The sequence below is a fragment of the Olea europaea genome, chromosome 16 (genome assembly GCF_002742605.1).
Source record: "Olea europaea var. sylvestris chromosome 16, O_europaea_v1, whole genome shotgun sequence".
Lineage (NCBI taxonomy): Eukaryota > Viridiplantae > Streptophyta > Magnoliopsida > Lamiales > Oleaceae > Olea > Olea europaea.
Genome location: NC_036252.1, coordinates 830,475 through 974,653, shown reverse-complemented (window position 1 = coordinate 974,653; position 144,179 = coordinate 830,475). Strand labels below are relative to the sequence as shown.

The 144,179-nt window shown below is 34.3% G+C and overlaps 9 protein-coding genes and 1 pseudogene across 16 annotated transcripts; 8 read left to right on the top strand and 2 right to left on the bottom strand.

Moving 5' to 3' along the window:
• The first annotated feature begins 5,395 nt into the window (after positions 1–5,395).
• LOC111412895 (protein SCAI-like) lies at positions 5,396–6,530 on the top strand. The gene is made up of 2 exons (XM_023043763.1): positions 5,396–5,703; positions 5,960–6,530. The coding sequence occupies exons 1-2, from the start codon at positions 5,567–5,569 to the stop codon at positions 6,528–6,530; spliced, it is 708 nt and encodes a 235-aa protein (XP_022899531.1). The 5' UTR covers positions 5,396–5,566.
• A 3,934-nt stretch (positions 6,531–10,464) lies between these two features.
• LOC111411613 (protein SCAI-like) lies at positions 10,465–22,178 on the top strand. Its single transcript, XM_023042131.1, has 10 exons — positions 10,465–10,766; positions 11,023–11,410; positions 13,558–13,755; positions 13,946–14,182; positions 18,619–18,685; positions 18,779–18,964; positions 19,057–19,148; positions 19,585–19,767; positions 19,844–19,980; positions 21,605–22,178. The coding sequence occupies exons 1-10, from the start codon at positions 10,630–10,632 to the stop codon at positions 21,801–21,803; spliced, it is 1,824 nt and encodes a 607-aa protein (XP_022897899.1). The 5' UTR covers positions 10,465–10,629; the 3' UTR covers positions 21,804–22,178.
• Positions 22,179–23,971: 1,793 nt separating this feature from the next.
• On the top strand, positions 23,972–28,254 carry LOC111411611. Of its 3 annotated transcripts, none has more exons than XM_023042129.1 (4): positions 23,972–24,191; positions 25,343–26,898; positions 26,982–27,248; positions 27,525–28,254. In XM_023042129.1, the coding sequence occupies exons 2-4, from the start codon at positions 25,345–25,347 to the stop codon at positions 27,990–27,992; spliced, it is 2,289 nt and encodes a 762-aa protein (XP_022897897.1). In that variant the 5' UTR covers positions 23,972–24,191; positions 25,343–25,344; the 3' UTR covers positions 27,993–28,254. The 3 variants fall into 3 exon arrangements, with proteins under 3 accessions (XP_022897897.1, XP_022897896.1, XP_022897898.1); XM_023042128.1 differs by lacking the exon at positions 23,972–24,191 and adding an exon at positions 24,250–24,535; XM_023042130.1 differs by lacking the exon at positions 23,972–24,191 and adding an exon at positions 24,549–24,688.
• Positions 28,255–46,509: 18,255 nt separating this feature from the next.
• On the top strand, positions 46,510–55,449 carry LOC111411610 (AT-hook motif nuclear-localized protein 23-like). Of its 2 annotated transcripts, XR_002705849.1 has the most exons (3): positions 46,510–47,555; positions 53,003–53,078; positions 55,202–55,449. XR_002705849.1 is itself a non-coding variant. In XM_023042127.1 (2 exons), the coding sequence occupies exon 1, from the start codon at positions 46,705–46,707 to the stop codon at positions 47,548–47,550; it is 846 nt and encodes a 281-aa protein (XP_022897895.1). In that variant the 5' UTR covers positions 46,510–46,704; the 3' UTR covers positions 47,551–47,555; positions 53,003–54,112. The 2 variants fall into 2 exon arrangements, 1 of the variants encoding a protein (XP_022897895.1); XM_023042127.1 differs by lacking the exon at positions 55,202–55,449 and having other exon boundaries at positions 53,003–54,112.
• Positions 55,450–60,570: 5,121 nt separating this feature from the next.
• Positions 60,571–70,535, bottom strand: LOC111411609 (annotated as a pseudogene).
• Positions 70,536–75,670: 5,135 nt separating this feature from the next.
• Positions 75,671–76,418, top strand: LOC111412894 (protein argonaute 3-like). The gene is made up of 2 exons (XM_023043762.1): positions 75,671–75,720; positions 76,132–76,418. Exon 2 carries the CDS (start codon positions 76,134–76,136, stop codon positions 76,416–76,418), a length of 285 nt encoding a protein of 94 aa, XP_022899530.1. The 5' UTR covers positions 75,671–75,720; positions 76,132–76,133.
• A 486-nt stretch (positions 76,419–76,904) lies between these two features.
• On the top strand, positions 76,905–77,891 carry LOC111412893 (zinc finger MYM-type protein 1-like). The gene is made up of 2 exons (XM_023043761.1): positions 76,905–77,198; positions 77,250–77,891. The coding sequence occupies exons 1-2, from the start codon at positions 76,905–76,907 to the stop codon at positions 77,889–77,891; spliced, it is 936 nt and encodes a 311-aa protein (XP_022899529.1).
• A 3,165-nt stretch (positions 77,892–81,056) lies between these two features.
• LOC111412892 (protein FAR-RED IMPAIRED RESPONSE 1-like) lies at positions 81,057–82,465 on the top strand. The gene is made up of 2 exons (XM_023043760.1): positions 81,057–82,334; positions 82,418–82,465. Exons 1-2 carry the CDS (start codon positions 81,057–81,059, stop codon positions 82,463–82,465), a joined length of 1,326 nt encoding a protein of 441 aa, XP_022899528.1.
• A 6,828-nt stretch (positions 82,466–89,293) lies between these two features.
• Positions 89,294–94,005, top strand: LOC111411608 (ribose-phosphate pyrophosphokinase 1). Its single transcript, XM_023042126.1, has 9 exons — positions 89,294–89,473; positions 89,561–89,767; positions 90,505–90,753; positions 91,320–91,463; positions 91,729–91,896; positions 92,084–92,153; positions 92,643–92,724; positions 93,162–93,321; positions 93,733–94,005. Exons 1-9 carry the CDS (start codon positions 89,393–89,395, stop codon positions 93,769–93,771), a joined length of 1,200 nt encoding a protein of 399 aa, XP_022897894.1. The 5' UTR covers positions 89,294–89,392; the 3' UTR covers positions 93,772–94,005.
• A 247-nt stretch (positions 94,006–94,252) lies between these two features.
• Positions 94,253–111,138, bottom strand: LOC111411607 (DNA replication ATP-dependent helicase/nuclease DNA2). Of its 5 annotated transcripts, none has more exons than XM_023042122.1 (34): positions 110,166–111,136; positions 109,428–109,595; positions 109,123–109,359; positions 108,966–109,028; positions 108,432–108,620; positions 108,281–108,334; positions 108,130–108,191; positions 107,707–107,839; positions 107,425–107,538; positions 107,203–107,299; positions 106,898–106,980; positions 104,701–104,763; positions 104,083–104,238; positions 103,891–103,946; positions 103,677–103,734; positions 103,465–103,575; positions 103,318–103,374; positions 101,382–101,516; positions 101,048–101,290; positions 99,926–100,000; positions 99,537–99,658; positions 99,369–99,441; positions 99,157–99,261; positions 98,853–99,020; positions 98,585–98,654; positions 98,351–98,502; positions 96,869–96,946; positions 96,690–96,782; positions 96,467–96,601; positions 96,099–96,141; positions 95,932–96,005; positions 95,669–95,803; positions 94,915–95,034; positions 94,253–94,555 (listed from the first exon to the last, which is right to left on the bottom strand). In XM_023042122.1, exons 1-34 carry the CDS (start codon positions 110,853–110,855, stop codon positions 94,388–94,390), a joined length of 4,380 nt encoding a protein of 1,459 aa, XP_022897890.1. In that variant the 5' UTR covers positions 110,856–111,136; the 3' UTR covers positions 94,253–94,387. The 5 variants fall into 5 exon arrangements, 4 of the variants coding, with proteins under 4 accessions (XP_022897890.1, XP_022897892.1, XP_022897891.1 ...); XM_023042124.1 differs by having other exon boundaries at positions 96,099–96,138; XM_023042123.1 differs by having other exon boundaries at positions 107,428–107,538; positions 110,166–111,135.
• Positions 111,139–144,179: the final 33,041 nt, after the last annotated feature.

Genomic DNA, 144,179 nt, shown 5'->3' with positions numbered 1-144,179 from the left:
AAAGATGTCAAAAAATTTTTAACTTTCAAAGCTAAATGCCAATCACATTCAGTCAACATACCCTCGTTATCACTTCTAACATGTCTATTGTCAGTTATTAAATGTTCAAAACTTTCACATGACTTTAATAACAAGTAAGTAGAGTTCCACCTATGACCTACGTCGCTAACAAATGTTTTAGTGTTTTGCATTCCTATTTCGGCACAATAATCCTCAAATGCTTGTTTTCTACTTGGATAGATTGTGATATATATTAGTGCGTTCCTAATATTTTGAAGTTCACCCTTTATATATTTTAAACCATCTTAAACAATTAAATTCAAAATATGACATACACAACGAATATGAAACAATTACCCACCAAAATCAGGTTGTAGTACCCTATGCAATTTTTCAGCAACTACTTTATTAACACTAGCATTATCGAAAGTAAATGAACGAATTTTACGTTCGCAATGATATTCTCTAACAATACTAATAATAGCATTAAATGTATTATTAGCGTTGTGAGGAAACTCAATAATTCTAAAAGCAATAATTTTTTAAGCATGCACCAAAGTTGGTCCATATAATGTGCAGTTGCAGTTATATATGCTCTTTTATTAATCTCTTCCCATATATCTGAAGTTAAAGATATGACACCCCCATATTTTTGTAAATTCATAATTAATTGTTGTTTTGTTAAAATAAAATATTGTATTGTATCGGAACGAAAAGTGTTTCGACTTATCCCAACGTACCTTGGCTGCAGATATTCTTTCACATACGAGACGTAGTGTTAGTTGTCAATTAATGCCAAAGGCAACTCAGCACCAGCAACAAACTTCACCATTCCGGTTCGAGCTTTCTCCTCCGAATACGCCCATGTGGATAGGGGTGCAGTAGAACCACTAGCGTCTGGACTGGCAAATTGCAATTGTGTTTGATAGCCTGGGATAAGTCTGTGTTTAGCCGCACATACTTTGTAATGACGGTTGAAATGGGTGGTACCAATTCCTCTTTGTCATGCCAATATTTGTTGGCAGTATTTATATACTGCTTTGGATTCTTGGACTCCATTAACGATTTTTTCCGTTGAAATTAACTTAAAGTGATCCCAACATTTTGCTTGTTTGTTTCCCTTTCGCTTTCCCCTCGCATTAGGAATATTTAATTCAGCCTCTTCTCCCTGATCGTGTTCTGTTTCGGGAACGTCAATATCATCCAAATTAATTGGATAATTTGGATTGCCACTTACATGATGATGAAGATCCAAATCTGGAATATTTTCAGGTAGGGGTACGTCATTTAGACCTTCAAATTGGTTCTGAATTTGACTTTGCGGTATCATAGGCGATTCTTTTCCTCCCACACCAAACAAGTTTTCGACAAATGAGCATGGATCCATTTGTTTAGTTGTAATAAGTAATAACTAGTAGAAGAATAATTGTATAAATGTAGTGAGAAATGAAAATTGGATGAAATTTCAATAAATATAGTGAGAACTGAGAAATAAGAATTGAATATTATATAAATTGTATATAAAAATTGCAAGTTATCAACACAACACAAGAAAGTTGAGAGAAATGTAAAAAAATTTGTGGTTAAATGCCATTATTTATAGAAGAAGAAAAGAAAAAAAAACAAAATATACGGACCAAAATGGTCACTGAAAAAATTCAGCGACCGTTAACGGTCAAAAAAAAGAAAAATAATAAATGGGTGACTGAAACGATCACTGACAAAAGTCTGTGACCGTTTGATAAAGTGACCGAAACGGTCACATTTTAAAAAATGTGACCGTTTCGGTCACATTTAACACGAGGGCTTGCCGCGAGCGGCTCGTTTTTTGCTCGGCTCGCCCACTAAACCTGCCCGTTTGGCTCGCGCTCGCGCTCGTGTTTTTATGAGCCCGAACTGCCCACGAGCTCCATTTTCGCGAGCTAAGCGGGTGAGCCGACGAGCTGCTCGGCCCATTTGCCACCCCTAATTAAACGGTCACATATAGTTACAGCAAAAATAAGTTTGATCACAACTAGTTACATAAAACACAGGCATAGACATGAACAATAAATCTGGTCACAGATAAATTTCAAGAGATTTTTCTATAGTAGAGTGTAGAGAGAGAATTTTTTTTCTTCAATTTTTTGAGATTTTTCTATCATCGGAGTTGGAGAAGTTGACGGAACGATCATCGGAATAGTCGTCGAAGCGTCCATCGAAGCAATCGTCAAAATCGATGGCCATCTCCAGTGGAGAGGTAGAGGGAATGTGGTGTAGTGGGGTGAAAATAAATAATATATATTATATTACAATTTAATATTTAATAAATTTATTTACCACCTAATTTTTAAAATATTTTAGTGAGTTTGTTATTTATGAAATGTAATATATAGAATCAGGGTTTATGTATTGATCCAAAATTAAATTTGAGGCCCAACCCGTTAAATTAAAAATAATAATATCTAAGATATGGAAAAAAAATTCTAAATAAACACAATAGTAAAGATATGAGTACTTATAATTTATAAACGTCTATTTTATTTACATAAATTGATTCCCATGAACATTTTGTACAAATGAAATATTATTTGACAATAAAGTAAAATTAAGAACATGATGATGAAATGAATAAATCCAAAATAAATTGTAAAAATAAAAATGCTTCATAAATTTACATTTTATTTATACATTGTTTTTTAGAAAAAATTCCTTATATAGATATTAAGAAAAAAATAGAGATTTTCAAGTAATTTCAAACTTTAAAAATTTATCCAAATTTAACAAAAAAAATAATCGGATTCAACTTTAATTGGGTCGTAGCCAAAACCGACCAACCCAATCCAAACCAATCAAACTTGGTTGGTTTGTATTGGGTTGGATTTAAACCATTAATGGGATACGACTGGTTTGATTTTAGATTAAACCTACCATGTTAGATTGGGTTTGGCTTGGAAGAGACGTGGCAATGGGCTGAATCGAGCCGGCTCGGCCCTTAAACACATGAGCTTGACTCAGCTCATGAGGTCTATTTTTTTTTTTTTTTTGAAAATTTCCAACATTTTTCTTCACATTTTTTACGAGCCCACGACTCGTGGGCTTGTGAACTTTTGGCTCGTGGGCCTTGTAAGCTCAACAAGTCGAGCTTTGCTCGACTAGTTGAATCCCACTCCTGCTCGACTCGTGACGAGTCCGAACCGAGTTTGATATCTCTAGGTTGGAAAAAAATCAACTTAACCCAACCCATGCCCACTCCTATCGTCGAGGACCCTTGCTGATTAAATTATTTAATATTACTTCACTCTTCTTAAGTATTCAATTCAATCTTTCACTTCCTTGTTAAAAAATATTTTAAAATGCTTCTAAACTATGACAGAGAGAAAAACATTGATTCAATCAAATTGGAAATACTATAGTGATTTTAATAATACTTTGCAAAGTTGAAATGATTTTAAAATTAAATTTTTAATTTTTGTGGGGCCTCGAGTATCAAAACCCGACCCTAGGGACTGTGGTGCTCAAATCTTTCAGATCAAATTATCGAGGTCAGCATAACAAGCTTCGACCTATTTGTTTATTTCCATACCAACCATTATATTGGGTTGGACTACGAATTAACTAGTCCAGCTGTAACGACCCGGACCTCTCGCCCAAACCGTTATCTTACGTATTGTCCGTTTCGGGTGGGCCTTGCGCCCACTTACCCTTCATGGCTTTCTATCGCGTTCCCCAGGATTCGAACTCTTAAATCTCTCTTATGTAGAGGTCAAGAGTTCGAATTCTGGGGGACGCGATAGAAAGCCGTGAGGGGTAAGTGGGCGCAAGGCCCACCCGAAGCGGACAGTACATAAGATAACGGCTTGGACGAGAGGTCCGGGTCGTTACAAAAAAAATGCGCATTTTTTTGTAACGACCTGGACCTCTCGCCCAAGCCGTTAGCTTTACGAATGGTACCAGGATTCAACTTAAGTCTCTTTTATATAGAGGTCAAGAGTTCGAATCCTGGGGAATGCGAAAGAAAGCCGTAAAGGATAAGTGGGAGCAAGGCCCACCCAAAGTGGATAATACGTAAAGCTAACGGCTTGGGCGAGAAGTCCGGATCGTTACACCAGCTATCAGTACACACTAATTCCTAGGAATAATGTTATTTGCAGTCGCTCACCATCGTAGTCATTCTATATGACATACATGTAACAATTAATGATTTAATACATTAATGTAATAGTTTTTTATTACCGTATGCAACAAATTACTAATCGACACATGTATATTATGTAGGATGATCGTAGTAGTGAGCGACTGAAAATAATATTGTTCAAACTCCCATACATTTTGACACCAAACTTACAATTATGCATAAAGCTGTGCATGGTCCGGTTCGGTTCTTTTTAGAACCGAACTGAACCAAAGAATTGAGGTATTTAGTAAGTAAAGTCATCGGGTCCAAATATAATTATGGAACCGAACCCGAACGTTTCCATTCGGTCCTGTTCCACTTCGTACCATAATTACATTTTTTAACATTTACAACAACATCATATAAATACAACTAATAACATATTTAATCATAACTTTTACAAATTAACGATGTCCAATTCAAAAATATATAAATAACAAGTTGTCTAATAAAATTAATTTACTAACATATACAAATACCAAAAAATAGATACTAATATTAAAATATTGACAATTCATATCAATAATTCATTTGCTTCAGCCTTCAAGTCGACATAAAAAAATTTCTTGAATTAGAAGTCATAGAGATAATATATTTTTAAGTATTACTAATACTTCCGACTATTTGATTTAATCATCAATTGCTTGACTTGCCATAGGAAGAAACTCTATAGAAAAAATTGAAAAAGCAAAATTAACAAACATAAATAAACTAAAAATTGTTCAGCTAAAAAGATTTAATAAGAAAAATAAACCATATATTTTGTTACTATTCTCAATGCTCTTATAGAACTCCGTCTCTTCAATGCAAACTCTATCTTGGGAAATTCTCAAAAGTCTAAATTATTCTATTGGCCAGTTTTGTGTACAAATCAAGACCTCAACTATTTTAAGAGTTAAAGAGCTCCTAAATGGATCAAAAATACTCCTTCCAGTACTAAATGCTGACTCAATCACCTAATTAGTTAAATTGTTAATTTGTTTAGAAAAAAATAAAATAATTTGATTTATTCAATATAAAAAAAATTAGGAAGATTCGATTATTCGGTTCTTGATTTAGAACCGAATCGTACCCATAGATTTTCGATTCAAATAATCATTCGAATATTTAACTTGAGAAAAATCATCAAGTTCAATTCGATTAGAAAATTTTATCCGACCCTAATTATGCATCCGGTTTAGTCAAACAACAATATTTCCAAATTAACCGACCGTGACCCCAATAAACTGCACTTTTCAATTTTATTTCTTTTGGCTAAACTCTTGCATTTTTCTTAACCCCATTTCTCTTCCCCCATGAAAATTTCAACCCTTCACTCCTACCGTATTTAGCTTCTAGCGTGAAGAAAAAATGGTGTTCTAAGTTAGAGTTTGCCAAATAAAGAATCAAATACTAGAAAAAGAAACACAAATGTCGCTGAATCAGTCCAATATTAGCAACAGCACCAATACTAATGTTTCGGTGATCGAATTGTACTGGAATTTAGTGGCGAAGGCAGACAAGAAATTCTCGAAGATTCGTGATTTGCCCTACTATCAACGCACCCGGTAAGTAAAAATTTACCTCCAAAAGCCTTAATTTTACTTTTGGGGTTTTAGGTTCATTTTGAAGGGGTAAGATAAATTTTTTATTTTTTTTTATTTTCTTGTATAATATCGATAATATGCTTAATTTAGCTAAATGTTTTACTTCTATTATAGTGATGTAATGGGCGGTATAAATGTTGATTACAAAATCAGTATGTGAATTGTATTATATTAAAATGAGATTCTGAGATGGTGGTTAATTTTAATGATTTATTAGATATGATACGTACTTTTACAAAGTTTTCAAGGTCTACACCCAGTTATGGAAGTTTCAACAAGAGAATAGGCAAAAGCTGGTCGAGGCAGGGTTGAAGAGATGGGAGATTGGGGAAATTGCATCTCGGATTGGTCAGCTTTATTTTGGGCAGTACATGAGGACAAGTGAGGCAAGCTATTTGTCTGAATCATATATATTCTACGAGGCAATACTGACAAGGGAGTATTTCAAAGAAGGCTTGTATCAGGATATCAATCTTGCGAGCAAGCAGTTGAGGTTTCTTGCTCGGTTTTTGACAGTCTGTTTGGTGTTTAATCGGCGAGAAGTGGTGTATCAGCTGGTGAATCAGCTGAAGATGTTGCTTGACGAGTGCAAGAGGACATTCCAGGTTCTTTTCATGAGTCACATGTTTATAAGTTTATATAAATGTACACGTGCATGTGTTTCTGATTCTGTGCACCTATACAAATATCATATATATTGCACGCATACATGCTGTCATGTATATCTGTATATATTACATGGATGTTCTTGTTTCCAGATTTGTGTAGGGTTCATCAGGTATTGCTAGGTCATAAATATAGTGAGAACTGAGAAATAAGAATTGAATATTATATAAATTGTATATAAAAATTGCAAGTTATCAACACAACACAAGAAAGTTGAGAGAAATGTAAAAAAATTTGTGGTTAAATGCCATTATTTATAGAAGAAGAAAAGAAAAAAAAACAAAATATACGGACCAAAACGGTCACTGAAAAAATTCAGCGACCGTTAACGGTCAAAAAAAAGAAAAATAATAAATGGGGGACTGAAACGATCACTGACAAAAGTCTGTGACCGTTTGATAAAGTGACCGAAACGGTCACATTTTAAAAAATGTGACCGTTTCGGTCACATTTAACACGAGGGCTTGCCGCGAGCGGCTCGTTTTTTGCTCGGCTCGCCCACTAAACCTGCCCGTTTGGCTCGCGCTCGCGCTCGTGTTTTTATGAGCCCGAACTGCCCACGAGCTCCATTTTCGCGAGCTAAGCGGGTGAGCCGACGAGCTGCTCGGCCCATTTGCCACCCCTAATTAAACGGTCACATATAGTTACAGCAAAAATAAGTTTGATCACAACTAGTTACATAAAACACAGGCATAGACATGAACAATAAATCTGGTCACAGATAAATTTCAAGAGATTTTTCTATAGTAGAGTGTAGAGAGAGAATTTTTTTTCTTCAATTTTTTGAGATTTTTCTATCATCGGAGTTGGAGAAGTTGACGGAACGATCATCGGAATAGTCGTCGAAGCGTCCATCGAAGCAATCGTCAAAATCGATGGCCATCTCCAGTGGAGAGGTAGAGGGAATGTGGTGTAGTGGGGTGAAAATAAATAATATATATTATATTACAATTTAATATTTAATAAATTTATTTACCACCTAATTTTTAAAATATTTTAGTGAGTTTGTTATTTATGAAATGTAATATATAGAATCAGGGTTTATGTATTGATCCAAAATTAAATTTGAGGCCCAACCCGTTAAATTAAAAATAATAATATCTAAGATATAGAAAAAAAATTCTAAATAAACACAATAGTAAAGATATGAGTACTTATAATTTATAAACGTCTATTTTATTTACATAAATTGATTCCCATGAACATTTTGTACAAATGAAATATTATTTGACAATAAAGTAAAATTAAGAACATGATGATGAAATGAATAAATCCAAAATAAATTGTAAAAATAAAAATGCTTCATAAATTTACATTTTATTTATACATTGTTTTTTAGAAAAAATTCCTTATATAGATATTAAGAAAAAAATAGAGATTTTCAAGTAATTTCAAACTTTAAAAATTTATCCAAATTTAACAAAAAAAATAATCGGATTCAACTTTAATTGGGTCGTAGCCAAAACCGACCAACCCAATCCAAACCAATCAAACTTGGTTGGTTTGTATTGGGTTGGATTTAAACCATTAATGGGATACGACTGGTTTGATTTTAGATTAAACCTACCATGTTAGATTGGGTTTGGCTTGGAAGAGACGTGGCAATGGGCTGAATCGAGCCGGCTCGGCCCTTAAACACATGAGCTCGACTCAGCTCATGAGGTCTATTTTTTTTTTTTTTTGAAAATTTCCAACATTTTTCTTCACATTTTTTACGAGCCCACGACTCGTGGGCTTGTGAACTTTTGGCTCGTGGGCCTTGTAAGCTCAACAAGTCGAGCTTTGCTCGACTAGTTGAATCCCACTCTTGCTCGACTCGTGACGAGTCCGAACCGAGTTTGATATCTCTAGGTTGGAAAAAAATCAACTTAACCCAACCCATGCCCACTCCTATCGTCGAGGACCCTTGCTGATTAAATTATTTAATATTACTTCACTCTTCTTAAGTATTCAATTCAATCTTTCACTTCCTTGTTAAAAAATATTTTAAAATGCTTCTAAACTATGACAGAGAGAAAAACATTGATTCAATCAAATTGGAAATACTATAGTGATTTTAATAATACTTTGCAAAGTTGAAATGATTTTAAAATTAAATTTTTAATTTTTGTGGGGCCTCGAGTATCAAAACCCGACCCTAGGGACTGTGGTGCTCAAATCTTTCAGATCAAATTATCGAGGTCAGCATAACAAGCTTCGACCTATTTGTTTATTTCCATACCAACCATTATATTGGGTTGGACTACGAATTAACTAGTCCAGCTGTAACGACCCGGACCTCTCGCCCAAACCGTTATCTTACGTATTGTCCGTTTCGGGTGGGCCTTGCGCCCACTTACCCTTCATGGCTTTCTATCGCGTTCCCCAGGATTCGAACTCTTAAATCTCTCTTATGTAGAGGTCAAGAGTTCGAATTCTGGGGGACGCGATAGAAAGCCGTGAGGGGTAAGTGGGCGCAAGGCCCACCCGAAGCGGACAGTACATAAGATAACGGCTTGGACGAGAGGTCCGGGTCGTTACAAAAAAAATGCGCATTTTTTTGTAACGACCTGGACCTCTCGCCCAAGCCGTTAGCTTTACGAATGGTACCAGGATTCAACTTAAGTCTCTTTTATATAGAGGTCAAGAGTTCGAATCCTGGGGAATGCGAAAGAAAGCCGTAAAGGATAAGTGGGAGCAAGGCCCACCCAAAGTGGATAATACGTAAAGCTAACGGCTTGGGCGAGAAGTCCGGATCGTTACACCAGCTATCAGTACACACTAATTCTTAGGAATAATGTTATTTGCAGTCGCTCACCATCGTAGTCATTCTATATGACATACATGTAACAATTAATGATTTAATACATTAATGTAATAGTTTTTTATTACCGTATGCAACAAATTACTAATCGACACATGTATATTATGTAGGATGATCGTAGTAGTGAGCGACTGAAAATAATATTGTTCAAACTCCCATACATTTTGACACCAAACTTACAATTATGCATAAAGCTGTGCATGGTCCGGTTCGGTTCTTTTTAGAACCGAACTGAACCAAAGAATTGAGGTATTTAGTAAGTAAAATCATCGGGTCCAAATATAATTATGGAACCGAACCCGAACGTTTCCATTCGGTCCTGTTCCACTTCGTACCATAATTACATTTTTTAACATTTACAACAACATCATATAAATACAACTAATAACATATTTAATCATAACTTTTACAAATTAACGATGTCCAATTCAAAAATATATAAATAACAAGTTGTCTAATAAAATTAATTTACTAACATATACAAATACCAAAAAATAGATACTAATATTAAAATATTGACAATTCATATCAATAATTCATTTGCTTCAGCCTTCAAGTCGACATAAAAAAATTTCTTGAATTAGAAGTCATAGAGATAATATATTTTTAAGTATTACTAATACTTCCGACTATTTGATTTAATCATCAATTGCTTGACTTGCCATAGGAAGAAACTCTATAGAAAAAATTGAAAAAGCAAAATTAACAAACATAAATAAACTAAAAATTGTTCAGCTAAAAAGATTTAATAAGAAAAATAAACCATATATTTTGTTACTATTCTCAATGCTCTTATAGAACTCCGTCTCTTCAATGCAAACTCTATCTTGGGAAATTCTCAAAAGTCTAAATTATTCTATTGGCCAGTTTTGTGTACAAATCAAGACCTCAACTATTTTAAGAGTTAAAGAGCTCCTAAATGGATCAAAAATACTCCTTCCAGTACTAAATGCTGACTCAATCACCTAATTAGTTAAATTGTTAATTTGTTTAGAAAAAAATAAAATAATTTGATTTATTCAATATAAAAAAATTAGAAAGATTCGATTATTCGATTCTTGATTTAGAACCGAATCGTACCCATAGATTTTCGATTCAAATAATCATTCGAATATTTAACTTGAGAAAAATCATCAAGTTCAATTCGATTAGAAAATTTTATCCGACCCTAATTATGCATCCGGTTTAGTCAAACAACAATATTTCCAAATTAACCGACCGTGACCCCAATAAACTGCACTTTTCAATTTTATTTCTTTTGGCTAAACTCTTGCATTTTTCTTAACCCCATTTCTCTTCCCCCATGAAAATTTCAACCCTTCACTCCTACCGTATTTAGCTTCTAGCGTGAAGAAAAAATGGTGTTCTAAGTTAGAGTTTGCCAAATAAAGAATCAAATACTAGAAAAAGAAACACAAATGTCGCTGAATCAGTCCAATATTAGTAACAGCACCAATACTAATGTTTCGGTGATCGAATTGTACTGGAATTTAGTGGCGAAGGCAGACAAGAAATTCTCGAAGATTCGTGATTTGCCCTACTATCAACGCACCCGGTAAGTAAAAATTTACCTCCAAAAGCCTTAATTTTACTTTTGGGGTTTTAGGTTCATTTTGAAGGGGTAAAATAAATTTTTTATTTTTTTTTATTTTCTTGTATAATATCGATAATATGCTTAATTTAGCTAAATGTTTTACTTCTATTATAGTGATGTAATGGGCGGTATAAATGTTGATTACAGAATCAGTATGTAAATTGTATTATATTAAAATGAGATTCTGAGATGGTGGTTAATTTTAATGATTTATTAGATATGATACGTACTTTTACAAAGTTTTCAAGGTCTACACCCAGTTATGGAAGTTTCAACAAGAGAATAGGCAAAAGCTGGTCGAGGCAGGGTTGAAGAGATGGGAGATTGGGGAAATTGCATCTCGGATTGGTCAGCTTTATTTTGGGCAGTACATGAGGACAAGTGAGGCAAGCTATTTGTCTGAATCATATATATTCTACGAGGCAATACTGACAAGGGAGTATTTCAAAGAAGGCTTGTATCAGGATATCAATCTTGCGAGCAAGCAGTTGAGGTTTCTTGCTCGGTTTTTGACAGTCTGTTTGGTGTTTAATCGGCGAGAAGTGGTGTATCAGCTGGTGAATCAGCTGAAGATGTTGCTTGACGAGTGCAAGAGGACATTCCAGGTTCTTTTCATGAGTCACATGTTTATAAGTTTATATAAATGTACACGTGCATGTGTTTCTGATTCTGTGCACCTATACAAATATCATATATATTGCACGCATACATGCTGTCATGTATATCTGTATATATTACATGGATGTTCTTGTTTCCAGATTTGTGTAGGGTTCATCAGGTATTGCTAGGTCATTTAATTTGCTCGCTCTTTTATCAGTAGTGTATGTGCAAACCACTGTGTATGAGCAAACCATTGTCTTGGAACGGGCTACCTGGTGAGGTGAAAGATTTATGGATAAATCTATTGTTACATAATTTTGGGTCCATAAGGGTTTCCATACACTCACATGGGATGGGGCCCATTTGAGAGTGGCCCCCACCCCATGTGAGTGCATGGACACCATTATGGATCCAAAATTATGTGCCCCAAGCACAACCCAAGATTTATCAGTAGTAGTAAGTAGTGTTATAGTGAGGAAAATGCTTACTGCATAGTTTGATAATAACATAACCAGTGGTCTTTGGACACCACAAGGAAAATGCTCAGTATTCTTTCATTAACTAGTATCCACTAGTGAAACTACAAGCCTCATTCATGATTGACAATACAATAAATGGTCAATGTGTAATTTTTGCAACTGGTTTTTTCTGACCCGACTGGTGTATGAGCAACAGCCTTGTTCTTTAGAAAATATTTGTATTTTTTTGACTAAATTTGACTGTTGAATTTTGTGCATTGGCAGTTTATTCTGCATAGAAATAACATTTTAGTGTTCAAGGCATTTAAGTTCATGACAGCATTGAGCGGCAACCTTTGTTACATGGACATTGGTGCAGGTCTTGGCTGCTGGCATGCATCAAATGCCTGTTTTATATATTAGAATAGAAAAACATCAAAAGATCCTGCTTGGATATGTTGTTCAATTACATAAATGCATAATGATAGCATATAAAAAACAGTGAAACAAACAAAGCTGAAAACATAACAAGAAGATAAAATGAAACTAATTTTTTTATTGCTAAATTCATTACAAATTCAATAATAAGCCGCAAACACAGTGAGAGAGAAGTTGAGGCAACCTGTTAAGGGACACCAACTGGAGAAACAGTAATTTAAGAAACTCCAACTTGAAATTGGCAAATGGGTCAGCACCATAGCAGAGCAATCCAAATCCAAAGAAGCAAGACAAATGATCCACAAACGAACACAATATTGGCTTTGATTAGAGAAAGAAAACACTTGGAGGCAAATGGCCCACAAAAGAACACAGTATTGGCTTCGATTTTAGAGAAAAACACTTGATTGAATAGCAAAACAATTCATTTATATAATTTCTCAAATCCTCGACCCTCGGTGTTTTTCTTACATGAGCTTTACGGTGTTTCCAAATGAAGGAAAACACACACACAGATAATGCATATTGCAGAGGTTTCTACCCAATTATCTTAGTTGCTCTGAAATACATGAAAATGGGGTTGGTGGCCGTGGGAAAGGGGTTTGGTGGTGGTCGTAATTGGATTGGGGTGGGGTGGGGTAAGGCCATGCGGAAGGACACTGAATTTTTTTTCCTTTTCTTTTTGTTTGTTTAACAACGTTTTTTTCTTTTTGAATTTTTGGTTTTTGATCTTTATCATTTTAATAGCTAATTTGCATAATAGTATTTTTAAAAAAATGGTCAAAGTAATGGATTCCGTCACGTAGGGATTCAATTTCACATGATTGAATGGGTTGGGGAGTCAAAACATTAATTTTAAAGGTTGGAGAGCCGAGTCCACATTTCATGGAAGGTTAGGGAGCCCAACACTAATTTTTCCATATTAGTGTCCTGTTTTAAATGAAGAACAATTTATTCTGACGTGACTTGTAATTGTCTGATTTTTGAAGGATTTTAAAATTTTGACCTTTTTTATTGAAAGAATCATGCCCTGCCCTTGTCAAATAAAGTATGGGGAGCGAGCTGGAAGAGGAAAGGCAAAAATCTGCAAAATAAAATTCTGGAAAAATAAGGGTAGATTACTGAATAATTGACTAAATAAAGAAGGCAACTTATAAGAACTAGAAAAGATTAGTTTTCATTTTCTTTCACTACTTCGGTCTTTCTTAAAAAATTTCTCTATAGCTGAATGACTTCCAAAATGGTCTTGTTTCCAGGAAACTGACTTCAAAGAGTGGAAGCTGGTAATTCAGGAAATAGTAAAATTTCTAAAAGCTGACACAGCTTTTATGAACATCAGGCCTTTGAGATATAGTGTTGTATTGGATCTTCAACCAAATAGTCTCCCACATGTGGACGCACCAAGAAAGCTTAAACTAAGAGATGCATTGTTATGCAGTTATCATCCTAATGAGGTTTGTATTGTTCGTTGCTTATTATTGTTAAAACTGAAAGCATTAATAAAAGATCTAAGTCTTTAATTTATGGTTCAATGGTCTAAATTAGCTCTTTTATGGCACTTGTTGAAGGTGATATTAATTTTTGGGTAGACTTGTCAAACTGAGCATGTAATGTGTTCTTCTTTGTTGTTGATCTCTTGATCAGGTCAAGTTTTCAGAACTCACCCTTGATACTTTCAGAATGCTACAATGCTTGGAGTGGGAACCCAGTGGTTTATTTTACCAGACAAACATGGATGCATCAAGTGACAATGTAACAAATGCTAGTCAAAATGGGACTCCGGGGTCCAATCGTGTAAATCAAGATATAACGGATCCTACTTTGGCGCCTAACCCTCGAAAAGCCGTCTTATATCGTCCATCTGTTACCCATTTCATGGCTGTGAGTATTCACTATCTGCAAAGTTTTCCTTTTGGTACTGTGAATTGGATCTGGATTTTATGTAGTGATACCATGCAAATACCACTAAATTTATTAAAGTAGAACGTGCAAATCTTTTTACCTCTGGGTGTTACTGGCAGAGATAAATTAGAGGGTTAGTGCGCGATGAAGTGGAAAAAAATGGTAAAAAAATAACTTCTGCCAGTGGGCAGCACTTCATGCAGATAATCCCATATGTGATGTCTACTCTAAGTTTGTTTATGGCAGTACCATTATCTTGTGACACTGACACTATTGTGGCATGTAAAATGCTTGCATAGATGCTTACCTTTTTGGGGCATAATTGGGTTCGGCTGAACCACCCCATCTAAAAAGTTTGGTTGTGAGAGAGGGTTCAAATTTATTTATTTAAATATATCTTCAACACACCTGCATGCTGAATTCATTTTAAACCCAAGGTCTAACACATGCACAATTTTTATAAATGGGAAAACATGATTTGAATTCAGAACTTTTGCCAGCTATCAGTGCTATGATTCCATTTGAATCACTTCATCTAAAAGTTTAAACTATTAGAGAATGTGATAGGATCCTGATTGCTTCTGTTGAATTCTGCTGCTGATGAATAGAGTCGATGCTGTCGCTGCTCTTGTCTAGACTTGTGAAGCTGTTGATGAACCTGTCTTGTGGGTAATTATTGGATCTAGTTTAGGTAGTCCATATGGTGGCTGATTTATGTAATAGAAAGTGCAGATGTAATTGACGAAATAAGCAGTACGAATTAGCTGGGAAGGATGGATTGTGAACAAGGAATTACTGTACCGTTTATTCAAATGAAATGAAGAACAAAGTAAATGAAATGACAATTCCCAAGGTAGTCGAGAGGCCTTGGTCTCTCCCTAGTTTTCTCAAGCTTTCCTAAATGATGTCCCAACTTTCCCCCCATTACATTTATAGAGAATTTACTAGTTTGTTATTACAATTCTACCATTTTGCTAACTAACTATGAAATTCTCTAGAATAGTTGTATTGAAATATTGGAGGTGGGGGTCTATCATTACCCGCCGTCCCAAAATCCACATTGTCCTCAAGGTGGAAGTGTGATTCAACGTTAAAATTCGGAATTTCATGAAACTGCATCATTTCTTTGATAAGAATTCCCACCATGCCAAATGCCAAAATGCGATATTTTAGTCCACATGCCGTTAAGAAGTTCTTGTGCTGACCGCCACCACTTAGAATGTTATTCATGCAAATCCCATAACTGGTAGTAGCTCTTTGCCGACTTTCCAATTTTTGAACCCGATGAGTTGTAAACACATTATAGCTAGCTGCACCATCGGTTAATAATATCATAAGTTCACAACCAATCTGCCCCTGAAACTTCATCCTCGGAAGCTCCATTTTTTTTTTTCATCTTCGTTTTCCACCTCTATGAAGCACTTCCTCTAAATCATCAGTTACCTCCAACATTTGCAACCTCTGATTTTCACAGTTATGGTCTACTGGCTTTTCCTTGTCACAATGAAGGCATAAACCATATTCCCTCCTTTTTCAAAGCTCTGAAACAGTAAGTTGATTTGGTGGTTGGGATTGCTTTGGTTTATCGAATTTTGGAGTAATGAAAACTGATCTTGGGATTGAAACTGAAGGTGAACTTTGATTAACAGGCAGGTTGTGTGTGGACTGGGAAATAAAGGCGTTGTGGGCTTGGGTTATCCATATTAATTTTAGATCTAGATGGGCCAAAGTTTAACTGGGCCTGCTTCATTTGGGCCATTCTCACTAATTCATTCTTATCTGGATATGGGACCTGCCTCGAGGATTCATTTTGATCTTCAACTCCTTGGTCCAACTTCAAATCATAGCCCATAGGTTTTTTCTATGGAAGTCAGCCTTAATTTCAAGCCCAGTCCTTTCCTGTTTCTTCATCATGGTCTCTATATCATGCATTTGGAACCCCTCCACGCAATATTCCAACTTCTTCCCTTCCGACGATGACAGTGGAGGCTCGGAGGGTTGACATTGGTGTTCTTTCATGGCTGTCTCTGAGCTCCCCAATTTCGAATGCTTCGAGGCTGGAATTTCTTTATCACCGGAGACTTCATCCTTATCCAACGAACTCAGCCCAAAAATACTCCATCTGAGATCGTCGACCACGGTGCTTATATGCTTTTTATAAATCTCCGATTTTCTCTGATGGTAGATTTCTCATGGCCGTTGCGGTTCTCCATTCTTCTTGAATCCTCCTGGCTACTCCATCCAATTGTGCTCTCTCCCACTTTGTTGATTTTGACTGAAATTTCCAAAAAGCTGTGTGCATCTTCTGCGTGATGCTCGATTGTAATCTTCTCCCTCCACCGGTGATATAATCGTTTTCCCAATTGCAGCAGATCGGGGCTAAAAGCAAGAATAATGTGATGGTTTTTAGGGTGGATTACGTAGGTTAATTGAGTATGAAAAGGGGCTGGATGAGAGTGTATAAGTGGGCTAGAAGCTGGATTTAAGTGGTTTGGGCTACTGTAATTCATTTGGGCCTGCCATACTAACTCATTCCTGTCTTCCACGTGTTAGGCCAACTCCATACCATAGTCCACCCCTCTCTGCTTCAGTAATTCCTTTTTGTTTCTGCTGTCCCGAGTCAGATTCTCCAGTTTCAGCCCATTACCAGAGAAATCCCCCCCCCCCCCCCCCCCCCCCCCGGCCCCCTCCCCCCCCCCCCCCCCGCANNNCCCAATCGAGCTCAGGCATCTTCTCCCCCTCCGGCAATAGTAATGGAGAGATTTCAGTTGACCTCCCGTCTCTGATGGTTATCTCAGGCCGATCCCCGCGCACTCTATTCACCCCGATTTCATCAGATCGATGTGGATATGCGTGGGTAATTCCTGATGAAGTGGTGACCTCCTTTTCCTTCCTAGCCGGCTCCTTCCGGCGGTCCGTGCTATGGCTATTTACTCCAACTTCCTTCAATTTTGGGGGGCTCTCGGAAGCGATGGTGAGTTCCGGATCCACGTTGTTTCCGGTCAAATTAAGTGCAATTCCCTTTTCCTTCCTACCGCTCTCGTGACTTTCCCTTTTCTGCAATTCGAATTTCTCCTCCTCCTCCGGTGATGACAGTTCCTTTGTGCAATGGAATTTTTCCTCCACTAATGGGGACACATGCACTTTACCGGGCTATTCTTCCCCTGCTGTCTTCTGGTTCAACTCATTCTCCTGCTTCCAATTTGAAAATTCGCCAACGGAGATCTGCTTCATGGGAAATTGAACCATTATCCTCACCTTCAATTATACCCAGGTTTCTATTGGACAGCTATCGTCTATCTCTTGGAACCATGCCCAAGCCTCTCTATAAAAGCAAGCAACTGCGGCTTCTACCTTTTTCCTCTCTGATAAGCTGTGATTCTTGTCTAGGCATCGCATCGCCTCAATCAGCCACGAATCTAAATTGTCCCCATAGAATAACGATGTGTTGAGTCGGGTGCATGAATCCAACCCTGAATCATCGTTTTGATCTCCTTCCTATCGCCTTAACCTCTTCTCCAACATACTCATTACCAAGTTTAAACTCTCTTGTACTTCTTTGCTGAACATAGGTTCCCTTTGTCCGAGAATCGAAGGCTTTGATACCAATTTGATAGGATCCTGATTGCTTCTGTTGAATTCTGCTGTTGATGAATAGAGTCGATGCTGCTGTTGCTCCTGTTTGGACCTGTGAAGCTGTTGATGAACCTGTCTTGTGGGTGATTATTGGATCTAGTTAGGTAGTCAATATGGTGGCTGATTTATGTAATGGAAAGTGCAGATGTAATTTAGTATGAATTAGCTGGGAAGGATGGATTGTGAACAAGGAATTATTGTACTGTTTATTCAAATGAAATGAAGAACATAAAGTAAATGAAATGACAATTCCCAAGGCGTTCGGGAGGCCTTGGTCTTTCCCCAGTTTTCTCAATCTTTCCTAAATGATGTCCCAGCTTTCCCCTCATTACATTTATAGAGAATTTACTAGTTTGTTATTACAATTCTACCCTTTTGCTAACTAACTATGGAATTCTCTAGAATAGTGAACTAAGAACTACTTGTATTGGAATATTGGAGGTGGGGGTCTATCAAAAGGAAACACATATTTATTTAAATTTAATCTTCAACACGTTTACTAAATTTATTAGTAAAACTGTCATTTAACAAAGAGATTATTTTTCTTCTTTCTGAACTATATAGATGGGGTGAAAACTTTGAGGGTATGGTGTGTACTTGGTTTTGGATATGCTCTTTCACAGCTTTACCTTTCCGTAAGGCACAGAAACAGAAAAATAATAATAACAATAATAAAAAGGCTTCCTGTAGGCCAAGAATACCTTAAGTTCAAAATAATTATTAGATAAACATATTGTTTTCTGCCCAAACCGTCCCTTGACTTTTACGCTTGTGTTTAGGTTTTAGGGACAGTGTGTGAGGAGCTCGCTCCTGATGGAATTCTCCTAATATATCTATCAGCTTCAGGTAATGGAAATTATACTTTTCATTTCTTTAAGCTGAGTTTATGTTTAATTCGTTTTGTCGGACATGATGAACACACCATTGACTATGCTCCAGGAAGAAGTGCACATACTCTGTCGTCTCCATCTCGTGTTGCGCATTCTATTGGCTCTGGCTTTCAATTCCATTCCATCAACTCTGAATCTACCTCTGCACATCCGACTAGCTTTGGCGGTGATAGTGCTGATCTTCATTCTGGTCAGATTGCTGACTGCTTACATATAGGGGCTCGTGGAAATGGAGGTAGTAAATCACTATTTTCGTTATGTCTATGCACTGAAGGATGTATATGCTAGGGCATAATATGTTTTTTTTTTTTTTTTTTTTTTTTTCAGGCATGAACTGCATATATCCCTGTGACTTATTGCCCTTCACAAGAAGGCCTCTTTTTCTAATAATTGACAGCGACAGTAGTCAAGCATTCAAGGCAAGTATCTTAGCAATTCCAACTTCAGTTCATTAGTCACTAGTTTCATTTATAATGGACTATAACATGACAAGCAGCATTCCACGTGATTACTTATTGACCGAAAAATTGCTTGCAAGAAGGATCCAGTATGCTTTTATGTTATAGAAAGTTGTACATGGATAGTTTCTTTAGCCAAACCAACTCTATTTCAGCGAACTTTTTCCAATATCTTATTTTATTTTACTTTGGTAACATAAGATTTTCATATTTTTTTAATTTTTGTATCATATTAATTACTGCAATTAAAAGGTTTCTATGTCAGAACTATTTCAATGAACCCTTTGCAGTTTTATGTATGAATTTCAGTTTCTGCTTAAGATTGGTTTAGCACTCCCTTCCATATGGAAGGTTTCAACTTCTGGATAATATTTCTTGATGCATGCAATATGGACAGGCTATTAGTGGCACAGAAAAAGGAGAACGAATTGCCATGCTCCTATCTCCAGCCACATCAATGCCTATTCCTGCTATAGACTCCACTCGTCAGCCTAGTGGAAGCTCATTCACCAGTTTTCTCACAGCTCCTTTACAGTCTTTCATTCTTTTGCTTGGATTTAGTGGCTCTGATGTTGAGACGGTGCGGTGGTTATTACTGCTGCAAGGTAACATTATTTTTAACTATTTGTTGGCTTAAAAATGTACTGTGGCTGCAGGACATGTACAATAAGGCTGAGAAGCTGCTTTACTCATCATTAAATCAATGGGGGTTGTCATTAGCTTCATCTGACAATCTTGATCCTGTTTGGGCTCAAATTTTGAGTGATCCATTTCTACGGCGACTACTTTTAAGGTATTATGCTTATCCAATGTAAATGAAAAGTTACTGGCTATATATAGCTCTAAGTGTCTTCATAGTATAAAGTTTGATATCATTTTAAAATGTTTATAAATTGTGGATGCCATGGCTAAAGTAAGAAATTGATAACCTTGACTTGAGATGAAGCTTTTGTGGACCACTTAAGAGACCCAACAGCCTAATTTTGAGCTGTCCGTGTCAGAAATTTTGTGTTATCTGTCTGAAAGTTGGTGATTGAGTGATGGATCTGATTACTTTCAATTTAAGACTATGCAAAGTGGAGCTTCATTTTTGGATCATTAATGTTGTCCAGTTCTTTTCATTTTTCAATTTTTTTTTTTTTTTGTTGAAATCTTAAAGAACCTCTTTTCATCCTTCACCCCCTTTTGGGCGTGTACTTAACAAGTAAACACAGTTACAAATTTGTATTTCATTTTTTTGTTTCCTTCAGATGAGTAATTGCAATTGTAACATGGAAGGATAACTAGATAAGTCTGGATGTCCTTATATCAGTTCTATTTTCTTGTTTACTTGGGAAAATCCTAGTCCCCGGTGCTCCTTTGTTGTTGAAGCTTTGTGAAGTATTTGATTGATACTGAAATTTTGTAGAGAACAAGAAAATCAAAATTTATGTCAAGCCAGTAACATTTGGAGATGATGACCTTATGGTTTTCTAAATTGCTAAATTCATTTGCATGTCTATCAAAAATACATCCCATACTAGTTGCCATTAGTAAAATTAATCTTGTTGAATTCATAAGGTACTTGTAATATCCGAGTTTGGTTATCAAAATAGGGTGAAAGTTCAATGAAGTAACCGATGGTTATAGTGGTTACCTGTCTTGATGTTTGGTTGTGCACACAGAGAAGGTCCCTGGCTTCTCAGTTTCTCTTTTGGATCACCCATCCATATTACTTAGCTCTTAACAAGGAATTCCTAGTTCTTTGCCTATTCACTAAAGTAGAGAGCATATTGAAGATTGGTAGGGGGCAGGCTGCTTTATGAATATAAATTGAACTGACGTTAGCACAAGGCGGACTTATTTTAACTCGAATCATTATAATATAAACTAGCAGCTTGTTTGAGCCCCATTTTTTGGAAAAGAATGAATTTTTGAATAGTGTATTGATGGAAAATGTGTGGTTAAAAAATAAGGAAAAGTTTTGGATTTGCGTGTAATATTATTTTATTGAATAATGTGTGTTTGAAATAATGTCAAAATACTGTTTAAAAATGAATTTTTCAAAAGGAATGGGGCTCAAACAAGGGCTAGGTAATGATGGTGGGGCAGCTGGTTTTCATCTACAAGAGTTCTAAACAAATAACCTAGAATAATCGGGCTGATGTATGATGAACTTTTTAACGTGTGGTTACATTCTTTACTTTCTTTATGTGCTTAGTAGAACTATATCCCAGCATTTTATGTCTTCTTTGTCATTTGAGGACAACTTCCTCCAGATTGAAACTATGCAACTTCATCAAAATGTCATGGAATTTTGTATGTATCTTTCTCATCATTGACTTAAGTTGACGAGTAGTTTTGTGGAAATTCTATAGTATTTTATTTAGGAATTATGCCGAGACTGAATACTCCATTCAACCATTCTAATCTTGCAGATTTGTATTTTGTCGGGCTGTACTGTCCTTGTATGTTCCATCTTCCGGCAGGATAGAATTTCTTCCCGAGTGTGTACCTTGTCTTCCAGACGATGTGTCACCAACAAGTGCCAAATGTCAAGCATCAGTTTCGCAGTTAGCTGACATCATTGGTGCAAGAGATAAGTTCATATTTTCACAAGAAACCCGTACTTCCTGACGACTAGCACACTAAGAAGTTCCATCCTATTGTTATCCGGATTCATTTAAATAGATTAAACAATGTAAAGATTGTGAGAAATGTCGCTTCCGTTTGATTATTTATCTGATTTTAGTGTTTTAATATTTGTTAGAGGATATGGTTTGAGATGGCTTTTGACAAATGCCAATGGAAAAATGTGTTTGGGTATGGTTATGATTATCAGATAACTATAGTGAACAGAGGGATAGCAAGGAGATACTTATACAGAACTTCACACCGAAGACTAGAAATGTCTACTGAATAATGCTATTCATTAGTTGTGTTGATCATCGGCATCTATTGTAGCAGTGAGGCGTAAACAATGCTGATGAATAGCAATAATCATTTTTATTAGCCTAGCCACCAAACTAGAAAGACTAGTCTTATCTTAGTTAGCTCGTCGTCTTACCTGGTAAGTCAAAACGGCATAGCCATGCCCTTATGCTAGTTAGCTTATGTTACACATCAATTAATTGGTTGATGTTTATGGGGTGTACTTAATTGAGATTTTTGAAGATTTTGATGCACTCTTTTTAAATGATACTTCGGTAAATTTCGTGGATTTTTTTATAAATTTGTATGATATTAGTGGAAGTCTTTCATATACTTCTATGGGCTTTCATTTTAAAATTTTTATAGATTTTAGAATACTGTAATTTGAAATAAATATCACAACAACCGTGTGAAAGTCTTACATAGGAGATGTTGGTTTCCACAATTCCCCTTCTCCTTTTCATACCCCTTTCCATATAATAAAAAAATTAGAAAAATAAAAATTTAAGAACTTAATTAAAGAAATAATAATCAATGAAAAATAAATTTAATATTCAGTATTATTAATATAATATACCTTTAAAGAATAAATAAAAAATCAGTATGTTTAAATTTAATTATAATTTTGTTGATATAAAATTTTATAATTAAAGAAATAATAATCAATGAAAAATAAATTTAATATTCAGTATTATTTATATAATATACCTTCAAAGAATAAATAAAAAATCAATATATTTAAATTTAATTATAATTTTGTCCATATAAAATTTTATAATTTAATTATAAATAGATATTTTTTTTCAAAAAATTGAATGACAAAATAAAAATAAAAACAAAAGTTATACGAATATAATTTAATGTTTTCTTAGAAAATATAGATAAATAATAAGTGAGAGAAAAAATAGAAATAAATATAATTAATAGAAAAAAAATAAATTTTATTCAATGTTTGTAGAAGGGAAAATAAGCCCCTGCTTGATCCCCATTACTTGAAAATGAAAATGGGGGGAATAGTATTTTTTAGAAAAATGAGTGGTTGAAAAAGAAGGAAAAATTTTCGATTTACGTGTAATATTATTTTATGAAAAATTGTGTGATTAAAAATAGGAGAGAGAAAAATGTAATGTAATTTAATTTAATGGGGATCAAACAAGAACTAAAAGAGAATTATTAAAAAGTATTAATTTCTTTCTTCTTCTTTTTGTGAAAGTGTCCAAAAATCTTGTGATTAATGAGAAACAAATTTTGAGATTTTATTTTAGAACTTTTCTTTTAAAAGTTAGTACCTTTGACGCTTTACTAAAAGTAATTAAAATTTGAATACCCCAACATTTGTGAAGGCGTGTAAAAAGTTTTAATTGAATATGTTGTGACTCATAGAAACTTTTATAAAGTTTATAAAAGTTTCAATTGAATTTTCAAATACTTTCATATAGTTTTAAAAAGTCTACATTGAATGTTCATAAACTTTCTAAATCCAAAAAAATCATTAAAAATTTCAATTGAATACATCATATCCTTAAGACCCACTTGAGCAACGGTTACCTTCATATATAAGAATTGGGCCATTTACAGTCCATTTAAAATTAAGGGTAATTTAGACTTTCTACATCTTCGAGTGTGTTATTAGAGATGGAGGCTGCCAATTTATGAATAAGATTGTCAAAAAAAATAATGGCCTATATTTGGTGGGGATTAAAATTAGTCTTTTAATAAATTTTGATAAAAATTAATGAAAGGTGTGGTTGAGAAATTATGAGTTTTATAAATATGTGATTAAATTAAATTATTAATTTTGATTTAAATTAAAAATTGAATTTTAAATATTTATCAAATTGGGTCAAGGTTAGAGAAATAGAAGAGAGATGGGTTAAAATTTGGGGACAGTGGCCTCATTTTACCCGAAATAATGATTTACCCCACTCAGTATAGACTCCCTCGCGTAAATCAGTGAAGCGCTGAAACCCCAATTTGATTTTTTCTTTTTATTTTTTTGATTTGATTTGTATTTCCGTCCCTCTCACTTTCCTCTGCATTGATTCACCATAAAACAGAACAATCTGCAATTGAGCTATTGAAAATAAGAAAAAGGTACCGAATCATATATGATATATATTATTCGATGATGTTTTTGGTCGTTTTGAAGTTTTCTCCTCCTACTATCCCCCAGGAATTTTATTTTCGAAATGTTATTTGAGAATTTAATTTTAGTAGCTTCAATTTACAGAAGAATATGCTTAAAACCCAAATTACAAAAGAACACGCTCATGAAACCAACAATGTTGAAAAATCGGCAGATTAGCTATAGAAAAAATGTGGCATTCTCATGCAATTCCTCATCTCCACAAAAACCAGCCATAATCTCCAAAATCGAGCTGTCTTCGTTCCAAAATCTCTAGGTTCTGCCATCTTCAACAATTTCAGGCAATCTCTAGGTCCGGCCATAATCTTTAAAATCGAGCTGCCAAATTCACTGGGTTCCGCTATTTTTCACCAATTTCGGGAAATTTGATATACACACGAATTTCACAATTCCTTCCTAATTGGTTGTTTTGATCTTGGGTTGGAATTGAAGTTCATACGCATATGTCAGTTATTGTTTGATACTAGAACTTTGAATTTTACCTTTTTGTCGTTAATTTCACATGAAACATTTTGTTGGTCTTTGAATTTTAATTTCTAATTAGTTTTGGTTCAATATGGTGAACATTGGCTAATTTGACCTCAACAAATAGTCTGAATGTTCATATGATTCTGTGCAAATGTATGTTTTCTCATAAGCTCTGTTACCATAGTTTTTTTTTTTTTTTTTTAAATTTTGCTATTATTGATTGTTTCCAGTTAAGTTGTATTTTGTTAATTACGTATAACAGTAACATGCTTTATTACTGCCTGTACATCGTGTGTTTTGATCATGTGATGGGAAATGTTTTATTTCAGAACTCTTGTACAACCTTGGATAATGTAATGGGGTGAGTAACTGTATGTTATGGAGGCTTATTATCATGTTTTCGACAAATTAATTCCTTGTAAGGACATAATTTTAATCTCAGAAATCGGTAACATGTTGTGTTACTGTCTGTTTGGAGGGTGATAATCAAAAGTCATGTAATTTAATCTCAGATAAGGTAACGTGGTATGTTAATGCATGTTTTGGAGTCTTTTTATCATGTTGTAGATATTGTTCTATGTTGAATTCTGCTGCCCATTAATAGCTGCTCTTTTATGTTTATTTTTTGCAGGTATGGATTACACTAACGTCTTCTTACATTATGGTGGCAAATGGGCACAGAACAATGAGTACACCAATTTTATGACAGCTGGAATCCTAGTGCCTCGTGGGTGCACATATGGCATGCTTGTGGAGATGATATATTCGGAATTGGAATTGGATCGAACAATGACGGAGATAACAATTAAGTATCAAGTGAAAGAAGACGTACCTCTGATGAAGATTAAATCAGATAACAACGTCATGTTCTACTTGGAGCTCAAAAGAAAGGACCAGGGAGTTGCAACATTTCCCTTGTGCATCGATACTTCACCAGTAACAGAAAATAACAGATCCGATACTAATCATGAAGTGCAACATTTGGACCATGATGGTGCTGTCACAGGGTTGGAGATGCTCAAGTCACAACCACCTAAAAGATGTTATTCGACGTTCAAGGCCCCTACAAGGTTACCAACTGTTGAAGACATTGCTTTTGAAGTTTCTCAACCCATACCTGATGTTAACGAAATGGTTATGGAAGCTGAAACTAGTGTGATTTCGCATCCAACTGCTGATAGAATTGAAAAAGGTCAGATTTTCAGCAATAAAAAGGTGATGATGAAAAGTATTGCATTGTATGCCATAGAGAACCGCTTTCAATTCAGGGTTAAAAGATCAGATAAGAAGGAGTATGTCGTGAAATGCGTGGATGCCAATTGTCAATGGTCTTTTATGGCTTCGAAGGTGAGGAAAACAGACGAGTTTAAGATAAGGTACATTAGGAATGAACATACGTGTTCGTTAGATGTGATATTAAGAGATCACCGTCAAGCATCAAGTTCAGTGGTAGCGAGTTGCATCATGTATAAATACACCTCCGCTAAGACTAAATACACTCCAGGTGATATAATAAATGATATGATGAATGAGTATGGGGTGTCATTGAGTTACGGAAAAGCCTGGAGGGCCCAGGAGCAAGCAAATGTGGAGCTAAGAGGTGATCCAGAAGAATCCTATGGAAAGCTTCCGACTTACATGTACAGGTTGGAAGTAACAAATCAGGGATCAGTTACAGGACTAGAGACTGATTCGAGCAATATGTTCAAGTATGCTTTTGTGGCTTTAGGAGCTTCTTTGCAAGGATGGGGGTATTGTAGACCCATAATTGCAATTGATGGTACCTCCTTGAAGGGATATTATGGTGGTATACTATTTACGGCATATACCCAAGATGCCAACAACAATATTTATGTACTTGCTTTTGGAGTTGGTGACTCTCAGAACGATAATTCATGGGAATGGTTCCTAACAATGATGAAAGCATCTTATGGGGAACGGGAAAGTTTGTGTTTTGTATCGGATACTCACCCAAGCATAGAGAATGCAATTAGGAAGGTATATCCAAATGCCATGCATGCATTTGGTTCCTACCATCTGTTGCGTAACTTGAAGACAACTTTTGACATAAGTGGGAAAAACATGACAGATCCCTTCAATGCAGCTGCTAGAGCCTACACGACAGCTGAATTTGAGCACCAAATGACACAGCTTGATGAGATCCACACAGGAATCCGGCCATATTTGGTGACTTTTGATGTTTATTACAGCAACATGATTCCTTCAAGAATTATAAATAATGGTTTAACGTATAATTGTTCTTCATGTAGGATAAGATCGGATATCATAGGTGGTCAAGAGCCTACATGACAAATAATAGGTTTTCTGTTATGACGTCAAACATAGTTGAGTCAGTGAAGGCGATTACAAAATCAGCCAAGACTTTCCCTATAGAATACCTGCTGGAATTCTTAAGGTGCATTCTCCAAAATTGGTTTTGCAAGAATCGGGATGATGCACACAAAACTTCCACAAATCTTGCATCAAAATATGAATGTATGTTGCAGGAAAGGTCAAGCAAGTCAGCGAAAATAAAGGTAACAACGCAAACCTGCTTAAAATAAAAAATGACATAATATGTTACTTCATTTATAAAAGGTAATGTGCAATGAATTTTTAGAAATGTATAACAGAACATGATTGCCTACATTGTAATTGTTGTTATATGAACGCTGAAGATATTTATGTGCTCATTTTCTATTTTCTATATTCTTGTACTGTCATTGTAAGTTGCTGCTTTAGCAAGTAACAAAACCTTTACTTGTATATAAAACAGATGTTCATAGTAACATATTCTTGCATTGTTCACACAGGTTTCTGCATCAAGTGAAGCGATTTACGATGTTAGTGATGCCACAACCTCCCATTTAGTGAACATTCAAGAACGGACTTGCTCGTGCAACAGATTTCAGATGGATGAGATCCCATGCGTACATGCACTGGCAGTTATTACAGAAAGAAACCTCAACTCCTACGACTATTGCTCCAAATACTACACAAAGAAGTCGTACATTGAAGCATACAAGGGGACCATTTTTCCACTTGGGAACCGTGATGATTGGATTGTACCAGATGATATCGGTTCAAGGATTGTGTTGCCTCCTATACCAAAAAGAAAATCCGAAATGTCTGAAGAAAAGAGAGTACCATCAAGAAGAGAAAGAAGACAAGTAACAAAATGTGGGGGATGTGGGGCGCTTGGGCATAATCGAAGAACATGCAATAACCAGACGCCATTGCATCCAAAGAGAAAAAGGAAACTGATGTCCGAAGACTTGTAAAGATTGTGAGAAGTCACTCTATAAGAAGTATGAGCTGTTTTTTTTGCTGTATGCCATGTTTTTTTGGATAACTATTTTGAACGGTATCAAAAGTTTGAAGAATCGAATAGTGATAGCAAGGAAACACTTGTAAAGAATGTCACAGGCCATTGCCGAAGTTATCTTTTCTTTCTCATCTTTCCTCTTCGGATTTGGCATTTCATGTCGTTTTTTGCTGGGAAAAGTTTATCTTCGTCCACGCCTTCAATATAGTTTTCCGACATATTGTCTTATTTCTGTCATCATATGAGCATGGCAAAATTTTCAAGGTTAAGATATGCAGCTGTATTGAATGTTCTGAAACAAAGTGCTTCCGAAAATTACCATGAAAAATTTATCGAATTACAACTGAAAAAATAAGCAACTAAGAGTCATAAAAATATAATTTTTCACAAAATATTTTCAACACATTCTTCCGCGTGCAAGCCACACGAGTTCGTATTATTCATAAGTTTTACTTTAACACTTCATGAGTGACAACCAAATTCGAAAATAAGAATTGAACCACTTCCTCTAAAAGATTAGACTATTAAAATAGAGTGTTCTTTAGTTATTTATAATAAATCTTCCACAAAATCTAAGATGTAATTACATGGAGATTGTCACTTTTAGAGTATGTGTAATGTATCCATCATGTTTTGTGTTCGAAATTATGTCCATTTTTTTCAAATTTTTTGTCGAGTCTTCTAAAAGCACATTTTCTTTTCAAAAACGTTATCAAATTCTCTATCATTATTGTGCATGAATTTCCAACTATCCAGACATCGAATCTCAACAAGCTGAACAAAGTTGATGAGAATTTCGATCAGTTTAACATCTGTATGACACAAATTATTTGAAAATTATTATTTATCAAACTCATTTTCAATCACATTCTTTCAGTATAGGGCTTGTTTGAGCCACATTATTTTCAAAAAAAAAAAGGGGGCATTCTTCAATAATGATTTGATATCATTTCAACCACACATTCTTAAATAAATAAATATTATCCGCAAATCTAAAATTTTTCATTATTTTTTAACCACACATTTTCCATTGATTTGACTTGAAAAATGCATTTTTGGGTATAATATTTTTAGTAGAAATTACACCCATCCTATTTTTAAATATTGGTATTCTAAAAAAAAAGAAAAAGAAAAAGAAAAAAAAAAGAGGTTTCACTATTCACAAATCAGATCTTTTGTATTTCATTTTTTAAATATTAATATTAATATTAATATTAATACTACAAAATTAAATTAATCTACCCACCCATATATCTCAACCCAATTTCATTCCCGTCTCTCTCTTTTTCCTCCCCTACCGTACACCTTCCTAGTCATTATCTAGTGACCACCGTACGCAGTTCGACAACCACTACATGCAGTATTGATGTGTGGCTAGCAGCGACGATGGAGTTGCTTACTGATCGTCGCTACTAAAAGTAGCGGCACGACGGTGATGTCGATGCAGGAATTGCAATCAGCGATGACAGTGCTACATAAAGCTGATTTGTGAGACCTACGAGAATCATTACTGGCTGCTGCATTGAATAATGGTGGGTTGTTGATGAGATCGTGGTGGTTTCTTGTTGATAGGTCTGTAAAGGAGTTTTAGCTGAAAATAGTGGTTGTGGTGGTGGTGGTGATGGCTATGGTAGTGGAGGTGGCGACGATGACAATGAGGTGATGGTGTTTATAGATCTAATTTGTTGGCGATGAGGTGGTGGTAATGGCACTGGTTGTAGCTGTGGAGTGAGGATTTTGATGAAGTTGTGATGGTGGTCATGGTCACAAATGGCAGTACTGGTGAGATGGTGTTAATGGTGATGGTGTCGAGGGCAATGATGATTGTGGTGGTAGTGGTCACAAATTATTTAGTTGATCGTGACCAATAAATTGATTAATATGTAACTAATAAATAAATATGTAACCAATGAAATAAATAATTTGTAACAAATAATGAGTGACCTAATGTGACCAATAATTTTATAAATTGTGATTGAAAAGTAAATTGTGACTAATTATTTAAATATTTTGTGACCATAAAATAAGTTGTGAGTTATAAAATTTGTGAATTGTGATCAATGAATAATACGTGGCCTATTAATTTGATAAATTTGTGACCTATAAAATATTTTATTCGTAACCGTGAAATAATTTGACATATAATTTTTTTTATTGTGATCGAGAAATAATATGTAACCAGTTAATTCAATAATTTGTGATCAAATCATATAAAATTGTGACATTAATATATTTAATTAATAAAATTTATGTTTCATTAATTATTTATAAATAAAATCTGAATTTTGAAGTTTTAAACTTTGTTTCTTAGTTTTGAAATATGTCATACTTAATCTCTTATATATAAATTTTTTCCATAATTTTATACGTGAATCTATAACCCTTCCATACTTTTTAATCACACATTCTCTAAAAAACTTATTTTTTAGTTCAAGTAGTCTCTCCCGAAACAAATACTTAGAGCATCTCCAATGGGGCTATGAATTACACAAAAAGTGTGCCACATCACCCCCTAAAATGCGTACATGCAAGAAAAAGGTGAAGGATGGAAGGTGTGCTATGCATCCTCCACTTAATTTTTTTTATAATTTATCTTCATTAGAAAGTTTGTTCATTTAATTTTTTTTAATTTATTATCTCTACTCTTTCTCTATATCCTCGCTTATACATGTGATCCACAATTATTACATTCCTCATCCTAATGGAGATGTTCCTCTATCCATTCTCATCTTGCTTGTCATATGAATAACAATTTACATTGTTGCATTATGGATACTCTTAAACACTATAGTATTCCTTGTCAATCTAAACAATAAACTCTACATTTCAAAAATATTGTCAACTGTTGTAAAATAATGAGATAATTATTGACGATTATTTAATATTATCATTATACATAGATAAGTCTTATCTAATCTGGAAGATCTATTCCATTCCAATTATAACTCTTATTTTGGACCTTAGAAATATAGGGTATTGGTTGTTAATAATGTACATTTGAGTTTTGATTCTTATATTTTCTTCTCTTTTTCTCTATTTTATAACACGTTATCAACACAATCTCGTTACATGAAGCTTGCTCTACAAAATGAATTCTTTTCTCCGATTCTCGATCAAAACTCTTTCTCTCTCTCTCTAGTATATATATACATGCATCTTGAAAATTGTGAAAAAAATGGGGTATTGAAAGTAGGTGAATTAATTGCCACGTACATATATTGTATTCAGATTTTGTGGCTAGGTTTTTGCTCGTAGTTCATCCAATTTACAGAGGGATTTTCCAAAAATAAAAAAGGAGTATTTGGAGCATGGGACATTAAAATATATAGCCTTTAATCGTCGCAGAACCTTTTAGTTGGGTTTAATGCAATAGGCAAATCAAAAATTAATACTCGTGCAACAGGTAATTGATTCATAATTTTTGTTTCCTAATAAAAAAAATATATGTTGATTATTGTTTTCATCAAAAATTGTATGTGATGTATTTAACTGTTTGTTTCTTGTTTATCATTTGTTTAATTATCACGTTCAAATTTTTTTAAATACATATTATAGTTTATAAATTTAGTACTCTAATGTCTCTCTACTACAAGTAATTTGTTGGCGTTCCTGAAGTAATACAACAATGTTAATATTCTAAAAAAATCGATTGCTTTTGAAGAATCACAAATTTGCAAAGATTTACATTCTACTAGAACGCATGCTCCTGAAGAGTTGGTCTTTTTAAATAATAATTTGTTGTTGCTCTTGAAGTAACCTAGCATTATTAATATTTCAGAAGAATATTAATTGTTCTAGATGAGCATGATATTACAATTTCAATATTTTAAAAGAATCTTGATTTATTTCTATGTAAAATTACAAATTAAATTACTCCATTTCTCTACGTGTCTATTCATGAATATATATTTATATATTAATGTTCTAATCAGATTTTATTTGTTACTGAAGAGCATAATTAAATAAAATTTAACGTAAATTATGTTTTTACTCTCGAAAAGTAAATTCTTACATATTTATTATTCTAAATAATAATATGTTTATTGCTCCTGAAGAGCGTAATATTATTTTCAGTATTCTAAAAAAATATTGATTTATTACTTTTTAAGAAGAAATAATAAAATATAATGTCCTTTTGAAATAGCCTATATCCTGAATAATACATAGCTTATTATGTTTTTGAAAAAACACAAATTAAACAACTCAATATTGGATTATAATTTTTGATGAAAACTAATTTTCTATATTATTAATATTAAAAAAGAATATTAATTTATCGCTTTTGAACATAAATTATAATTTTCAGCATTTTAAAAGAATATTGACATATTGTTCTTGAAAAAGTAATAATTAAAGTTAATGTGTTCTTGAAGTAGCACATTTTCGAAAAATATATTATTTTGAATTCATGTTTATCTCTGAAGGAAAATATATAATGAATGTTATGATGACATTGATTAGTTTTATTATTTGAATGATATATGATTCTACAAGCTTTCATCGTGTTCTTCGAAACTAAATAATTGAATTATATCTTATATTGAACCAGATGTTTAATTTGAGTTTGTTGTTTGGCATAACAAGTTGGATCATCAATGGATAAATAATGATGCGAAATTAAAAGTTCAAATAGATATTTAATAAAGAACAAGAAGATTCTTCAATTCAATTCTATATGTTTTTTGTTCTTTTTTATGAAAATTTTTCATTAACTATCACTAGCTAAAATAGGGATTGAATTTCCTATATTTTTGAAAATTAATTCAGGTGATAAATAGAGCTCCATCATCCTCCACGTTGATCATCTAGATATTATTTGAATTTAATAAATTCGATACATATACTAGATGATTGGATGGTGTTCGCAACTTAAAGTTTGCGAAATTACTGTTCAAATTTTAAATTATGAGCATAATTTTCAAATTATATAATTAAAACTATGTCTTATTAACGTTAATAAGCATAAATCTCAACATTTTAATAAGTGTTAGTTGAAATGTCGATAAATTGTTTAACAATATTATTTGTTAAATTCCTCCAATTAAATTAGAACAAAGTACTTCCCATTTTTGTTTAGGAAATTCTATTACACATCATGCCAACATCATAGTTCTCCCTATTAGAATTGACTTGTGGTCAGAACTTAATTTTTCTATCTAATTATTTTGATAATGCAGTAAATGTAAAATTAAACCACCACAATGCACTGAGATTGAAAAATAAAGAATGTTGAGAATAAATGCATAATTTCGAACCTTTTTTTCCAAATGGGTGATATTTTATAACGCTAGAAAATTGATTGTCAATTTGATTGGACAATTTTCTTAGTATTAGAGGGAGGAATTAAGAAATTAAAAATAATGTGTAAATATCATTCGATTTATTCAGATGCATTTACTAATAAAAAAGATAAACAATATCTCACGCACCAATTTAAAATGCTCTAACACTAATTGATGTCCTATGAGAATAATTTGATAGCATTATATTTGATATATCTGTGGCATGCTTGAAGCGTGATGGTATTCGATTCTAATACAAAAAAATCTTCAAACAAAGATAATCCCATTAATGAAGCATATAATCTTGATGAGTATTTAGACATAACAAATTATAAATTTCTAGAAAAGTTTCAAATACATGATATGTTGAAAATTGAAATATCTCATATCATGGAAAAATAAATAGAATCGAACAAAAAAGAAAAAGTTGTCGACAATAATTTTACATATGATGTACTGCATCATATAGCGAGAAATCAAAATAAATTGATCAAAATAATGATTGACCAAATGAAAGGGACAAAATTCTAAATTGAATTTACTAGAAAAGCCTAAAGTTTCTGAATCTATGGTCTGAACATCTAAAGGTGTATATTTATGCGAAATAAAAATGAAAAAGGTAAAGTCGTAATATAAAATATACAACTCTTTACATAATAAATGTCGCGAAGACTTGTTTAAAAAGATAAGCTATCATGTAGTGGATATAATCACAAGTCTATTTCATTAGCGTGACAATACGTATCTTGTATAATTTTGAAACTATCCTAGAAGGATTTAATATGTAAGAAATAATTCAAGTGATATTGTATGAGGGAGAGTAAATACGCATTGTACTCTTTTTTCCTTGACTAAGGTTTTGTTTCATTAGGTTTTTCTGGAAAGGTTTTTAATGAGGCAATTTTTGTGACATATTCAAAAGAATGATGCACTATTTTTCCTTCATTAGGATTTTTTTTTCCACATGATTGTTTCAATGAGACATATTCTTTATACAATGATGCCCTTAACCTACAAGACATTTACCTTCAAAAAATACTCTTATATGTATGAGACTCTCAAAGAAATCAATAAGAGTTATTTTTGAAATTATCATATTACTACAATTATCAATGATTGATAAAATATCTCGTATGAAGACAGTGTTACTTGAAGACTATGCAAGAATTAAAATCAGGGTAGCTATAGCTGTGCTCTTTTTCCTTTGATTAAGTTTTGTCCCACTACTCCAAACTATTTGTTTTTTTTTTTTTCATTTGTTGGCATTTGTCCCATAGAGTTATTTTGCCAAACAAGGTTTCAATGAGATAGTTATTGTACAAATAATCATCAGAGGGGAGCGTTATAAAATAATGAGATAATTATTAATGATTATTTAATATTATCATGATATATAGATAAGTCTTATCTAATCTAGAAGATCTATTTCATTTCAATTGTAACTATTATTTTGAACCTTATAAATATAAAGTATTGGTTCTTAATAATATATACTTGAGTTTTGACCTATTCTCTTATCTACTTCTCTCTTTCATAACATCAACTTTATTTGGGGAATATTTTAATGAAATGACAATACTCGGTGACCACATTTAACTAGGAATGGCAAATAGGCTCGGGCTGCCCGTGGCTCGACCCGTGTGACCCGCTGGTCGGCTCGAAAAAAAATGAGCTGTCTTCTTTAAACAAAGGCAATTGGTAGCTTGCCTTCACAGGGAAAAAAAATTGAGCCTCGACTTCAATTTTTTGGCTTAGCTTTTGCTCAGCTCAACTCGAAGTAAAAGAAGCCCGTCTTAAAAAGTTTGAACCGAGCTTGAGCCTTGACTCGTTAATACCCTTACATTTAACTAAGTTTTAGGCAAGAAACTTTAAAAAAATTCTTATTGCATTTGCATAACCATTTAATTAGTCTATTTGGTATAAAAAGTGCTAGTCATTTCAATCTTAAATATAGAAAAATGTAATCCTTGAATTAAATTCAAAAAAAAAAAAGCCTAAACTTTCAAATCATTTTCCCTTTATATATAATTTAAAAAATCTTTTCCAAATCCATCTATTTCTAATATTTTGACCCAAAATTTTATCATGAATAATCACTTGGTTAGTTGGTTACGATATTAAATTAAGACTATAAAAGAGAGAGAGAGAGAGAGAGAGAGAGAGAGAGAGAGAGAGAGAGAGAGTCATTTGTTTGTTAGTATTATTCTAATGCTTCGAACCTTTTAACTGTTTAAGGATCTTTATCCACCTAATTTAACAATTCATAGAATCAATCAGTCATTCATATTAATGATTGTTGGATTAATTATTCTGAAATTCAGGCTTTTTTCAGTCATACTACCTAATTAATTAAAAGGATTCAAAGAAAATCATTATTAAAAAACAAATTTCATCATATACAATGTTTTTGCCATCATCTCATGTTGTTGTGGATTAATTCTTGTCACCATAGTTCATGTACAATGTATCGATGTCGATTCTCGATCTCTTATTTTATTGTAAGAATCTAATGATGTGTTTGGCAGAAAAAATTAATTATTATTGGCTTGTAGTAAAAATATAAAATAAAATTATGTTTATTATATTATCTATTTCTGCCAAATATTGTACATTAAAAGTAGTAAATATAGTACTTTTATTTAGTATAACCAAACCTCGTTTTACCAAAGTAATCGTATGTTCCTACAAAAATTTATTTAGTGGATAGGGTGCAACTCAATTAGGTCCACTGCCTGTTGTTTGATATAATTGTATCACATGGACAAAACCTTGGACTTTCTTGAAATCAACATAAAACTCTGTAAAACCAATATCAGAAGTAAACTGCCTGAATTCTTAAAAAAAAAAAAAAAAAAAAAAAAAAGTTAAACCCCAACCTTGGGGCCCCCCCCCCCCCCCCCCCTGGTAAAAAAAAAAAAAAAAAAAAAAAAAGGTTGAACCCCAACCTTGAGGGCCCCCACCGCCCCGCCCCTAGAGTTTTGTGAGGGAGGTAAATCGCGGGATGTGCCTCAATAGGCTAGGGAACAAGAGCTGTATGTACACTGCACTTACAAAGAGTCCAATTTCATGTCTCGAGAATCGAACCCCTACACCGCGGCTGCCAGTAAGGCATGAGATAACCTCACTCTTATCCTTTACACTACTGGGCTATATCCCGAGGGACAAATTCTTATAATGAATAGTTGTATTGTTAGTTGTGGATTCACCAAACAAATTCAAATAGGGAGTCATTATTGGGTTTAGTACACACTTTATCAAAAGAGAGATGTTAGAGAAAGTAGGGTGTCCGATTTTTCTCTCACAAATTTTTTTCATCATACTGAATTAATGTAGCGGTGGCGAAAATGCATATCGTAGAATATCTATAAATCTTGTATTTTTATTTCCTTGCCTGCTATTTTATTGTTATTGGTAGTATAAAATTGGAGTTTCCAGTTCTCAACTGTATTTATCACTTATACACAAGGACAACTATTGCGGAAATTTTCGAGAAATTTTTGATTTTAGGCTCGAAAAATCAACCAAATGAACACCAATCAACTGACTCAATCCAACAACCCTTAATACCTTGGTTGCCTCAGTTTTGCCCCACAAAGGAGACACTTGGTGGCGGCAATTGCAAGCTATAAATGGAGGAAGGAGAAGAAGAAAACAATACTTGAATCTCTCTCAAATCCACCTCAAAATCAACTCCTCTTTCGGCTGCCTCTCTCTTGCAACAATACACACACGTTGAAGAAAACACCCGGCTAGGTTTATATAGGCATTGGTTTAGTTTTGGGCCAAGACTCGCTCATAATGGGCCAAGTTAATTGGGCTAACAATAAACAAATCCACACATTAACCAAACTACTAATTCAACTCAAACTTAGGCCATCCAAAGGTCTATTTCTTGTTTCTGAGTCTAGCCATCCCTTTGGTGTCTATAAAATATTCGACATCATTTTATCATCGTCGTCGAATTTATTGGATATCAAAATCCACCAACAACATATGAGACAAGTAGAGATGACTTATAAACAACACACCAAACCAAAAAAAACTTCAACAAGAAAAAAATCCATCATCAACGCTAGATTTCGAGTATCTACGATGTTTACGTTAAGCAAGTGTGTTGGCACAAACAATTTGATTTGTTCTATTCATTTTACAAGTCTATTGAATAGTTTAATGCATAAAACAAAGTAAAGTAAAATTCTAATGATAATGGCCAACCTTGCAAATGTGTGTATTAGACATATAATAATGTTTAGGTAACATGGTGGGACTGCCGACTGCGGATTTAAGCAAGGATTAGGATAAGTTAATTACTTTCTATGAATCCGTAGACGCTTTCTCATTGGTTGAGGGTGACCCAACCTTTGAGATTATCAAGAAAAAAGTTGTTAATTAATATAAAACGACAAAATTAGCATAAGTCATTAGTTAGAGGTTCCATTGGAGCCCTTGGGAGGCTGAAAGGATGGCAAGTGCTTTAAAACGATCACAAAAATAGATTCCATTTTACGGGAATGGTATAGAATGGATAAATTCAGTAGTACATAATTTTTCATCCATAAAGGTATTCATACTCCTCACATGAGGTGGGATTCATTTGAATAAAATATTTGAGTGGGTCATACCCATGTGAGTGTATGGATACCTTTATAGATGAAAAATTATACACAACTAGCACAACCCATATAAAATAAAGAGAGGCTAAAATATTTCCTTTTGGTATCGATTAATTTAACTTAACAAAAATGCTATAGTGACAAATTTTTTTTGACATAATGGATGACCGAAACTCACATTGACAAGGAGCCCACTTCTTATTCTGGAGTTTTTATTCATGCAGGGCCCATATGCTGTGAGAGAATGTCAACCATTATGTTAAAAAAAATTCTGGCAAAATAGTTTAATTGTTAACCTAATGCTTCGTAGTAGTATTTTGAAGAGCATAAAATGTGATTGAACGACATCTAGGGAAACATTTTAAAACCGTACTTCACACACACAAAATATGTGCTTATTTTTCTAAATTCGACAATTTTACATATACAAAATCAAATTATTGAATTATCTTATAAAATTTATCCCGAAAAGCTAGTATTCCTACCATCTACAATGGAAAAAGAGAATATAGTACTTTATCAAAAATAAAGAAAAATTTAAACTTTCTTTCCCTGTATTTTATCAAACATGCAAAATTATTGTTGGACAAAAGTTTTCTCCTTTGCCTCGTTATACATTATACGTTTTTATAGTATAAATTATTTTGATGGAAAAACACATTTTTTTGATTGCGAAAGAAAAATTATTATTCACGACTACATGGCTACATTTTTCTAATTTTTGACTTGAACCAAATAAAAATAAAAATATACAAATTTTATGAAAAGTTCGTCAAAAATTGAATACTACTAATAATAATAAGTGATCTTCTTTTCTAGATGCTGACGAGACAAAAAAAAAAAAAAAAAAAATGAAAAACGAAAAAAAAAAAAAAAAAAAAAAATGTAAAACGCAGGAAAATAATTCCTTATACATTTAATTGACTTGATTTATTTTATGTAAAATTGAAAGAAACGAACATTTCCCGTTAAATAATTTATTATTGAGAGATGGCATTCTCTCTGTTGTAGGCTAATTTAATGTACACGTATACTCTCAAACTAACTATACAACACAAATATTTTAACATTGAAATATAAAATTGTATAAAAGCTATAAAAATAAAATATGAGTGTTGAGGTGAATCGACTTCAATTAATATCAACAATCTTGAAATAACTTCGTTAATACTAAAAAGTGCCTAGAAAAAGGCATCAAATTTCTGTAAAGAGACAACTACCTCGAGAAATAACAGTAATTTCGTGAAGTGTTTTTTTAGCTAGGACTATTTGTCATACAACATTAAGAGTTTGTTTGGGAGGAATTTTTTATTTCAAAAAATTGATTTTTTGACCGTTATTTCACTATTTCAGTCGTAATCTTTGACTTTTTCTCTTAGAAGTGGACCCTACTTTTCTTCTAACGATCAAAAAATCAATTCTCAAAATCCCTCCCAAACGGGGCCTAATTTTAATGGCACCACCAAAAGTATTTGAACAATGCAAAATATGCCGTTAGTGTGAAGTTCATGTACTAGTAATAAAATATGAAGATTCACATCCTTACATTTGAGTTTCACTTGTAAATTAACTTTTGTTGGGTTTTTGATACCCAATAAATCTCGGACTATGATGTTAACGTGGGTTAATATTATTTTATAGGCATAAGCCGATGAATGAAGTAAATTCAACAACCAAGTTCATGAGCTACACCCGGCCCAATTGTATTCCTTATGATAGCTTGAATCTTGGCCCGTTTACCCCTTTAATGACCTAACATAAAGCCTAACCCTAGAGTATATATTTGGTTATAACCCTAGCAACTTTCATATGATGATTGTGTGATTTTGAGAGAAGAAATAGTGAATCCCGGTTGCCCCCTTTTTGTGTGAGAAAAAGGTATTCAGAAATGTCCAGAACGCTTGTATAACGTGTACAATTGGTGGTTCTTTCATAGTATACCTTTGTGGTGTCTTCTCCTAACCTTTGTGGCCATAAATCATCATCCTTTCTTGTCCTACGTGGGTAAGATTGCATAGCAACCAAGGTGAATCAATTGGTTGGGGTTTGGAACCGATTGGATTGGTTGTTGGTTGAGAAAGGTGCGTTGGACTGAGTTTGAAAAATCACCGTTTGAAGATCCTTTTGAGAGAGCTTCCGCAACAATTGGTATCAGAACTTCAAGGTGAAGGTTTTGGCTCGTGAAATCTACCAGAAATCGTCAAGAAAATCGGCAGAAACGCAGCAGAAATCAGATCGAAGAAGCTGTCCAAAAACTGTTAAAATCAGTCTCCGTTTTTCGCATTTTCTAATCAATCCAAAAGGAGTTTGGAAAAACGGAGACCACTGGCGTGATGTGCAGGAGAAGGCGGACCTGCAAGCCGGAGCGTGTCAGTCGAAGGCGGAGCGTGTGGTGGCGCGTGAGGACCACACGCAGAGGGAAGAAACGGCCCGTGCAGGCGCGTGAAGGATTTTCTGGCAATGGTCCCTTCAGGCAGTTTGTTCCTTATATTATTTATGACATTTTTCGTGTTGAAAGTTTTCTATTTCAGGGTACGCAGAATAATTTGGATAGCGTTGTTCTTCAGGCGTTCGGGACTCGATTGTGATTTTTGGGTTGCTACAGTTTCCAGAGACTTTAGGACGAATAGTGGTGGTCCTAAAGTGATAAATTCGCAACTCTCATAATTTACGGACTCAGAAAGGTCCGCTCTGATATATTGGCTTAATTTAGTTTAAATTTCAGCATTAGCAGATCATCGTGTGGGGTGATCATTAGGATTGCGGATTTTCATTGCTTGACAACCATTGCTTGTGCTAGAAAGTTTAGGAATTATTTGCTCTGTTTTTGAAGTGTTGAGTTTTGATTGTAAGTTGGTAGTTGATTTTGTGCTTTACCTATCATATAGTCACTGTGTGAGACTTGTTGCGTGGAAATTCGAACTTTTGTTTACATACCTTCGTGTTGCATTGATTTTCTTGTTAGAACACCTGGACTTGACCCATTCGAATATTCCCTTGATCTAAGATCGTGAATCTTACGAAACCCTAGGAGTCTAGAACGGTGTATATTGCGGCCGTAGGATAACTTTGTGTGACCTATCTGTGCTTTTGGTTGTTCTAATTTTTTTTTAAAATGTCTTCACGCTTTGAAGTTGGAATTTTTAATGGGAAAGAGGATTTTTCAATTTGGCAACAAAAGATGAAGGGTATTTTGATCCAACAAAAAGTTTCAAAAGCCATAAATGGCAAATTTCCTGCAAATTTAATAGAAGTACAAAAAGAAGAGTATGATGAACTTGCATACACTTCAATTATTTTACACCTGTCTGATACTGTTTTGAGAAAAGTAGGAAAACTGGATTCTACAAAACAACTTTGGAAAAAGTTGGAGGACTTATATTTGCTTAAATCAACTCCTAATAAATTGTACTTGAACGATTTTTCAGCTTTAAAATGGATCATTCAAAGGATTTTGATGATAATCTGGATGTCTTTAACAAATTAGTTCAAGACATCGTTAACTGTGATGAAGAGGTATCTGAAACGTATAAGGCTATTATCTTGCTTAATTACATGCCTGATTCATATAGGGAAGTTAAGAATGCAATTAAATATGGTAGGGACACCTTAACATCGGAGATTGTCATAGACTCACTTAGGAGTAAGGAGATGGAGATTCAGGCTGAAAAAGAGGATAACAGGAGTGGCGAGTTACATATGATGAGGGGTAGAATGAAGTTTAAGCAGATGAATTTGGGTAGAACTCAAAACGGTAGTGATTCGAGTAGTGACTCGAGTGATGAGGGTAGTAAGAAGAAGGGCAAGGGACAAGACAAGTCTAGTGGTAGAAGGTGTTACAGTTGTGGTAAGTCTGGACACTTTATTAGAGATTGTCCTAAGAAGAAAGATAAGCTGAAAGGAAAGATGAGAGGTGAGACGAATTTAGTTGAGGGGTCGAGTTATGACCCCAGTGAGGTTTATTAAGTGTAAACCTAGTCATTGCATATGCATCTATTTGTGATCCTTTCTGCATGTGTGTGATTGTCTAAATTTTGTTGCATGATTATCTGCTACATTTCAATGTGTTTAATATGTGTATTTGCATGAATTTGAGACATTAGGATTACTTGGTGTAATTGCTTGCATGCATAGTGGGTTAGGATGCATTAGCAGTGCGTTGTGTGTCTTTTGGTAAGGTGGAGTATAGATGCCTAGAGGTACATGATGGTTTGTACCGGGGATATGGAGTGTGACATTTGGATCACGAGTGGAGATGTGATCAAATGTCTAGGATCCTTTATCTGGAAAGAGACCCTAATCAGGTGGAGTGTGAGAAAGACACTTCTATCACTTCTGTTAGGTGAAGACCCATTATCCACGTAGGTTGGGAGAAGTGATGTGGAGATAGAGAATTATCCCGTGGATTTAGGATCTATTGTAACTTACTAGTTAGACATGAGTTGAGTGATCTGTCTAGTGAGTGTGGTGGGCGATGAGAGGAGATGTGTTCTCGAGGTGTGAGCAACACGGAATGGGATAGGATAAGTGTGGTGAGATCTTTTTTTAGGGTCATTTATGCATGTGTTGTATATGTGGTTGACCGTGGTTTGATTGACTTGGTGTTAATCTATGGTTCTATGTGAACGTGTTTCTGAAAAGATCTGTGTGTGTTATCCTATAGTATATCGTCATCGCATGTATATTTGCTCTTGATTGTTTACTGTTAAATATTTGCTTCTACTTGGGTGTTTTTGACTTTAACCCCAGTGAGTACATAGAGCAGGTATGGTATATGTTTCAAGTTGGAAACACGAGGTAAGGTCTGTGATCCAATTTTATTGGCTACCTTGATTATGCAAGGGTTAACTGTGTGTTTTGATTGCTTGCAAATTTATTGGGTATCAAGGTGGAGATTTGTTGGGTTTTTGATACCCAATAAATTTCGAACTATGATGTTAACGTGGGTTAATATTATTTCGTAGGCATAGGCCGATGAATGAAATAAGTCTAACAACCAAATCCATGAGCTACACCCGGCCCAATTGTATTCCTTATGGATTGTTTGAATCTTGGCCCGTTTACCCCTTTAATGACCAAACTTAAAGCCTAACCCTAAAGTATATATTTGGTTATAACCCTAGCCACTTTCATATGATGATTGTGTGATTTTGAGAGAAGAAATAGTGGATCCCGGTTGCCCCCTTTTTGTATGAGAAAAAGGTGTCCAGAAGTGTCCAGAACGCTTGTATAACGTGTACAATTGATGGTTCTTTCATAGTATACCTTTGTGGTGTCTTCTCCTAACCTTTGTGGCCATAAATCATCATCATTTCTTGTCTTACGTGGGTAAGATTGCATAGCAACCAAGGTGAATCAATTGGTTAGGGTTTGGAGCCGATTGGACTGATTGTTGGTTGAGAAATGTGCGATGGACTGAGCCTGAAAAACCACCGTTTGAAGATCCTTTTGAGAGAGCTTCTGCAACAACTTTATATAAATTTAGAACTCTGTACAAATCATTTGTCATTCTACCTGCATAGATTTCATCTATCATTCTAGCTATATAGATTTTCTGTACAAATAAAAAAACTGATAAATTTATAATAACTAACAATCCTCCAAAAGGGGGGGGGGGGGGGGGGGGGGGTGAAAATTGAAAAGAATAGAGAGGATGATGATATGATAGTGAAATCGGATATTGACAAGGTTAATAGAATCCCATGAAGGGACTGCTAAATCTTCTTAAAAGTGAATTAGATTAGACAAACCTAAAATGTGATATCCAATTCTTAAGTGAAAGTGCAGCGTCTGTCTGCTGACCCTTTTTGCTAAATTTTTGTTTTCTGTCTGTCTCTCTTTGTGTTGATGAAAGGTAGTTGTGGCCATTCAGTTGTCTGTAATTTCATGACTTTTACGCAAAGGTGCCGCTCGTGTTGTGTAACATAGGATGCTGTGCCCTGAAATGGTGGAGGGTTGGTGCGTGGGGAGGATCGAGGTGGGGATGGGGACGCGAGGGGGGAGGAATAATGTTATTTAGATGCCACTATTGAGAAAAAAACGATATTTTGACAAATGATTTTTTTGAAGAATGTACAGTTAAAAAGTAAAGAAAAATTTTAAATTTATCTGCAAAATATTATATTGTGTAAATGTGTTATTGGAAATGAGTATACGAATTAAATAGTTTTATTTAAAGGAAGATGTACAAGGGCTTAATATTTAGCACTACTGCCTGCTGGTCACAACACCAATCTAATGCTATGTGATATAGTTAAATTGAATAAAAGATAGAACTATATCTAGCTGACTTGCTCTAATTAACTCTCGAACTGCAACTTTGTAAATGAACCCTCGAGGTGGGTAGGATTGATGTCATTTACATTCAGGATTTAGCCCCGATTTGGTCTAGTTAAAATGACAACCTTAATAATATGAACATAAACCCGTCACTAAAACAACCTAAGTATGGAAAACAAATAGATTGTATAAATTAGAAAAGGTGAATTATATATGAGTGTTATTAGCATGTTCGATAAATTAGACTAAACGCGATTGGATTCAGAAGTACAAACTATCGCCTACTTCTATTCTTTGATTCCGTCAACTTTAACGTTTAATATCTAAAAAAAAAAACAAAAAAAAAAAACAAACAAACAAACGTGCGCCTTATATATTTAAAAAATCATGCAACATTTTCTGGAACATATCGTAGGATATAACCTGTTGAATGTTTAATAGCAGAATGTTTTTGTACTATCTGATAAGAAGCATGACATGCAATCTACCTCAAGAATGGAAAAATGACCTATAGTTAGTTATTACAGACAGTTATTTCCTTAGTTCACTTCATACTATATAAATAATGTCAGTTTAAAAACAAATATAAGAGGTTATGCAACACATTCATACTCACAATAAATTCCCATAGTTATCAAGCAGTGTGATAAAACAAATGAATAAATATATCTTTTTATGTATATAATTATAGGTTTAATCCCACAAAATCACCTTTAAATAAATAATTAGTGGAATTTAAAACTATTACTTTATGCTTTGATCATTAATTAATTACTTGCAACCGAATGATTGAACATCTCCAATTTTATTTCTACTTAATTAATATATATGGATTGAAACATTGTACTTTTTAGCAAACTCAAATATTTACTTGTGCAATTGTTTAAATGGTCTTTGCAAATTCTCATTCTAAATTATTATTATGCTCTTGTGATGGATGTCAAAGCACTCAAATTTTGACTAGCTTGTTCGTTTTACCAAAAATAAAATATTTTATGGTAGGGAACTACCACGTAATTAACTAATCAATACATGACCAATCACATATATTTCAATTTTCAATTTTCAAAAGTATTTTAAGTTGAAGTTCAACCTATTTTCAATAAAAGTTCCTTAATTTCATGATTACTGTTCAATCTCTGATTATTCAAGGAAATTATTGTCTCAATTTACTGTTTCAATTCCTCTCTCTCTCTCTCTCAATATATATATATATATATATATATATTGAGAGAGCTTTTTTTATATTATAAGGTGGTGTATTCCATAAAATGTGTAGCTAAAAAATGGATATTAGTTGCGAATCCAACAGAGACGGATATAGGGGGGCTGGGCTGGGCTGGGCTGTAGCCCCCTCTCCCCCAGGTCGAAGAGTTTTTTTTAAGGTATTTTTTATTTTTTTTTGGGTAAAAAATCAGTTTTTTTTGTGTAAAATTTTTTTTTCCACGTAGTAGCCTGGTTTGAAATTTTGTAACCCGATCGTGGATCCAATCCTGGATCTGTCCCTGGAATCCAATGAAATGTATAATAAAAATTAAATTTGACTAGCTTAAAATTTGAAAAAAGCTTTACGAGATAAGAGTGAGCACTCCTTTAAAAAAATTGAACTCAATATAATGTGATATTAGGGCAGCTCAAAAATTTCAAACTAACATCTCTATCTGTTTAAATTTGAAATGGATCAACGAATTTTTAAGATTGATATTATTGCAACGAGCATCTTTGTGAAGCATGTTAACCGTAAAATCTCACATTCATTAACTATGATAACAATAAAAATTCACTTGTCAATACACATATATACTACAGTTTTCACATCAAAACGAAGCAATAAGGACAAAGAAAAGCCATTGATAACGGACATGTAAAAACACGTGCATCCTTTAGTTGTGATTCTTGTTCTTCTTTGTATTGTGGGGTGGGGTGGGGTGGGGTGGGGTGGTGACTTTTGGCTTTAGTTGTTGAGTCGAAATATATGCATTTAAATAATATTGTGGTTGGGGAGAAGAGAAATCATAATCACACGCTACATCATATGCATCCTTATCATGGCATCTCCTACGCCCTGCTGCTTTTCCTCACTATACAGTCTTATTTTTCTACGTTTGTATTAAAAAAGAAAAAAAAAAAGTTAAAATTATTTTTATAAAACTGCTTAGCTTATTCCTGCTTCATAATACTTACCGTGTTATCGAAATATTTTATAGTCATATTTTAATCAATAAAGTTTACTATCATATTCGTATATGCTCATTGTATATTATATATATTTATATATGTTTGCTTTAATTTGGCTGCGTCTGCTACTCTCTCCCTTTTTCTCTCTCATCCCTTCATTTCTCCCCCACTTGATTGTCTTTGTTTTAATTCTATTCGTTCTAGGGTTTGAAATTCTGGGTTTAATTTACTTACTCTTGAAAATTCAGCGAATTTTTAGTTTGATCAATTATCATACTTTATTTTTCTTTGTTTCTTGTTATCTTTGTTGTACTCTATGGCTGGTCTGAACTTAGGTTCTTCTCACTTCGTTTCTCAGCTTCACAGGGCTGATCTACACCTCCAAAGGCCACAGGACACCGTCGAGGATGACAACAATCAAAACCCATTTTCCGGCGAAAATGATAATGATACTATCCATCATCAGGGCTTTGAGCTTGATACATCGAATACAAGTTCAGGAGGTGATGTGGTGGGGCGTAGACAAAGAGGCCGGCCTCCAGGTTCTAAGAATAAGCTAAAACCGCCTGTGATTATAACCCAAGAAAGCGCAAACACGCTTCGTGCACATATACTGGAGGTTGGCAATGGCTGTGATGTGTTCGAGGCCGTGGCAACCTACTCAAGGAAGAAGCAGAAAGGGATTTGTATATTGAGCGGAACAGGCACAGTCAATAACGTAAGCTTAAGGCAGCCTACCGCGGTCGGTTCAGTGGTGGTTCTGCAGGGAAAATTCGAGATATTATCCTTGTCTGGCTCTTTCTTGCCGCCACCAGCGCCGCCTGGAGCCACCAGTTTGACAATATATTTGTCAGGTGGACAAGGCCAGGTTGTTGGAGGGAGTGTTGTGGGTGCTTTGATTGCTTCAGGACCGGTTATTATCATTGCGGCCTCGTTCAATAACGTGGCGTATGAGAGATTGCCCTTGGAGGAAAACGAGGTGGTCCAGATGCAGCCACCTCCGCCGTCCACTGGCGGTGGAGCAGGTTTTGGCAACCAATTTTCTGATCCATCTTCAGGGCTTCCTTTCTTGAATTTACCAATGAATATGCCTAATGGCCACCTGCCAATAAATGGTGCATGGAATGGAAATTCAACTGGCAGGGGACAATATTTAGGTTAAAAAAGGTCAGATAATCCATAGATTATTTTCCATTTTATACATTGAGTTCTTCATTGTCTTGAAGATTTTCTGGGGTTTGGAATTTCAGACTGACCATTTCTTTATTGCACCTTGTTGATTGGTAAAATAATTTATCTTGCCTGAATCTTATCCTAAATTTAAGGTACTTTATCCTATTTAGATTCATTTCCTCAAGATAATTTATAAGTATAAAATAAAGTGCTTTTAATGGAAGAAATCAAAGATAAATCTTATGTAATCTATAGTGGGGTCATGATCAGAAACATAGAAACAGCATAAAATCTAGTGGTGTCATCAAAGCTAAACTTTGTTTCTTGTTTCCATTTCAGCCATCAAAACACTCATTTTGTAAACTTATGTTAGAAAAGTTATGGAAGATCAAGATCATCTTAGCTATAGTGAACTTTGGAATTAAATTACTCCATCCGAACCATCCTCATAGCTTGCAGATCGAATCAGGTCACTCCTTTTTCCAACATGATCATGGCACATCGATTCCCTTCTTGTCTCCAGCCTTGTTCTATTATAGTACTGATAGTTTGTTCCTCGATTCAGTTGTCTTAATTAAGATACTATAAGAGAGCAGTTTAAAGCATCTACAATTAAGAGGCTGTAAGATAGGGGAGATTTACTAGTTCAGAGCTCACTATTTCACAGTAGAAATGATGAGTAATTTTCATTTTTTTCCCATTAGGCCTAAAGATTTTTGCTCTATTTCATCAAAAGCTAAACTCCTTGCATGCCTGCAAAATTGGACTAGTCAGCCATAATCATATAAACTCAGCCATTAGCCTAATCATAGAGTGTCACTTCATTAATATCAGATTCTTTATTGAAAGCATGAAATGTATACATGTTTAATTAAACGGGTGGTGACTGGACTGAACACGTATTGTTGGAAATTTGCATATGAAATTGGTTTTGACCAATTTTTAATTATTTAGGTGGAAGTTATTATTTGGTATATGGAAAATTAAGCCAATTTAAGTCACTTAATTACATGAATTATTGAAAAATCACTTAGAATATTCTAGAAATTGTGTTGGCTGAAAAGGTGTCTTTGTATATGAAAGATTGTGACTTTTGGTATTATCATTTTTCAAGAGACGTGTCTTCAAATTTAGAGACTAATTTCAATATATGTGTCTTTTTCATAGATTGTGTCTTTTGAGACAAACCTTTTTAACGTTTATATATAGACTTTACGTGTTTATTCATTCATGCACTTCATAATTGCATTATTCTAATGCACATTCATTTAAAATTCTGCATTTATTTGGAGTCGAGTTTCATATAAAGAGGGTTCAAAATATAAGTAGGTTTGTTGGTCTATGTAATTTGGAGTGCTCCTATTACGAGACATGGTCGTTGTATTTTGAGAGACGAATGTCGAAAAATCGTTAGCACCCGTGCAGGACATTATTGTCTTAAGGAGAAAGAGTCCAACTATTGCCTCGACCAAATTCATATTCATGTATTTCTCGTTTATACTTTACATATTTGATTTTGCTAAGTCAAAATTCTGTCCGATTTTATGCACATAAAAAGTATGTTATTTGAATATAATTTAAGCATGTCTATTTTTTCCAACAATCTTAAGACGATAATCTTTTATCGTGCTAATTTATATTCGTTTACCTGCATGTAGTAACCATGCATTGGAATTTGTACATTTTGGATGATACATGGAATTAATTAAGTCGTTTCACTAAATCCACTGCTGGTATTTTATTAGATTCACGTTTGAATTGGTACAAAATTATTAAATTCTTGGTATTTAATTCTGTTCACCTTGAAATAGAATTTTGCATTTATATACTGCATAGTTTTATTGGAACGTCATATTGTCTTCCACTAAGACAATCTGAAACTACATGATTATAAATGCGTCATAAATCAGTTTTATGTCAAGTTTGAACTTATGCATTTTGTATTAATTTTGTAGAATAGTTTAGGTTTTGGACGTCCAATAAATTATTTGTGTTTTGAAATTTTATACATGGATACTGTTTCTATATTTATTAGTTAAGGTAGAAAATTTCTTCTAAATCTTCAATGATATGCTGATTGCATATTCACATTTTATTTGTTTGAATATTCTTTATAGGCAGTTCTAATTTATGAAAATATGTGTAGTATCATGAATATGGTTAAATGAACGGATGTCATTGACTACTCTCATTGAGAGTTCTGTCGATTTGATTTTATTTGAAATGGTATGACTTTTATGGTTTAGTTAATTGAAAACATGCTGCATATGTACTTTCACATAGAAACAAGTGCTTGTGTTTTAGGGATCATGGATACCATTGGTTAATATATTTGTCATTAAGGTTAATAATAATAGCCACAATTAAATTAATGAAATTAAGCGAGATGGTTTGTGCAAAGTGAAGATAATATTATATTATCATGTTATTAAAATTGCACGATAGGAGAGTGTTTATGCACTATGACACTTAGTCATTTCAAAACAACAAGATGAATAGGTTGAATTGGTGCCTTCTTGTTTAATATGAAATGACACATATTGGAAACAAATGGCACTATCTCGTGAAGTGTCAGAAGTTTGATTAGTTGCATACGTTCTGAGAAGTTGCAATTCTTGTGAATGAAGATGCTTAGCCTTCTTCAATTTGGTACTATACTTATATATGTGTATAGATGCAACATATTAACTTCAATCTTGGAACCAATTAAATTGGTATATGCTTTGAAAGCATTGTTGGTTTACGAATCCTAAATTGTCTTTGGATCTATGTGTTTACATTGATCAACTTTGTATGATCAAATTGAAGTACAAGTATATTTCATTAGTATTATATCTGAATTGGCAACCCTAAATTGAAAGTGAGTAGACTTTCACGAAGCATTCGATACAAACATTATCTATTTTATAGATGAATTGAATTATAAGAAAGCTGATACATTCACAGTTCAAGCATAACCCAAAAATTGAGGGGGTTAACATTAATACATGCAAACTGATATGAAAAATTCATGACGTGTGGATACGAAATTACTAGTTGTACATTAATTCTTAATTGAGGAATTGTGGGAGTAACTTATGTTAAAAGTTATATTTCCCTATACCTTATAATCATAGAAAGATATCTATGAAGGTGAAAATGTAGAAAACCTTTATAGTAATTATAAGGATGATATGCACTAAGTCTAAAGTGGATAAGATGGAACGAAAGCCGATTATGGCGTTTGGATATGCAAGAACAATCAGAATATTTGAAGAATATTCATAAAGTTTAAATGCATTATAATATTTCAATGATGGTATTGAATACTTATGTATGAAATCCACTAGTAAAAGTGATTGACTAGTGCAATGATTTGATGGGAATCCTCCAACGTTGTTGTTTGGAATTGATAAAGCTTTAGATAAAAGCTAGTAAGAAGAATATTGGCTTCATAAGAGGATTTCTTGGTTCGTGACAATTTATATCTATTAAATGAATTAGTCGTTGGCTAGCTATATTTGATACGATACTAATTAAGTCAAACGTAATTGTAAGTCTAGACGTGTCAGTTGTAGACATAATATCATTAAGTAGTTAATCTCATATAGTGTAAATTCATGGATCCACTAAGAAAAGATTTACCGAGAGATCAAGGATACTGTATATCGAGTGGAATGTGCTTAAAAGCCTACTATGGAAGGATTTTTGTAATGGTAACCCAACCTTGTCGGCTGGAGATCCCAAAATCTTGATTCAGTGGAACAACTGATTTATGAAGATTCAACGAGCACTTGAGATTTAATTTCTAGCCATTCCTATGATAAGTAAAGTGCTATCTGTAGAAAGTTTTAGATTAAGTTATACTTTTAAAGATTTCTATATCTTGGACAAACCAAGTAGGGTATGGCAGGAACTCTTAATAGGATATCACTTATATAAGTGTGAAGTGGGGTCACTTTTATGAGAATATTTCAAGGCTCGAATTCTTTAAAGCACTTATGAAATTCAAGAGTTGTTCAGGGTCAAAATAAACATAACAGTGAGAACTCGAAAGTGTTAGAGAGGCTATTGTGTGAGTACTGTTGTCTTGGTTTACATCAACGGCTGACAATTCAAGACATCGCTGATTAGCCAAGTAAATCCAATGGTATTTCACTACGGAAGGTTCAAACCCATAAGGTACCTATCCAGATGCAATAGCTTTTCGCTTGAACTCTCTTTAGCGTCTCCATAGTCATTTGCATTAATTTTCATTCATATGAGGAATTGTTGGAAATTTGCATATGAAATTGGTTTTGATCAATTTTTAATTATTTAAGTGGAAGTTATTATTTGGTGAATGAAAAATTAAGCCAAATTTAAGTCACTTAAATACGTGAATTATTGAAAAATCACATAGAATATTCTAAAAATTGTGTTGGCTGAAAAGGTGTCTTTCTATATAAAAGATTGTGTCTTTTGCCATTATCATTTTTCAAGAGATGTGTCTCTTCAAATATAGAGATTAATTCCAATAGTGTCTTCTGAGACAAACATTTTCAACATCTATATATAAGACCCTATGTTTTTATTCATTCATACACTTCATAATTGCATTATTCTAATGCACATTCATTTAAAAATTCTGCATTTATTTGGAGTCGAGTTTCAAAACATAAGCAAGTTCGCTGGTCTACTAAATTTGGAGTGCTTCTGTTACAAGACGTGATCATTATATTTTGGGAGATGAATGCCGAAAAATCGTTAGCACCCGTGCGTGGCATTATTGTCTTAAGGAGAAAGAGTCCAACTCTTGCCTCAACTAAATTCATATTCATGTATTTCTCGTTTATACTTTACGTATTTGATTTTGCTAAGTCAAAATTATGTCCGATTTTATGCACATAAAAAGTATGTTATTTGAATATAATTTATGCACTTCTATTTTTTCCAACACGTATTTAATTTGTCCATTTGATACTATGTTTAAGCTTTTTAGCTGTATTTGAACTGATTATTGGCATTATACAGTAATCAATCAACGTTTCTCTTTTTAGTGTTATATGATCTACTTAATAGCTTTTAATTCCATTAGTTCATAATGTGTTCAAATTTCACCATTCAATAACATATCACCGCCTTCACCATGAATTCTTCCAAGGGGAGGTTTTACTTAAAATTAAGATAAAGGACTTTCGTTCTTCAAATGATTGTGTATTTCAACTGATGAAGATTGACAATTTACGCGATTAATTTTGCATGTTTTTCTTCGTAGGCGACTGAGGTTTCGCGATATGATTTGACATATACAACCAAACTCGACATTTTTTGTCCAAAACTATTAGGAAATAACTGCTTATAGATGACAGTAACAATGTAATATATATTCTCGTTTAAGTTCGAGCCCCAGAAGTACTATTAAGTGTACATTCTGATATATACTTATCTGTTTTAATTTTTTTCTTCGTTTTTTCTTTCAGAAGAACATATTTATGAACAATTTACTTGAATGGTTCCTACCAGTCAGGGTATTATTAAGCTGCAAGTTGATCGGAGGTAAGATCTTACGTCCCCTCCTAAATTTTTATTTTTATTTTTTTAAGAATGAATAAATATTTCACCCTTGGGGTGGTCTCAGAAGAAAAAAAGAAGAAGAAGAAGGAAAAAACTGCTTGTTATTTCTAACAACTCACCATCTTCGTGTTTTGCCACGAACTTTTGCTTTGAGACTCTGTAAAAAATTGCTTCCTCGATTTGTCTCCCTTACTCATCTAGCAATACCTATAGCAAAAAAGGGCGTTTGGTTTTTTTTCTCCTGCGCCATTAATACCTAAGTCATTATAGAAGCAATGATTTTTTATTTTTATTTTTTTAAATGTAATTGAATGGGAGATTTTAACAGTATATTGTATGTACTTTCATCCTTTTTGAAGAGTAGACTCTATTTATTATATTTAGTTATCAAAAGTCTTGTTTGAGAGTTTTGTTCGAATTGATTGGATACCAATTTGAATTGAATTTAGCAATGGACAAGATTTTGTGATGGAATTCTGTCCATATATCAATTGTCATCTTCATTTGCTAATGGATCTGATTTAGCCTGGTGGATTTTTTTATCTATATTCATTCACATATTTAGAAATGTTATAATGAACACTAATGTTCATCTTATATTAAGAATCAGTGACTGTCATATATCAATCAAAACTTCATCCATCATTGAATTAATATAACACATTATCGATGTTGAACATAAGATGAGCATCGATATTAATTAGATCATTCCTATTAACATATTAGACTCGATATTAATCCATCATTTTATGTATAAGTTGAATTCATTTTCTCATCAAAACTTGACACATTAAATTGTAGAAATAAGTGATGAAATTTTATAAACTTTAGTGAATTTTCAAAATGCATTAAAAATTAAATTGAGGATACCCTAAAATGTTCACGGATTCAAGTGGCACGAGGGGCCTATTATACCTCCATAAAGAAGGGATACGAGGGAGATTCTACACCGATTGGCATATCGAGCTCTAGGTATGCACAAAAAAATTGTGAAACTACAAATCGAATCAAAACAATTGATTTGAAGCCGTTGGTTCAGGTTTTCGTGGACCCGTGGTTATTTTTCCCTTAAACCGAACCAAACCGTTTCAAAATGGTTTTGGTTAGGTTTTGATTTTCAAAAATCGCACAAAATCGAACTGAACCATTTTTATTTTTTTTAATTAAAACATTAATTTTATTAACTTATATATTTTACAGTTTTCACTTTTAAAAAAAATACTAATTTAGCCATACAAATTACAGACAGCCCACTGAAATAATCATAGAAAGTAACTTAGGTTCATCATTACTGACTCATAGTCTACCAAGTTCACAATACATGTCCTCACTTGGTATCTAAACTAAACTAAAATTATTCCCAAATCATATGAAATGCAAAAAATAAAAAGAATAAAATATTTTCAACAATCCAAATCATAATTCAACAAAACTATGATAGCAAACCATGTCCAAAGCTTTAGAAGCCCTAACATAAACTCTCGTTTCCCAAATATTTGATATTTCTCTGTTCCTGTTGAACGAATCACCAGTCACCTTTTGCCTGTTAGTCTCATAATTTCTACCTGAATCGCTTCTTTCTCTCTTTTCTCGCGTTAAGTCTTAAATTCTCATTCAATCTATTTTTTCATTGCTCTTTTCTTTGTTGTTTTTGAACTTATTATACAGTTGTGAATTATGGTTTGGATATAAAAATAACTGTTTGTGTGCCAGATGATTAATAAACTTGTTTGTGATTTGGAAAGAACGAAGGACGGAACGTATGGATTGTAGACTAACGCATTAAACTTTCATAAAGTAGTTAGATAATGAAATTCGTCAATTTTCAATAAGCCTAAATTCTATCAATTTTTGTATATCTAAATATATCTTGTTCAATCCTTATATAACGTCTCACTAACAAGATGAAGAGAGTTTTAACCAAACTATAAAAGCAAAATGGCTGTTATTGACAATTTGAAAGCCAAACAAGAAAATTTAAATAAAAATGAAGAAAGATGTATTTATTCTATTAACATCTTTTAGTAACCAATTTTGAAAATAGTTTGTTTTTGGGTTTGATGGTAAATATGAATGTAATTTAACATTTAACACTATTAGTTCAGTTGGAGATCGTCGGTTATTCTGATTCCGATTTCACGAGATGCCAAAATAATAGGAGATCCACTTCAAGCTATATTTACCTGCTTGCTGGAGGTGCTATTTCCTGGAAGAGTGCTAAGCAGACACTCATAGCTACTTTCACCATGGCAAGAGAGTTTATAACGTGTTATGAGACATCAAATCATGGAATATGACTACGTAATTTTGTCACTGGACTGCGCATTGTGGACAATATAGAAAGACCGCTCAAGATATTTTGTGACAATAAATCAGCAGTGCTATATTCCAATAACAACAGAAGCTTGACAAAGTTAAAACATATAGAGATCAAGTTCCTAACTGTTAAAGAAAGAGTTCAGAGTGGACGGGTGTCAATAAAGCATATTGGGACAAACTCCATGGTTGCGAATCCGCTTACTAAGGGATTGATACAAGGTCTTTCATGAACACACTGCTCATATGGGTATAGTATCTCTTGAAGATATCTAGTTTCAGTGGGAATTTGTATTTTTGCTTTTCATATTGGACACATGTATTGTTAGTTTGGATCGGTTTAATGTTAAAGTTATTTTTGATTATAAAGTTATTTGTTTTATTATCTTTGAACTTGTTTAAAATAATCTCACTAAGGTATTAAGGTGGACCAGTTGGAAATAGGTATGTTATCGATCACATCACATGTAATTTTCATGCTACACATCCATGCTTGATCTATGTCATTCGATTCTATCGATATACGTGACCATTAATGGGTTTAGCTACATGAAAGTAGCGAAAGCCACTTTAATCCTATGTTGATATGATTGATGGATGGGATTGTTTTAGGTTGCATTCAGTAATGATAGCAAAATTTTGAGTACTCATAAGGTTATATTTAATGCACAATTATAAGGTGACACATATAGCCCAAGTGGGAGATTGTAAGGATTTTTTTAATCCATCGATGGGCCTATATGTGTGAATAATTGTATGTTAAATTAAATGCTATCAAATTCGGTTAAGCCCAATTAAAGTGATCTAATAAGACTTAGGTTTTGGATTTTAATGTATCTAATTAAAGTGTAGGTTTACATATGTGTAGAGATCGGGCCCAAGTGTGATGGGTCGAATTTGATCAAAGGGTGTCGTTATATAAATACGGTTATGGTCCCCAAATCACACGTACGTATTATTCATTCTCTTCTACATCCCATCACAGAGAGAAAAAAGGGGGCCGCGTGTAGATTTGGAAGACTATAGCGTGAAATTCATTATTGTATTAACCATGTTTAATTCAAGTACGCTTCCACCATAATTTATGTATTTATTGATGATTTAACATGAAAGATCCGGTGATTTAAAACAATAAATTATTCTACAAGATAAACTGCGGATTAAAACCGAACCAAACTGCAAATTACGATTTGACTTGGTTTGGTTCGAAAAATAAAATGATTTGGTTTGGTTTAAAAAAATTTCAAACATCGTGAAATGTTTTGAGTTTAAAGTATAACACAAACCGCCCAAACTAAAACGTGTTCACCCCTATTGAGCTCTCAAAGAAAATAGGGTGTGACTAAATAGTGTCATTAATCAAATTCCTAAATTGGGCAGTTTCAAATTTCAAATCCTTAGTTCATATTTTGGATTGCTATATTAAATAACTATAATCTCAAAGTTCCTAGTCCTTTATTTCTTACCAGAATGATTATTAAATTCAATCTAATAAAACAAGCAATATCTAATAAATAAAGAAAAATCTGCCCCATATTTCGAATACCTCAAATTTGGAGAAGATTTAGGCAGTATGGAATTCCAAGGAAAAATGGAATTGAAATTCCATCTTTCCAATTTTTTGTTGTTTGATTGGCAAAATTTAGAATGGAATTGATTTTTCCATCTTGGCTTGCCAATTGAAATTCCCACCAAAATGGTGGGAATTGAAATTGCACCATTTCACGTCTTTTTTTTTTTTTTGGGAATTTAAAAAAAATCTAAGAATTATTGTAATAAATTATATTCCTTTAATTAACAATTTTTTTTTTTTTTTTTTTTTTTTTTTTTTTTTTTTTTTTTTTTTTTTTTTTTTTTTTTTTTTTTTTTTTTTTTTTGTTTTTTTTGTTTTTTTTTTTTTTTTTTTTTTTTTACAATGGAAACAAATTATATCACAAATACCAGTAAATTTTATTCCTTTAATTCATAATTTTCATGTAAAAGAAAACCAAATGAACAATAAAAAAACACTTCTATTTCAATATTTTTCACTTGAAAAATTATACCAATCAAATACAATAAATTAACAATTTTCAGGAAAATAATTTTCAGGCAATTCGATTCCCTGAAATTCATTTTCTTTTCACCCAAATTCCATCTTGCAATCAAACGAACGCTTAGTGTAATTTACGAATTGAAAATGTAGAAAAGTTGAGTGAGGAGTTTGTTGATGACTTATATTATTTTAAGTAAATTATCATATCCATCAACGGGGCCTTTAGTATTATATTAAGGGAGATGTGTGTACACAACAAAATTTCACAGAAACTGTACGGACAATTCACAGTAATATATGGCGAAAGTCATTGTAACAATTATTTCCTTAACTTTTTTCGTGTAATTCTTATCTTTAACCTTTTATTAATTTGTACATCTCATCGCCATGATAATTTATATCAAAGTTTAGTTTCATGCTTTGAAACAAGGGAATAATATTTTTTAGCACTTCTTATTTTGATTTTTTTTTAAAATACGATGAGAAAGTAAGTTATTTTACGCTATTTCAACGAAATTTGAATATAAAATTGTCATCAACTATAAAATTTGTTAACTAATGAAAAGTTTGAGAATAAGAATGATATGAAAAATCGTCAAAGACATAAATGCAATAATGAGCAAAAATTAAGAACATTAAGTACAATTAAAGTTTTTTTTTACTTTTGGAGTCAATTGACAGTTTTGATAGTCAAACTAACGGAAAATCATCATTTTGGATTTGAGCTGCAAAGTTTTGAAGGTTTGGTACTCACGTGGCACAAATGAAATGATTGGGCAAACTCTGCTAATAAACGAAAGATTTGGTACCGTGACTACAATTTTTCCATTAAAATACGGTGAAAGAAATAAAAATTATGGTGTAGATATAATTATCCTGTTGTAAATTATAGGAAAAATTGTAACAGCAGTCCCTAACCTTTTCATTTTTTCAGACTTTGCCTTAACCATCATTTTGTGTTAGTGAAGGTTCCCAACCTTTCATAAATATGCACATGAGATTCATCTGAACAGAAATCGTCAAAAATACCGTTAATTGATCGAAAAAATTAAGAAATCAATATCCAATAAAATCGTCCAAAACACCGTCAAAAAACACAGTCCAAAAAGGTATCAATATTTAATAAAATTTTCGCCGTAGCAGATAGTTCAAAAAATTTTCCCGATCAACTGATGATGTTTTGGACAGTTTCCGTCTAAATGGACCTCACATGCATATTTATGAAAGGTTAGGGACTTTCATTGACACACAATGAAAGCCAGGGTAAAATCTGTAAAAAAATGAAAAGGTTAGGGGCTGCTGCTACAATTTTTCCTAGATTATACATTTATTAGTGAATAATCATTATATCCCCGCACCCTAATTAATATGACTTATATCCTTTGCAACTTTAATTCTTTCCTATAAATATAGGACTTTGATTCTCAATTAAATACACAAGTTCATTAACTTTTTTTACTTTCTTCTCTTTTTCTCTCTATTTTATAGTACTTTATCAGCACCAAATTATAATCAATTGAGCTAGCAAAATTTACTCGTCTTTCTACTCCCAAATCTCTAGGTAGGAAAAAATAACTTTTTTTTCAAGCAAAGAAAGTCAATAAATTCTAGCCAATTTGTTTAATTAAAAAAAACACAAAAACAAAAACTCTTCTTTTCTAGCTCAAAGAAAATAACTCGAATTGCATGAAAAGTTGGTATAGTTATTCAATCTATTTATATCGCTTTGAGTCTTTGACTATACAAAGTTACTAATTTAGCCTTCTAAAATAAGTCAAAATGTGGTCAAAATCAAATTTGATAGTCAACTAACCGACTTATGGATGAATTCCATCCATTTGTCCTCCAGCCACACGCACTTGAAAGGTTTGGAACCTTGGATGCAAAAATAAAAGATTAAGGTAAAAGTTACAAATATTTGAAAGGTTTGAGACCATAGTTGCAATTATTTCTATAAAATTAAGGGATGATAAGATTCATGGGGTATAGCTCTAAGGATTATGCTGCTTTACCAAGCCACTCGTAGCTCTAATGTCATGCTGAAAAGTATTGTAGGAACTAATTAATATCCAAAATTTGTTTTGTTGTATCAACTCAAATCCTAATCCAATCCTACAAACTTGATAACCTCGCAAAACAATAGCAAAAAAATTTGTTGGGCATCTTTAGTACAGTCTTTTGGTAAATAATGGCTTTGATTACACGTAATAATAGGCTTCACAATGGCACACGATGTGTCAACTAACGCAATAACAAGAATTTATGTTGAAATCCATTGTTCAATCATGTTTGTTTTATGTTCGATAATTTCCGTTGAAATTGTTATTAATCTAACCCCCACAAATGTAAAGCTTTTTCCATACAAAATAATATATCTTGTAATAGTTTATTACCTTTTGATAGCTATCTTGTCGTAAACACACACGCACATGTACCATCCAATATTATATCGAATTTCAAATCCTTTTTTGCTCATTTTTTGCATCCTGTAATATTTGCTAGAACGAGTCATGGATAAGTTGAGTTCATTTTGTAAAGTATTGACGGAGCTAGGATAAAAGAATTGTAAGTGCACTTTTCACGAAGTATTAATTGTGAGGGCAAGAGTTGAGAACCATAACGATTTTATTTATTTATTCTTTTATTTTATTTTGAGAATCTTGAAAAAAAATTTGGGCAAATTTTGAAATTTAGTGCAAAGGCAACTGATCTCACACTAAATCCGTCCCCATGGTAAAAGCACACAAGTCGGGATAATGACATTGCACCAAATCTAGTCACATTGCTCCCTATCGATCGTGATAAAACTTTTATTTTCAAGTCAAGCCGGGCCCATCTTTGAGCCCGCTGGCCAAGCCCACACGGATCATACATCTTAAAAAAAAAAAAAAGGAAGGCCCAAAGTAAAAATAAAGTAGTGCTTTATTAAAGAGGTTTAAGAGCATGTTAGGGTGTGCTGCTTTCTAAAGAGACGCCACAGTAGGCCCTCCTAAGGAGAAAAGGCGCCTGCTCTCTCATGTTTGCTCTCTACTGTTGTTTTTTGAATGATTTTTCCCAATTTTAATATAAACTAGTATTAATAAAAATGTGTGTATACCTCTAATTTAGTGAAATCATTTGACATTTATCGATCACAAACAGGGTTTTCTGCAATATACTCGAGGATATATATAAGTTATACAATGATTCATGAAAATTAAGGGCTAGAAAAGAGTCGATTCAACCTGCATTAACAGTGACTATCTACTTAAAATTTGGCACGATAAGTGATTTACACATTTCTTGATAAGGGGCTATACTGTCAAAAACAGCAGTAAGATATCACTACGTGTAATCCTCACACCACTGAATCAGCCTCCGCGACAAACCTAATATCCATCACCATGCCGTTATTTAAATGCGTCGACTATTTTGCTTCTTAGCTTCAAAGGCAGCTCCGTCATTGAGCATGTCTTGAGCATCAGTTTCCATTCCAAGCTTGGAGAGGGCGAGAGCCTGCATATAAAAAGCAGTTGGCCATTCGGGCAAGCAAACTTGAGCCTGCATTGCATCTCTCAGAGCATGTTCAGGTTGGCCAATCATCAAGTATGAGAGGGCTCGTCTCACAAATACTGTACCAGACGGAACAGACATCATTGATACCAGCTGTATATCGAAAAAACAACAATGTCAAATTCGCAGTTTAACATGCATAACCCTATTGAAAAACCCAAAGTAAATATGGAAAAGACGTGGGAATAGCAACACGAGACAGTACACATTGTGAAAAAGAAAAGCTATATTTTATGCCAAGCATATCAAATAAAAAAAAAAAAAAGAAAGAGGCCTCACATTACCAGGAGAAAAGATGATTATGAAGATAAGGATTTAAATCAACTTCAGGAGTTCAGGTTCTTCGTGCACTGGACTGTTAGACAACATGACCTTTTTGAAGACGATGAAAGTTTGGTTCCTAAAAACCTAGAAGCATGCTTGGTATGCTGGGAAGAACGTAGTAGATAGGATTAAAGAAGTAAACCCATGTTTGTCTACCATTATTCAACGAAAATGAGTTTTGAAATAGGAATTTTTGGAGATTATGTGGTTAAAAAGTAAAAAAAAGTTTAAAGTTTATGTGCAAAATATTCTAATGTGGCAATGTGTAGTTGAAAATGAGTTTGAGAAAAAAATTAAATAATGGTAGACAAACGTGGGCTAAATATAAGTTAAAATCTCATCCACCATGTGATGGATTAATGTCCAATACTGTGTACCAAACATATCCTAGGTGCAGTTATACAAAGACCTACCAAATTGTCCTCTTAAAAGTTATGCATACAGAGGAAAAATATTATCCCAACTAAGAAAAGAGAAGGAGCAAGCTACAATATGGCAAAAGAGATGGAACTCGAGGAAAAAAATAAATAAATAAAGCTGCCAATACTACACCATTGATAGTCAAGCAAAGCTCGGGTAGAGAGAATTCAGCTCAACAGAAACAGAGATAATAATGTGTTAGATTGGAAAATCAGGAATGTACCTTTGAATAATTATCAATGGCACTCTTGAAGTCTTTGTCCCTGAATCCAATATCCCCAAATTTCTTTGTATTCAACATATCTTGAACTTGCTGGGTCCATTCTTGGAATGAAAGCTGCAGACGGATAACATTACCAAACGAAATATCTTAGAGCATACTTGTTATCCACATTTAGTAGGACCCACAATTTACTATTTACTTATTATCCACACATTCCGTAAAACTCACAACTTACAAGCACTTAAAAGAACCACTACCAAACAAGCACATATACGATTGCAAGATCCTCAAGAGAAATATACTGTTATTCAATATAGGTGTAACAAGTCAAACTTGTGGTTCACAAATGTACAAGACATGTAACATCAACATTAAGTCTAAACACTCCAACTTATTTATTGTTCATTATTATTATTATTTTTGTCAATGGAGTTATCTTTCAAATATTTTAGACCTTATAGATATCTTGCAATTTTTTCAACCCCTAACTGATGAAGGAGAAGTGAAATAGACAAATCAGCTCACCTCATTTTCTGCACCCTCTTCGTCTTTATATCCTGTTTTAAGCAAGATGTCATGCACAGCAGTAAGATCCATTCTCGCACAAGCATTTCCAAGAGGAGAAAGCAGGGTAGGTATAACCACGGGAGTTTTCGTAAGACCCATCAATACATGAGAAGCAACCTAGGACATCAATGTGAAGGAAAACAGCTTAGCAAATCCACGGACATGCAGCTCATTCCCTCCAGTATAGCAGTCTGGTACTAGTAACTCTACCTCTAAAATGATGACAAAGAAAACATAAATAAAATGTTTACCTCCTGCTTTTGAAGAGGGGCCACGGAAGTTAGAAGAAACTTCATATCAGGCCGGTCTCTAGCTTCATATTGGAGGCACTTAGATGCAAGTTCAACTAATGCAGTAGCATCTTCATTAGCATATTGTCCTTCCAAGGATGAGTCCAACAGCAATAAAACATTCTTTTCTCTTATCAAATCCAATGCCTGAAGAAGAATACATACCAATTTTCAACAAACAAATTGATGAGGACATCATCTATTTTATTTCTAATTGGACTTTATTTTATTTTGTGGACTTTATTTATGTAATTGGGCTTGTATTGGCCCAAATTCATTCTAGTTAGGGTTTTAGTCTTTACTATTTAAACCTAATTGCAATTTAATTTCAGTAGTTGATTATTGAATAAAGATATTTGGTGGTTTGTGGCGAAATCCCCCTTCCCCATTCTTCTTCCTCCCCCTGATTTCTTCTTCTACCATCCCTTCTCTCCTGATTTCTTCTTCCTGTTCATTGATTTTCTCTCTCTATTAATTTTCCTATTGGTGTTGCATCACAAATTAAATCAAAAGGAAATCTAAAATTTATGTGGTTAAAATTATAAATAATGTAAAATAAGTGAAGGCTTTAATAGAGGTAAGCATATTTGACCATTAATATCATTCACCCTGTCTGGAATAAATGATAATTAGAATAAGTGATGACCTCCATAAGGGCCTCTCTTTTCTGAAAAAAAAAAATGAAGTGTGCCATTCCTAGTCTGGAATCTCTTGGAGGCTCAAAACTTGGGCTAAGATCTCAGTAAGATAAACCTCATCTCAGGCTAGATGGTCTATTTTGACATGGACAACAAGGTACAGAGTATAGAAAATTTACAATTGGGCATATGACGAGATGTCTCATCCTGGTAAAGCAATTCATCCATGATTTTTAGTATTTAGTATATGGACCGCACCTGCTGATGCACTTGTTTTTAGGACCCCGCATTGAGGAATGTTAATAGGAAATCATCTATTCGTTTTTTACTACACCGCCATCATGCGTTAGTTGGTTGCACGAATAGAGAATCGGGGTAATCCCCAAATCATAGTATTCGTTTTTACTACACCGCCATCATGTGTTGGTTACTCCCCTATCCAACTGACAATATTAGCAGGTGATAATTTAATATTAGTTAATTAATGAGATAAAATCTAGATACGACAGTAATATTAGTCTTCAACTGGAGGAACTGGCATTTAATTTTTAGTTAATGAGATAAAATCTCGATACACCAGTAATTTTAGTCTTCAGCTGGAGGAACTGGCATTTAACTCTGCCAGAATTCTTAAACAAAACAAGACTTCAGTACATTTAAAGCAGGGGAAACTACTTCTAATTAAAAGTAAGATCATGGATTATGCATCCTCAAGTAGGTAAAAAAAGCCGGACAGGAAAAAGACAGCCAGTTATCTTTTAAACCATGTAAGTACCCCATGTCAAAATACATCAAGTTCAAAAAATAAACACACTAACTACGATAAAACCCAGAAATTGTCTTCAGTTAAATAATTTAGTCTCAACTCTCAAGTGATCAAAAGAGTTCAGGTAAAAATGGAAATATTAGTCTCAAGTTTAAAATTACTAGGCACAAGAAGTCTGGCCCTTACATTGTCCGAAATTAAAATTACTGAGCAGAAGTCTGGCCCTTATATAGTCTGAACCTGGTTGATAAGTCATTTTGATGGTTCATAAAATCTTTGAGAACACAAGGGGAAACTGCAAAGTGCCCCTCGTTAACTTCTCATAGTCTAACCAACCTTCTAAATGTTTGTGGTTTTCAAAACCATCTCTATGCCTCCTTTCTTTTAGCTCCTACTAACAGTGTTACTTTTTGTTATGTACACCAATTTATGTGCCCATACACAACAGTATAGGTCCATACCTTTCTTTTGACAAACAACTAATCAATATTAGTTCTTTCTTTGGAAAAAAGCAGGATTCTTTAGGTATGAATTGACCATTAGGTTGTCAGAATCCCTCTTTTTTCAAGTTATCAATTCCATTTGAGATGAAATTGAACTTCAGGCATTTCAGTTATTGTATACTAATTATTGGAATGCTTTAAATCTTTTTAGATGTGTGCTACGCTCATCATAAAGAGTTAATGGTTGACGGCGATTAACGAGGTTACAGAAATGGGGTCAGTATACTGTTCTTAGACAACAAGGGGGTTAACAGAAAATTCAAAAAGTAACTTGCCATTAACCCAACGATCCCTATTAATGCAGTGAATCATGGTAATGTGTGACAGAATGTACATTACATGGCTAGGAGGAATATGCTTTCCACTCAAAAGGTCCAGCAGAACAGTTCCATAACTGTAAATCACACTTTCTGGAATGACCCTGCCTGAAATTTTGGGGAGGGGGAGGTGTCATATCATATAGATAATAAAGCAGATCATAAATTTAAACAAGTATATACTAAACTTTCAAGTGGAATGATTAAAGATCTGATTTCTGGCAAGTAAAAAACTCGCTGATAAAGAAAAATATATTTGGAATATAATTTTAAAAATGGTATAATTCACAATTACAGCACTTGAAACAGAGGGAACTAAATGAAAAATTAACATATTTACAAAGCAGGAGATGCACTGAAAGTGTAAATAACACAAAATGAAAGGGTGGAAAAGAAAGTTCCACTACAAGTATATGCAGAGGCCATAAAGAATACTATGTTGATTACATAGCAATCTGGTCATCAAAACTTGTATTGACCAAATATTCAATCCAGGCCTTCAAATTTATGGTCTTTACATAAGTTAACTTCAAGGTAACTCGTACCACAGGCTATAATTATTTTCTAAAGCAAACAACAACAATGTGTTAGGTTGTTTCTATGCAGTCAATAGGAAATTGATTATATATATACAAAAATGATCTCCTAAGTACCGGTGCTTAGCTTATGTTAAGCTCCGATGAAATGGCACACTATTTAATTGGTGAATAGCTTATATCAAGCACCGGTGATATAGCACACCATTTAATTGGTGAATCAGTTAATGGTAGGTCCCATGAATTTAATGATTCATCAATTAAATAGTGTGCAATGTTACCGGTGCTTAACATATGCTAAGCACATACGATATCCCAAATTAGTTTCCCAGTTATACAGAATTAATCTTTACATAGGCTTTTGTGAGAATTTCATATGAGCATCCTCTTCATCACCTTGACTAAGAACATACAACGAGCAGCCTGAATAGCAGTTTTAACAAGGCCCAGGAGTTTCAAACACTGATTAAGTCATAGGTTGTTCCAGATGACAAGTTCAAAACATTGAGAAAATTTTCGCAAGGGAACACTCTTCCGGAGGAAAAATCTGATTGGTCAAGAATTTGCTTTGCCAATTATTTATCATTCTGCAATAAGTTAAATGAAAATAACAATCATTGTTCAAGAAACTATTAGAGAGCCATTTCTCACTAACTAAATGTTTGTCAGGCAGTGATAGGAAGCATATCGTAAGTTATATTTCAACTTTGACCTTAAACTTTAAGTAAATATACAAAACAACTGTCAAACAGATCTTGATATATTTACCTTGACTCCTCAGATAAGCTTCTTTGCAACAATACATTATACACACAAACAGCACACAAAGAAGAGGCATTCTCAAACACGATAAAGGAAAAGAAAACAACCAGATAGAAATTCTTATAAAAGATAAAGCAGTATTCCACCAGATTTTAAATTTCAGTAGCAAATTCTACAGAGCAAGATACAATATACCAGTGCGCAAAAACTCAGGGGGCGTATAAGCTAGATTGGTGCTATAACTCTTTCCATCTCTGCTGTTTTTCATCAGGCCAAAACTAGATAAACGAGGATCACCATCCTGTAACAGAAACAACCAGATTCGATAATTGATAAATGAATTTCTAAAAAACGAGAATGATCATCCACGCCACCTTTAATCAGCAGACATATCACAGCATATTTAAGGAATGCACCCTCTTCCAGAGAAAGAAGTGAAAATGAAAATAACAGAGAACATCTTCCCATCTCGGAAAATAGTTTTTGATATTGAAAATGCTGAAATGGTATGTGAGTGAAACAAAGGTTTTCAAATTTTTATGCATCAAATCTTCGGGTTCTATAATAATGTAGATCTGGTTTAGATCTGCTCATACAAAGACGTGTCAGTCCAAATCCTGAGGATAAAATTGCTTTTTTATTCTTATAAAGAGATTGCTATATGATTGTTGAGATAAATAAAGACTTTACATTGACGTGAATCACTTCGCATAGAGAAAAACAAGCAAAAGCATTTGTTGACATTGAACTCATAAGTTGTCTGAAATTGGCTTTGGTGCACATGTAGATTATTGTTTTATTCAATAAAACTCTAGCCCATTATATCTTCTTCATTAGTTATTGGAGCTCATACCAAGCCAAGTGAGCACGTAAGATGAGAGAGTGAATATCTAATATCCAATGATTAACCTAAAAAACAATTACACAATATCTCAATCATCTCACAATTATAGTTTCAAATATAGTTACTACGTGCGCCTGTGCAATTGTTTATCGTACAATAAGCAATCATATAAGCCGACCAGGCTGCAATTATATAAGCCGACAAGGCTTCAAACATTTCCAATATCTTCAATAACAAGTCAGGGCAAGCCATTACTTACTTGAGAAGTGGAATTTTGATGAAAATTGTGGAATTACACCGTTGAGAATGATCCCATTTTCTGAATTAGGAGTAAGCAGATCGCAATTTTAAAAATTTTAATAATAGCTCCAAGTGCATTCACAATGGCTCCTACAAATTGAGACAGAGAAATCTCTTAGAATCAACTAAAATTAAGGGGGTAAAATTAAGAAAAAAGAAAGCAAGACAATTAAGGTAGGCCGAGCTCGCTCATTCTTGAATGTACGAACATCGGGCTGCGCGCTTCCTTTATCTTAAAATCTAACCATAAACTCCCAAGTCATTTCCTTATTTCACACATGGCATACCAATTAAATCAGAGGACACAGAATATCATAGATCCCATTTACATAATCTTTGCCCGTTTTGTACAGATGAGAAGTGGAAAAGGCAATTAACAAAAGTAATCGTATCTAAAAGACATATGGCTGGAAAGTAGAACAAATCAGTTATAGAACGTAGTATGTTTAAAAAGTCCATTAGAAAGGTCAAAGACTAATATACATACAGTGAAAGAGGTGCTTCGATAGCGTATCATTAGGCATAAATTCAGCAACTAATAGACGTTCATCCCCCTCAGCACAACATCCAATTAAGTTCACCAGTCTCTTGTGTCTAACCTTACCAACTCCAGCGGCTTCTGCCTGCAAATGAACTTCATGAGAATCAAAAAAATGATACATGATTTTTAAATCAAACACAAGACTCGAGAGGAAAGGATGGAAAATAAACAAATCAATCTTATATTACAGGTATCCAGTCATGTATGACATCAACAAAAATCTCAAACTGATTCCACAAACCACAAGAATCCTCTTAAAGAAGTAAGAGTGTATTTGCTGTAATTAAAAAGTTACACTTCCAGAAAGTAAGTTGAGATCTACTTTCTAGAAAAATAAGTTTTGTTACTAAAACAAGCAACTTCCAAAATCACATATGGAAAAACAAGTAACTTAAAGGTACGCTTGACTTTCATTATAGCACGGCCAAACATGCTCTAAAACTAAACAATGCCACGATTGGTCACCACAATACATTTCAATTACTGGTGCATACAGCTTCAACTTTCCTATACGTGGAGATAAAAATCTGAATGACACAACTTGAACATCAAAGACCACTTCCCATTTCACTTTAATTAGCATTCAGCATGAATGAATACAGAACTTCATGAAATCCAATCAAGCAGAATAGCTAAGTGAAAGCAACCAACTCTAGCAGACTTATGTTGAGGAACTAGACCTAAGGAAGAATAAAGAAAACCTGGCAGCGTTGTCACAGTTTGGAAACATGAAGCCAAAATGCATTTTTTAAGTTTAGATTTGCCATTTTCCTTAAAATATTCTCCCACACAGTAAGCTAGATTCACAAACTAATATCTAAAGAAAACTGGGAAAAAAAAACGAAAGAACTTACGACAAATTGTTGGCGGTCGGGCCATGACTGCTTTGAGAAGCGCTTAATTGCAACAAGTCGATTATTTCGAAGCTTCCCTCTATAGACAACATTTGGAGCCTTCTCTCCACTCTCTGAAACAATCAAATCACTGCTGAACTCATTTGTTGCAGATCGCAGATCCGTGAGGCCAAATTCTTGGAATGCAGGCACCAGATCTTGATCTCCTTGGTCCCCATTTGCTTCATTAATATTCAACAGTGGTCCAAAACACCAAAAATGAAAGAACAAAATGTAAGTAAAAACACAAGCATAAAAAGCCTATGCCGTGTGCATTAATGTATATGTTGCATACAGAAGCGATTAACATATGAATTCAGAGTTCCTCTAAATTTGGCATGTTTATCAACAATGAAGTTCTCCTTTTGTAGGTCAAGCTTAAACATTTGCCTCAACACACCTTAAGCAAATACAACAAAAACCCAAAAGAACCCTCTTTCCCAAAAAAGAATAGAACAAACACAAAACCAAAAATATTACCAACATATTAAGTAGTATAAATGTGGAAAAATGAAATATGTTTCCCCAAGAAATCAGCATTCAAGATGTAATCGTCGGGCAAGAAAAACATAAAAAGGTTAAGAAGGATAAACATTGGAAAAATGAATATGCTAACGCCAGAACACTTCTGATCCTGTGAGAGCAAGGTGAAAACATTAAAAAGACAACAGAAAGATGTAAAACCTCATTAGGTAAAGGTGGTACCTTGCTCAAAGAATAGTGAACAGAGACCCACATTTACTTAAATGCCCATAAATTTAATTAGTAGAACAGTTAAAGAAACTCTTTTGGAACCTTTAATCCACCTAAAATAGACATTTTGGAAATTTTGAAGTAAAATAGAAACTATCTGATAACCAAAAAGGTCATTTTTCATCTAAGCCTTCAAAAAGCAGCCCCTTTTCAATAACTTTCCGTGATATTAACCACATAGACAGACGCAACATTCCTATAGAATCTCAAACACATTTACATACATAAGCATTAATTACAGAATAAATAAATAATAATAAACCACATAGAGACACAATATACACATACACACTTGTACCCATTTTCTACAGTAAATATTAGAATTAGGAAAAAAAACAAATGATGCCCACAATAAAGTTAAAAATTTATAGAGCGTTAAGCATGCAATCAACCCTTAAATCCCGGGAAAAAAAATCTGAAAGTAGAAGTACAAACACAAATATGTATGAAAGATTATTAAAAATAAGGAGTTTAACGATGAGTAAAATGAGGGATACCCAGATCTGGTTTGGACTCAGGCTGTGGAGGTTCTTGGTCAGGCGACTGAACATTGGCGGTTTTGGACTGGAAACAGCCCATACTTTTTGTGCTCACATTCACTCACTCACTCCCACAGTTTTTAAGGTATAAGTAACTCTGTCTTCCTGTATAAATATTTGTGAGTGTGAATCGAAAACCTTAATGGGTTTGTAAGAAAGTTTGATGTTGGGAAGTTTAATGGAAGACTTGGGGAGGACTGAGCTTTGTTTGTATGCTTGTGATGAACAGAGACAGGGTGGGGTGCCTGGGTTGGGGAGTCTGCACTATCACATGATAAATCGATGATTGGCACGTGAAGAGAGAGAGAGAGAGAGGAGGGGGGGCGGGGGTGTGTGTGTGTGTGTGTGTGTGTGTGTCTTTTCAAACTGTTTGTTTTACCTTTGCAACGTGTGGCTGTGAAACTTGAAAGGGAGACAAGCAAGGAGTTTGTAAAATCAGATCATGTCTGCCTAAGCTGGAAAAAGAATAAAATCACTTTATTATTTTTAAAGTAACTTTTTACTTTTTAGAGAATGCTCTATATGAACTTGAACAGGCATTTTTATATTGAAGTGCTATGTGTACACAATTTTTTATCAGAATTTTTACATAATATAAATGGCAGCATCCAGTTAAAAAATAGCACAAAAATTAGATGCATCAGCATCTGGTGCAATTCTGTCACTTCTGCTTCTGTACAAAAAAAGAAAATTGCTTCTAAAATCATACATAAACTGTTAACTGTGCATAAAATTAAAATCAATCAGCTATAAATGGTGAATAGTTAGAAAAAAAATATTGAAATCTCAATTTTTATCTAAGTCAAGGTTAATAATTAATTTTAACAATATATTTCGTGAAATTCACAACTTTTCATCACAAATTTCATCAATTTTTATCAAAATTTACTATATCAAATAGGCAATCACATTTTTCATGGAATTTATAACTTTCTAATCACATATTTCATCGATTTTTTATCAAAATTTATAAAAATCTAATTTTAATCCCTACCAAATATGTAATCACATATTTTATGGGATTCATAACTTTTCAATAACATATTTTATCATTTTTTTTATCAAAATTTACTAAAAATTTGATTTTAATCTCTACTAAACGAAACTAAAATTAACTAATGATCGTGAGATGGCCGTGTGGATGCAAAAAGGAGATGGGTAATGTCTGTAAATTTATCAAGTTTTGATAACGTCGATAAAAAAATGTTTTTAAAGTATCTTTCGAGTTTTTGCTTTTTTACTCTTTATTGATAAATATGCTTTAGTTAAAAAAAGTTATTAAAAATGGCGTTTAAACTTGTATATAAGTTTTAAAATACTTTTAGATACTTGGGACTCTTTTTTACCATGTTTAGTCAAACATGGTTTAATTTTTGCCTCTTTCTTTTGAGGTTCTATCCAAACAAAGGATATTGGATTAGAGCGTGCATATAGCTACTCAGTGGCGGGTCCAGCAATAGGCGATCGCGCGTGTTGGATTTGTCGAGAACAAATTTTTTTTTTTTGACAATAGATAAAAGTTTTAGATTTTATATATTATAATTTATTTTATTTTCAAACATGTCTTGTAGCTCAATTGTTTAGAGTTTCCACATACAAATTGACCCCATTTGAATCACATTAAGCCTCCGTTTGTTTCTCATTATTTCCTCATTAAAATGAAACGTATGACCATTATACATCACATCGAACCACTAAATTTGAATTTTTATCTCTTGTGTGGGACCCGTAATAATTATATTTTTTATTTTCATTATTGAGAAAATGGGAAACAAATGGGACCTAAATTTATGAGACATTTTTATCTCTCTTCCTTTTAAACATGTATTCTTCAATAAAATAATATTACACATAAATCAAAAACTTTTCATCCTTTTTCAACCACGCATTCTCATCAAATAATGGGGCCAAACGGGGACTGAATGTCCGGGGTTTGAATCTCTTCAAACCCAATTTTTTGTGCAAATTTTCTATTTCTACACTTTTTACCAAAACTAATGCGATAAGAAGGAGATTCGAACGTGTGCCCTCTTTAAGATTATTAAAAGTCTAACCATCATGACACTTGTTAAATTTACCTGAGTAATATATATTTCATTTTAGCGGTTTTAATGCAATCCCAAGGATTCGAACTTTTGCTCTTCCTTTGAATAATACAATATACTGCTACTATGAGATTTGGTGAATATTGTTATTTTTGTAAAATAAAATTATACGTGTTCAGTTCTAGCAAAATTATTATTATATTTAGGACATGTTTGAGCCACATTTTTCAAAAAAATACATTCTTAAATAGTAATTTGACATCATTTTAACCACACATTTTTCAATAAAATAATATTACACGTAAATCCAAAACTTTTTTATTTTTTAACCACACCTTTATTATCAATACACTATTCAAAAATGCATTCTAAGGAAAATAATGTGGCTCAAACAAGGGCTTAATTTATAATATTTTATTACGATCGACGGTCAACAATCAACGATCGTTTGTGCTCGCTCAAAATTTTGGATCCATCGCTAGAGTGATTTCATTGGAGATGACAATTTGTCTTGATCTCACACCTGCTCCATCGGGGGAATCGGGATATGGATGGACAACATGATTTTGGTTCCAACTTTTTTTAATTTAAATTATATTTATTAATGAGAGTGAATCAGAATTTTTCCAAAGCAAAGCGAGAGACAATGTTTTAAATAAGGGTGGGCACGGGTCGGTTCGGGTATTTAGTAAATGGAACCGTCGGGTCCAAATATAATTATGGAACCGTTCAGGTTCGGTTTGGTTTCGTTCGGTTCTGTACTATAATTAAATTTTTTAACATTTATAACAACATTATAAATACAACTAATGATACATTCAATGGTTTTAAAATGTCAGAGACTAGTAGACTACCTTATTCAACTGATCGCTACGGTCAAAATTTCGGTTGACGGAGGTCACAACTTCGATCGAAGGTCACAACGTCGGTCGACAATTATATAGATTTTGAAATGTCAGCGAGGTTGCGAGAGTCAAGATAGCGTTATGCACTTTAGTGTAAATATTTATAATTATTTAGTGGGTTGAATCTTGTTGGGCTGAGAAATGAGACAATAAAATGTGTAATTGTGCCAAAAATTAAAAAACTAGAAATGAAATAAATTATTGGACCAAAAAATTGGATTTAGAAATTGTTAATTTGTTTAGAAAAATTAAAATTTAAATAATTTAATTTATTCAATATATAAAATAAAAAAATTAGAAAGATTCGGTTCTTATTCGATTTTTTGGTTCTTGGTCTAGAGCCGAGAACCGAGCCGTACCCGTCGATTCTCAATTCAGATACCCGTTCGAGTATTTAATTTGACAAGAATCGTCGGGTTCGGTTCGGGAGACTTGCCTAACCCTAGTTTTAAATAGCGTGCACCTTGAACCTCTGTGCTAATGTAGCAGTCAATACTTCTGTTGATAGCTTTAAGGCGAGTCTTGGCGTACATTTTTTTTTTCAATTTTTAATTTTTTTAAACACTATATAAAGTTTTACACTTTTAGGCCAATTGAATTGATAGGTCCAAAAATTAATAATTATAAAATTTTCAATTTTTAGGCCAATAGAATGAAAGATAAAAAAAATTATTTACCCATATATTGGTCCACTAATTTATAGAAGGCATCTCCAAAAATTTGTTGTACATTTTTAATGCGTGATAAAAATTCATTTGATTTGATTGATATTGTACCTTTAGTTTGGTTGTAGTAGTAGTACATTGTACCTTTGATTTGACTTTAATAATTGTATCTATAGTTTGGCTGCAATGTATTGTACATTTGATCGACTGTAGTGTATTGTACCATTGTATGAATGGTTATTTATATTTTATTGATTTAGTTAATCATTTTCCTATCTTTTATTAGTTAATAAAAATTATAAACTCTCCAAACATTTTTATTAACACTATTATAATATATATTGTTTATTTCTCGAAAATATATTTTTTTTATTGAGCTCTAAAAACTGCATTTGACACTATAATATGTATGTATTATTAAATGATTTTTAAATTGATTAAAAATTTAGAATGATATTAAAATAAGAAAACGCATTTTTATGTCATTTTATGCTTAAGCCTCATCTAGGCGCACATTGACCAAAACGTAACATCTACATATTGCCACGCTTTTTAAAACATTGGCGAGAGATAAAGAGGGTTGACCTAAGCCCAACTCTACTCTCCCTACTAGGAGTAGGCATTTTTTTCAGAATTGGTGGAACTGGACCGAAACAGTTTAGGATCAGCCAGTTCGATTTCGGTCCGATTATCAGTTCTATTATGGGAACTGGACAGGAACCGGACGGTTCTCATAGGATTTTTATTTTTTTTTGTAAAATATATTACTCAATCTCCAATCACTTTTATAAAAAATAATTAGATTCCTTCTTTATTTTAGACTCCAACACTTTCCTTCGTCACTTTAATTCTTTTATTCTATATTCTTATAATTCTTTGATTAACTGATTCTTAACCTAAATTAGAATATTGGGTAAATCTATACTTAAATAAATCTATTTACAATATATAGTTTCATTTCTAAGGCAAAATTTTTATTTTGTTTTCACTTTGATTAAATAATTGTTGATCCGATTGAAATTTTTGTCTAGATTTCTACAAATTATAACCGATAGAACCAGAAATTACAATAAATTTTTAAAAGCTGTCCAATTCAATATAGGATTTTGATTTTGAGTCACTGGAGTACTATGCAGTTTATATAAGTTGACGATTGTTTGATGATAGTAACTTATATTATTTTGTTACTATTTTTAATTTTTTATACTTAGTTTTCTTTTAATCTTAAAATAATATGTTCGGTTCTTCCATATTTTGTTAAAAGTATCACGTTGGTGGCATTTTTAGATCTTTTATTAGGGAACATTTTTTTTAACATGTTTCAATGTAAAGAATCGGATCGGACCGTACCATTCGATTCCATAGTTTGTCGTGGAACCAATGGTTCCACTTCTAAAATACACATTGGTATTCGATTTGGTTCAGATCCCTTTGGAATTGGATCGAACCGGATCACGCCCACTAGCGGATCTGGGGGGGCATGTAGGGTCAATTGACCCCCTAGTTTTAAGGTTTTTTTTTTTAATAAATAAATTAGTAGGTCAAAAATCAAAATAGTCAAAACTCAAACAATTCCTTCCCTGCTTGACTGCTTCAACCATATATCTCTCTCTCAACTCCCGTCTCTCGCACAAATGGCGCTGACTCCCACTCTCAGTCTCCCACCATTGAAGCACAGCACAGAGCAGTGAGAGCTCACCCACAGCCACCGGCCACCGCTCCGTCCCCACCTCTGTTTCTGCCTGACCTGACTGCCTCCACCTGGAACACCTCCGGCCTCCATGCGACTGCAACTGCAACAGCAACAGCAACAGCCGACGCCAGTGTCGGCGACCCGTCAATCTCTCCGGCAATTAGTCAGGGGTGGACTCCAGTTCTACTGACTTGAAGGTTAGAAGCTTTACACTTACAGACTTATCACTTACTCGAATTTTTTCTTTGAATTCTTCTCCATAAGTGACAATAACCGTAAGTTAATTGCTCTGCTGCCTGCCTGCCTCTATGTGTGGTTAGTTCCTATTTCTAAATTTGGATTTATTTACAGTTCAATTAATCAATTATGATTCATGTTCCTACCCAATAAATGTAATTTAGGGATTTCTGATTTAGGGCTTTAATTTAGGAAATTGACCCTTTTCTGATTTAGGGCTTTGTTACTTATTTATATGTAAATTGATTATTGATAATATTGATTTGGGAAGATTGAAATTTTGTCTGACTTTTGGTAGGTAGGAAATAGTATAAACTAATTTAGGCATTTCTAATCTTGTTGATTTTTCATTTTTGGTTGGTTTGTTTCAGTTATGGAAAAATACTTTAAACGTACATCTACGATTTCCTGTGATGAACAAAATATCGGCGAAAGGAATGTTCGAAAGAAAAGGGATGAAAACGATGTTGGGGATGTTGATGTTGATGTTGATGTTGGAGATGTTGGGGGTATTGGAGACGTTGGAGATGTTGATGTTGGATTTGGGGGTATTGGAGACGTTGGAAATGTTGAAGATATTGGAGATGTTGGGGATAGTGGAGGAAATGTTGAGGATATTGGAGATGTTGGAGATGTTGGGGATGTTGATGTTGCATAGCTTCCCTCTGATCTTGGATTGAGAGTTCCAATACAGAATTATGATGTTAATATTCGAGATGTGATTCGAAGAGCATATATGCAAAGAGGTCCTTGTCAGCCTCGCAATCATATATTTCCACCCACAAGAATAGGTAAAATAGACCGACGATTTTGTGTTTCGTGGTATAACGAGCATCCCACTTGGTTGGAATACAGTATAGCAAAGGATGCAGTGTTTTGCTTTTATTGTTATCTTTTCGGTTTGAATGATGGTTCATTTGTTAAAGGCTAATTTTCAAATTGGAAAAAGAAAGAATATATAAGAAAACACTTTGGGGCTTCAAGTAGTGCACACAATCAAGCTCGGGTCAAATATGAATTGTTCAACAATCAAGAACAAAGTATTCGATCTTGTCTCGTTAAACAATCGCATCAAGTTCGAACAAATTATCGAATCCGATTAAATGCTTCAATTGATTGTGTTCGATTTCTTCTACGACAAGGGATGGCATTTCGTGGACATGATGAATATGAAGATTCAAACAAACAAGGAAACTTTCTTGAACTATTGCATTGGTTGTGTGATCATAATCCTGAGATTAAGGCCGTTGCTTTGACAAATGCACCTGGAAAATTGAAATTAACATCACCAAGAGTGCAAAAAGATATTGTAAGTGCTATTGCTTCTGAATGTCTACATGTGATTATCGAAAATATTCGTGATAGTTTCTTCTCAATTTTAGTTGATAAATCTCGAGACATTTCTGTGAAAGAGCAAATGTCAGTTGTCATTCGTTATGTGAAGAATGGGTGTATATTGGAACATTTTATTGGTGTCATTCATGTTTAGAATACCACAGCTGCCTCACTTAAGGCTACAATTGATCAATTATTCTCAACGCATAGTTTAAGCATATCTAATTTGAGAGACCAGGGATATGATGGAGCTAGTAACATGCGAGGTGAGTATAATGGCCTCAAAGCACTTATTTTAAAAGAAAATTCAAGTGCTTACTATATTCATTGCTTTGCTCATCAACTTCAATTAGCTCTTGTAGCTGTGGCACAGAAACATCCGAAGATTGAAACTTTCTTCACTACAGTATATAGATTGGTGAATATTGTTGGAGGATCAGCTAAACGGAGTGATCTTATTCGAGAGAATCAAAGATTGAAAATTCTTGAATCACTCAGTATTGGTGAAATATCAAGCGGACGAGGTCTCAATCAAGAAATTACTCTTCAGCGTCCTGGGGATACACGTTGGGGCTCTCACTATAGTTGTTTAATTAACTTGATTACCATGTTTTCAACTATAGTCGAAGTCATTGAGATGATTGCTACTGATTCTACAAGTACCGGAACAAGAGGTGATGCATGCATTTCATTGGAGTTGATGTTAAGATTTGAATTTGCATTTAATCTATATCTCATGAAAAAGATTTTAGGGATTTCAAATGAATTGTCAAAAGCATTACAAAGAAAAGATTAAGATATTGTCAATGCTATGAAATTGGTGCAAATATGTAAAACACAACTCCAAACCATGAGAGATGGTGGATGGGATTCTTTTTTGGGAGTGATTTGTTCGTTTTGTGAAACTCACAAGATCAATGTTCTCGATATGGATGATATGTTCGTAACTGTAGGTCGTTCACGGCGTGAGATAGTGACAAATTTGCATCATTTTCGTGTGGAAATGTTTTATGCTGTCATTGATATGCAACTTCAAGAGTTGAATGATCGTTTTTCTGAAGCAAATAGTGACTTGCTTATTTGTGTTGCATGTTTATCTCCAAATAATTCATTTGCTGCTTTTCACAAGATCAAATTGATTCGACTATGTCAGTATTATCCGGTAGATTTTGATGCAGCAGATATCCTAGAACTTGATGATCAACTAGATACGTATATTATTGATATGCGCACTTTTGAAGACTTTGAAGAATTACAAGGCATTAGCGATCTTGCATGGAAGTTGGTTGTGAAGAATAAACATGAAGTGTATCCATTAGTCTACAAACTTGTGACACTAGCCTTAGTTCTTCCCGTGGCTACTGCTACAGTCGAGAGAGCATTTTCTACGATGACTTACGTAAAAAATCGTCTGCGCAATCGAATTGGAGATCAATGGTTGAATGATAGTTTGATTGCATATATTGAGAAAGATGTTTTTGATAAGATTGAAAATGATGTAATTATTGAACGTTATCAAAGTATGAGAACACGTAGAGAGCAATTGTAATAAGATATATCTTATTTTAATTTTTTCATCACTTTTTTAAAAGTTCGTTACTGACCCCCTAGTCTAAAATGTCTGCGTCCGCCCCTGATCACGCCCACTCCTACTCCCTACCCATTCGACCTTGTTTATAGGTTACTTTATTTAAAAAAAAAAAAAATCTGAATATACTTCCTAAAGTTGTGTATTTCTTATGTTTCCGAAAGTAAGTTTTGATTTTCAATCAAAATAAGTAACTTGCTTGCTTCTCAACTTTAATAAGGAAAGAAAAAAAAGATTCGAGGACTATTTCTAAGTGATCAACTTTTTGAACCGCAATGGATTTTGTCTTCAATCGGTAACTTTATTAAGGATCCGTAGATTTTATGAAAATGGAATTTTTTTATTTTTTAGAATTTGTGTTTAAAAAATAAGTAAAACTTACGAATTCAATGTGAAAAATATTTTATTCAAAAAATAAATGATTGAAAATAGATTTTGAAATAATAAATTTTAAATTATCCGTATCAAATATGAGTTGAATATGGTCATTTGATCATGCGAGATGGTTCTAGTACCTATTTTCTGGGAAATCTATGCAGAGTTGATTAGAAAGCCTAAAGTGTCTAATGGACTAAAAACTTTAATTAATAGTGTTTATTTAAATGACAATTCGATGAATTGAAATTCATGTAAAAAAATAAAAAGAGAGTATCGAAAGTAACTACAATCTATCCACTGGGGAAAGATCGTGACGTTCTGATCCTTTCTTTTAAAGGGTACATCCAATAATTTTGATTATTAAGGGTTAATGTTACCATTTGTCTACAATATAGTCTTATGCTACCTTTTAATCTCAACCGAACAATTTAGATCATGTTGGAAAAGCTTAAAAAGTTTACTTATAAGTAAATAAGCATATTTTAATATAAATGACTTTATGAAAATAATTTAGAATAATGCTAGTCGAACAGGCCCCCTCATACAAACTCAAAAACAGGCTTTCAAAATTTGCTTATGCGTCTTTGTCTTCTTGTGTTTTGGTGGGAAACAAAAAGAAAGGGAAAGAAAACACACGTGATTTGCGAGGGAAAACACAAGAGCTCTATGACATTTTCCTCTGTCTTCCTAAATTACTTTCCCCCGTCTTCCTAAATTACTTTCCCCTAAATAATTCTTTCAAAACAACCGGCAATATTTCTTTCAAAACCACCATCCCTTTCTGTAAATATGAACCATCCCTTTCTGTAAATACGAATTCAGCTCCGTCGAGAAATATATAAAGTCCGACAACGACCTCCCCGACCATTTGGCTACATTCTGGTGACCCTCTGAGACCCAACCTACCAAGATAAGAGTAAAAGGTCAGATTTTTCGAGAACCCGTTTGCGATTTTTGTTACTTTTTAATTTTTTTACTTTGATTATGGATTAACTTATGTCTTCATTCCTTGCGCTTAATCTCTGATTTATTTATGTGAAAAGTATAGCATGATGTACCAAAAAAACCCGCTCAATAGGTATAGTCGACTGAACACTGTAAACACTAGCACGGTAGTTTGCTGCTTTAGGAGCTGAAATTTGAGACTTTTTGGTTATTTCATTTTTGTTCAATCTAAAACTGGGGAAACTAAATCTTCTATCTTGTGGAATTTTTCTTGCTATTGTCAAATTTCAAGGAGGGATTCTCCTGCAAAAGTTGCTCTTTTTATCTGAATGTTGGAATGATGAATGCAAGAAAAAAAACCATGAAAATCACAGAAGTAATGTTCTTTTTCTTTCTTCCCTGCTATGCGGTTAAGTGGAAGGGAGGTGGATATGGCTTGATCCCAAGACCTCCAACTTTTCCTTGACTATTGAACATTTCTAATATCGAGGGATTATATGATCTTGAGATTTCCAAGCTTACTATTTGATTAGATCATGGAGTGTAGTTCATAATGTAATTGTGTTAGTGATGGTGAAAGGTTTTTCAATCACATTTTTTGCCCGTAAGAATTCATAAAGTTTTAACTTGATTTTCATGCTTTAACATTTGAGTATTAAATTTGAGTTTGAAGCTTGAAAACATAATGTTATTCATTTGTCTAGAATGACATGAAGTTCCCCGTTCAGTATAATATATCTCATTTGTATTTTGTATTTTTATTATTATTTCCTCCCATGACTCGATGTGTTAGCATTAATTGAGTTTGTGAGTGTCTTGACTGCTTGGTTTTATGCATATCCAGGAAGGAATAAATGATTTTTAGGAGTGGGCTTCAACTTATTTTTTGGTTTACTAATGCAGTTTGCATGGGTTGTTATACTTTTTTGGGCTGTAAACATTTGTGATATATGGACAACAACCTATTATTTAACTTTTTATATATGAATTGAAATAAATGAGGATATGAAGCAAATAGACTGCAATCCACACCAAAAAATTTGGTTGAATATGACTAATTTTATGTTATTCGCAGTAGGAAAAATCATGGACGACGGTGACGACAAGGATGACGATGCTTTGGAGCCATCTGAGAATGAAAATGTGACAGAGTCGATGAATGAAGTGGAAGGTGAAACCTCAAGGGGAGATGGCATAATTATACCCGAGGTGGGAATGTTGTTCAAAGCTAAACAAGATATGTATTATTTCTATAAGAGATATGCTTACGCAGTGGGTTTTCCAGTCAGGAAAAGGAATTCAAAAAAAGGGGACGATGGAGTTTTAAGATTCCTGACGTTGACATGTAGTCGCGAAGGTGGAAAAGTTGGTAATAGTAGCGGTTCTTTAAAGCCGCAACCAACAGTGAAGATGGGTTGTAAAGCAAGGATATCTGCATCTTGTGATTATCTGGGAAACTGGAGAATTAACACAGTAAACCTTGACCACAATCATGACACGAGTCCCTCTAAATCCAGGTTATATCGATGTAACAAACAATTGAGTGCAGCTATGAAACGGAAGCTTGAGGTAAATGATTTAGCAGGAATTAGGTTGCATAAAAGTTACAACTCAGCAGTTGTAGAAGAAGGTGGGTATGAAAACATGACTTGTACTAAAAAGGATTGTCAAAACTATATAGAACAAGTACGGAGATTACGACTTGGAGAAGGAGATGCTGCAGCAATTCAATCTTACTTTTCCAAGATGCAAGCTCAGTGCTCGAGATTTTACTGTAGTATTGATTTGGATGACGAGTCAAGGCTGAGAAATGTATTTTGGGCCGATAATCGGTATAGGCAAGCGTATAAGAAGTTCGGCGATGTTGTTTCGTTTGATACCACTTGTCTTACAAATAAGTATGTTATGCCGTTCGCCCCTTTTGTTGGGGTAAATCACCACGGACAATCGACACTACTTGGTTGTGGTCTAATATCAAATGAGAACACATTTACTTTTGTATGGTTATTCATAACATGGCTTGAATGCATGAACAATCGAGCTCCGCAAGATATCATTACCGATCAAGATAAGGCAATGCAAAATGCAATTGAGATAGTTTTTCCCAATACAAAACATAGATGGTGTCTGTGGCACATTTTGAAGAAGTTGCCAGAGAAGTTTGGCTACCACGAGGATAAGCATTCAATATTTGGGGCTATACACATATTGGTATATGATTCACAGTCCATTGAAGAATTCGAACACGGTTGGAGAATGATGATTGATTTGTATGGCTTGGTTGACAATGATTGGCTATCCGGATTATGGGATCATAGGCGTCGTTGGGTTCCTTGTTTTTTAAAAACCACATTTTAGGTTGGGATGTCAACTACACAGAGAAGTGAGAGTATGAATGCATTCTTTGACAGCTACGTGCATTCGAAAACCTCATTGAAGCAGTTTGTGGAACAGCGTGAGATACGAAGAGATGTGTAATAGTTTTGTGGAGGTGGTAAATCTTGCTGCAGATGATGAGCAGTGTTCGCGTTTGGTAATGGAATGGATAAAAGTTCAACGTGAAGAGCTTATGATTACGAAATCGTGTGCACGAAATAATCCTGTTTCACAAACAATCGCTCATGTGGAAGATCAATGCACTGACTTACCAAATACCGCCAATGTGAGCGCATTAGATCCGAAGTCGACTCGAAGAAAGGGAGCGCCAAGGAAACTTAGAAGAAAAAGCCCACTAGAGATTGCATCAAAGAAAGCGAAGGTATGTTGGATTGAGTAATTTCTGAACAAGCCCACTATTTTGAAATATAAATTAAGATTATCTTTTATCCACATGCAGCCCGGTTCGACATCGAGCACTTGTAGAAGACCGAGAGCAAGCCAAACAAATATTAGTGATGGAGGAATCAACGTCGAGTCACCTCAACAACAACAACAATGTGTGTCGACACCAATGATCTTCTCCATTCCACAGTACTCCATCCCCATGCCATTCTCTGTCTCCCAACATTTATCAGCTGCACATTTCATCCATCTGACATCGGCCAACTTTATGTACACTTCGCAAGGTATTCAAGTTTCTCTTACACATGAATTAAAACTTCGTTTCATAAGGATTGACTCATTACTCATTTTGGCTTGTCTGTTAATGCAGGTGACTGTATGCCGTTATACTATCCAAGCTTACCGGACGAAGACAGAAGAAGCTCGTGACTAGATCTTTATTGACCTTTGATGATTTTTAACTTAGTGAGTTTGGAGGAGTTTGTCATTTTTATGCATTACTATGACCGATGAAGTTAGTGGATTTTAGAATTGTTGTTGGACATTGTTTTGTCGTATTTATACTGTTCAACTTATAGTGGTGAGTTTTTTCTTCTTCTTTTTTTCTTTTTTTTTATAGTGCATTATACAGGCATGCTTATGGAAGTAGTGGAATGTTGGGATGAATTTTGTGGAACTATTTTTAGAGTTGAATTTGACAGATTGTATTTTGGTTTCAGAATGATTTTTTCGATTCTTTTCTTGGTTTGCATTATGGCGCAGCTTGGTATTTGTGGATTTGGTTCCTTGCGAACTGAAGATTACTTGAATGTCATGTTTATGAATAATGCTAGTCGACTTGACTGTACCAAAACTCAAACTTTCCGTTGTTCAATGTATAACTGAAATTGCATTAGTTTTCCTCCCCTGAAGACATGTGGAGCTTTGTTGCTGGTGATGAAATATTTTTGGTTGAGTAGCTTGTTTTTGGAAATCTGGCTAGAAGAGAAGTCTATTGGTTAGTTCAAAGTTATGTTACAACACAATCTTTGGGTGATCCTTTAATATTTGTCCCTTATTTGATTAGTATTCTACATAACAGGGATTAATAATTCTCGTAATTTTCGGCTTTCGTTTTACTTACAAAACCATACAGCATGAGCTACATGATATGGGCTAAACAAGATTATGCATACATAATTTAGACAAATACATAGAAATGTTTCAAATTACTTCCTAAAACCAAAGTTGAGATAACAATATATTCTCATACATAATTTAAGACTACAAGATTTCATAATGAAACTTAATAGTACAAGGGTACGAATACATAGAAATGTTTCTACAAAAAACCCGTTCGATCACTATCTTCTAATCAAGCTAGCTGTTTCCCTTTCGCATTTCCTTGGGCGCTCATTTTTTCAGTCCGAATCGTCATGTTCACGGAAATCTGGAGCTCGTCCTCATCACTAATTTGAACTCGAGATTGGAACGAACGGGACATTTCTTCCACTGTTTCAGTCTTCACAGGGTTAATAAGTTTCGCACTATTGCCTGTAGATGGACCGCTCGATTTTTCTTTTATAACCCAGTCCCAAAATCCACAATTGTTACTGCAGCAAAGGAATAATTTCCCTTTGGATTCACCCTCCTTCTCCACTACAAAACATTTCTCAAATCCATTCTTACATAGTGTGCAACTACGTTTTGTTGGGCACTCGGTGAAGAAGTGATCTTTCGCCCTACAACTGTGACATATTCCTCTGTTCGTTCTGGGCATTTAGGATGGGAATCAACGACCAACAACAAAGGTAAAGTTAGCAACCTAACAATTCAATATACTTCCAAATTCACCTGTGGCTTTTAGGAGGTAAATCAAACACGTTCCAGCCACCATTTTTCTCCATGGCTTGCAATTCTAGTGCCATTGCAAAATTTAATGGGTTCCAAATTAACAAATCTCGTATCAAAAAATAAAAAATAAAAAAAAATCATAACAATCAAGACTTACTTACAGCTCTCGGTGGTGCCCAGAAAGACACTCACAAACTCAATTAATCAACAAAAATACCAAATGGGTTCTCAAAAATTTCCAAACTAACAAATGTGCAATCAAAGTAAAAAAATTCCATAGTAACAATAATCCCAAACGGATTCTCAAAAAATCCCAAACCATAAGAATAAACATAAAAACTGCCGAAAATACATGTAAAGAGAAGTGTAGAGATTGCAAAGCACAACTGCCGAAAATTCAATAAACAGGACTGATAACACACATTCAAGACCCGCACACAAATATGTTAGCAAAGGCGAAACTAATATGGAACTCATTCAAGTTTGCGCACAAATTTGTCGGAAGCCCTATTTCAAGATGATGAAATAGACAGCGTCCTACCTGAGACCAGCTGAAAAATGATATTACTTTTGTGAGAAGCCGGGACGGAGACCACATCGGCCTGTTTTTTTATGGCGGTAATTTTTCGGCCACGTTGCAGAGCTCACAAAGTAACGGGGCAGAGCCAACTACGGTCAAAGATGAAGGTGGTGTCGACGGGGACCATATATGGAAGATCGAAGATGGTGGTGGTTTCGGAGGATTTGATTTGGGGGTTTTCTTTCTCCCAAACTTCAGATAGCTAGTGGAGAGACGGTTACATGTTTTTTGTGTGGGTCTGCTGGTGAAATTTCAAACTCAAATGATGTCATTTTTATTTTTTTTTGCTCTTTTCTCAACACGGCACGTGTATCTGTTTTTTAGTCGGTCATTGAGGCTGGCTCAGTAGCAGAATTGAATAATTTATCCCATGGGAAATTCTTCAAGTGAGAGACCAAATGCCACTTCATACTAGTTGTAAATAATGTCTATTTTGAATTTTATTATATAAATATACCATTTTTTCTTCAAAAATATTATTAAATTCATCCTTTCTTTTTGCATGAGAATGCCGAATCATTTAGGTATTCTCATCAGATTAGGTAAAATTGACGGATTTACCAAAAATCATAGTTCTAATGATGAGGAAGTATCGAAGATAAGTGTATTGATTTGAACAATGTTTAATTCCTTTCAAGTCAATGTACAAGGACTATGTGACGACCCTGCAATTTGTGCTTTTTCTCAAAATTTGAATTTTTTATTTGTTGATTGTAGGCGAGGATATTGTATACTTAAATATATCTAAGCAGAAGATTACAATTGCCCTTTTGCGCAGAAAAATAGAAGTTTACAATTTCACTATGAAATCAATTAAATTTGTAGTAGATGATCGGGCGCCCTTGCACTGAAGATTAACGGGCTAAGCGACCTGCCTTTGCGATTTCACTCTAAAATCAATTAAACTTGTAGTAGATGATCATTACTTGTTAATTTTTGTAAATAAAAAAAAAACAAATAAATAATCCAACTGTAAACACTAGATTAGTCTCTATTGCTTTGGATTTAATTTATTCTTATTCGATTGTAAGTGTACGTAAAATCAATTATAATATGAAGTAGTAAAACAGAAGTAACGGAAGAAACAAAACATTCAATCCCGTTTATTTATTTATGTATTCTACATATGCTTTAAAAGCTACAATAGATTGAGATATTACGTGATTATTGACAAAAGCATAAGCTCGCTAGCTTGCTTTTGGCGTCCCACTCAACTATTTACGAAGAACTTGAACAAAATGTTAGTGATGTTCGTATTAATCTTTCCCATTTCTTCATTTCATGGCAAATAATAACAATTCGATCTTCACTTATAAATTTTAAATAATATCTTCACTTGGAATTATAACTAAAAACGAGTCTTTTCTCAAAAGAAGGTGGTAGAAAAAAATTTCTAAAGGAGAACATGGGGCCCTTAGCCAAATATTCACTTTTAAATGAAACTACCGATAATACTCCTAATATTACGATTTTCTATAAAACGCAACCTTTACTTCGTTATAGGGTTGGACATGGTCCAGTTCGATTTGATTTTAACGAGAATCGAATTGGACTCGGAATTATGAGTTATTTAGCCCTTGTTCGAGCCACATTATTTTCATAATAATACATTTTTGAATAGTGTATTGATGAAAAATGTGTAGTTAAAAAATAAAGAAAAATTTTGTATTTGCGTGTAATATTATTTTATTGAAATGATGTAAAATCACTGTTTAAAAATGTATTTTTTTTAAATGTGGATCAAACACTTAGTAAGTGAACCGTCCGATCCAAATTTAATTATGGAACCGTTCGAATTCGATTCCATTCGATTCAATTCGATTCGGTTCGGCTCCATTCGATTCCTGGATTTCGTACTATACTTAATTTTTTTAATATTTACAAAAATACATTAATTCAACTAATGACATGTTCAATTTTAACTTTTACAAAATAACGTAATTCAATCTTATGTGTATTTTGTGTCCCTCTTTGTTAAGTTTTTTTATATATTTGATTGTTAAATCGCAAGAAGAGGAAGATGGTGAGCTCACAATAATTAAGAAAGGCGTCAAATTTCAATTTGTTTTCTACAGAACGATAAAAACGACACTAGATAAAATAACTAATATGAGAAAAACTTAAGTCAATTTGATTAAATTGAGATTGGACTGAAAATTAGAAATAGAGAAATCATATTTTTGGATTTGAGCTAAATTAATTAGTTAGTAAATTTTATCTAGAAAAAAATAAAATAATTTAGCTTATAAATAAATTAATTAAAAAATTCAGTTAAATTCGGGTCTGATTCGATTTGAAAATTTTGTCCAGCCTACTTAGTTCATGTTTAGTGAGGATTAAAAAATTAAAATTTTAGTAAATTTTGACTAAAATTGATTAAATATATTATCGTCTTGTTGAAAAATTGGAAACCCAATGAAATATGTTATTTAAAATTAATTATTAATTTTGACTTAAATTAAAATCTAGATTTTAGTTAATACCAAAGTAACCAAACGGGGGATGCAGAGCTTTCTGAGACAAATATTGAAACTTCCCAAAAAAGATTCATCATTATTTGGTGGATGCACAACTTTTGAGCAAGTATTGAAAGCTTCCAATGGAATATTTATTTTGGGTAATTGGCACAAAACGTCTCTACCTTTCAAGTCTATTGTGAAAAACGTCCCTACCTTTCATTTTTTGGCATTTTTGCCCTCATTTCAACCTTTCTTTGCGCTGGACGTCCTTCGGTCCATATTCCGTCAATTTTTCCGTTAAACATTCGGGTAATTAGCACAAAACGTCCCTATCTTTCAATTCTATTGTGGAAAACGTCCCTACTTTTCATTTTTTGGTATTTTTGCCCTCATTTCAACCTTTCTTTGCGCTGGACGTCCTTCCGTCCATATTCCATCAGTTTTTCCGTTAATTAAATACAAAAATACATTTTTCTTTCCATAAACAAGGGTAAAATTGTCCTCACCCACTTCACCCCTTTTTCCCGCCATCAACTTAGTCCATAAGTAACAGTAGCAGCAACATGAATCTGAAAATACTTTAAATGATTAAGTTAAATAAAGAAAAAATATCGTGAACACATTATATTTCACAATTCCACAACTACTGTTGCTGTCATCTTGTGTCACTGAAAAAATTTAGAAAGACATATTAAATGGGTAGTCAATTTATAATGAGTCAATTTAAAATGAGCCATTCATCTTCTCCATTGAACCAAAAAGAGCCATTTATAATGATATCGTGAAAACTTTTTACAAAATTTAGTGATCATCTGGGTTATTAACTCATAAAGATTTGTTGCAATGGAATTTCTAAAAATAAGAAGGCAATGAAGTTAATAATAATAAATGGAGCGCTCTATTTCCTAGCATCATTGGATAATTTAGAAAGATAGAATTTCGAATTCTTAGGGAAAGTCATTTATCCATCTTAATTAAGGAAAATAAATAGCAAGACTTATGAGCGATATTGGATATTCATAGAGCTTTACAAATGAGATTAGGGCGACATTTTGAGGCTATAATTTGTGGAAGCTAATTTTCTACTAAGAAAAAGGAACATAAGTGAAAATTCTAAATCGAGCCTTGCTTAACAATTATCATTTTCTGCTATACATACCCAATATCGAAATAATGCATACATCATGACAAGAAAATGGTTGTGCGGACCATCTTGCTAATACAAGAGAGATGCAAGAAGAAAGCACGATCAACATCCAGGAATTCCTTAAATATTTTGCTTTTTTGCATACAATGGGACGATGGTTTTATAAGGAGTTATTGAGTATTTTTATTTTTCCAATGTACCAAAAAAGAGTAAAGGAACTATTAACTTAAAAAAAAAAAAAAAAGACGAAGAAGAAGAAGAAGAAAGGTACTTCAAAATTATGCAAAGACATTTAGCCTCGATTTGACAATTATTATTTGAGGAAAATAGAGTTTTTGATGGTGATTTTTGAAAGGTGCTATTAAAAATAAAAAAAATTAAATTTACGTGCAAAATATTGTATTGTGTGAATATGTAATTAAAAATGATTCATGGAAAAAAGAGTCCGTTTAGTGGTTTCCTGCCAAACGTGGCGCTGAGATACTTACGAAGTTGCTAAAACCCTAACCCCTGAATTATGTAGGAGTACGACTAAAGAAAACCCAAATCTTAGGAAGCTGAACTAATTCCCACAAGTATAGTAAATATGGCCTCTTTGGCCTTCTTTGGTAGTCTTGTAATTCCCCACAGAAACCCCGCTTCCACTCATGATGCGTCCTCATTATTCGTAAGACCTTACTCTCTTGATTTCACACACACACACATTCGTATGTACTCGTTTTGATCCTTTTTTTTTTTTTTTTTCGCTCTGTAGAGGTGTAACAGTGTAGCGGAGCCATTGAAGTACAAGGACAATGGGAAACCAGGCAGCTTGCCCAATAGCATTAGCAGTGATTATGGACAAGTAGCGTCGATTCCAAGCTTCTTGACCACTCGTCAATTATATGAAAGAATCCCAGTTCAGAAAAATGACACCCGGCTTCGAATTTTCTCGGGCACTGCTAACCCTTCTTTGTCACAGGTTTCTGCTGCTAAATTCGTTTAACATATTTTCCGCATGCCTGTGGATTAAAATAATTCTGGTTGATTTGAATTAATAAGGGTGTCCAAATAAAGAAGTGATAAATATGAATACTTGATAATATTGAGAAATGGTTCAACCCATGGAGTCATAATAGATCTAGAAATTAGTTTTATCTTTGGTAATGTATTAAAAAAACCTCAACAAATTCGATTTCCGTGAAAAATATTTGTTATTCATGAAAATGAAATATATTTGGACTTTTTCTAAGCATCGAGGCCTTGTTTGGTTTGGATTACATGACTTAGCGGTAAATCAGTTTCAAAATATAGGCTAAGTCTTTGGGTAATGTTATGATTTTGGTTATTATTTATTAATACAGCAAAGTACATAAAAAAATTTGGTTGTTGTCGTATGTTCACAATTGAATTTACAAATGATCATGATCATGATCATGATCATGATATTATAATAAAAACACATTCTTAGGATCTATTTGCTTTTGATATGATCCTGATCATAATATTGCCCAAATTAATCTGCGGTTTTTGATAAGTCGTTTGTTGTGCCCAATGTTTAGCTGATATTTGTAATTCTGTTGAAGGGAATCATATTTTTATATATTATTGTAATTTTATTATTTGATGTGTAAAGGTATTGTGGTACTATATCGCACTTTTTCTTTTCCTCTCTCTCTCTCTCTTTTATTTTATTTTACGGAAATGTGTCTTTTACAGGAAATTGCGTGTTATATGGGTCTGGAGCTTGGAAAAATTAAGATAAAACGATTTGCTGATGGAGAGATTTATGTTCAACTACAAGAGAGTGTTAGAGGGTGTGATGTATATCTTGTGCAGCCCACCTGTCCTCCGGCAAATGAAAATCTTATGGAGCTCTTGATAATGATTGATGCTTGTCGAAGAGCATCAGCCAAAAATATTACTGCTGTTATTCCTTATTTTGGATATGCTAGAGCTGATCGAAAGGTATGTTATCTCAGCTTTGAGTTGATTTAAGTAAACCCAGTTCTCACATCAAAATTTTGATTTAAAATAATAACCTTTTCTGGTAATCTCAAAATTACAGAATGATCCATTTTAAATAGGTAACACTACAATCCGCTTGCCCTGATCCTTCTGTTTTCCCCTGCTAAATGAGACATCATGACGCAGCTTATAGGTTTCTACTTGAAAACGCTGATTTTGTTGACTCGCATTGAGTCTTTTTATCAAAATTGATGAATTCTTAATGGATATACAACGAAACTATGCAAATATTGGTAAACATCCACATGCTTCAGGTCTTCACTTTTACTTTTTCTTCCAGAGTGTTTTCACTTTAAAATTTCCAAAGAAAAAAATTCTTAAACTAAAAACAATTAGATGCCAAATGATAAAAATAATCTCAAGTTTTATTAGGTATAATTTCACCTTTATTTCATTGACAATTGGCCTCCACCTGAATGAATTTGGCTGTTGAGTGTTAGTTTTCTTTGTTTTAGTACTTCAATTTCCTATTTGCTTTTCTTTATGAACATTTGCTTCCACGATAGACACAAGGGCGCGAGTCAATAGCAGCCAAACTTGTGGCTAATCTGATTACCGAAGCTGGTGCAGACAGGGTTCTTGCCTGTGACCTTCATTCTGGTCAGTCCATGGGATATTTTGACATTCCAGTGGATCATGTACATGGTCAGGTAAAATACCTTGAGATGTTTGTTCCCATTACATATACAGAAGCTAACACTGGCATAATTTCTGTGAGTTTTGGTGTAATATTGACACAAGAAAATTTGGAAGCTGATGAATTGAAGATTGGCGAATGGGGCTGACTTAATTGTCTTTATATTGCATTTCTACTTGCAATCTTACTTCAAAAAGTTGCACTGGTTTTCCATTGTTCGCCTATTTTGAAATTATTTGTTTATTATTACTATTTTTCTTTGGAATATTTGCAAGTAGCCTGTCATACTTGATTACCTTGCCAGCAAGGCCATATGTTCTGATGATCTAGTTGTGGTCTCACCGGATGTTGGTGGGGTTGCTAGAGCGAGAGCTTTTGCCAAAAAGTTGTCTGATGCACCTCTTGCAATTGTTGATAAAAGGCGTCATGCGCATAATGTTGCTGAGGTGAAGTCCTCGAAACTGAATGTAACTCTCAGTTATTTGATGACTCAGGTCTTTCAATCACATAATATCTCAGCATTGATTGAAAGCATTTATGGTTGTTTCTAGGTGTTAATGTACCTGATATCTGGTATGATGTATTTTGTGCCTATAACCACCAATGGGTTAAGATACTATTTGGATTCTGCAGGTGATGAATTTGATTGGTGATGTGAGGGGAAAAGTAGCAGTTATGGTGGATGACATGATTGATACTGCTGGTAAATTTTTTTCTTTATGATCCACTTATTCTTTCACAATCTTGAATAATAGTTAATCAAACAGCTGCAGCCTGGGCATACAAATATTGATGCTACACTGCAAATTCTATATTGAAATCAAGATCAAAAACTGAAAAGGATAAACTTTTTGTAATCATATAAACAGCTGTACGCAAATAAATTCCTTTTTAACTATATTTCCAATTCAATCTTTTTTCTCCGCCAGGGGAAAAATAAGAATACATCTACATACAGCACTGTCAATTTTGGCGAGACTGGTTCGCCATTGTCCCCCTAATCAGTAAAACATCAACCCTTAGAGCTGTAAATTATTTTCAGGTTTCTTCATCAGAAGACATGTAAATCAATTGCTCAACTTCCAATTTTTTGTCTCCATTTGGAGGGTTGTTATGTACAGCCCCTGCTAGCACTTTTGTCCTAATCAGTCTATCGTATTTGGGTATCGTACTTACCAGCAGATGGTTACAGGAACCATTGCAAAAGGAGCAGCTTTGTTGCATCAAGAAGGAGCTAGGGAAGTTTATGCTTGCAGCACTCATGCTGTTTTCAGGTACTAAAATCCATTATTGTTCGCAATGCTTCATCAGTTATGTTTTTTTAGTTATATTAGTGGAAGCTAAAATATCTTCTCATTGGAATATTTGCCTGACTGAAAGTACGGTGCCTTTTTAGTAATGATGAAAAATTTACTTCTCAGTTACATTTTACCTTCCCAGATTGTAGAGTCACCTGATCCCTACATTTAATGAAAATTAAGCGTTAGATCATTGAGCTACTCGATCATTTCATTGGCCTGGTTCAGGGCAAGATCATAAATTTTATACTTCGGCCAATGGTGTCGTGGCTTTTTATTCTTTTGGAGCAACATTTCCATATCCATAATCTATACTTAACAAATTGTGCCAATCTCCACTTTGCTCATACTGAATCAAGTATAATACTTTTTAGTATATTGTTTACTCAATACACGTGTTAAACTTTTTGCAGTCCTCCTGCAATTGAGCGGTTATCAAGTGGCCTATTCCAAGAGGTTATCATAACAAACACTATTCCAGTAGCAGAAAAGAACTATTTTTCCCAGCTTACGATCTTATCTGTGGCAAACCTCCTGGGTGAGACCATATGGCGGGTGCATGACGATTGTGCTGTAAGTAGCTTTCACTTAAATCTAACTGGCACTTCTATATGACTCTTGGCTGTAGAAATATGAGAATTTAATGCAAAATAAATGAATTAAAGAAGAGAATAGACAGTAATGGTATTTGCATTTTTCTCTGTTTTATTCTTGCCATTTTTTGACAAGAAGATGCTTGTGATATAAATTGTAAGGGATGTCCTCTGTGGAAGTCTCGAATAACAGATCTATTTCCCCAACAAATTGGATAAATAAAATGCATGTGAAGAAGAGACGAAACGGAATTGTGATTAAGGTTTTCTGCTGCCATATTAATCCTCACTTTCCTCGTAAAATATAAAGATGTCATCGAGCTTAGATTGAATTGTTGGACTATATATTTGACTTAATTTTCTTGCCACTCATTTGACTTTCCCATTTCAGGGTGGATTTGAACCCTATTCGAGCTTGGGCATTGATTGATGAATTTTTCAATGCTGCCGTCCCTGCATTGACTGTCATTTTGCTCACCTGAAAGCAGCCATTTGAGTCTGAAATAAGTCACTCTTTTCTTTCAATAATTTTTTACCCTTGTACAAATGTGCTATACAAGATCTTCATAGATGCATGTTACAGAGTGGAATTTTATTTATATCAAATCTTTCAGTGACTTGTTATCTTTATATAAACAATCTTCTAAAGGCTATTGTTTACGTATGCCATCTTGAATTCTTTATATGCATATATGGTTTTACGAAGCATATATTTTTGGTTTGAGTTTACAGTCATGAGTCAATCATATGGATGGCCGGAGTCATATATGCTAGTTTGGTTTAGTGCCGAAGTCAAGGTTTTGCACAACGTTTTTGTCTGATGGGGTATTCAATATAAAGGTTAAACTCTGAACCGTGTAAAAATATATTTTGTTTCAAGAAACACGTTGAATATGCCACAAAAGCTTCGATTGTAGAAACTCTAGCTTGTATGAGCCGATGTTTTAATTTACTCATGAACAATGGCACAAGCATAGAGACAAAATAATCTTAGAGAGAAAAATAACTTCTATTTATATTTCAATTTTTTACAAATTGCGGAGAAATTACAGACATTTAATATTGGAGCATCTCTTCAGCTCAGCAGCATTGATGTTAAAGTCCTTATCGGAGACAATAAGCATACCTGACTGCTCTTCTACCTTCTCAATCAGAAGTTTCAGCAATGGCACTTTTGAAAGACTTCTACAGGATCCCACCATTATCAACTTCTTCTGTTCAAACAAAACCAAGACCAGAATTGATGTAATTAGTTCCTCAAGAAAATTCAGTCAAAGAGCTCACATGGATCAATAGCTTCAAACTTCCAAGTGTGTATTAAATCCCCTTAATATACATGCATATATAAAAGGATTATTCAACATTGTGAAATATAATTCTCAATGAGGTGAACCACCAAGTGGACGTAACTCTCATCTCTGGGGTGAGAAACTTTTAAATGGTTTTCAGAAATTAGGAGTTAATCCCGAACAAAGTGAACTTGTCAATGTTACACAAACCACAACATAAAATAAGTTTCTCTAAGACTAGCTACAATAACGGGCATGGTAGACGAGAATATGTTAATACAGACCTTTGCTCGTGTAAGAGCAACATTAATACGATGCCAGTCTCCAAGCAATGACGAAGTACCGATCCCGGGTTTTTGACTGGACCTCACAAAGGAGACCAATATGCAATCTTTGTCCCTCCCCTGCGGCAAAGAGATTGATAAGAACAAGCTGTAATGTGGCTCCCATGATCATGAATGCTGTTTCAATAATTATGTTCCATTTATTAATCCTAATATTTCCTATACAAAATGTAAAGTTCAACACGGAAAACTCACTGTTTAAAAAGCATTAACATTTCTTTTATCTGAAAGAATAATTTGCCCAAATCGAAGAAATTCCTTGCTATGTCAGGGTATTTTATCCGACTCTGGAACCTGTTGTCTGAAAAAATTCTCGACATTTACAGCCACATTGTTCCTCCTCATAGGCCTGTATTATTACTTTAGGAAAGATGAAAAGAAAGCAGTATCCTATTTTTTCAAAGTCGTACTGAACATTAGATATTGGAGAAGGGAGCAATTTTAATATTGCACTCTGCTGTCATGTTAATATTTATTAAGACTAGAAATACAAATTGACTGCTGCATGTCTGAAGTGATATCTTCTATTTATTTATAATAAAAGAGGGGAAGTATATGAAGCTGCCAACTATAAATCTGTTCTAAGAAACGTCTTATCTCAGGCCTTTTCCTCCAACTTACTCCATTTTATGGTCATCAAGAAAACAAACTACTTATAAAGGAATTTCCTTAATACGAGGTCTAAAAGTAAAACCTGATATTTGTCAATGGTATGGATCTCCACAGGTGCAGAAACCGCTTCCTGAATGAGCTTTGACTGAGAGTTGTATGGTGTGATGATGCCTATATCTTCCCCTCGTATACCTCTAAGCAATAATGCTTTTGTAACCTTTTCAATGAAAAATAAATATCAGAAGAGTGAAAAAATCCTATGCCTATAGTAATATAAGAATCGCAGAGAAAAAGGTTTAGCAATTAATCATCTGTTTTTTGTCAGAATGAATTATACATTTATACCTCTGCAATAATATAAGCTTCAATAGGGTTATTTACAGCCTTGTGATCAGTTGTCTCGTATGTGGGCAACAAATCTGAGTTGGAACTGAAGTTAATAAACTGCTCAACCAGTATGAGCACGTAATTCATTAAATATAAAGGAAAAGAAAGTGAAAAGCAAAACATACCTGTGTTAATAAATATCACTGGGCGCTTTGGATTCAAAACCTGCTGAAAATTAACAAAGGTGTGTTGATTGAATTTCAAGTATATCATGCTCATACCGAAAACAAACTTGTGCAAGTCCGAAAAAGTAATTACCATCTCATGGTCAAAATATAAAATAGCCTCAATTGATACGGTTACTTGTACTCTTGGACTCTAAGATTTATTATGCATAAATGTTTTGTCATACTATAAGCACCTAAACCCCTTTGTACTTACAGCAGTTCAGCAAATCATACAATAATTTTTGGTAAGTAAAGGACAATGGCACTGCAGGTCTAGATTATTAATATAGTTGTAATAAGACAATTTGGAACATATTGTAGAATACCTCCAGCCACGAAGGGGCAGATGCTTTACATGTGTACTTGAGTTTGGCATTCTCTATATCTGAAGAACCACAACGCAGTCTGTTTCCATATATCAATGCATTTGAGAGTTCCATTATGGCTGCACACATCCGGTACTGCAAATTATAGAATAGTTGCATTGAGTTTTTCAATTCACGAGAAAAAGAAAGCAAGACAATAGTACATTCGAACAGTTTTCATCACCTGGCTATGTAAAGCGGCAATTGCCTGGGGATGTGCTTCTGATAATCTACAAAAGAGGCTCACGGCCATTCCACTCTCTTTTGCCACTGGACTCTAATATCAGGTGTAAAATTACAAGATCCCAGTAATTATAAAGTTCTGCAGAAAAGTAAATGAATTATTGTAAACGGAGAAAATACCTGAACAAGTGGCGGCAATTGATAATGATCTCCCACAAGAACAAATTTTGATGCAAGCATCAACGGTCCCAAAGACACCTGCTTGGGCAGTATTAATTTTATTTTCTCTCTTGAGCAAATCTAAATTTATCATTTACCATGTTCATGGGAACTGCAACAAAATATAGAGCAAAAAATCTAGAACAATTTGTGTCTAAGAAATGTATGATAAATCATTGCACCAGTGATTCATGGTTGCAATACAGTATGAGAAACTATTAGAATAAAACCCATAAAAATGATAAAACAAGTTTTTAACGTTCAACCACAGACTTTTCCAAAATCATTGGACAAGTTCATTAAAATGGTCTGCATTTCCATACTAACCTATAAAACAAGAACTTTTGGCTTCTTTAATGGTACATAAAAAATGTCAATTTGTTTCTGTGACAAGAAAACATTGGGAAAAGCAAAATAGAGAAGGCTCGGAGGAGAGAATAAAAGAGTGGTTGGATATCCCTTTCTAGACTCATAGGAAATTACCAATAGTTTTTCTGTTCTTTTAAGCATTAAATCCAGTACGGATCCTTCCCATGGTCAAGCTGCTGTAAAAACTATAATCATTCCATTAAGGCCCGTTTGAGCCCCACTAATTTGAAGAAATGTATTATGAAATAGTGATTGATGGAGAATGCATTTTGTGCTACAGCCCTTCCTATCTGATAGAAAAGGATCCCATGATCCTGAACCGATCTTACCTGGAATCACAAATCCCAAGTTCTACCTCCTATTTTTTATGAAGAGAATGAATTTTTTCTCGAAGGATCAGAAAAAAATGGGTCCGGATCTCTTGCGGGAAGTTCGCTCCCAGAAATATAGCCATCCCTACCCCCTCACATCAATCCCAAGAGCCTCTTATCCATTCTCAAAGAAGGAAAAGTTTTTTATTTGCGTGTAATATTACTTAATGAAGAATTGTGTAATTAAAAATGAGTTTTGTAAAAAAAAAATAATGGAAAAGAATGTAAAGTAAAGGATTACAAACAGGGGCTAAGTCTTTGTACAATAATTTCTCATAGTTCAGCCAAAGTTACTGCTTCAGCATTGCCATTCTCGAAGCATATGTTCTAGTCCTCAGCAAGCAAAGAAAGCACTTCATTACAGTGGTTACATTGCCCAAATGAGAAGGGGATTGCCAGAAAGTCTTATTCTCTTATGAATAGACAAAAAACTAAGCACTATTCTTAATAAATATGGAGGACAATACATGGATCCTCTTTCACTGTTCTGTTTGGTTCATCCGCTACATCTACTAGAAGATCAAATAGAACACATCAAGTTTCATCATCATACAACTGAGAAGTGCCAAAGACAACAGATTTCCATTTATTGATGTAGAACAACTCGACCATAACAAAAACAATTTTCACTACTTTAGCATAAAAACAAACAGTCCGTTATGTCGTCAAGCATTTATAAATATAAGTATATTATAACAATTACCGGCAGGGTAATCTGTCCTGCTTCATCCATTATGCATACATCAAATCTCTTGTTAGTGAGCAAAGGGTTATTTATCCCCAAACAAGTGACTGCAACAACTTTGATTTGGTCCAGCTTTAGCTTAATCTCTTGAGTGCTATCCATCTTCATAGCTGTTACCGCAGAGTTGTAAACAATAAGTTTGGAGCCAGACCATTAATGAAACAGCTATTGATGATAAGCTAGGAATTCAACCTGATATACAATTCCCCTGAACTTCCGTGTGCACAGCTTCATCTCTTCCAATGCGAATAAAATCTACGCCCTGTATATAAATCAGCAGTGCAGTGTCTTTAGCTTTACATTCCTATAGGAAGAATCTCTTTATCTAATCCTAATGTATGGATTACAGGCAATCAAGAATCTATCAAGACAATTGAATTTGTAGAAGTTTTGCTAACTTCTCTCTAAAACTCCAATTAGCAAACATCTGTCTAATGAATTGATAAGGATGAATGATGACCTGAGCTCTCAATTTGATAAGTAAATTATCAACAGCTGAATTTGTGTAGGACGTAAGCAAAATGGATGCACCTCTCATCAACAACGCCTTCACAGCATGCACCATAGTGGATGTTTTGCCAGTTCCAGGCATTCCAAGAATAAGGGCATAATTCTTTGCTGTGAGTATCTGAAATATTTCAAATATTTTTATATATCAGCAACAAGCAGGCAAAATAATTTTATTCCAATTGTTTCTCCTTCATAGAGATGAAATTTTTGTTTGTCATTGAAGATTTGGGGACAAATTATAATTGAAATACAACCTTGAGGATGGCTCTGCGTTGATCATCATTTAAACTTTTCTCTGACCAGACGTATGAAAAAGCAGGATCTTGACTAAATATACATCCGCTGTCAAACCTAGGCATCTGTGATGCACAAATAAACACACACTGGGAAATGCGTCCATGCAGTATCTAACAAGGTGGGGGTGGAAAATGAGTTATGTTAGCATAGGCAATTTAGTAGAATTCACCTCAAGGTCAACAATCATCTTCCGCAGGTGAGAACTATGTTCATTTTGTAGAAAAACTTGTACAAGGTTAAACCTTCATTACAAACAAACATGTTGTGACATCTAAATAGTTGCATATAGTTAACGTAGAGATGATTTGCACAAACAAACAAGTTTCTATATATTTACCTCATGACGGCGAATGATGACATAACTTCATCTTTGTCAATCCTCCAGGATCGCTGATGAAGATCTTGTGTTGCTGATTTACGACTGCTCCCTGGAAGCCTTAAGTGCTTTGTGAAAGATACCTAAAATAATGAAATAAATCAGACAATTGAAACATCTAATCACCAATTATATGATAAAAACTGATTTAATAATGGTAAATGACATTCTTGTTGTTCATGATGCTTTGAATTTTCAATGTGCGAAGTAGGTACTTTTTGGAGTGTCAATCCCATGATTAAAGCTTTTTCAGTTTTATCAATGGTATTCCCTAGAGCCAGGGATTTACTTAGATACTGATAACTATCTTGTGAAAGAGTTGATATTAAGTGCCACAGCAAAATACTTACCGAAACATGGGAGTTATCAACATCCACTATCACTCCTTTAGCAACTCGATGGCAACCAGGTTCAATGCTTAATATCTGCAATAATAGTATGAAAGTTTTTATGTAATAGTTATTAACAATTATATTGACACAAATAAATGATATGTTAACTACAAAGAACTGAAGTGCAACCAATATGCTTATCACGTCATACCACACTACAAGCAGATATATGCAGGTGAAAATTCCGGATTACATTGAAATTAAGGTATGTTCATGAATTCTCTTTGCATTTCTACATAAACAATGCTATCAACTCAACTCAACTCATCTAGAAATAATTGTATCTTAGAGATTGTCACATAATGATAAACAATGCTGAAAGGCAGAAGCAACAATAAATAAAGAAATCAAACATAATAGTGTCCTTTAGACAATTATTCTCACATTAGTTGACGCTGTCCACATTACTGATATCAGTCTCTGAACTTAAACGAAGCTATATTGTGAGAATTAATGGTAGATCATTGTGATAACATGAGTTATTTTATTCATTGAATCCCTCATATATAGAGGTTTTAATAGGACTACAAGAAGCAAAGATAAACATAAACTCCTACTACAACAATTAGAGATAAACACAAACACCTAACAAGATTTTATCTACATCCTATGAAAGGATAAAGAACCTTATAGAATAGAAAAATTATCTAATAATAAACATAATCAAGAAGATAGCCATAAAAGATTAAACTCTTCGCGTCAACATATATATTCAATAAACCTTCGGTCAATGGAAAGGTGAGAAGCGATTAGCAAATGAAAACAATAATTAGGTCATCGGAGCAACTGTATTGCCTTCCTCTTGAATTAAATCTACTGTGATAAAATTCCGAGATATCCTGGAAGTTGCACAAGCACAAATTTATTTGCAATAATGCAATTAGAGATACAAATTCCAGGACAATAAAGAAATGCGGATAAAATGGTGTGTCGAGGAGGATAAAACCAAACAAACTCTGATCATAAGCGCACAGATATAAGAGTGAGGGAATCGATGTGACTGGAACTAGAGTGTAAAAATGCATACAAAAAATACTTGAAAAACAAAATGAGACCAGAAAAGGAACATGGAAAAGATACCACATAATCACCCATCCTAAGTGTGCAATCCAAGGATGAAGTAGAGTGCAGAGAATCCCTATTCGGTTCTTCTATTCCAGACAAAGGAAAATCTCCGCGTACGAAGCGATAAACAAATTTGTTGCCCTTGAAAAAGTTATTGTGAAGTGGTTTATCTGAAGTGTCAAGAACAAGAGATGAAAGGGAAGTAGGAGAATGGTCGTTCCTTATGCTCTGCGAGCACCAGCTTTCTTTGTTTGCAACCTAAAATACAAAGACAATAAAAACAGTAAGCGCATGCATTGAATTCTTAGCAGTCAGTTTAATAATGTGCAGACTATTTAGTATTCATTACCTCCAGCGCCTTAGCCTCCAGGTCGACTAACCGCTCCCATCTTTTGAGAAAATCAGTATGTGCAGTTGTTAAATGGGAGATCATTGAGTCAAACACATCCCCCAGTCCGCTACCTTCGGTAGTTCCACCATATACCTGGGGTATGGAACACAATTATTCACAAAACATATGCTTATTGTTTGCTTCATAATAATAGAACCTACATAGATAACAATACATTTCAGTCTATCTACTGACGATTTTTAAAAATGATCCAGTAATTTCTTCGTTTGACCACTTCATAGAGATCACCCAGAGAACACTTCATTTGACCACTTCTGCTCTTGATGGTCGCCAAAATATAACATAAACCATAGATATTCATGTACAACATCCCATGCAATTAGGACACTCTAAACTGAGGCCATGTTAGGCTAATGTTTATTAACTGTTTACAAATAGTCAAATCACTTTTTATCCACACATTTTAATAGACCTACAAGTACTATCCATTTATGCACTACTCATTTCTATCTATTTGTAAATTGAATTGTTTATAAAACTTCCCAAATGTGCCTTTACCTCCCTTAAATCCAAAAGTATCGTTTTCCTAAATTTTGAAGTATCATTGATGCTTTTAGCAGTTTGATCGATTCAAAGTTTTCTACTTCACTCATCATAACTCACAAGTACGCAAGTATCGACTCAGAGAGCAGGAACAACTATATACAGTGGTCTAAAGTAGACAAAGCTTTCTTGATGAGTCAAGGAATGTAACACAACTTACAAAAGAGCCTAAACCAATAACATAGCAATGACTTTCGAGAGTAAGACTATCTCAACTAACTTCTGTTTGTGGAATTCAATATGCCTAAGATCAAAAATCTCTACACAGGCTTGGATACCTTCAAGTAGATATTTGATACTTCTATTCAACAAGTGTAGCATCTTTGTTCCGTCTGAGGTCTATGACCAATTTTTATAAACTTAACCAAAATTTAATCCACTTTGTATTCATTTTTCATCGCTTCACTGTTAATGGATTCAATTTCTGTTTCATCTTTTTTTCAACTTACTACAAATTTGTCGCAGCTATCATTCGTGTACAGACTTAGATACCTTCAAGCAGAAGTGGGGTAGATAACAGTCTCTTGTTCACAAGTTACCTCCCTGATGAGATACCATTAGCTGTGCATGTTTATATTGTCATTGCTGGAGATGATAGTGTTGCCATCACACCTAGAGTACTGAGATGTCATATTTATTTATTTTATTTATTCAAATTTTTGGCTTCAATATGTCATCTCGCATGCATTACGAATTCATTTTTCCTGTCATGTGCAATTTTCATAAAGGTTGGCAATGAGACTTGAACCTATGGATGTGTTACCATTTTAACCATCTCATCTAGAGGTTTAAACTGTCAAGAGAGGTCACGTCACGTGTATTCATTTAAATTTGGAGTTCAACAGTTAGTAGAGGAATTTAAAAGGTAAAAAGCAGTTTTGTTAAAAAAAAAAATAATAATCAGAAAATTAGGAGAAACTGTGATATTTACACAAGTGTTGAAGTTTAACAATCACTGTTGATGATATACTTCTTGAGGATATATACAGGTGGGGATGAATATCATTCCAAAATGTTCTTTAATCAATGTTTGAGCTTCTGCAAAGGATTTGAAACCCAGGGTTCTGATATAATCGTTCAAGAAGAAAAATGGAAAATGAATGGGGCTTGTAATGAATGCCTTGATGGCCTGATTGAGTAAATCCATAAATTTAAAGCATGCTTATTAAAAGAAAGTGTCAATTTGAGCAGATGTGTCAAATAGTGCCGATGTTTCTCATGCATACACTAATTTGAGTAGAAATAGTCAGCTTACAAGTTAGCTTAAACAATAAACATATAGTTTATGAAACATTAGAGAAGGCTCTTTTGAGTATGGTAAGAAATGTACCTTGTGGTAAACAGAACAAACGCTCAGGTGGCGACAACCTTTGCACATATTTGGACTCTGCACACAAAGTAAAGAAAAAGAAAATAAGATTTTAAAGTTTCAATGATTTATATCAAATTCAGAGGATACTCGAAAAAATAAATAAACCTGTAACATTGGTGGCAGTTGCTGAGCCGTTAATGCCTTTAGGAGATCATTTGCAAGCTCATTACGACGCATTATAAGCCCAACTAAGTCAGACCTCCGTACAGAAATTCCCTTAAAGAAACATTTATGATAAAATCTAAAGAATGTGAAGGTAGATATCAAACGGAATTAAGCCATTTAATAAATCAAATAATATATGTAATTGGCATTACCTGTGTCTGATCTGTGTGAAGATAATACAGAAGGCCACATTCAATATTTTTCATGTATCTGAAAGAGACAAATGCAGATGATGATGATGATATATATATATAGAAGTGAACAGAAAGCTCGAAGAAAACATATAGAAGACGTCACAATTAAACAAAAAGTTATGAGAACATCGTTCAGTGGCTTTCAGAAAGGCAATCTTTGTGTGCTGCATACCTTTCTGACATAAGGAGGGCATATAGCATCACTTGTGCATTATGTTCCATAGTTGTCTGCATAACAACAAAGTGGTGCCGCAGAAAAATGAGAATGCTGTTAGGAGGTGGGATCTAGAAGTCAGATAGCTGACTAAGAAACTAGACAGTTGTTGTCTTCTTTAGAAGCGTCTGTTTAATAATTTTAACTTGCCTGACCACTATTTCCCTTCCCAGTTTTGAACTCTAATGGCATAATCATCTCACGAGCCTCATGCAAGGTTGATTCAATCCTTACTTGCACAGAGGCATCAATCATCCCCTTCAAGCCATACTTTGGAGCCCATGCCATTTCCTCGATGTCGATTACCTATATTTTTTAAGATAATGCACATCATAAAATTAATATGTATCTAGTTGATGGATGTTTATGTGTGATGATCCACATTGAAATTAATATATGTACCCAAAGCTCGAGTTGATAAATATTCCACATGTGAGTGTCAATGAAGTACTTTATAAGGTTGTGTGGAAGTTCTTATCCAGTATAATCAACTCTTATCATACTTCCCTCAGTAGAATTTGTAGAAATGTATAAATGGATTATAAACCATAATATTTAGAAGTAGAGAAAATGTGCACATTGCTGTGATTTCAAAATTCAAGTAAGGCACACCACGAGACCTAAATGACAAAAAATAGGTCTCCACATTCAAATCCAAGCATTTTGTTTATAGAAGAGTATTATGGTCTCCGACCACACCCATATGGAAGGAAACTTGTACAATAGGTCAACCCTTTCTGAGAAAGTACATGAAGTGATTTGCCTTACCTCGGAAATTTTGATCTTCTTCAGTCCACCACATTTAAAGTCAATACTTGGACTTTTGAAATCCTATAGGGGAAACAAGAAACCTGCGTCAAATGGTGTAATAAACCACAAAATTACCCTTTTTCAAATAAATTTGGAGTCGAGTACATGAACCTTTTTTAGCCACTCCATTCAATCCATATATAAAACAAATAGATCCAAAAAGCAACACATGCCAAGCCCCCATCTCTTCTAACATGAGATCGTGTCAGTAATAGGAGCAAAAGCCTCTTCAGGTTTAAATGGTGCAATATGTAGCAAGAATCATATTCAAGTCTTATTTTAAAATAAAACAACACGTGACCAAAACGTAAAATATCAAATGGCCAAAACGAAAATGTGAAACTTCTATATAATAAATAATGGAATATTATTCTTCAACCAAATTTGTTGAAAATATATATAACATTTTGAAATATTCATAAATTAATTTTAAAAGTTCGTATTAGTCCCTTGTTTGATTTAGATTATTTTTTCAAAATTTCAACTTGTTCTCTTAATAAAATAATTTTACTTGTGGATCCATAACCTCTCCGTAATTTTTAAGCGCACATTCTCCAAAAAAATCACTTTTCACAAAGCTAATTCTTAAAAAATCTACATCAAACAAGGGCTAATTAATAAACGAAATAATTTGGTACAGTGATGGAATACTAATTATCAGCTTTCGTTTATAATATCTTGTAAAGTATCGGTAGTGAAAACAACAAAGCATTCTTGGCCACATGTATCCTTTTCTGACACATGTTTGATTCATTGTTAGATCAATTAAAAGATGCAAAACAACTAGATCCATAGCAACCAAAAAACATCGTGTTAGCTTAGTCTCCTCTCTCGCTTCTACTAAAGATGAAAAAAACTAGTTTTGTCGTATGAAAATGAGCCTCTTTAGGTCTATGCAAAAGATGTCCACTATAGTCATCTTCCCTTAATTTTTCCTGAATACATAAAACCACCAATTGTTAGCATATTTTACATTTTTTATCTTTTCCATTTTAGTATGCATATGCATCCATCTTCAATTCTCATTTCCACTACATTCATTTTATTGACACCTCATCCTTTAACAGCTCAACACTTGGCATCAAAAAGCATTGTGGATTTAATAATTCTTATTAAGATCTTCTAATAACACAAAAGTCTTGTAGCACTTCTCTGTTTTGTCCAGCATGCTCTAATTTGTTCATTACATCACATGCATTTCTTCTTAAGTGATCAATAATCAAGGTCCTATAATAGTCATTTTTGAGAACATGATCCTCAGTGGGAAATTAATTATGAATAAGGCTTCTTGCACATTGTTTACTTGACATGGAGTTTGACACTCCATTGTTTTCAAAATGGAGTTGGCGGAAAAGTGTGTTTTTTTCAAAAACTATCCAATATAATGTCTTCACGTGATACAATGTAAAACTTAATGTCAAACTCAATGTGCTTGTAGCATGATTCATTAATTATTTCCTCCATTATAGTGTTACTGAAGTAAAATTACTATTCTAAGCCCTTGTTTGAGCCCCATTCTTTTCATAAGAATGAATTTTTGAATAGTGTATTGATCGGAAATGTATGATTAAAAATAAAGAAAAGTTTTGAATTTGCATGTAATATTATTTTATTGAAAAAATGTGTGATTGAAATAATGTCAAAACACTGTTTAAAAATGTATTTTTTTCAAAGAATGGGGCTCAAACAGAGGCTAATATCTATGTATAAAATTTCTATAAGTTAGATATTCACCATTTTAATATTTTATAATCTTAAGGTAAGAAGGGTATTTAAAGCATTTATTAGTTAAACTTAAAAACAAGTAATCTTTTTACTCATTAACAAGGAAAGAGTAACTTCTAAGGTTAGACACATGCGAAGGCAGTTCACGACAAGTTTTCGACATGCGTGAATGGATTCATATTATGGAATCATGTGCATTTAGTCAGTAAAGTGAAACTTTTCTATAAAAAATTGACCAAAACTGATCTTGAATGGTGTAAGATCAGCACCAAAGCCATATACTTCCAGAAATCTTAGCATAAGCTAGTTGGTCCGCCATAAGACTGGTATGCATTCTCCAGATGTTTATCCCACATCCGTTCCATTCAGCACTATATGTATAGTATTTCACAAAGAAATATAGACATTCAATACAATAACATTCAACTACCTGTGAATCTCGGAAGCTGGCTATCCAGTTCAGTATTTTTGGGATAGCAGTAAACAAGGTTTTCTGAGTGTCGATTTCATCCACTGCAATTACAGGAGGAAGAAAACTTTAGTGTCTGGAGATGATATAAGAGCTATGTTAGTTGCATTTCTGTAAAAATATAAACCAATGAAATGATGAAGGATTGTGCTCTTAATAGACAAATATGACATCATGGTTTCGCAAGTCCAAAGAATGATGAACCTGAAGAGATTGCATACAACAATTTGGAAATTACACAAAGAGACTAAACTATGAATCTCCACCTCCACATGCATATAGGTTCTCAAGGTTTTTCTGAATCACTATTCTTGCATATCCCTCCAAAAATTCTTTTGTGGGAGACTCCTTAATAAGCCCAGCCTGGACAAATGAAAACAAGGAACTTAATGCTATATAATACAGCATAGCCTCAAGTTTGCTTCATGCCATAAAAGATGATTATTGGACAGATAACATGGATTATATGACTTTCATATTTCACAGACTACCTGAAATATTTGGTGCAACAAGGTCCCCATTAATGCTGCAGCTGAATGCTCATTACATTTTAACCTCTCGTCCAGGATAGCACGCCTCGGGCAGCTGAAACTAGAAGCAACCTAATAGTGTAACAATTCACAGAAAACAATTAGAGGAAGAGACACAACAGTGACAGCAGGAATCATTAAAGGTAAAGCATTGAGCACGATGCCTAATTTACTGTGTAAGCAGAAACTCAAAAGGAAAGGCATGGAATTAAGAGAACTGGAAAATTTTGGTTAAAATACCCGAGTGCCAGACACCAAAATATTTGGGTGGACAATCAGAAAATTGTTCTCGCGATTTACATCACACTTCCCATGACCATCAAATTCACCAATGACATGAACAGTATCTCCGGGTGCAACAACGCTCAAAAACCTGAATGGATGAAACAAAATTACAAGATTGTGATTTCAGACTACCACATGTCACTAGAGTCTAGAAAGAGGGTTGAAATGTATGTATAATGGAATTATTACGACCTTTCTAACAAACTTCTCTCCTGATCAACAAATGAAAGAACTTGGTAAGTTTTACCTCCACTTATCACTAGTGTCCTAATAAATTCTAATATTACTCTGATTTACTGAAATAACCCTTTGCTAGAGTGCACATTAAACAAGGTAGTAGTTCAAGATTAATAAAGAAACTCAGTTAAATCTATGTACCATTCATCCCATAACTGCACTGCCCGCTCTTCTCCACTTTGTTCATTCAGTAAGCGCAGAACCTGAGAAGCCATAGTGTACTGTAATATCCAACAGCTCTATAGAACACCGACACGCCATAGTCTATTAACAATTCAGATATTGGACAAACCTTATAAGGGAAATGAGGCCCAGATGAAACAGTAGACCCATGCTTTTCTGAAACCTGTAGGACAGATATGATGCAGGAAAACAAAATGTCCAGGGACCAGGATAATCATATTCTTGTGCAATAAAAATGAGTAACAAGTATAGACTGGTACCTCCAATACAAGAAAATAGCAATTCGAAGCTTTGCTGTTGATATTTTCATTTGAATTGATTGTCAATTGATTCACAGCAAGATCAGCTTCAGGGCATCTTTCAGCTTCTAAGAATGTTTCCTCGTCCTTACATACTGATTCTTCAACAGATATTACATCTTCAACTTGATCTAAAATTTCAATCAATGCCTGAGTATTGAGAACATGTATTACTGATAATGCAAAAAGATTTTTATTAAAAGCCTGTTTGGTACAGACTTCAATTAAAATCAATTTTTTTGACCATTATTTCATTACAGCTGTCATTCTTTAATTCTTCTCTCACAGGTAGGGCCTACCATATCTCTAACGGTCAAAAAATTAATTATCAAAATCCTTACCAAACAAGCACTAAGTATAATTCTAAGCATCTGAATGGACAAATATAAGGGATGGTTTATGATACTTCTATGAGATAAATATGAGATGAAAAACTGCTTTTGGACAAGCATATTAGACTACGATATTTAATAAAGTGATTCAAAATCGAGAAACCTTTTTGTGCTGCCTTGAACCCTGTTCATCAGGCACTCCACTAGAATCAAAACCATCAGCAGCCTGCATCTCAATCATAACCAGAATTATCCAAAAATAAATAAATGAATAACCGGAGAAACTGAACTAACGCACTTTAAATGTGACATTGAATTACCTTGTCATGGCAAAAAGATAGAGACGGTGGAGTATTAAAAGGGCTCTGACTGTTAAAAACATTGGAGTTATTCTTACTATTGGTTCCATTGCTTCCAGGAAAATCCACATCACGGTCTGAATTCACCTTTCTCAAGGTAACCCTATCCGAGCATATCAAAGATTTTTCAGCTGCCTTTTGTGGAGGGGAACAGAGCCACTTTTCTAGATTCCCTGACTCACCAGGAGAAGCAAGCACCTGCCAATATGAGCTATAAATAATACTGCAAGGAGGACAAGACCAACATAAAATCTGGAAACATGTACCTTTTTCTGTGAACATTGCTGAAAATTCATGGAGTTTAACCTTGAAGACTCTGCCAAGACTTTGATCATCCCTGGAAAGTGCTTTGACATTGCATGGAGCCGCTCATTTACTGGAGAAATTCTCCATGTCACTTCATCACCTCCATCATCCTGGCTTTGCTTTATTAACTAATCAAAGTACATAAAGAATAGCAATTAAAAGAGAAATTATTAAATCTACTCGATAAATTCTCGGTATTAGGCTATTAGCTGATTACTTCTTGTGACTTTTTGAGCTAAAAGTTTTGGTCATTGTTGCTGCAAAAAGATGGTACGATGCCTGTTACACTAAACATCTAGCATGTTCATTTGGCATCAAAGGCAAATGTAAGAGAGGAAGCTGTAGATTGTAAAATTGAGTAAAAATCTAATTCTGGAATGAATCAGAATTTTGGAGACAATAAATAATCCCATTGAGTCTGACACTGAATGCTATTTAACAGTAAAAAAATTTAGGTTGAGACTGATGCTAAAATGTAAGTCTCTGAGCGGATCCAAAGGACTCTTGAATGTCGACAAATGGGATTTTTCTCTTATTTTTCTTTACAGTTCCTCAATTTCTTCATTGAGCTAATAAATATTTCGAAAAGCCAATATTTTTCTATGTCATATTGCAGCTAAAATTGGTTGAAAATAATCATCTTTGTACACCACTAAATAGCACTCGAACACCTAAACAATAGAGAAAGTTACTATTACCATTCCCGGAGAAAACTTGAAGCGCTTAACCGACGACGACTTGCAAGCCTCAGGCGACACCTCTAATTGATTCTCCACGTCATCAATCTCCACTGGCAAAATATTCTCATACGGCGTATTCTGAGATTGATTATTCAAATCACTTTCCCTCAAATTCCCCCCATTTTTAATATTTTCCAAAGGCACAACCCCCATATTCAAATCATTACTAGATTTTTCACTGGTACCTGAATCCCCATTTCTTATATTAGAAGCCCACAAAATTTCGATTTCATTTCTGGACTCATTATGCCCAGAAACACCATTGTTCACATCAATTTTACTTGATCTTGCCACGTTATTTGTACTTCCACCCCTCAAATATTTACTCACGGAATCAATTTTCCTGGCCAAACTTCTGGGTTCCTTAGCTTCCACACTCGCATCTTTCAAACGTTTATTCAAAATCGGATCAACTGACTTGTCTTTGGGGGAAATCTGCAAATTTTGTTTCTTCTCAATGGCAGAATCGGAAATTGGGTTTCTCAGATTGCTGTTGTTTTTAGAGCTATTTTGAGAGAGGGCTTTTTGACTCTGGGAGTGTTGATCGAAGAAATGCTGGATTCCATATTTGGGCAGCTGGGATTGCTGATTTTGATTCTGATTGTCGGATTTCTTTGCTCCACCGCCTGTTCTCTTCCTCGGAGCCATCTGGTTTGGTATTATTGAGGTATATCGATCAGAGGTGTAGGACTGAGGCTAGGGTTCTCGATTTCATTGATGAGAGAGGAAATGTAGGAAGATTTCTGTATTTTTGGTTGAATTTTCCCGCCGTAGGGATAAGGGTTTTGGTTACCTCCCAGTATTTTTGGTAGTGGTGAATTTTCCCGCCATAGGGATGAGGCTTTTGGTTACTTCAGTTCTGGGAGGGAGAAACGTTGAACCGTACGATCAGTATGAACGTCTAGGATCTAAATCCAGTGCTTCTTAGGGCTTGGGCCGCCTACTGATCAATTTTTTTTTTTTTTTTTTTTTTTTTTTTTTTAAATTAAAAAAAAACTTCTTTTTAAGGGATGAGGCTTTTGGTTACTTCAGTTCTGGGAGGGAGAAACGTTGAACCGTACGATCAGTATGAACGTCTAGGATCTAAATCCAGTGCTTCTTAGGGCTTCGGCACTTTTTGGATAAATTTTTTTTTTTTTTTTTTTTTTTTTTGTGAAAATTACACATAGACCTATTTTTAAAATCTGCTTTTCATAAATCATACTTTAAGTTTCATATTTCAAAATTCAGATTATAATTAGTTATTTAATAATTCTATTCTTTTTAATATTATTATTCTTTAATATTAACAATATTGTAAAATTAAATATATTTATAAACCACCCCAATTTAAACCTAATTTTCATCTCATCTCTCCCGTCTTTCTTCTACCTCAAACCCTTCCGGTTTGGCGACGCACCGCAGTCGCACGGTGGACCGTCACCATCGCTGCGAGCGCAGTGCAACTTCGATCTCCACCCAGCGACATGTTGTTGTGCCTCTTCCGCTCCACGCATCATCAGTAGTGACGTTGCTTGACTCATCGGCAACATCCACCCAACGACGTCGCCGTCCGCAGCGAGATTTCATTGCCACTGCAAGCTGTGCGGTGCAGCCATGATCTCCAACCAGCGACATTGGCTGAAAAGAATGTTTTTCTAAAAATTTACATATTTTGTTAATGGGGAGATTTAGTTTTGAAGATCGATGTGGTGGCGTGTGAGGTGGTTGTGGTTGTGGTTGTTGTTGTTGTTGAGGAGGTGTCAACGACGGTGGTTTCCGTGGGTTGATGTGGGCGGAGATGGCGAATGGCGGTGAGAGGTAAGAGATCGAAAAGGATGGCAGTAGAGTGAACTGGATGGTGTGTTGTCGTTTGGTTTGATTTCGACAGAGGCTATTGGTGTTTGTTGACTTGGAGAGATGATGGTAAAATTATGGTGGTCAACGATGTGGCAATGACTCGATCTAGCCAGCAATAGATAGACGATTGGCGGTGGATTTGGGGTCACTTTTATGGTGGTTTGGAAGTGTTTATTCCATGGTAATGCGTGGTTAATGGTAAATGACAGATGTGTTGCGTGGTAGTGGTGGTGACATTTTCAGATCGATCCGTGGCTACCGCGAGGCGTGGCTGATGTGACGGTAAGGTGGCCGTGGCAGTGGCGCAGGGGATGATGGGTGTGGTTGTGATTTGAGGTGTGGTGTACTAGCGGCCGTGGTGGTTGTAGTGGATTGGGGTTAGGGTGGGACGTCGCGACGTCGATGGTGGAAGTGGTTTGTGACAATTATGATCAATAAGTAATATGTGACCCATAAAATAGATAATTTGTGACCAATAAGTAATATGTGACCGATAAAATATGTGACAAATAGATAATATGTGATCGGTAAAATATGTGACGAATAAGTTGTGACCTGTAAATATGTAATTGTGACCATAAAATATGTTGTGGCACATAAAAATTTTGATTTGTGACCAAAAAATAATATGTAACTAACTGAAACGTCAATTTGTGATCAAATTTCATAAATCTGTGACCTTAATATATTTAATTAATAAAATATATAATTAATTAAGTAAATCATAAATTAAATTTAATAAATATCTGATTTTTAAAATTTGAAACATTTTTTCTTAGTTTTGAAATTGTACATAATTAACTTCTTAGTTATGAATTTTTCCCTTCTATTTTTTTTCCCGAGAAGAAAAAACTTTGATTGATTGTGAAAATTAGTGCTGGACATTTAACCTATTAAATCGTGAAATCAACCTGATTAGAATGATTTGGATCAATTCCGTGGTTGTCCGTAGGTTGGGCAAATTATCCAACTAGTGCTTGTTTGATATAGATTTTAAGCTAATTAAATCAATTTTTTAATCGTTATTTTTGAATTATTTTTTCACAGGTAGAATTCACTTTTATCTCTAACGGTCATAAAATCAATTAACCAAATCCCTACCAAACAAGCACCTAATTAACCAGACTATGAAGTCGAACCTACTCAAGTCAATTTAGATCAATTTCAAGGTATGTTGGTTTATGGGTTAGGTTGGACCAGTCCATAAACTTTGATATGAAGGGTCGAGTTTTGAAAAAAAAAAAAAATTAAAAATCAAGAGAAATATCCCTTCAATTGACAAATTGAATAGACTTGGATCGATTTGAGTCAATTTATTCATCTTGTCTTACTTTCAAATGGGAGTTTCTCCCAACCTGAACTATCGGTTCAATTGTCGGGCTAGGTTCGAATCAACCCCAATTCGACTTGTGTCAATTCCTACTGGTTAGTCGATTTTCGAGTTGGCTTGGACGCAACCCAAAAATCTTAATTTGATATTTGGTTTTTTGAAAAGAAAAGGTCAAGGGTATTGTACCCATGAAATCAACCAAATCAACTCGATTTATTTGGGTCAATTTTTAACTAATATCAGGTCAGTTTTGAATTGTAAATTCGCCAAACTCAAAAAATTGGTTTGGTGGTTGGTTTTGCTCCGAACCTGATATGTGCTCACACTTGTGAAAATCATGATTCATGAGTATATTTGACAAAGCATTTGATATATTGATGAAATGTAGAATTGGAAATTTGATAAAAGTTATGGATGTGGTTATAATTAATTGTTGATTTTTTAAATGACTTTTTAACCTTTTTTCCAAACAAGCATTATAAATTGAATTGCAATTTTGGTGATCATATATAACGATTTTTAAGGCATCTTGCTTTTCTCTATCAAAGTGGTTGAAACCATTGTGGATGTGTAACAGTGTGTTAACATTTAAGTCGAATATCTTAATTTCTTTATTTGTTGCAACCAAGCATAGTACGCTTTAGGCGTTGAGTGAGAAATTTCTCCTCTTTTTGTTTCGAGTTATTCACCGATCTGAAATTTAGCACTTATTTTATTATTGATTCCAAGGGTGTTGGCATTCTTGAATGAAGCATGTTATGGAATGACGTTCAAAGAATGTCGTTGTCACAGGGACGCATCTCCATTAGAGATTACAAATGGATGATTTTACAAATGGATGACTGAACGATTGATAAGAAAGAGGAAGAGCGGCTTTACCCCTCATAACTAGACTTCGGAGCTCAATGGAAGAACCACCATAAAAAAAAGAATGTCACGACGCAAAATTACCATTAGCAAATATTTTTAAAGCTTGTTCTTCATGTTGGTTCATATCTATTAGAATACATGCGACCAATGATAATTAAGACTCAAATGAATTGCATTATTCCAAGTACAATTGTATGAACAACAATGCGTAAGGAAAAAAGCATAATTATATTCACATTTACAGTTATTGTTTCGTGCGAGTAGTCACTAACAATTAAAAAGGGATCAGACGATTGTGTAAAGAACAAATCTTTTGAGACAAAGTCCCAAAAATGGGTGTTTTATTGGCGATGACTTTACAATTGGAACTTAAACAGAATGCTTCCAAGGGGCGCAGGCACACGAGTACTGAAAAGAAATGGTTTAAGTCTAAACTAAGGAATTGAAATTATATATTCTCTATTTGAGAGTGTTTGATTCAGGGTCTTTTGCTCCATGTATTTTCTTCCTTTTATATTCCCTTAATGATCTCTTTGTGAACAATCGCTTAGAAACTGCTTAATTACTTTATAACGCCCACTTTCTTCATGGTGACCAACTTATCGTGGAACTGCCGTCTCTAACTGCTGTCACTACTCTTTGTCGCTCAACCGTCTTCAACTGAACTTCTTGAATCGTGGAACGTAATAAGATTACTCAATAACTGCTTCGATAAATGCACTTTTGGATAACCATAACATTTTATGTTTGCTAAAATCTTGGGCGATTCGAAGGTTTGGGCGAGAACAAGGTCATAACTTTGGACGACTGCAAGGCACTTCATTCGCTCAGATTTTGAGTGTCTTGAAAGTTTGGGCGATGATGTTACCGCGTTCATGGGGTTTCTACTGCATTTACTAATAACCCTATTTGGACTTTTATCCTGAATTGCCCAGTTGGGCTTTATTCTTTGGGCTATTCGATTTGGGCTGCACTTTTAGCGTATCAACAATTACCCCCCAATATGACAGAATTAATACCAATTATTAATTTTTGCCATATTCACTTTGTGTTTCTCAGCAACGTTTGAAATTCCCAAAAATTTCAATCATTATTTTCTTCCATAGCCTGAAAAGGCGCGACGTTGCAAACCCTTATAACCCCCAAATACATGTCATTTCATCGCACTACTAAATCACGCCTCATTGTTTTCGTGCTTCTCTCTCGCAATATTACTGTTCATCTTATTGCTTCTCTGCTACGTTTCTCAAGCAAATTTCAACAAAACTTTATTTCGTTTCTAATGGCTGCTTCACAATCCCAATCCGGTGACTCTTTCAATTTCGAAGACTTCCAGAAGCTCCTCACTCGGTCATATATAATTTCGAACTTCCTTGCACCAGCCAATGCCGAACTCAATGAGTTTTATCTAGGTCCTTCATTCAACAACGCCGAGGCCGTCGAACAAGTGGCGGTGGGCCAGCTGTTCCCTTGTACTCAAGGCCCTCCGTTTCTAAACTCTTTACTGCTGAGGCCGCTTCGCGAAAGAGGTATTCGCACTTAGCCTAAATCTGATGTTGTTTTTCGTAGATGGCACGCTCGCCTTGTGGGCCATGGTCCTACCAAGGCAATTTTTGATAGTGCTAGGATTTCTGATTTGTTAGAAATCTCTCTTCAACCCCCTATTTTTGATCCAGCGCTTTTCCCTATTGCTTTAAGTTTTTTGTCCTCTGAGTATAATACTTTTGTTTTCCCTCTTGGTCCCATGTCCATTACTTTAGTCCCCCTCCATCGTGTCCCATCTCCCAGCAGCCCAGCACCACGAGCTCTTCCACTCCTTGATGGAGCTCGATAGATCAAGCACGAATAGAGTGTGGGAACCCCAAGAGGTCAGGTAATACCAGCCCCTGGTCTTATCCCTCCCGGCTGTTACTTTCGGAATATAGAGGGTCTAAAAAACTGAAAAGGACATCTCCACTCCCAATGATGCCTCTTTCCTAGGGATGGCAAAAAGGCTCGAGAGCTCGGGCCACCCGTGGCTTGGCCCGCAAAAAGCTCGAGCCCGCTCGGCTCGAGGCTCGGTCAAACCGAGCCTAGGCTCGGGCTGAACCCCATCTTGGGGTGCCGGGCCGAGCCCGAGCCGGCCCGTGTGGCTCGCAGGCCGGCTCGCCCAAAAAAAAAAGAAAGGAAAAGGGAAGTTAAAAGGCAACAACTTAGTACCAACTTACTTTCATGAGATTCAAAAGATTAATTGCTTCCAGAGGCTTGTCACCTTTACCGAGAACATGGAGTAGGAGATTAAATGTATGAAAATCAGGGGAAAATCCATTCCTTCCCATTTCATCAAGTAATCCGTGAAACTGATCTAGCTTTCCCAACCTAAACTTTGCAGAAATAATGATATTATGAGTTTAACATGTCTGGAAAATGACCTGCTACTAACATCTGCGGATACACCCACTCAATCAACTTATATTGATAAACTAAGAGCATGTAAATTGCATTAAATGAATTCTTAAACGGCCTATAATTAAATGTCTTTGACTTAGCCTCTGTTTGATTCCCATTTTTGGGATAAAAATGAATTATGGAATAGTAGTTTTTTGGAGAATGTGTGGTTAAAAAGTAAGAAAAAGTTTTTGAAATTCGTGTATAATTATTTTATAGAAGAATGTGTGGTTGAAAATGAGTTTTGAAAAAAATGCATTCTTGAAAAAATGCTTTGTAAAGGCAGCTATCAACTACCTTTTAAGGAAAAAAAAAGTGGGAAAAAAAAACGAGCCGGCTCGGCTCGGCCCGTTTTGGCTCGGTAAGGCCCGAGCCTTGATTTTTTGGCCTAGCTTTTACTCGGCTCGGGTCGGGCCAAAAAAAGCCCGTCTTCAAAAAGCTCGAGCCGAGCCCGAGCCTTGATTTTCGGCTCGCGAGCCGGCTCGGCTCGGCTCGTTGCCATCTCTACTCTTTCCATAATATCCAATAGCCCACCATCTGGCTCCAAGAGTTCGGATTGAGTTGGGTCGGTGCTAAGCCATAAGACCTAAGCGCCATCCGAAAAAATGGGTGAATTGGAAGCCTAAGGCCAGCCCTAAGAATCGCCTCGCTTATCGCCACACACCCCGACCTAGGGTAGCAGGCCCTCTCGTCAGGCTTGGGTAGGATCAGGTCTATGCTATCATGTATCCCATATCCGGTCCTAAATCTTTTTAGGTCGGCCTTCTTTAGCTTGGATGGGTAATCCAACGTCTCCCAATGCACAAAGGTGTCTACTGGGTTATCCGGCCTCTTCGGAGGAGGTCGCCACAATGGGCTCATCCATCCGTACTAACTCCAGTCCCTTCTCCGTACTAGCACTACCCTCAGAGGCCATTTTCAGAAAGAAAAAATCTCAAAAAGTTACTAAAACTTACGAGTTTATTAGTAAATCTGCTACCTTTGAGCGATACCATTTTTCCGGGTATTTTAATTTCTGGCGTAGCCCCAAAATTTGACAGAAAACTCATTGAGTCATATTCAAGCCTGCAAAGCTGTTATAATCACTCGAGCACTAAGCCTTCCCATGCTGAGCGTGTGGCCTTTCTTCATATTTGACTTTGTAAATATGTTCTATGTGTGCTCAGAATGAAGCCTTTTACGAGCTATTTACCCATAGCACACGAGTTGGCGCGTGGTAGACCTCTGAATTTGTGTTCTTTCTTTTTGGCTGCCCTCTATAGAAGCATGGCTTCTCTCCAATTCCAATTGAAGAATGGTGCATCTCCCACTGGCAGTAGGCCTCTTTGGTTCACTCAAATGTGGTTGAGAGCCTATTTTCCATCACTTGGTGCTCTATCCTTTTTCCGTCATTCTGCTAGCTGCTATGGGCTAGCTACTGACCCACTGAGCCCTGTAAATATGTCTAAAAGGGATATCTTTTCATTCTTTTATACTTTGAATTCAATTCCTTCTTTCTTTCCTTTTCCTCCCTTTTTAACTCCAGATTATGTGCAACCCCATCCACTCTGGACAGCACGAGCATCTCCCTGCTCGTTTGGGTTCAGTTTTTGATTGGGAGGGAGTTGTTCCATGATATTTTGACTGGAACCAATGCCAAAGCTGGGGTTGAAATATATGCTCCCCAATTTTTTGTTCGTCAACTTGATTTTGGTCAAACTTGGCATGTTCCCCCTTGTTCTTCGAGAAATTTGATAGATCGCTTCCACGCCATTAATAAGGCAGAGGCAGAAGCTATAGATGCTCGCAATATTCTTTTGACAAGTAAGTTTTCATTGGCCCCCTTCAATTCTAGCCATGCCATCCATCCCCTTTTTTTAAAAACTCTAGACATCAGTGCAGCGCAAATTGTTTGCAACTGATGCCAATCGCGCTTTCCATTTACTGGATCAGCCAAACATTTATTCCACTTTCTCCTGTTTTGGTCACCCCTGTGTCCATTAGGAGTCCTTCATCTTCTGCTCGTGCTAAACAGTATGTTCGTCCATCTACTTCTCTTCCTACAAAGCCCACTGCAGCTAAGAGTACCCCAAGCTGCAAATGGCCAGCCTCAGCATCTCCCATTTTGGAGGATGATGATGATGATGACACTCCTCTCATTGTCAGGAATAAGGTAATTAAATTAATTTACTCACAAGTATACATTTCTATACTTGAAACTTTTCTATGTGCTGATGGTTTATTTGGATTTCTCAGAAAAACTCAGCCTCTCCTTTGAAGGCTTTGGTGTTGACAGCTCCTGCTCCATCATCCTCTGCTGAGACTGCTTCATCCAAACCAGCTGATGAAGGGACTACGCTTAAAGAGAAACCTCCAGTCCCGAAATCCTCATCACAACCAATGGATGAGCCACCTTCTTCTCAGGGCGTCAACCCCCAAAACGTCGAACCAGAAGGTAATACATATTTTGATGTTTTATCTTTGCTTGTGCTATTGATTTTTGATTTGTTGCTTTTTGAGTTCTGCAGATGCTCCCACGGGTTTGCCCTTTGTGGCAAAGTCTTCTCGCTCAAATAAGGGAAAGTCCTCACAAGTGGTGGAGCCACAGGTGGTAGACTTAGCTGGGGATATGCCACCTCTCAAGATTGCTGATGATGTAATCCTTGCTTCACTTTTACTTCCACTTTGTTTATTATAGTGAAAACCTTCAATGTTGGCAATTTTCTTTGTAGGATGCTGATAAGATTGTGCGTTCCATCCAAGACTTGTTCACTTCCTAGGGGCAAGTCAGGACGTCTCGCCCTGCTTCAACCAATCGTCCTTCTGCTTCTTCAGAGAAAGATATGCAGTTTCTCAAGCAGTCGATATTTGAATATGTGTCCTTTATGGATATGGACATCGGTCAGGCTAGTGTTGCCAAATATAAGGATAAGCTTGAGCATTTGAGTGCGAAGTTGGCGCAAGCACTAACACTTCCGTCGCTCAATCTTTCTGCTGATTTTAAAGCGACGTTGAAAGTTGTCCATTCCGAGATTCTCTCCTTGCTGGCCAAAAATATTGAACTGAAGGCCAAAAGTACACAATATCTTCGCGCTGCATCTGAAAGAGAGTCTTTACTTCTGGAGATCAATAAAGCTGAGGACAAATTGAAAGAAATATCTTTCGAAGTTATGATTGAAGACTCTTTGATGACTAGTTTGGCTGCACAGATGAAGGAGTTTCAAGCAAGGATGGACGACTGCAAGGCGAGAGGTTGCTAAAAAATGTAATGCATCCCAAGGAATTGAGCAAACCAAGTCTTTGGTCGAGCAGTACAAGAAGCTGGAGGTTGATGATGATTTTGTGGCTGAATTGAATGTCACTTCTTCTTAGCAAAGCGAGGATTGGAGGAGACTTAGGGAAAGAATTCGTTCAGTCTGGGGAGAATTGTAATTAAGACATCTAATGCCTTAACTTTTCTTTTTGTAACTTCATATTAACTTTCCCCTTGTAAGCTCGTACTGATATCCATTGGTAATTCTGAACATACCAGCAGCCATTATCATTAATGAATAATTAATTTGTCTTCTTGTGTATTTATCGACGTTGTCTTTAATCGTCAACCCCAAATATTTAACTGCTTTATGCTAAGATTCACGCACATTTTCTCTTGGTATTTCTGTCTCTTTTTCCAAGACTTCGGGCCATTTGATTCTAGTTACTAGGCACGAATGTAGCTGTTCATATTCTGTCTTTTCACCTTCACGCCTCTATAAATGCACTTATATTCCACACTTGTCATTTCCATTTCCATTCTCTCCTTCAAAACCAATTTGCTGTCATTGTTTGGCATTTTGACAATCGATCCAAAACCTTCGTCTTCCATGGAAATGGATCATTTGATCCCCCATTTTGCCATCTTTTTTTATGTCACCTTTGGTAAGGGAGATATAGGAAATATTCTTTGGCCAACAGCAAAGTTCTTCCCATCGCCTCCATGTTCCTTACAAGAAGTTCAATGATGAAAGAGAATTTTTGAGGATGCCTGCAAGCCATCTTGCTTGCTGAGAGTGCTTCTCAGCCTCCTTGCCCGTTATTGCAGCGATGCATTTAGGAATGCGATGTGAGGGTACTTCTTCTTCCTTTCTGCTTGCTGAGAGTGCTTCTCGGCCTCTCCGCTTGCCTTTGCAGCAATGCGATTAGGATGACAATCAAGACCAGTTCACCCTCTTACTCGGCGATCGACCGGGAGATTAGTTTGCTCTTAATTGTATCTTATAGAGCATTTAGTATTTTGTATTTTGAAACTTTGTAATGAACATTTAATAATAAGGGAATTTATTTGAACGTATTTCGCTCTGACCCTTTTTAATCTACGATTGTTCAACGCGATTTGATTACGCTTTTATTTGTTCACTTTCAGGAACATATTTTTTTAAATATTTGCCATTCATGAACCTCACGTGTTTGGTGCCGTCTAAATCTTTCAAATGATAGGCTCAATTAGGCAACACATTATTTACTTTATATGGTCCTTCCCAATTGGGCGACCGCTTGCCATACTTTGGATCTTTGTTATTCAAATGGAGTATTGTTTTCCAAACCAATTCGGTCAGGCTGAACGACTTGGCTATAACTTTTTTTATTATAAAATTTAGCCATTCTTCGTTTTTGAACTTGCAATCTATCTAGGACGTCCAACTTTAATTCGTTCAACTCCAATAAGTTTTAAACTCGTGGTTCGGTATACTCATCACCACTTAACTTATGTTGCAAACACACACTGATCGATTGCACGTTGATTTTCATAGGCAAAACGGCCTCCTGTCTATAAGTAAGTTGGAAAGGAGTAATTTTGGTACTTGACCGAGGCGACGTCCTATAAGCCCATAAGGCCTTGTTTAGACATTCGTGTCAATTTCTGACATTTTTATCTATCATTTTCCTTACGATATTTTTTAGAATCTTATTAGAAGATTCTACTTGTCCGTTGGATTGAGCGTAATATGGTGTAGAGTTCACTAATTTAACTCCAAACTCGCTCAATAATTTATTCACTTGATCCCCATTCAATGATGTTCCGTAATCTACCATCAAAGTTTGTAGAATTCCAAATCTATAAATGATGTGATTATGGATAAATTCTATGACCTTTTTTTGGGTGATCTCCTTTAAATGTACTGCTTCTACCCACTTAGTGAAATAATCAGTTGCAACTATAACAAAAGTATGTTGCTTGGACGATGGGGGATAAATCTTCCCTATCAGGTCTATCGTCCAACCCTTAAACGGTCAAGATTTGATAATAGGCGCCATCTCTCATGCTGGCGCCCTTTGTATTGGACCATGCTTTTGGCATGCTAGATAACTCTTTGCATACTGAACGCATGATTTTCCCATATTTGGCCAAAAATATCCATTCCTAATAATTAACCATCTCATCCTTTGGCCAGCTTGATGAGCTCCACATATCCCTTCGTGCACTTCAGCCATGATCGTCCTGGCTTCTTGCAAACTTACACATTTTAGCAATATACCATCAAAACGTTTCTTAAACAACTCTTCATCTATCAGTGTATAATTTAGCAAACGCAACTTCATTTTTCTACTATCTCCTTTATTAGGTTCTTTAAGGAACCTTTTAATCTCTGCCCTCCAATCAATTGCATCTCCATCTTGTATGCAATGAATTTCAATCGTTCTCGCCTTTCTTTGGATCACGGGTAATATTGTTCCATACTCACAAGTAGACTTCCAATTTAAAACCTTTGAGTACCCTGAGGCCATCTGGGCCAATTCGTTTGCTACGTCATTATATATCCTATTAACACATTGAAGCTCTATTTGGTCGAATTCTTCCAACAACTCTTGGGCGATTTCATACTGACTTATAATGGAATCACTTTGGCATTTAAAATCACCAATCAATTGGTGAATTACCAATTGAGAATCGCCTCTAATGATCACATTCTTTGCCCCCATATCTATCATTAATTCTAGGCCCACGATTAAGGCTTCGTATTCGGCCTGATTGTTGGTGCACATCCTGTCCAAAGTGAATGCGAACTTGTAACAAATCCCTAAAGGATTTATCAATGCTACTCCTACTCCTACACCTTTAGAGGTTTTCGATCCATCGAAATATGCTATAATTTTTCATTTGTTCTTCTTCTCTTATTAATCGTTCATACCTAATCACGTTCGTGCTCATTGGAAAAGATTAGGAAATTCTTTGTCTTGGAACTTCTTCTTCAAATCAAAGCTTAGACAACCTTGAGCGATTTTGACAAACTCCTTTTCGGGCAAAGGTACAAAACATTTACTTCTTGCTGTCTTGAGCCTTTGAAGGAAACCTTCTGCCCATTCGTTTGGCATTTGACGTAGATTCGCCAAATCGGCCAAAGTAACTTCAGACTCAATCTTATAAAACTGAGCGTGGAACAATTGCTCCAATTGTTGTCATGTTTGAACAGAATTTGCTGGCAAATTGATGAACCAGGAGAAGGCTACTCCTGTTAATGAACTAGGGAACAACCTCATTTTATGGTAATCAGTTACATCACCACTTTGCAGTGTGAATCGTCCTATGTGTTCTAGAGTAGACACCTCTCTTAAACCGGTAAACAGTGAGAATTTTGGCACTTTATACCCTCTAGGCCATGGATATGCTTGGTCTACCCAATCAGGATATAGCTTTGTGTAAGTCGGCCTAATGACATGACTTACTCCAAAAGCCATCTGGTCCTGTGCGATTTCCATAATCTGATTCCTCAACATGACATTGGGATCATATGGAATTCCTACAGGTTGGTTGACCGGTTGATTTGCTTGAGGCCCGATGTTTGGTCCTTGATTGGCAACAAAGTTACCATGATTTGGGCCATTGTTACCATTAGCCTGAACATTTATTTCATCATTAACACGTGGGGTATTCTGCCCATTATTTAAGACATTATCTCTTACATTTAGGTTACTCCCCAAGTTAGATGTAACAATGCTACTATTCTGATTTGGTATTACACTACCCATTGGTTTGACGTATAGGGATCAAAAGGTGGTTCTACCCCTTGATTTAAACTTAGGACTGGGGGATTATGTCCTACAATTGTCCTAATTTGAAAGTGGTTTGTAAGAGGCACAACTGGCTGACGAATTTGGCCTACTAACTTATTCATTATTTCGTTCAAAGTATTCAGTTGTTTGGCCATGTTGTCATAATGTGCATTCCCATTATGGGTAAAACCTTCCATATTATGAATATTTCTTAGATTTACCTGTTCAACGACATCTTGTGTGAGTTCTTCGAGTAATGCACGCATGGTTCGAGGACTCAATTCTGTCATTGGTTCGTAACGACTGTAATTGCTCTGATTCTGTCCATCTGTTCGTGGAGAGCTATGCTGCTCCTAATATCGCTCGATCACAAACTGAACTCCTCCCTGACTTGCTGCTTCCTTATCGAATTTCTGAGGCATATTGTTTCACATTTTGTATCTTCAACACCAAACACCAAAGTCCCACTGGGCGTGCCAAATTGTTTCGCGCGGGTAGTCGCTAACAATTAAAAAGGGATCGGACGATTGTGTAAGGAACAAACCTCTTGAGACAAAGTCCCAAAAAAGGGTGTTTTATTGGCGATGATTTTACAATTGGAACTTAAACAGAATGCCTCCAAGGGCCGCAAGCACACGAGTACTGAAAAGAAATGTTTTAAGTCTAAACTAAGGAATTGAAATTATATATTCTCTATTTGAGAGTATTTGATTCGGGGTCTTTTGCTCCATGTCTTTTCTTCCTTTTATATTTTCTTGATGATCTCTTTGTGATCAACCGCTTAGAAATTGCTTAATTACTTTATAATTGCCCACTTTTTTCATGGTGGCCAACTTATCGTGGAACTGTCGTCTTTAACTGCTGCCACTGCTCTTTGTCGCTCAACCGTCTTCAACCGAACTCCTTGAATCGTGGAACGTGATAAAATTACTCAATAACTACTTCGATAACTGCACTTTTGGATAACCATAACATCTTATGTTTGCTAAGATCCTGGGCGATTCGAAGGTTTAGGCGAGAACAAGGTCACAACTCTGGGCGACTGCAAGACATTTCATTCGCTCAGATCTTGGGCATCTTACAAGTTTGGGCGATGGTGTTACCGCGTTCGTGGGGCTTCCACTGCATTCATTAATAACCATATTTGGACCTTTATCCTAAATTGTCCAGTTGGGCTTCATTTTTTGGGCTGCACTTTTAGCGTGTCAACAGTTATGTTACAGTTTTACTTTTCAACAAGGGAAAATAACAATTTATTTTTATTTTTTGCTTTAGAAATAAACATATATAACGATTTTTTCATCTATGATCAGACAGCCAGTCAACATTACAATAAATCAAAATTTTTGAAAAAATTGTGCAAGAGCGATGGCGCAGATCCAACACGGGTGTTTGCCAGGTGTTGGATCCGCCAGAAGAATTTTTTTCTGTTGGCTGTAGATTAAAGTTATACCTTATATTACTAATAATTCACTTATTTTTTAACATATTTTGTATCTCAATTGGTTGGAGCTTACATGTACATGTTTGAAGTCTTGAATATTCCGTTTCTATAATTTTTACCAAAATTCAATAAGAGTGTGGGACAAAGGGTTTCGAACCTGTGACCTTTTGCAATTTATAAACTCAACCACTATGGAACATCTTGGATTGTGTTATTAAATTTACCAAAATAATATTTGTTAGGTTTTAATGCAAATAAAGATTCGAATCCACACTCTTCCTTTAAATTATATAAAACTTGACAATAATGTCATTTGACGAATCTTTTTTTTTTATGACATAATTATATATGTTTAATTTAAACAAATAATTGTTATATTTAAATTTTAGGTCTTGTTCAATTCCTATTTTATTCAAAATACATTTTTTTCTCTCTTCTTTTCATCCACTCATTCTTCAATAAAATAATATTACACACAAATTCAAAACGTTTATTTATTTCCATCAAATCACTATTGCAAAATGTAATTTTTTTGTCAAAAATGGGTATCAAACGAACTCTTAGCCCATGTTTGGCCCCCATTCTCATTCTCATTCTTTTTCCCGCTCTTAATTTCAACCACACAATTTTCTATAAAATAATATTACACATAAGTAAAAAAAAATCATTCTTTTTCAAGTACACATTTTTCAAAAAAATATTATTCTAACCATTAAAATTTGGCAAGAATGGGGGTCAAACGGGGCTTAATATTTTATTGCTGTCCATGGTAGATGGTGTAACTATGTGACTAATCGAAGAGGAAGAGCAATCTGATGATACTTCATCAGATGGACCTCTATTTAATAGACAGCTATAGAAAGAGGATTAGAGAGATTGCCGACATGAACATTTTCCAACCGGAGAATCTCGATCTTTCTTTTTTGTCAACTTGATCCTGAAAAACTATGAGGGTCACATCTGAAAGAAGAAAGCACTACTTCTTCGAAGTTATGCCTTGCCTTAGCCTTTGGCACCCTATTTCGTTCTCCTGCGAAAGCTCTTGCTTCAGCTACTATTCCTACAAATTGGATCAAAAACAATTCTTCAGACTGTAGGGAAGAATTTGTGTGTTATCAACTAATGAGTGCCTGGTAGGATGTCGTGGGTGCCTACCTGGAAGGCTCTTCCAACCCGGTTGAGAAAAAAGGCCGCGATAGCAACGGAACTGGGGAAAGCATAGAGAAAAACGGCCGCCCATGTTAACTCAAACTCCTAGATTCGTCCCTGAGCGATGGCTGATTTTATCTCTACAATAATATTCCCTAACTGGACAATATTTTTTGTACCTCAACGCGATATGTGTGATCAAATTTTTATTTAACTTCATCTAATTTAGTATACTAAATACATTGATTATTGTAAACTATGAACCTTATTTCTTCTGATATATTCGCTAAATAATAGTCCTTCCATTAGCCATTCCGTGAAAGATAGCTACAAGAAATGATAATATGTTACCTCTCAATCGAGGAATATCACACAGAGGGTATTTGGTAGAAATTAAAATTAGATTTTTTTAGTTGATTGTGATAGAAGTTTTTCAAATGTGTGGTTGAAAAATTGTGGAATCCATGAAAAATGTGGTTAATATTAATTATTTGACTTTAACTTAAATTAAAATCAGATTTTAATCCAAACCAAACAGACACGTAGATATTTTAACCTATCGGTGCACTTTATGAAGAAAAATTAGACATTTTAATTAATCAAGAATTCTCTCCATGTAAATCTTGTTTGTGGATCGCAATCGCTAGCTGTTGGAAGCCTATCGTGCACACTAATGAATCTTGTTTGGTGTATGGGGAAAGGACATTCAAAATATTTATAAGGTTATGTGGCACAAAACAATTAGTATGTTTTTATCTTCTTCTTTTTATTCCAACACCCAATACATATTTTACCTAAGCTCCCTAATACTAAATCCTGGTAAAAGTCCCTGTACAAATGATTTTACCCCCACAATAATTACACAATTTACTGTTAGATGAAAACAGGTAATTATTATGAGGTGTCCAATCTAAGATATTAATAGGTTGTCCCACCCGTTGAATTTATTTGTAATCATGCTAAGAATAGAGAATCACAAAATAATAATTATTAAATTGAATTCATACTTGCGGAAAGTCATACTTGATATGAATAATAACAGCTAGATCTCCCCCTCCTTGCTCCTCACAAAGTATTAGTCGTCCATAGGGCAAAATAATGAAACAATATGGGGAGGAGACCTAGCCTTTATATAAGAAATTATCAAGCATTTCCATTACGACTTAAACTCTAATTAATGTTTACATATATTTTCGACCCACATGCTTAAAATCACCACATCATATTAAATACATTCATAAGATGTAAATGATCCAATTGATCACTTAATAAATTCGGCCCAATCACAAATATCATTATGAGCCATATATCTATCCCGTAAATTTTACAATCGAATGTGAAGTCCATATTTGAAATTATTCCAACATTCCCTCACTTAAGCAAATATTTGATTGCTATAACAAAACTTTTAACATCCGAACTAGACTACGTAAGTGGCCGTAAAAGTATAGCTCCTATGATGACACATCACGCAACATGATTCGGTCCAACAAGAATGTTAACACCAAACATAGAAGTCATTGCACCAATTAAGCGATTTAAGAGCATTCCACAACTACAAATGCCAACATCCTTATCGATATAGATCCCCATTCTCCAACCAATTTGATATGAACTTAGCACCAAATGTGATAAAAAAAATTGTGCTAATTCATATCGATTCTCATAATGCTTCAAATCAAAATAAAGCTACATTTCTCCAAAAGAGACTCATCTTACGTATTTATTTGTCATATCTCGAGATTACAATAATATCATAATAAAAAATATAAGTCAAATGCATGCTAAAAAATTCATGGATAGGGAAAAAATATTTTATTATCGAAAGGGGTTGTACCCTAAAACATATGTGTTGTCTACGTACCTCGCAAAGAGATTAAGCCCAAAATGTAGTTCTTTACATATACATATATATAACTCCTACTAACCAAAAATATCATATGTTTTCACAATGACCATATTAGTAATATGTGTCTTAAATATTTTTGGAGCAAGTCCCTTAGTCAAGGGATCTGCAATTATTGCCTCTTATTGATATGCTCTATTTTCGTTTGTCTTTCCTTGACTCTGTCGTTAACCACCAAATATTTGATATCAATATGCTTGACCCACCAAAACTTTTATTATTCTTTAAAAATAACACTGCTGCACCATTATCACAGTAGATGGTGATTAGTCTTGAGATTGAATCAACAAATTTCAAGCTAGAGATGAAATTTCTTAGTCAAATGGCTTGGACTGTAGCTCCATAACATGCCACAAATTCATCTTGCATAGTAGAATAAACCACTAAAATTTGTTTAGCACTTTCCAAGAGATAGCACCACTAGCTAATGTGAAAATATGACCCAAGGTTGATTTCAAATCATTTTGACATCCAGCAAAATCAAAATATGAGTTGCCTATCACCTCAAGATGATTTGAATGCTGGAATGTAAGCACATAATCTTTAGTTTTCTTCAAGTATCTCAAAACTTTCTTAGCTGTTTTCCAATGCTCTTGTCCTGGATTTGACTGAAACCTACTAAGGACTTCAAGCTCCCCACACCACTAGCATATGGAATCATCTTCATAGATTTCTTTCTAGCTCATTTATTAGACATTGAGTTTTGTTAAACTTTTCGCCTTTTATGATAGGTATATTACCAGATGCACAGTTTTGCATATTAAATATTTATAGAACACGTTGAATATAAACTTTCTAAGAAAGTCCCAACAAGCCACGATTTCTATCACGTACTATTTCAATACCAAGCACATGAGAAGCTTATCCAAAATCATTCATCTCAAAATCAGCAAACCATATTTTCTTTGTCTCATGAAGTAATCCCAAGTTACTGCTAACAAGCAAAATGTCATCAACATACAGGACAATAAAAAAACTTCTCCCAATGGTTTTCGGATAAATGCATTGATCAACTATATTTTTGACAAAACCAATAACCTCGTCAAACTTCAAATACCGCTGTCGTGAAACTTGTTTGATGTTATATAAGGATTTGTTTAACTTGTACACCAAGTTTTCTTTTCCTTGTACACAAAGCTTTCAGGTTATCTCATGTAAACCTTTTCAGAAAGATCTCCATTAAAAAACGTTGTCTTAACATTCATCTGATGGAGCTCCAAATTATAGTATGCCATAAGTGCCATGGTAATTCGAAAGGAATCTTTGGACGAGACAAGCAAAAAGGTTTCAACATAATCAATACCCTCTCGCTGAGTGAAATCCTTTGCAATGAATATTGCTTTCTTTCGTTCAATATTCCCTTTCAAATCCAATTTGCTTTTGAAGATCCATTTGTTATCTATAGCTTTAGCATCTGGAAGAAGTTCCCAAACTTTAATCTTTTCCATAGAATTCATTTCATCTTCCATAACATTTATCAATTTATCTGCCTCGGGACTTGTCAATGCTTGATTATAAGTTACAGGATCAACACATGTCCAATATTAAAATCACTCTTTAATAAATATGTATTATAATCATTGGGCAATGCAGATCTCATTTTCCTTTACGATCTCCTAACTTGTGATTCAAAAACTAACTCAATCGTTGTTGGGGAAATTTAAAGTTCCTCTTGGTTTCCCGGTTCTTCATTGACAACTTCCACTGGCTGAGAACCAACTCTCTCCTATATAACAGGAACTGAAACAACTTGATTTGGTTCAACAAAAAGTTCTCTCAATGTAGAATTCCCACTATCACCAAAATCATTCTCCATAAATTTAGCAATAATGGACTCAACGATTCTAGTACCATGATTTGGATGGTAGACTTTATATCCTTTTGATCTATCTGGGTACCCAATAAAGTAACTAGGAGTAGATTTCGAGTCTAATTTCTTTTCAAATATCCTAACCTCAGTTGGGCATTCCCAAACTTTGAAATGAGCCAAACTTCACTTACGTCCTGTCCATAATTCAAAAGGTATCTTTGCAACAGTTTTACTTGGAACTCTGTTTAAAATATACATAACAGTTTTCAAAGCTTCACCCCATTAATATTCAGGCAAATTTGTTCTGCTCATCATGCTCATGACCATATCCTTTAGAGTTTGATTATATCTCTCAGAAACACCATTCTACTCAGGTGTCTCTAGCATGGTATATTGAGGAACTGTTCTACGCTTTTATAAAAACTTTTCAAAATCACCCATGTTTTGACCAGACTCGTCATATTTCCCACAGTATTCACCACCACGGTCAGATCTTACAGCCTTGATACTTTTTCCACATTGTTTCTCTACTTCCATTTTGAAAATCTTGAATTTCTCAAGTGCATGAGATTTATCATTAATCCAATAAACATATTCATATCGTGAGAATCCATCAATAAAAGTTATGAAGTATTTGTTCCCACATATGGTGGAAGGTAAAAGTCCACTAATATCAGTATGTATCAATTTCAAAATACCATTACTCCTAGTTTAACATTTCCTTTTAGATTTAGTTAATTTTCCTCTTATGCAATCCAAATAAGTGTCAAAGTCATAGAAGTTTAAAGGGGGAAGTATCTCAGCTCTTACCAATCTTTCTATTCTATCCCTTGAAATGTGACCTAACCGTTTATACCACAACATGGATGACGATTCACAAATTAGAGCCCTTTTCTTCAATACGTTGGTAACACAAGATATTTCAACAAAATGAGCCGAAGGCAACTTATATAAATCATCACATAAAAGTCCATTCCCAATCAAACGAGAATCATAAAACAACTTAACCTTTCCATTACCAAAGTTAAAGGTAAAACCATAAACGTCAAGTTTTGATATAAAAATTAAATTCCATCTCATTTGTGGTACAAAAATTGTATTTTCCAAAACAATGGTAAAATCAGACTCCAAAGACAACTTTACTATTCTTATGAATTTAACATTTACTTGAACTCCATTTCCAACGCTCAAGCTCACTTCATTCTCACTTGGCCTCCGTTTACTTGTGAACCCCTGCAAGGAATTTGCAATATGAATACTAACTCTTGAGTCTAATCACCAATAATTCAAAAGCGCACCTATTAAAAAAGACTCAAAACAAACTAAGGCCAATGAAATACTTGCAGAACTTTTTTTTCTTTTCCAACCAAGTCTTAAACTTAAAATAGTATTTCTGCCAATGACCCTCTTTTTTGCAGAACTTATATTGATCATTTTTCTTTAAAATTCTTTTGGGACTACTAAAAATTTTATACTGCTGATTTCGATGTGACTTATTACTCTTACGAAACTTAGGCTTATGGTTATGCGAAGGCCCCTTGTTTTGTGATGGCTGGAAAGCTAATTGCACCATTTCAACAGTCGTATGTCGTATCCTATGACTTTCTTGGGCACACAATACAATAAGGTTATTTAAATCACACTTGTCTTGCTGAGCATTGTAGGCAACCTTAAGCTGGTTAAACTGACTAGGAAGGCTATGTAAAACACGATAGACCGGGAAAGGCTTCTCAATGAAAATGTTAAGGGCTTTTAACTTAGATGATCGTCATAACAAGTTCCCTAACACCACTGATACCATCATATTTCATGTTCATCAATTTACCCCATTTTCGGCTTTACAAGACTCAATGAAATTTTATCCTATGATACCCGTAAAACCTTTGGTATTTTCATTGTTTAGGATAGCACCCATAATGGAATCAGATATGAATCGCTTAATAATTTTCAAAAAGAATTTGTTGTCCCTTTGCTACTTTTTATTCTTGGCTACATATTCAACAATGATCTGATTTGTGGGTTTCTCAAGCTTTTTCTCTATTGCAAAGTCCAAACCCAGAAGACTAAGTACTATTTCTACATCTCGTTTTCATCTCACACAATTATTTCCAGTCAAGAATTCAATAGCAGACAATTAACTCGAAATAGATAAGACATTACAAACTATGGAGGCATAAAATATCATATTGAATATCATCCAAGCATAATGCATACAGTGAAAAGGATGATAAAATATTCATCTAATTCACATGGGCAATTAATTAAATAATTCGTAATTAAATCAAAGCCATATGAATTTTATTACGGCAAGAGCCTAGATACATCATCATAAAGTCAACTTTTGGCTGACAATACAACATACTATAAGATATTCTTAAAACACATCATATAACTAATTAACAAAATGGCATTGATTTTTGAAATTTCAACACCTTTGGGCAGAAGAAAATTTCTAGATTAAAGTAAATTTGTTAACTGCATTATACCATTTTTCAAAGATATCAAATATAATAACACATTTAGACAATATATTATATGCAATAAATCAAAATTGTTGTGCAAATTTTTTTATTTATTTTTTTGTAGAGAAAACACGAATAAATAATAATGAGTGTGTTACTTTGGTAATTACCACCCATTTTTATTTCAAAATATTTCTCTCTCAGTGGGAAAATAAGAATCGTCTTAAAGCTCATGAAATCACGAAACAATAATTATACAATAAATCATAATCATCAATCGATGAAAGACAAAAATTCATATGTGATTTAGAGACGAAATTGGCAATGAAATTTCAATATATATATATATATATATATATGAAAAATGAAATTTAAGCGCACAAATAATAATGATATTTAAATACATAGACATTTTGATGAGAAAATAAAAGTCGTCGATTAATTTTATTATTATTATTTATTTAATATAATTGTGATTGGGTCAATTTTAAAATTTTAATTGGGTCAAAATTGATATTTTAGGGTCAAAAGCCTTTAAAAGTTCAAATTTGATACCTTTTTGAAAATTACATCTTAACCCTAAATTCAAATTAAAACTAGGTCCTTCGATATCTCAAATTACAGGACAGGTCCTTTTCCTTTAAAATTGCAAACGAGCCTTTATCCTTAATTGCATGCGAGGGCCCAAAGTATCACTATTTACAACACAGGCCCTAAAAGATAATTGTAAACCGGGGCTTGAAACTTATATATTTTACAACGGGAACCCCATCTTCATCACCCAAAAAGGGACCGAAACCCGAATATATATATATATGTATGTATGTATGTATATTTCTTCTTTCTTTTTTTTTCCCACCCGTTGGTGATTTCCATGGCAAATTATGGATTTCTTTAAAATAACAAATTATGGGTTTCCATGGCACGGTAGATTATGGGTTTCACATGCAAATTCTAAGCTTCATATATATATATATATATATATATGAAAAATGAAATTTAAGCGCACAAATAATAATGATATTTAAATACATAGACATTTTGATGAGAAAATAAAAGTCGTCGATTAATTTTATTATTATTATTTATTTAATATAATTGTGATTGGGTCAATTTTAAAATTTTAATTGGGTCAAAATTGATATTTTAGGGTCAAAAGCCTTTAAAAGTTCAAATTTGATACCTTTTTGAAAATTACATCTTAACCCTAAATTCAAATTAAAACTAGGTCCTTCGATATCTCAAATTACAGGACAGGTCCTTTTCCTTTAAAATTGCAAACGAGCCTTTATCCTTAATTGCATGCGAGGGCCCAAAGTATCACTATTTACAACACAGGCCCTAAAAGATAATTGTAAACCGGGGCTTGAAACTTATATATTTTACAACGGGAACCCCATCTTCATCACCCAAAAAGGGACCGAAACCCGAATATATATATATATGTATGTATGTATGTATATTTCTTCTTTCTTTTTTTTTTCCCACCCGTTGGTGATTTCCATGGCAAATTATGGATTTCTTTAAAATAACAAATTATGGGTTTCCATGGCACGGTAGATTATGGGTTTCACATGCAAATTCTAAGCTTCACATGGCTAATACAATATGAATTCTTCCTTAAATCTAAGCAATCAAGATCCAACTGCAAAAGCAAAAAACCCATACTCTTAGCTTCTTCAAAAAACCAAAATTTCAATCAAAAGGAAATTATATATAGACATGCATACACATACAGTGACCTTGAAGAAAGTGATAAAATTATGGGTTTCTCTTTCCTCTCTCAGACGCAAGAGGGTGGGAGAGAGAGAAAGTACTTGCACTTTTAAACTGCTTTTGGGTTACAAAAATGTTATTTATACCGCACATTTTTTTACAACAATTTTCACACCTCCTCACAAAGGTGAGGTTCACGATTATTTTAATCGTGGACTCCACCCACTTGCATGTGTGTGTGCTGTGAAAAAATGTGTGAAAGTTGATGTAATTGCATAATGGTTGTTTGCGTTATTTGCTCAACAAAGGAGGAAACAAAGTTAATTCATTGACATAAATAATATATATTGTGGATTTTCATCGTGGGTGTCAAAAGTTGAATTGTAAATATTTCTATGAAGGATTCTGATCTTAGCATTAGGTTTTGGTACAAATTGTTGAATTTATTTGTAATCATAAAATAATAATTATTAAATTGAATTCATACTTGCGGAAGCAATAATTGATATAAATAATGGAAGTTAGATATTTTTCTCCTTGCTCCTCACAAGTTATTAGCTGTCAATGGGACAAGCTAGTAAAAGAGAAGACCTAGCCTCTATATAGGAAATTATCAAGCCTTCCCATTTCGATTTAAACTCTAATTAGGATTTACATATATTTTCGACCCACGTACTTAAAATTACCACATAATATTAAATACAACTTGTAAAGTGTAAATGACTCAATTGATCACTTAATAAATTTTGTCCAATCACAAATATCATCATGAGCCCTATATCTAACCCGTAAAATTTACAATCGAATGTGAAGCCCATATTTGAAAGTATTCCAACAATTAGTCTGTTTTTATCTTCTTCTTCTTTTCCAACACCCAATACGGTTTTTAACTTTAGCTCCCTGATACTAAATCCCGGTAAAAGTCCCTGCACAAATGGTTTTACCCCCACAATTCACTGTGAAATGAAAACACGTAATTGTCATTAATAGGTTGCCCCAACCAAGTTGAAATTACGGTATTGAAAATATTTTAAAAAAAATTAAAATTATTTATTATGATTAATTATACGCATTCTGTGCAAATTTGACCATTTATATCAAAATTATAAATTAAATTTGTATATAAATCATACATGAGCTCGTGAATTTATTTGTTATTTATACATAATTTGACTTCGAGAGGGGCTACACTAATGGCCCCTGATCTGAAATTCAAATTAGGAGCTTGTCACAAGCTCCTGTTTGAGCAGAATAATTGTTCGACTTTTGTTCGTAAAAACTAATGGAACAACTCAACGGTAAACGGAGCATCCATGGTAATTATCGTAACAAACAATTAGAAGGTCAATTATGCACGTGGTATACAAACTTTACCTCTTCTTTCAAAACTAAACTTGAATTTAATTTCGTATTAAAATCCTACGCAAACTCATGAATTGATTCTATACACGCATAAATGGAAGTTGACTTTTTACAATTATCGTTGACTAGTTTTCGTGAACGGTTTGTACTCAGATTGGATTAAAAATAACTCCTCTCGTCAATTTGAACTCTTGGAGCAAACAATTAGCAAATAAAAAATCGTGATAATCACAAACTTATAGTAATTCCCCTGCACCGTTGAATAACTTCAGGTTCAATTGCGTGAATTGTTACTGTTGTCAGATGTTTCTGTTTAATAACTGAACTTAAAAATATATCTTAATGGTCATTGAAGTTCGTCAAGCGTTATTAATTTATAATTGAATTAAAAAATGTATCTCAATGATCATTGAACTATGCAATGTGTTGCCTATCCATCGCTTCAGGGAAAAATCTGTTACGTTCAACAAACGACATCAATTTAAGTGGTAGATGGATAATATAGTACATAATTCATTGATTATTGAGACAAGTTTTTAAATTCAACTATGAAATCATATCACTTGACATAGTTCAATGACCATTGTGATATATTTTTAAATTTAATTATAAACCCCTTAAATCGACATATGTGAAAGAAGAAATCAAAGAAAATGAAGGGTTTTAAAATTGCAAACGAGCCTTTATCCTTAATTGCATGCGAGGGCCCAAAGTATCACTATTTACAACACAGGCCCTAAAAGATAATTGTAAACCGGGGCTTGAAACTTATATATTTTACAACGGGAACCCCATCTTCATCACCCAAAAAGGGACCGAAACCCGAATATATATATATATGTATGTATGTATGTATATTTCTTCTTTCTTTTTTTTTTCCCACCCGTTGGTGATTTCCATGGCAAATTATGGATTTCTTTAAAATAACAAATTATGGGTTTCCATGGCACGGTAGATTATGGGTTTCACATGCAAATTCTAAGCTTCACATGGCTAATACAATATGAATTCTTCCTTAAATCTAAGCAATCAAGATCCAACTGCAAAAGCAAAAAACCCATACTCTTAGCTTCTTCAAAAAACCAAAATTTCAATCAAAAGGAAATTATATATAGACATGCATACACATACAGTGACCTTGAAGAAAGTGATAAAATTATGGGTTTCTCTTTCCTCTCTCAGACGCAAGAGGGTGGGAGAGAGAGAAAGTACTTGCACTTTTAAACTGCTTTTGGGTTACAAAAATGTTATTTATACCGCACATTTTTTTACAACAATTTTCACACCTCCTCACAAAGGTGAGGTTCACGATTATTTTAATCGTGGACTCCACCCACTTGCATGTGTGTGTGCTGTGAAAAAATGTGTGAAAGTTGATGTAATTGCATAATGGTTGTTTGCGTTATTTGCTCAACAAAGGAGGAAACAAAGTTAATTCATTGACATAAATAATATATATTGTGGATTTTCATCGTGGGTGTCAAAAGTTGAATTGTAAATATTTCTATGAAGGATTCTGATCTTAGCATTAGGTTTTGGTACAAATTGTTGAATTTATTTGTAATCATAAAATAATAATTATTAAATTGAATTCATACTTGCGGAAGCAATAATTGATATAAATAATGGAAGTTAGATATTTTTCTCCTTGCTCCTCACAAGTTATTAGCTGTCAATGGGACAAGCTAGTAAAAGAGAAGACCTAGCCTCTATATAGGAAATTATCAAGCCTTCCCATTTCGATTTAAACTCTAATTAGGATTTACATATATTTTCGACCCACGTACTTAAAATTACCACATAATATTAAATACAACTTGTAAAGTGTAAATGACTCAATTGATCACTTAATAAATTTTGTCCAATCACAAATATCATCATGAGCCCTATATCTAACCCGTAAAATTTACAATCGAATGTGAAGCCCATATTTGAAAGTATTCCAACAATTAGTCTGTTTTTATCTTCTTCTTCTTTTCCAACACCCAATACGGTTTTTAACTTTAGCTCCCTGATACTAAATCCCGGTAAAAGTCCCTGCACAAATGGTTTTACCCCCACAATTCACTGTGAAATGAAAACACGTAATTGTCATTAATAGGTTGCCCCCACCAAGTTGAAATTACGGTATTGAAAATATTTTTAAAAAAAATTAAAATTATTTATTATGATTAATTATACGCATTCTGTGCAAATTTGACCATTTATATCAGAATTATAAATTAAATTTGTATATAAATCATACATGAGCTCATGAATTTATTTGTTATTTATACATAATTTGACTTCGAGAGGGGCTACACTAATAGCCCCTGATCTGAAATTCGAATTAGGAGCTTATCACAAGCTCTGTTTGAGCAGAATAATTGTTTGACTTTTGTTCGTAAAAACTAATGGAACAACTCAACGGTAAACGGAGCATCCATGGTAATTATTGTAACAAACAATTTAGCAGGTCAATTATGCACGTGGTATACAAACTTTACCTCTTCTTTCAAAACTACACTTGAATTTACTTTCGTATTAAAATCCTACGCAAACTCATGAATTGATTATATACACGCATAAATGGAAGTTGACTTTTTACAATTATCGTTGACTAGTTTTCGTGAACGGTTTGTACTCGGATTGGATTAAAATGACTCCTCTCGTCAATTTGAACTCTTGGGGCAAACAATTAGCAAATAAAAAATCGTGATAATCACAAACTTATAGTAATTCCCCTGCACCGTTGAATAACTTCAGGCGTGAATTGTTAATGTTGTCAAATGTTTTTGTTTAATAACTGAACTTAAAAATATATTTTAATGGTCACTGAAGTTCATCAAGCATTATTAATCTATAATTGAATTAAAAAATGTATCTTAATGATCATTGAACTATGCAATGTGTTGCCTATCCATCGCTCCAGGGAAAAATCTGTTACGTTCAACAAACGACATCAATTTAAGTGGTAGATGGATAATACCGTACATAATTCATTGATTATTGAGACAAGTTTTTAAGTTCAACTATGAAATCATATCACTTGACATAGTTCAATGACCATTGTGATATATTTTTAAATTTAATTATAAACCCCTTAAATCGACATCCGTGAAAGAAGAAATCAAAGAAAATGAAGGGGAAAATATAGAATCAAAGATCTATAAATCGAATAAAAATAAAACTTTTGTTGATGTCCATCCATCACAATGAAAGTATGTTTGATTTTAGATCAATGGCTATTAGTTCACCATAAAAATATTGAAAGAGAGGCTGTAGGAATAATGAAAGAAATTGACAGAAAAATTAAATAAAAGTATAAAGATGTTAAAATTTATACTAAGATAACTAAGGTCAATTTGATTTTTCTACTTCATTTTCTTTAGTTTCTTCTTTCACATAAGTGAATTTGAAGGAAAAAAATTGTTACTACTTAATAGCTAAACGTAAAAAAATGGTCACCAAACTTTACTAAATGTTACTATTTTATAACTAAACTTAAAAAATGTATCTTAATAGTCGCTGAAGTATGAAGCGTGTTACTTATCTATCATTCAATTCAACGTCGTGTGTTGAACTTAACGGATTTTCTCATTTGGGTGATGGAGGGATAATACGGTGCATAATTCAGTGACCATTGAGATATATTTTTAAATTTAGTTATTAAATACTAATACTTCACGAAGTTTAGTGATCGTTGAAATAAATTTTTATGCTCAATTATTAAGTAGTAATACTTCACAAAGTTTAATAACCATTCATATAATTAACCCAATGACTTTATATTGTGCTAGTAGGCAAGGTAATGGAAGTTTTTTCTATGATGGCTCGTTCATTCCTAGTGCTACGTGGTTCAAGCAATGAAATGCGATGCCCAATTGAGTGAAGACAAATCTCTCTATGTCAGGAGATTTCTGCTCATGCTATGTGGTTCAAACAATGAACTGCAATGAGCAATCGAGTGAAGACAACTCTTGCTATGGTAGGTGACCTTTACTACGATATGGCGACTGCTATCATGTTAGCCTGATTATCGTTATGCTTGTTTGAATACCTCTATGGTAGCTCGACTATTGCCATATTAGCCTAATTATCGCTACGCTTGCTCGACTATTGCCATGCTATACCAATCACTATATCCAAACCATTCGGACATCCTTGGAACTAATTAAAAACTGTTTGACGGTTATCACTAATTCTATCATCTAATTTGTAGATGAAGGGTAACCACTTAGCGAGTGAAAAACCCGTATGGTGAATGGGCGTATTGCATTGGACAAGTGGATGATAATTGCCTAGTAGTTATAGGATGTTAGACACCTATAAATAATACCTCATAGGCTTGTCGGGTATGGGGACTCTCTTGTTCTTTCTAGACGCCGTATTCCGCTGAAGAAGTTAGGAAGTCGTATTTAAACTAGTTCAATTCTTAAACAAATTGTCTAGATGGGTGACTAAATCACAATGAAAGTATGTTTGATTTTAGATCAATGGCTATTAGTTCACCATAAAAATATTGAAAGAGAGGCTGTAGGAATAATGACAGAAATTGACAGAAAAATTAAATAAAAGTATAAAAATGTTAAAATTTATACTAAGATAACTAAGTTCAATTTGATTTTTCCACTTTTTTTCACTTCATTTTCTTTAGTTTCTTCTTTCACGTAGGTGAATTTGAAGGAAAAAATTGTTACTACTTAATAGCTAAACTTAAAAAATGGTCACCAAATTTTACTAAATGTTACTACTTTATAACCGAACTTAAAAAATGTATCTTAATAGTCGCTGAAGTATGAAGCGTGTTACTTATCTATCACTCAATTCAACGTCGTGTGTTGAACTTAACGGATTTTCTCATTTGAGTGATGGAGGGATAATACGGTGCATAATTCAGTGACCATTGAGATATATTTTTAAATTTAGTTATTAAGTACTAATACTTCACGAATTTTAGTGATCGTTGAAATAAATTTTTATGCTCAATTATTAAGTAGTAATACTTCACAAAGTTTAATAACCATTCATATAATTAACCCAATGACTTTATATTGTGATAGTAGCCAAGGTAATGGAAGTTTTTTTCTATGATGGCTCGTTCATTCCTAGTGCTATGTGGTTCAAGCAATGCAATGCGATGCCCAATTGAGTGAAGACAAATCTCTCTATGTCGGGAGATTTCTGCTCGTGCTATGTGGTTCAAACAATGAACTGCGATGAGCAATCGAGTGAAGACAACTCTTGCTATGTCAGGTGATATCTACTACGATATGGCGACTGCTATCATGTTAGTCCGATTATCGTTATGCTTGTTTAAATACCTCTATGGTAGCTCGACTATCACCATATTAGCCTAATTATCGCTACGCTTGCTCGACTATTGCCATGCTATACCGATCACTACTATCCAAACCATTCGGACATCCTTGGAACTAATTAAAAACTGTTTGACGGTTATCACTAATTCTATCATCTAATTTGTAGATGAAGGTTAACCACTTAGCGAGTGAAAAACCCGTATCGTGAATGGGCGTATTGCATTGGACAAGTGGATAATAATTGCCTAGTAGTTATAGGAGGTTAGACACCTATAAATAATACCTCATAGGCTTGTCGGGTATGGGGACTCTCTTGTTCTTTTCTAGACGCCGTATTCCGCTGAAGAAGTTAGGAAGTCGTATTTAAACTAGTTCAATTCCTAAACAAATTGTCTAGATGGGTGACTAAGCAATTCATCTTCCTATGCTCATCTGTAACCGACTGCTCGAATTTTCATTTTTTAATGTACTCACCAAAAGTAAGTTACAAAATTCAGAATTTTCATTTTCATTTTTTTTTTTTGCCCTCATGGGGTGGCCGATTTGGTGAATTAGATGAGAGTGGAGGCCTTTGGTCACGAGTTCGATTTCCCTTAACAATACTTTCTCGGTCGAGTCTGTCGTACCGGGTTTGCTTAGTGCGATTTATCTGATTGACGTGGTTTGTAGGCTATTGCGTTAGTCCGACGACTGCTCGAATTTTCATTTTTTAATGTACTCACCAAAAGTAAGTTACAAAATTCAGAATTTTCATTTTCATTTTTTTTTTTTTGGCCCTCATGGGGTGGCCGATTTGGTGAAGTAGATGAGAGTGGAGGTCTTTGGTCACGAGTTCGATTTTCCTTAACAATACTTTCTCGGTCGAGTCTGTCGTACCGGGTTTGCTTAGTGCGATTTATCTGATTGACGTGATTTGTAGGCTATTGCGTTAGTCCGAGAATTTACCCAATACGGACTCGAAGAGTAGCGGTTGAGATTCCCCCATCATTAAAAAAAAAAAAAAAAAAAAAAAAAATAGAATTTTTTAAAGGCGTAATTTCACGTGATTTTGACTCACGCATTTCATGACTTTTCTTACGCATGCAACTGCGAGCCTCATTTAGCCCAATCTAATCAAATTAGGAGTCGATCAAATTTACTGATGGCCAAAAATTGTAGAAAGGCACATCTACTTATATATGGATGAGACCAAAATATGTGAGTTCATGTATAATTTTGATACAAAAGTTGGGGTTGGTGCAAGATTTGGAAATAGTACTACCTACAGTGAATGAATTAAGAACATGTTTGGACTCTATTTTTCTAAAATTCATTTTTAATAACACATTATCTCATAAAATAATTTTATCCGTAAATTTAAAATTTTTCCTTATTTTTAAGCACACATTCTAAAAAATTACAATTTAAATTTCCTCCCAAGACGAAGGTTACAGGGGCTAAACTTAAATGACTTGTTTGTGCCCCATTTTCGGGTGAAATGAATTTTATAATTGTGATTTATTAGAGACAAAGGAGAAAAAAACGAAAAGCAAAGAGGAAATGGACTGAAGCCTTCAGGCCGCAGGAAGTAGACGAGAGGCTCAAAACCCCTTTTTCAGCTTATACTATATAAGATGATAAGTAAATGTGTCGTTGAAAAGTAAGGAAATTTTTTTAATTTATCTATAAAATTATTTTATTGAAAAAATGTTTGACTAAAAATGAGTTTATTAAAAATAATAATAATAGTTGTAGAATGGATCTCAAACAGGGGCTTAACATGACAAATCTATTATTTTATAAGTTTTGAAAGTGAACTTTCGTGGAGATAGCAGAGGTGGAATTGGAGGAAGTTATCAATACTTGAATTCTTAATTTCAATTGTGGAAACAACAATCATTAACCGTCTACATCAAGATGAATTCGTGAAATTAAAATTGTCGTCAAAATTTATGATCATTTTCGATTCTAAAATCTAATTGCTAGTTAAATTTTAATTTTAATACAGCAGATTACCCTTCCACATACCACAAGGAAACAATCTCTACTTTATACATTGACGATGCTGGTCCATCCAAGGGGCCTAATTGGCGATTAGCCCCCTATTTAGATGGTCTGTCTAAGCCCCTGTTTGATCCTCATTAAATTAAATTACATTACATTTTTCTCTTTTCTATTTTCAACCATACAATCTTTCATAAAATAATATTATACGTAAATTGAAAACTTTTCCTTCTTTTTCAACCACCAATTTTTCTAAAAAAATACTATTCCCCCCATTTTTATTTTCAGGTAATGAGCATTAAACAGGGGCTAAATATCCTTATCCATATACATAAAGGAAACATCCCTCCAAGCTTTGCCCAAATATCCTTATCCTTATCATAAAGAAACATCGAGCCCTCGTACGAGTAGTCTAAATCAAAGCTCCACCACGGTGGCGTGAATGGTGGAAATACGTACAATATCGCTTGGCTGACAGCCTATTTAGCAGGTTTGTCGCATTGACTTCAATAAAATTTCATAAAAAATTTGCTTTTTGGTCGTTCATGTATTAATGCAGTTACTTTCGTCCTCAATTTCCTTTTTGTCATCTCTTCTTTATTATCTTCAATTTTTATAATAATTTCATCCATCTTCATGGTTTCGTTCAAGAATTTATTAAGTTCATGTTTGACACCCTTTAAGTTATTTTTTTTCATACTCATTTTAAATTATATATTCACACAAAAAATATTTTATACCTAAATTTAAAATTTTTTTACTTTTTAACTGCACATTCTTTAAAAAATAATATTCAAAACATTATTTTTACGCAATAATGATCATAAAAAATGGGCTAAATTCCACAAAAGGACAATTTTGTTGAAAGTATAAATAAAATTGAAGGTCAACCTTTTCACTACCCATGTCAACAGTGCTGATCTCTAAATTACTTACGTGAGATCCCTATTACTTTTTTAGTAATATATAATTATTGCATCTTTATTTGGTAAGAATTAAAATATAAATTCTTATTTAAATAAAATTATAGATCACGGGTAAACAAATAGTCAGTCACAAGGTAAATAATTGGTCACATTACATACCACCACCCCCTCCACTGCTGCCACCGCCACTTTCCACCATCCTTACCCCGTCACCACCGCCGACCATCTCGCCGTCGACACTACCACCATCGCCAATTCCACTACCAACAATAATCACCTAATTCCACTGATACAATCAAAACACAACCATCACTACCGCTTCAACAACTAAAAAAACACCACCAATATCACGACTTTGGAAAACATCGCCAACTACCAACAAAAACCACCACAACCACAAGGTCCACAACTTAAAAAAAAAAAAAAAAAAAAAATAT

Bases quoted from the DNA above. Each gene is read 5' to 3' on its own strand.
- LOC111411610 (XM_023042127.1), top strand. From the start codon at position 46,705: ATGGCTGGTCTGAACTTAGGTTCTTCTCACTTCGTTTCTCAGCTTCAC.
- LOC111412894 (XM_023043762.1), top strand. From the start codon at position 76,134: ATGGAAAAATACTTTAAACGTACATCTACGATTTCCTGTGATGAACAA.
- LOC111412893 (XM_023043761.1), top strand. From the start codon at position 76,905: ATGGCATTTCGTGGACATGATGAATATGAAGATTCAAACAAACAAGGA. The intron at 77,199-77,249 runs GTGAAGAATGGG...ATTCATGTTTAG, and splicing joins TGTCAGTTGTCATTCGTTAT to AATACCACAGCTGCCTCACT.
- LOC111412895 (XM_023043763.1), top strand. From the start codon at position 5,567: ATGTCGCTGAATCAGTCCAATATTAGCAACAGCACCAATACTAATGTT. The intron at 5,704-5,959 runs GTAAGTAAAAAT...ATGATTTATTAG, and splicing joins CCCTACTATCAACGCACCCG to ATATGATACGTACTTTTACA.
- LOC111411608 (XM_023042126.1), top strand. From the start codon at position 89,393: ATGGCCTCTTTGGCCTTCTTTGGTAGTCTTGTAATTCCCCACAGAAAC. The intron at 91,897-92,083 runs GTGAAGTCCTCG...TGGATTCTGCAG, and splicing joins ATGCGCATAATGTTGCTGAG to GTGATGAATTTGATTGGTGA. The intron at 93,322-93,732 runs GTAAGTAGCTTT...TTCCCATTTCAG, and splicing joins GGGTGCATGACGATTGTGCT to GGTGGATTTGAACCCTATTC.
- LOC111412892 (XM_023043760.1), top strand. From the start codon at position 81,057: ATGACTAATTTTATGTTATTCGCAGTAGGAAAAATCATGGACGACGGT. The intron at 82,335-82,417 runs GTTCCTTGTTTT...ATTCTTTGACAG, and splicing joins GGGATCATAGGCGTCGTTGG to CTACGTGCATTCGAAAACCT.
- LOC111411613 (XM_023042131.1), top strand. From the start codon at position 10,630: ATGTCGCTGAATCAGTCCAATATTAGTAACAGCACCAATACTAATGTT. The intron at 18,686-18,778 runs GTAATGGAAATT...ACTATGCTCCAG, and splicing joins AATATATCTATCAGCTTCAG to GAAGAAGTGCACATACTCTG. The intron at 19,149-19,584 runs GCAAGTATCTTA...CAATATGGACAG, and splicing joins ACAGTAGTCAAGCATTCAAG to GCTATTAGTGGCACAGAAAA.
- LOC111411611 (XM_023042128.1), top strand. From the start codon at position 24,427: ATGCAATTCCTCATCTCCACAAAAACCAGCCATAATCTCCAAAATCGA. The intron at 24,536-25,342 runs GTCCGGCCATAA...TATTTTTTGCAG, and splicing joins CAATTTCAGGCAATCTCTAG to GTATGGATTACACTAACGTC. The intron at 27,249-27,524 runs GTAACAACGCAA...TTGTTCACACAG, and splicing joins GCAAGTCAGCGAAAATAAAG to GTTTCTGCATCAAGTGAAGC.
- LOC111411607 (XM_023042122.1), bottom strand. From the start codon at position 110,855: ATGGCTCCGAGGAAGAGAACAGGCGGTGGAGCAAAGAAATCCGACAAT. The intron at 108,621-108,965 runs GTTTCTCGATTT...CTCAATACTCAG, and splicing joins GTTCAAGGCAGCACAAAAAG to GCATTGATTGAAATTTTAGA. The intron at 96,947-98,350 runs GTAATTGTTATA...CTGCCCAAGCAG, and splicing joins CAGGACAGATTACCCTGCCG to GTGTCTTTGGGACCGTTGAT.